Consider the following 138,852-nt stretch of genomic DNA (forward strand, 5'->3'; position numbering starts at 1 on the left):
CTGTTGTGTTTGAATTGGGTAAATTACATGAGTGTTGCTTGTATGCCTTAAGCTTCCGCCGTATGTATGCATGCGTTATTTTATGTGTAGAATTGTGTATGCCGGGTTTCGGGTGTTTGATGGACGAATTCGCCCCAGTGAGCGCGAACTTCGTGCCCTGGGTGCTTGATGGAGGTCATCGCCCCGTTGAGCCGGTATGCCTAGTTTGCATGAATTACATACTATGATGTTAGAAGAAGATTGCATGCACCCTCTGTTAATTGCTAGGGCCCATTTCTTTGATAAGATTAGGGAACCTCGGTTAGGAGCGATATGCCGCTCTAGCCTGACTTAATTTTTCCCTAGAAACTTAGCGGTTTACCACGGTAAGAAAGTACCCCGGAGTGTTCATAGATTGCTAGCGTGTGAACGGTATCTATAGCTTCGTGGGAGGACCAAGGGGTCCCTGATCAGTCCTTACTGCTCTTAGCCATTTCGCATGGGAAATGTGTCCCCACGTCGTACAGCCCATTAGCTGCATGGGAACGGGTTGGTCGCGCCCCCCCTAGAGGGACTAGATGGGCGTAGGGGTACTCAGCACACCCCTAGGCCAGGTACCATGTAGTCCCAGATAGCCATGTAGAGGTAGCACCTCATAGAGAGATACCGACCATATTAGCTTGGCATAAAGAACCTCTAGGCGTTTAATGAGAGAACGAAAAATCAGTGAAACACAAGGGGCAAGCCCCAAGGGACCTAGATTAGAGCCAGTCGTCCTAGAACCGAAATAGGAAACCGTGGCAACCTGTTAAATTAAGATGCGAAAAGAGCCTACAAGTAGGTGGCTTACTGAGTATAATTTTTATACTCATCCTTGCTATGTTTTCCCTTTTTTTTTCAGGAGCGCGAGGCGTCGGTCAAGAGTGGGCGTGATCTGAAGGGAATTGTCACAGAGGAATGGGTTGTCCCGGGGCGTCAGTCCAGTCTTAGTCTTTATTTTTGTATTCGCATTCTTTTTAAATTTATTTTCCAAACGGTCTTGTGTTCTGTGTTTATCGTTCGAAAAACTTTATTGAAATTTGATGATTTTCGCTACTGCATATTTAAATCTCTTGTGCATCTGTGTCGTGTCGTTAGTCATTGTCCGTAGTAAAATATTGGGCTGTGACAACAGTTGACTCGTAGAAAACAGGATAGGACAGGTAACCTATAGACTCAACGATCAGTTCAGTAAAAACTCACTTCTCCTTCAGACGTGTCCTCGTCAATCTAATTGTTGTTTGGTTATCGTTTTTTGGCTAGGATTTCATTTTTCCTAACCAAAACAAAAAGAAACTCGATCGGATACTAGAGACAAGCGTAAGTTAGGAACACATTCGACCTGGGGACGAAAAAAGTTTTTTTTTTTTTAATAAATAAAATGGATTTCTTATAATTATTCTTGAAAATGCTCAGAATATGTAGTAAATAAAACGAATTTAGTAAAATAATGTTGGAAAAAAATGTAAAATATAATTATTTTATTGAAATTATATTTTAAAGCAATTGCAGCCATTTTCCTATTTCCTATATTTTAATTAAATAAAATTATGTTTTTTTAAATTATTAAAAAAAAAAAATCACCTGTAATGTAGGAAACTACGTCGTTTTGTAAAAGCGCAGACCTATATAAATTCCCGTGGTCAAACTTTCTCTTCATTGGCTCTGAACCGAAAATGGAGTTTCTAGACGAGGATGCGAAACCCAGGTTCCTTTTCCAATCTCGCGCCATTCCATCTCCGGCGACTGAGCTCCAAAACGAATCACAATCCAGCAAGATCTTTGTCTCAATCACCGTCGTAATATCTTCCATTTTTCTTATTCTCTCGATTTTATTCGTCCAATTCGAACCATTCAGATCTCTTCTCATCTGGATTTCTCTCTCGCTTCTTCTCGGTCCATTTGCCCCAATTTCCCTCACCGGCGGCGATATTCGAGTCGGTCGTGGTCCGATTGTTGAAATTCCCGACGAAGAACACGAACTAGAAGACGATGCGAAGAAGAAACCTGTTCAAAAGCGCTCAAAACTGCGTAGATCCGAGGAAATCACTGCTGGTGCAATCGAAATCGCTGAAAAAGTCACTGCGAAAATGGAGAACAGAAATGGAGCTCTTCAGAGTCGCAATAATGGAGTAAATTTTGCGATTGAAGAGACGGAATGGGACGAAGGGGAATTAGGGCTTTTAAAGAAGCAATTGGCGAAGCATCCTGTGGGGAAGCCGAGGCGGTGGGAGATAATTTCAGAGGCGTTTGGCGGAAGGCATAAAGTGGAAAGTGTGATTAAGATGGCTAAGGAAATGGGAGAGAAGAAATTAGGCGATGAGGATTCTTATGCACAATTTCTGAAGAACAGGAAGCCGATGGATAAGAGAATTGAAAATGTCGATGAAGAACGGCCCGGTGGCGCCGTCGACGCTCAGGTCGCCGGTTGGAGTTCTGGTGAAGACATTGCATTACTCAATGCTTTGAAGACGTTTCCAAAGGATGTGCCTATGAGATGGGAGAAAATCACAGCTTCTCTTCCGGGGAAGACGAAGGCAGCTTGTATGAAGAGAGTTGGGGAATTGAAGAGAGATTTTCGAAATTCCAAAGCTGCTAATGACATCTGAGAGAACAGAAATGGAGTAATTTGAGATCAAATTCTTCAACTTTTGTGTCAAAGAGGTAATACAAAATCTTGAAATGTCTTATTTTTTTCATCATTTTTCCCCTGTTACACATTTTATTGGTTATATCAAGTTTACAAGTTACCATTTCATTTCTCCACTGGTTAATTGTGATACATCTGCTAGCATTTTGATGCAATGAAATTCCATACTCATTTTTTCCTTAGAATATTGCATCATGAATACTGCTGGTTAAAGGTTCGTGACAAATTGAGGGTAGTTTCTGTGAGATCCCATGTCGGTGGCGGAGGGGAATAAAACATTCCTTGTAAGGGTGTGAAAACTTCTCCTTGATAGACAACCTTGTAAAATTGTGAGGTTGATGGTGATAGGTTGTGGGTCATAGCGGACAATATTTGATAGCTGTTACAAATAGTATTAGAGACAGACACTAGGTGGTGTGTCAACGAGGACGCTGGCCCCCAAGGGGATGGATTGTGAGATCCCACATCGGTTGGAGAGCATTCCTTATAAGGGTGTGGAAACCTGTCCATAGTAGACACATTTCAAAACAAATCGTGAGGCTAACGGCGATAAATAACGGGCCAAAGCGGACATTATTTACTAGCATGGACTTGAACTGCTACTCTCATTTAGCATTTGATATGAGATGATATATTATTTTGTTGATTATGTTTTGCTTTTCTCCCCAACCGATGTGAGATCTCACAATCCACTTCCCTTCAGTGTCTAGCGTCCTCACTGACACTCGTTCCCTTCTCCAATCGACGTGGGACACCCAAATCCACCCCTTTTGGGGCCCAACTTCCCTGCTCGCACGCTACCTCGTGTCCACCCCCTTCGGGGCTCAGCCTCCCTCGCTAGCACATCGCCTGGTGTTTAGCTCTGATATCATCTGTAACAGCTCAAGTCCACTTCTAGCCGATATTGTCTTCTTTGGGCTTTCCCTTTTAGATTTTCCCTCAAGGTTTTTAAAATGCCTCCGGTGGGGAGAGGTTTTCACACCCTTATAAAGAATGCTTCGTTCTCCTCTCTAACCGATGTGGGATCTCACACTATCACTCCACGTTAAAGTTTCTATTTCATGCCATAGTTAAAATTATGGACATTAGTTTAGTTCCTTGTTTAAATCTGGTTGCAACCATTAGGTTAACAATGATGATCTTGGGATTTGATTGTGTTTGGATGATGGCTGGTGAAGAATAGAGATGACATTTTGGAGTATAGATTACAGAACGTGTCTGGTTATTTATGCCATTAGGTTTACTTACAGAACGTGTCTGGTTATTTATGCCATTAGGTTTAGCTTGTGATCGTTTAGAAAACATTTCACGACTCTAGAAAAGGGTAAATGAATGTAAACTAGATTTGATTGAACCGAATTATTCCGTTCATTGATTTTAGCTCATTGATTTTAGCAGCAACGACATTCCAGCTCGATGTCATTGAGGTTTCTTTAAGCCTTTTTACAAAAGATTGATCATCAATCCTCAGGCCCTTGTTTAGGGATTGTAGTTGATTACTACTACTAGTCTTCATATAGGGCTGTCGACAACCTTTGTCTTTGCAGGTTTTTCAGATTTATCAAATGTTCGATAAATTTAGTCTCTCAACTTTTGAGCGTGTCTAAATGAAACCATGACTTGTGTAGCATCAGGTTTCAAAGCTTACCGCTTCGATTTCCAGAGCGTGCCCCCTCTTGGCCATTAACCTTACAAGGAATGAAAATATTAGAGCATGCCTCCTCTAGTTCGGTTTTGACCCAACTCAAATCGAACCGGATCCTTTATTATCGGTTCAAGCTGGTCTACAGAGGATTCAACTTGATCCAACTTGTTTCATAGTTTTTTTTTTCTGTCTTTTATCTATATTTTACAAATAAATGTTATCAAAATCTAATTCGAGTTCTTTTAAAACTAAAATAATTAGTTTTAAACAACAACTTGTTTGTTTTTAAAATTGGATGAAAAAGTCTTGTGAGAAAATTAATACAATTTACTACCATTCAAATAGTTATGAAACAATAAAAGTAGACTAAAATTAATATTTAAAAAATAAGATCGATTATGTTCATTTTCATTTATGTCTGTCTAAGCCATTTTGGCATTAACATGTTTTATTTTCACTCACATGCTTAACATGAAAATTTCAAAGAGATTATTCAATATAGAATTGCTCAAAGCAAAATTGCCGTCCATTCATCCTATCCTCTAGAGATTCTTGGTCCATTTATATACTTCTCGTTGACTCACGTCACAGGTTCATTCATCCTATCTTCTAGAGATTCTTGGTCCATTCATATACTTCTCGTTTACTCAGGTGTCACAGGTCTATTCATCCTATCCTTTAGAAAATTTATCACAGCTCCATTCATCCTATCCTCTAGAGATTCTCGGTCCATTCATATGCTTCTTGTTTACCTAGGTGTCACAAGTCTATTCATCCTATCCTCTAGGAAATTATAAAACAACTATCGAGCATAAGCTCTCATGGCTTTGCTTTAGACTTTCCCAAATCTATCCTCTAAGAAATTATAAAACAACTATCGAGCATAAGCTCTCATAGCTTTACTTTAGGCTTTCACATAAGTAATGCTCTGATGGAGATACTATTCTTCCATTATAAATTCATGAGCATTTCCAAAATTAGCCAAAGTGGGATCACTTCCAATAATTCTCAACAAAATCTACCGTCAAAATTTAGAAAAATATTTATCTTAAATAAATTGATGAAAGATATATAAACCAAATAAAGTTTAGGAGGCGGTTGGAATGTTTTTGGATAAAAGACAGCGCCATCGAAAATCAGACGTAACGCAACGTTTCGGCGTCACCTCCAAAGCCTTTATCCGTTTCTACACTATTCCAGTTCCAAAACCCTAACCCACTTTTCACTCTCATCTCCGGCGAATTCTTCCGATGGGTCTTCTCTCATGGTGGAAAGGTGGTTCTGCGCCATCGGAGTCCAATTCGAAGCCGCAGCCTCCTCCGAAGAACGTCTCTCAGCCGCCCGAAGTCCCTGGCCTTAACGGTGCCGTCGAAGTCCCCCGACCGGCCGCCACTGTGACCGTCTTCGAGTTCGGCTCCGTTTCCGCTTCATCCGATAGTGTCACCCTAACCGGTTACTGCCCTGTCTCCGACGACCTCGAGCCCTGCCGCTGGGAGATTCTGCCTGCAAGCGGCTCCGACGCGCCTCTTTTTCGCGTCGTCTTCTGAGGTGCTTGAGATGTAAGTAAAATTAAAATCTATAAACGATTATTCTAGTAGAACGAAGCCTGCTAATTTCCATTTTTTGTTTGGGAGATTTGATTTTTTTCTTTCGCATATCGTGATTTATCTTCGTAAATTGCTGAATCTTGTTCTTCGTTGATTTGTTTTCCATTTGCTTCTTCTCACAATCTGTGCAATCCGTAATCATATATTTGATCATACAAAAAGAAAATGACTGCATTTGCATTTGCATTTCCATTTCCATTTCCATTTCCATTTTTGTTCCAAGTCGAAATTGTTTAGTTCATCTTTTGAATCATAGATTTGGGGCTTAGGAGTCGATTTCTTCACTTCTGAATCTATGCAGGTTAGGGTTTAGAAATCATCTTAATTAAATCACTTATATCCATCCAAAATCACTCCAAAAACATGTTTAAAATTGCTATCAAACATGTTTGTTTTTGTGTTCGAGAAAATTTGTTTCAAAATCAATACCATTTTGTGCTTTGATTTGTTTTGGCCAAGTTGTGAATGTACTTGAAACTACAGGTTTATGGAAGCCACAAGAATATGCCTCAATGATTATTGGTTTTGTTGGCCAGAAGCTTCTTGGAATCATTCAAGAGAGTTGCAGTAATTTGCGGCGTTTCACATAANAAAAAAAAAAAAAAAAAAAAAAAAAAAAAGTATGCAAGTTATTTAGAATTGATGAAATTTCAATCTTAGCTTGCTAATTTCATAATTGTCTGCTTTTGTGATGAATTTTTTTGTTCCTTTACTCATTCTGTGAGAAGAATCTTCCATTTTTCTTTCATGATATCATGTTAGTGAAGTTCATTGTTGTTGTTGATCATCTGAGGTTTAGAATTCAAGAACAGTCGATATGATTCTAGACATCCCTGTTTTATTTCAATCTAGAAAGGATACAAAAGGGGGAGGAAGAGGAATTCTCATGCAAAGCCTCGAAAGCACATGTTTGGGAGTAATTTTGAACGATTAAAGTATGTTTAGGAGTCATTTTGAATGATTAAAGAATGTTCGGGAATGATTTTAAACGTGACAAAAGTGAGAAAGGATACAAAAGGGGGAATGAAGAGAGTTGGTTTTCAGATGGAATACTAGACTCGGATCTATGGATCTCGTCTTCTTTAAACATAGTTATGTTAACTATATCGATTTGTTATGAGAGTTGGTTTTTCCTTATCCACATGCTTTATCAGTAAATAACAATATACTCTAGAATCTTTAGTCTCTCGTGCCCGTGAGGAGACACTAAACCTAGCTTCCTCCCAAACCTCCTCAATGAACCGTTGTCTTACAACATATAAAATTATTATTAGATAGATACCAGACTCGGATCCATGGATCTCGTCTTCTTTAAACATAGTTATGTTAACCATATCGATTTGTTATGAGAGTTGGTTTTTCCTTATCCACATGCTTTATCAGTAAATAACAATATACTCTAGAATCTTTAGTCTCTCGTGCCCGTGAGGAGACACTAAACCTAGCTTCCTCCCAAACCTCCTCAATGAACCGTCTGTCTTACAACATATAAAATTATTATTATATAGATACCAGACTCGGATCCATGGATCTCATGAGAGTTGGTTTTTCCTTATCCACATGTTTTATCAGTAAACAACAATATACTCTAGAATCTTTAGTCTCTCGTGCCCGTGAGGAGACATTAAACCTAGCTTCCTCCCAAACCTCCTCAATGAACTGTTTGTCCTACAACATATAAAATCATTATCAAATGAGACGGTTCACANTTTTTTGTAATTGGCACATGCTTTGTTAAACCCCCCATAAGAACCATATTCTGACTTTTATCTGGAGAATATCCAACAACCGATTCCATTGAGTGAATAATGGACCCAGATCCTAAAAACAACAAAGCTTTTGAATAAGCATGCGTAATCAAATGAAATAAAGCAGCTCGATAAGACCCTATACCCAAAGCTAACATCATATAACCCAATTGAGACATTGTAGAATAGGCTAAACTTCTCTTAATATCTTTTTGAGCANGAAACGAAATTGATTCGATTTTTAGATTCAACCCTCGACTTGATTGGGCTTTTGGGCTCAACCCTTTGAATTTGGGCTTTACTAGATATGGGCCAAATTATTATTTAATCAACTTCTTTTGGGCTCATTTGAACCTAGACCTATGAGTTTGATAATGTGTTATTATACCTATAAAAGCTATTAGATTCCTGATGTAAGGTATTNTAGCTCCAAATAGTACTGTTATTATACCTATAAAAGCTATTAGATTCATGATGTAAGGTATTACTATAAAAAGCGGAAGAAGCCGAGCGACAAGAAAAATTCCCGCTGCTACCATCGTAGCAGCATGTATAAGAGCCGAAATCGGGGTAGGACCCTCCATAGCATCAGGTAACCATACATGAAGAGGAAATTGAGCAGATTTAGCAACTGCACCTGCAAATAATAGGACGGCGCACAAAGTAACAAATAATAAATTAACCTCATTATTATAAATCAAGTTATTGAATATTTTAAATAAATCCCGAAATTCAAAACTCCCTGTTGTCCAATAAAGACCTAAAATCCCTAATAATAAACCAAAATCCCCCACGCGATTAGTTACAAATGCCTTTTGACAAGCATTTGCCGCAGTAGGTCGAGTGAACCAAAAACCTATTAATAGATAAGAACACATTCCAACCAATTCCCAAAAAATATAAATTTGGATCAAATTCGAACTAGTAACTAATCCCAACATTGACGTATTGAACAAACTCATATACGCAAAAAATCTCAAATATCCTTGATCGTGAGACATATAATTGTAGGTAGGACCCTCCATAGCATCAGGTAACCATACATTAAGAGGAAATTGAGCAGATTTAGCAACGACACCATCGGGGTAGGACCCTCCATAGCATCAAGTAACCATACATGAAGAGAAAATTGAGTAGATTTAGCAACGACACCCGTAAATAATAGGACAGTGCACAAAGTAACAAATAATAAATTAACCTCATTATTATAAATATAATTTTTTCGTTAATTTATAAATAATAACATGCTAATTTGTGGTTGGTCAAATTTTTTTAAAAAATAAGTTTGATTTAAAAAAAAAAAAAAAGTTTAAAAGGATTAGAAAAAAGGTTGAAATTTGAATGTTTGAGCATTTTGGCACGTGTAGAAGAGTATGAGAAGAAAAATGACAAATAATTTCATAACCGGACACTGTGGACAAAGATATGCTTACCTGCCTGTGATCTTTTCTCGGCCCCATTTCTTCCTCCTCGTGGCAGACAACTTTACGGACCGCCACTCTGGACCAATAAAAACAAGCCTTCATGTACCTCACGGTCATCATATCCCAATAATGCCCCCTTTTGTTTTTTCTTTCCAGAAATTGGATCACTGGATAATTTTTCATTCTAAAAAAGTTTTTTTTAATATTAATTTTAGTACTATTATTAATTGAAAATGGAAAATTGTTGCCTTTTATTTTTATTTTTATTTTTTTTTCCAAATTTAATCAAAGCTATTTTTCCTAATAAATACCATATTTATTAGGAAACCGAGAAATGATAAAATATAGTTATTCTACTCAAAGCAGCATACTCGAGACTAATCGGTTTATACTCAAGTCTTATAAATTCAAATAATTTTACTAATAATCATTTTCAAATACATACGAGTACATACTCGATATACACTCTTTTTGTCACAACCGCCAAAATTTGAAAAAAAAAATACCATCGATTCCCGTACCACCTTCGACCAAATTATTTACGATTTCATTCTCTAATCCCAACATAATTTTAGAAATTAGATCGAAAATATAATAATTTAGCTTATAAATTAAATAACGAACCCTCAAAATCATTAGAGAAGGCATAGAAATTAAACAAGTAACAACATTTACTAAAAGCCAATTCCCCACCCATCAAACTATACAACTTTTCATTAATTTCAATGAGTGGATTTGCTTTAATGATGAGTACATTTTGGAGCGTTCTTAACTAATGAGACAATCTTTAACTTAATTTTAATCACTAATTTTTAAAATCTTGTCGGAAATTGACACATATTTATAATATTTTAACTCGTTCGATTCTCAAATCATAAAATGTAATGGGTGTCTGTCTATCTCAAATAATTTTTTTTACTCATATTGAAATTTGAATCGAGCGTTTTTTATTATTTATTATTTTTTTTTTTTTTTATTTATTAATATTTCTAATTGCCCAAATTCAACTTAACCCTTATAATTGAAGGGGCAATTTAAGTTTTTTTTTTTTCAGGAAAATAAATAAATAAATTATTAAATACGAAAATGGTAAGATTTATAATATTCCTTCTTGTCTTGCAACCTTCCAATTTTTTTAAATATTATATTATATTGGAATGTTTATGAGAGCTTTAAAGGCCCACGTGGTGCCACGTGGAAAGACATTTGCACTTTTTGTTTCCCACTGTGGGACCCACATCAACTTTTTTTTTTTTTTTTTTTTTTTTTTNTTTTTTTTTAATTTTCTAATTATTGTATTTTAGCACTAAAAAATTATTTTAAATTTTTTTATTATTAATATTTATTTTCCCCCTTATTTTAGAGTATTAATAGTGATTTAATATAGTATTAAAGCAACCGGGTCTTACTAATCATAGTTCGATTGTGTTACATATGATTAGTAAGATACTGCAATGACTAATAGAGGATGTTCCCTATTACACGATGGGTTAATGAAGCCTCGAGTCGACTAGTTGGTCGCCAGACATGCCTCGACATCTCTTCCATTGACACTCCAAACCGTCTACACATGTTCCAAAGACGTGTCAAATGAGATCAATATACATAGAGAGACGTCTTTATCTTGAAAAGTATGCGATTTTTCTGTGTTCGGCTCGATACCACTTTGCCTAGGTACTAACATAAACAATGGATCAAGTTGAATCTTCTACTCGTTTGTATCGTCAACTCCTAAAAAATTTTTAACTTGTGTATGTGTGTGTATTTATGTATATAACGTTACGATGCTCGGTTTGTCACCATTTGAGCTCGGTATTAATTAAAACATCATACTATCTTCTAAATATATAGTAAATAAATTGAAAAAAATTGACCATGCACAAAGGAGGCTATTGTAGTTCACCATACATATACATATATATATATATATATATATATATATATATATTTAATAAAAATATTTTTAAATTAAAAAAAATTATAAAAATACCTTTACCATTAATTTTGACACGGTTAGTACTTTATTTTAAAAATATCCTCAAATTTTTAACCGTGTTTAAAAAATACCATTAAACTTTAAAAAATTTCATTAATATCCTTAACTTCGTTAAAAAAATTTAAAAATACATTTACCGTTAGTATTTTTAATTTTTTAAAAAAATTAAAGAATTTGTTGAAATGGTGACAATGACTATTTTGACGATGAAAAAAAAAACTTATATTTATCAATTTTCTTGATTATAAATATTATTTTGTCGTTTCAAGACAACTCTTGTACTGAACAGAGTACTATTTCTTTAGATGGATAAGATAAGTCCTTGATTGATGTAAAGTCAAACATTTTTAGATTCTTTTTCGTTATTCATTTATTATTGCTAAATATAAAGTCATTTTATGAAGAAAAATTGTATAAGGACCTAGCCCGATCACCAAACTCAAGGAGTATGCGAGCCCGTCTAGTGGGTCCACGCTCACACTGTTGGTCGTGTATACAGAGATACTACACATCCAATTTGTCCGGACTAGATCCCCTAAGAGAATACAGATTTAAATTATAGGTCTTATTTATATTGCATGTGTTTGCATTCTCGGACTCCAATAGTTCAGATTTAAATGAAAGGATGGTATTTGAACTTCAATCAAGATAATTTTGAATTTAAATCGGGTTTGTATTATTTGGTTGATACATTAAATCGAGCTGATATTTAAAGTTGATGTGTTAATAACGGATACGATGTTCAAACTAACCATTTAAAATTTATACCGGATGAACTATTAATTTCAATTTTAATAGGAAATTCTTGAACATTTATGTCAATACATTATCAAGATAAATAAAATATAAGAGAGATTATATGAATTTGTGATTTTTTTTAAAAAAAATATGGAAAGGTTTCACTGTGGGAAAGTAAAATAAATTAGATAATTTAACTAGAAATTATTTTATATATAAATAAAAAATATAAATATTGTTAATTGAATAGAGTGGTTTATTATTAAATGAATATATTGATTTATTTTAATTCTATAAAATATATATATATTACAAATTCAAGTTCAATCTCCTCCCCAACCAATGTGGGACATCACAATTCACTCTCTTTCGGGCCCAGCGTCCTCACGGACACTCTTTCATTCCTCCAATCGATGTGGGACTGCCCCAAAATCTACTCCCTTTAGGACTTAGCGTCCTTACTGGCACACCGCCTCGTGTCTACCCTCCTTCGGGGAATAGCGAGAAGGCTGACACATCGTCCGGTGTCTGGCTCTGATATCATTTGTAACGATCCAGATCCACCTCTAACAGATATTGTCTTCTTTGAGCTTTCCCTTTCGGGTTTCTCTTTAAGGCTTTAAAACACGTCTGCTAGAGGAAGGTTTCCACACCCTTATAAATGGTGATTTGTTCTCCTCCCCAAATTGTCGTGATACGTGGAAATCACTACAAGGGAAGTAAGATTTGGATTACCTTGTTGATCGAATATCTCAAGGCAAGAACATTGTTTGAGATTCGAATAACTCTACAAGCAAGATTGATCATGTCTAGCTTGAATGATTCTTGTTGATCAAATATCTCAACGCAAGAACACTTGTTTGAGATTCGAATCACTCCACAAGCAAGATTGATCATGTCGAACTTGAATGATTCTACATGCAACCTAAACTACATAGAATTGCAAAGAAACTTAGTCATTAGCTAAAGAAAGCACAAATGCTCCTTCTACTATATTTTATAAGCCTCAAAATCAAACTATTAAACGCATTTCAAGAGGTGTAACATTCATACTTAATGATCATAATTAACCATTATATAATTGTAACCGAAAGTAAATAAAAAGTTTTAAAATACATTAATGAAATACAATAACTCTAAATAACTTTAAATTGTAATTCACCCAAAATTTATAACATGAAACTTCATTCTTGTTCAATGTGGCATGAATTATCTTTTGATAATTTTAACAATATTTTCTTCACATCTTTATTGAAGTATATTGTATGATTGATCTCTTAGTTCATATCATGTTGGGTTACCAACTCGGCCCTTTCAAAATTGTAAGTTCGTCTAATTCCCAAAAATTAGTATCAAATGAGACCATAATAATCTATTTTAAAAACGTCTTTTCATTAACAAAAGTTAAAGCCATTGATAATACGAAAAATTGGTCTAATGTAGATTTCCCGAACTTTTTTTCCTCTTGGAAAAAAAAGGAAGACAAACATAAATAAATCAAATGAAAAGAAAGGTGAAGAAATTAATGGAAGAGAAAAAAAACGAATTTAAAGAAGGAAACTAATTACTTTTTATTATTATTATGACTAAATCCAATTCAAGATGAAAGAATATAATTTAGAAGATACAAATACACGTGTAAAGTTTCTATTGGTTCGTTTTTCAGACAAAGATATGATGGATAGAATTTTTAAACCAAAGAATATTTCCATTTTCCTTTTTTTATAAAAAAATATAAAATTATTTAAAATTTAAATATTTTATAGATTATATTATTTCAAAATATATTTAATACCACCAACTTTCACCGCCTCTTGTTTATTATTATTATTTAAAAAAAATGGTTTAAAAATCTTATTTATTTATTAGAAATTAAAATCTCATAAAATTTAATATAAAACATTTCATCGATTAATAAATGTCAAATATTCTTAATTTTCAGAGCAATTTTAAAACTAGAGTGAGATGAACTAGGTTGGATTAGATTATGAACTTTCTTTTCGAATTGGTCAGGTTGTCTGATGTGGAATCACTACAACGTGAGTAAGATTCGGATGACCTTGTTGATTGAATATCTCAAGGCAAGAACACTTGTTAGAGATTCGAACCACTCCACAAGCAAGATCGATCATGTCTAGCTTGAATGATTCTTGTTAATCAAATATCTCAAGGCAAGAACACTTGTTTGAAATTCGAATCCCTCCCACAAACAAGATTGATCATGTCGAGCTTGAATGATTCTACATGCAACCTAAACTACATAAAATTGCAAACAAACTTAGTCATTGGCCCGAGTAAGCACAAAGACTCATTTTACTCTATTTCCAAGTTACTTACAAATACAGCATGCATGGCTTTATATAGCATCAAAATCAAACTATTAATTGACCATTATGTAAATGTAACCGAAAGAAAATAAAAAGTCTTAAAATATATTAATTAAATACAATAACTCTACATTATTCTGTAATCCACCTCAAAAGAATGAAATTCATTATTTTGAACGCATGAATGGAAATATCTTTTGATAATTTCAATCGCATTTTCTTCACATCTTCATTAAAATATATTGTATGATTGATGTTTCTTGGTTCATATCATCGTCACTATTTTTTTTTTTTTTAAATACTCGAACTCGTAGAGATTCCGTTCCAATCAACTATTTCTTTGCATGTGATAGGTTAGTCTTTATTTCTTTTTTTCCCCGAACTCTAATTGTCAAATCTATCGACGTAGTTATTTTATTGTTTTCTCTTGGCTATTATTTTGTCACGCAACGTATAATATTAACAAATTTATTGAATGATGAGATGTTACCCTAAATTAAAATTTTAGGGTTATATTAAATATAAAATTCAAATTTATACTCATTATAGTAATTATTTTTTATAAATTTGAGTTTATCATAGATTTATTAGACACAAAACTTGTTAGATCCTACAGAGATGTGAACAAACTATTTCTTATAAGAATGTGAAAATCTCTATCTAACAGACACGTTTTAAAACCGTGCGGCTAACAACGATACGTAACGAGAAAAAGGGCACAATATTAGAGTCAGACACCCGGTGGTGTGCTGGCGAGGACGTTGGACCCTCAAGAGGGGTGAATTGTGATCCCACGTTGATTGGAGAGGGAATGAAACATTTTTTTTTTATAAGGATATGGAAACCTCTCCTTAGTAGACGAGACGAATGCAACACTCCTTCAGTGATATGTTGTCTTAAAACCATGCATCGAGTTTTCAAATAAATACATGATAACTACGGGGCGGGGAAGTCTTCCCCATTCCCATCCCGTCACCTATTCCATCCCGCCAAATTCTCCATTTTTTTTGTGGGGATCGAGTTCCCTACGTAATTTTAAAACGCAAAGATATATATAATTCTCTATCACATCCGATCTATAAATTTTAATTTTAATTTTAATATTACAACATAGTTTTTAATCATAAAAAAATTATAACATAGTCTTTAGTTTAAATATTACGATTAGAATCTCAAAATTAACTAATTTATTACAAGGACGAGAAATATAATCACGTTCCCACTTCCTCCCTCGTCCCCATCTAAAATACTGAGTAAGTAATCAGATTAGAAATGTATACATTCTGAGCCAAATATTGTAAAATCAAGTAACATAAAACGATTCAAAACCGGTCAATTTCATGCACACAGATAAGCATTTGCCATCAGTAAAATTACAGCACAACAGTGGTACAATCTTCATGTACATAATAGATAATTGTCACAATGTCATATCATGAAGAGATGGGTACGGTTCTCACAGTTCAATGTAATTGACCTAAACGTCGTATCACACAGTTCAACGTAATTCCCTCATTATAAATTTTTCATGCACACAGATAGGTAAATGTCATATCATATACCTTATTGTAATTCTCATTCACATAAATACATTATCGCTATAATTTTCATGCACACCTAAATAGATGAGCATAACAGACGACGAGTTTGTGCAACGGAGTCGACCTCTAGATTCGAACATAAAACAGAGCCATACCCATGAGACAATGAGGTCTAAGACAAAAGTTGATGATGCACGTTTAAAATTCTCCCCCTTAAGTTGCGCTCGACAAGTGAGTTTGGCTCGACTTTTGTAGTCGGAGTTTTTCTTAAATCTTTTTTATTATTTTATTTTTTTAAAAAAAAGTTATTTCATTAAAAATCGAAACTTTAAAAATGTCGGGGCAAAACTAAATAAAAAATGCTGAAATTTTTTGTCCCATCAATAATTTAAAAATGGTCTAATAATAAGATTGAAAAAAACAGGGAAATAGGGAAAAAAAACTTTAAATCAAAGGGAAAAAATGATTCATATATCATCCAAAAATTTTGTGAATAATTTAATGATTTTTTTATTTCACCTTTTTTTTTTCTCTATTTGTTTTCCCATAATTTTTTTATTTTTTATTATTGATTATGAATATGCTTTAGGGGACAAAATCATATCTCGTTAGCTAACATTTTGATTAATCATCATTTAATGTGAATTATAATTATTGAAATTTGACAAAAATAGTTAGGGGTGTACGTTGGCTGTGTTGGAAAAATCTTTTGGACCAATCCGAAATTTTAGTTTGGATTGAGTTAGTGACCCGAGTTGTAATAGCCCAAATAAAATAAAGACTATGATCATGATGATAATCATGTCTCGCATGATATTCAGGGGTTTGTTAACTTCTGGACGTTCAGTTACGGACAACTAGCTCGACTATGATGGGTCTAGAGGGTGTGAACCGCTTGGGGACACATGCTTGCACGTGTAGGTCGTGTGTAGGAAAATACTACATAGTCAATTTGTTTGGATTGGAGGCCACATCTATGCTGGTTTAACGATAGGTCCATAATCATGAATTGTATGTGTTTGCATTCCCTGTCCCAATAGTGGGGTAAGTTATTGAGTATTCAAGTCATGTACTAGTTCTATTTTTCAAGTAAATGCAAGACACACATGTATGGGTAGACAACGTCATCACAAGTAAAGATCATGACATATGACATAAAATAGTTGTATTTAAATTCTTAGACTATAGGTTAGTATAGAGCGTTTTCAATCTTAATATTTACTTTATTTTATTTAATATTTTGCTATGTTGAAGATCTTTTGAAACATGTAAGTCTATGACATTGTTTTACGAAAATGTTCTAAATGTTTATTCCCGCATGAGAAAGTATATTACAATGATGGTAGCAACTTTAAGTTAGCAGAAATCTATGGTTGTTACATGAGTAACTCGAATAGAGTTCACAACCCAATCCAATTCAGGTTGAGTTGGGTTAGATTTTTTTTTTTAAAATTTAAATATTAAACATTTATAAGTCAGAACACATCACTCATATTGATTACAAATATTAAATATTCTTAAGATTAAGTATAAGGTAGGGTTGAGTTAGGTTGACACAACAACATAAAATGACTCGTAACCTGAACCAAATTTTTTATTATTGTAAAATTCATCGCAAACCAATCTGAAAAAAAAAAAATTTAACCCAAACCAACCCTTATGATTTAAGTTGGGTAGTTCAAGTTGTTCCGGTTATCGGGTCATATGAACACCTCTAAAAATAAGTGTTAGTAGTCAAAGATCCTATATCTCGAAGATGCAAAGTCGAGGTAAATAATTTTTAGTGCAAATATAATTTTAATTTTAATTTCTTTTTATAAGGGAATGAGATTTAAAGTTATTTCCAATCATAGGCTTTTTGAAGCTAGCATCTAGGTCCTACGAGCCAACCAAGATCGTCCTAAGGTGCTAGCTAGCCCCTATAAGCTCATCATTGCTCGTAGTCTAGCCATTTTGGACCTCACTCTTTACCATAACTTGACTCTTTGGTGCTCATCGTCTATTACGTTCTAGCTTCTTGGAGCTCATCGTTACTCATAATCTAGCCACTTGGACCTCAATTTATTTATGGATTCTTACGATGCACTTCTATGCTAGTGGAGTGACATACAATTAATTAAGTTTAAATTACTAAACATATAATCTCTTATAAGTTCCATACTAGCTCATCGAAATGTTCAAATTAATATTTAATATTTTACTCCAGTCTTTCTTTTTTAAATTTTTTGGATTTAAAATAATTATGGAGTGGAATTAAATTAGTAAAAAAATTAATTTTTAAATAAATGGATTGGTTGAAATTGAAAGTTTTAAAATTAAAATGGATTTATTTGTTTATAAAAAATTTTAAAAAAATATAAATATTTTTCCAATTAATTTAAAAAAACCATTTAATGTGAATTGCTCACCGACCTTGGGCTTAGAGATATTAAGAGTACATGTGAATATACACTGTCCAGTCCGAATCACCAACAAAAAACCGTTGAATTATGTAGTTTGTATAGATATAGGTAGGATAAACAAACATAACCATTTTCATTAATTAATTATATATATATATATAAGTGGACCGTTCCTAAATTAGTTAAAATACTGTCAACCTGAACATAGCTCAACAAATAAGATACTGTAAATAAAACATTGTCAATTTTAACATCGTTTATTGCTTAAAACACTTAAAACATTGTCAAGGTACTGTATATACACGTGTATGGTAGTTTATGTTGTCAATTTTAGCATTGTTCATGTGAGATCTCACATAGGTTTGGATGGAGAACGAAACATTCTTTATAGGATATGAAAACTTCTCCCTAGCAGACACGTTTTAAAAACCTTGAGGGAAAGTCCAAAGAGAACAATATCCTGAATGTGCGTGTACAGTTTGTTGTCAATTAACATCGTTCATTGGTCAAAACATTGTGAACTAGAACACAATTAAAAAAATAAAAAACAAGACATTTTTTTTAAATGGTTAAAATAATTCTTTTATATTCAAATTATTCTTAGACGTATTTTTAATAATTTAAAATTAATTTAACATTCACTTCACTTAATTAATGTTCTAGACAAATAAGAATTATATTTTAAATTAATAGTCCTTTTAAACTTAATTGGAATATATTAATTAATTAGACTTTATTGTATAATCTTTAAATAATCTAAATAACTAAATTAATTATAATTTATTAAATACATAATTAAAAATTTAATAATATATTACATACAATAGATTAAATAATATATCAGAATTTATTAGAAAATTTTAAAATATAAATTCCATTTTCATAACCGTTTTCTTTTTTAAAATTATATAATTTTTCTCTCTAATTTATTTACTACCATATTCACTCTCCATAAATAAACAATTGAATTTTATTTTTTTAATCAAATTCTAAAATATTTTATATTTTCTTTTTACTTTAAAATGATTATTTAAATTTGGTAACTAAATTTATAATTTTATCAATATTTAAATAAATCAAGTGAAGTATAGAAATTAAAATTAAAAAAAAAAAAACTTTCAATTATTATTATTATTATTATTATTTATTTATTTTTTATTTTTTTTGAAGAAAACATCACATGTGTGTATTTGACTGCCAATGTACAAAAAAGTTGAAGATGAAGCTTTATTTTTTAAGAAAGAGGAGTCCTTCCTATAAATAGATGATGTTGAGCGGGCAAAACAATTTCAACTACGTAGAATGTTCGCTGCGCATTGCTAATTCCTGCATTTTCCACTGTAAGATTTCATCTTCCATTTCCTCTCTTCAAATTCTTGTAATCTTTGAACTGAACAAGGATTCAACAGTTTTCTTCATTGCCATGGATGCAGAGGTGTGGTCCGCAATCTCAAGGATCCGTACTGTCTTATGTGTTTAGTCTCTATCTACGATCTCTATCTCCGTTTATTGTTGCTTGTTTTATGTAGATGCTAAAGGTACGGTTCCTTCGGAGGAAGAGACGAAAGCATGATTGAGGTAATCTCCACTGTGTCTTCTTCGTCAGAATAGTTATTTTGGCCTTTCAAATCGCCAGTGTTCGAGCGTTTGTTTTGAAATGTGATTGTGATTATGATTGCGATGAGTTTGATTTTTGTCGCTTTTGTTTCGGTTGGAATGATTTTGATATGATTTATCTCTTTCTCTATGCTTTGGTTGTTTCCGGAGGCGTTCCGATTGGGAAAATAAGTTTTTCGGAGGATTTAGTCTTCGAAACACTTCATTAACCGAAGTTCAGGATGCTTATGATTACTGTAGGATCCATTTTAATCAGAGGAGTACTGTGTGTTCCATGTATTATCGTTTTCTCGAGTAATCTCTTGAGCTGTCGTATTAAATTTGCAGCGAGACATCTGTATACATTTATTTCTTTTTCCTCGAACGTTTCGCTCTTGCACATTTGTGAAATTTTGATTTGCTGTTTGTTGTTGTTTTTTTTAAAATAAATATGTGGAAATTTTCATATCAATTGAGGATGAGTTGAAAATGTTTGCGTTTTTGCCAATGATCAGTGATCTAAGAAACATGCCAAGCGAGCTATGGTTTGCACTGTCGATGATTTACAAGAATGGAAAGACTTTCCTAAGGGTCTTAGGGTTCTTCTCCTTGACCGCGACAGTAGCTCCGCTTCCGAGATAAGATCACAACTAGAGGAAATGGAGTATGTTGGTGAGATAGTTCAAACGCCTCATTTTGGTCTTTTTGTTAGAAATCCTCTTTCTTCTACAGCAGTGTTTTTTTCTATCTTCTTCAACATTCAAATATATTTGCTTTACTCGCGTCCTAAAGAAGGCATTTTAAGCTACTTGATTAATTGAGGAGATCTGCATTCTCTTTTCTATAATCCATCTTTGGAGGATAATTACATATATGTATTTCCATAGAATTTATCCCCCTTTAATTTTTCCTTTTTTTATGATTGTAGGCCTGAACTTTTATACATGTTTCAAGGTCCCTAAACTTTTGAAATCTTGATTTTGGTCCTTAAAACTTTTTTAAACCACTCATATATATATATATATATATATAAAATGTGTGAGATTACATCAGTTCTTCAATACATTAGATAACATATTTATGGTAGGTACTACTTGTGGAATATAATTAAAGTTGAGGACTAAAATTGAGATTCTATAGAGAGAAAAAAAGTCCAAAATGGCAGTAAAAGTTAAAGGGCCAAAATTTGGAGACCAAAATTGAACATTAATGAACATATTGAAAATGCACTTATTTCTACTTTCTACGACTTTAGAGTGTCATCATTTCTTCCACAAAATGTGTATTTCCAAATATTAATTTGTTGTGATCTGTATTCTCACTGTTGTGATCCCATTTTCATGTTCTCTATTCCTTTAAGAAGTTACCCTTTTAGTTTCTTCTATACTTCTATGTTGATAAGTTTCACTTGTCATATTGCAGTTTATTCCTGCACTGATGAGAAGGAAGCTTTGTCAGCAATTTTGAATACACCGGGAAACTTCCATGTTGCAATTCTGGAGGTATGACTAATGACTTCCGGAATGGAATTATACATTTAGGCCATAAGTTGAGTCCTCTGGTATGCTTACTTGATAAATTTAGTTCTCGTGATGATTGGACCATTTTCAATAGCAATATTATTGGTTTTGTTTGTCCTTTTAAACTCTTGGATCCATCTCTGGTTGCAGGTGTGTGCAAGAAATTATGATGAGAGTTTTAAGTTGCTTGGAACTTCCATGGACTTGCCAATCATAAGTAAGTTAACAACTCNTGAGGGACTTGTTCTTATTCAAACTTCTGTTCAGACTTGATTGACCATTCATTATTCTCATTGCTATTTTTTGTGGACATCTTTACAGTTCACACTGGCCTGCATGAAGATGGGGCGGCCAGAGCTAGCAAGGAAAGCCATTGCAGTGGCTGAGAAGAAGCTTTCAGCTGATCGTTGGCCCGAGTACTACGACATGCGCAGTGCAAGCTTAATAGGGAAGCAATCACGACTCTTCCAAACATGGACGATTGCCGGTTTCTTGACATCAAAGTTGCTTTTGGAGAACCCAGAGAAGGCGTCTCTATTGTTCTGGGAGGAGGATTATGAGATTCTTCAAGGCTGCGTTTGTGTACTCGGCAAAGCCAATGGAAACAAGTGCTCTCGCCATCGTCATCGCCAGCATCGAAAACCGAATAATCTCAACCATTAGCCTAACAACAACTGTCTCTAACAGATGAAGTTCTTCGGAGGTGCATTTTTCTCCCCTCCGGTGATTCTGTGTGTATAAAAAAAAATGCAATTTGAGGCTCAGTTTTTGAAGAGTCTGTATTGTTGTATTCATTGGGAGTTAAACGTATGATTCTGAATAACCTTCGGAGTTGAATACTTTTAGGATAAATTTGAGGTTACTATTTATTGATTGGTATTTGGTCAACCATTTAAAAAATTGTCTTCAATATTTTTATAGTTAATATATGTCTTGACTAGTTGAGTAATCTGTACAAATGTTAATACTATTTTTATTTAAATAAAAGATTTTAAAATGTACCTCCAAGTTTAAGAATAGATATATATATATTTTAAATTATGGTTTCTTCCATTTTGAATTATTTAGAATTTAATTAAAAAAAAAAAAAAAAAAAAAAAGAATAAAAAGAAAAAAGGTATATTGACCAACGATATTTTGAGAAGGCATTTTCCAATACTCCAAAGCCTGATGAACACTCCGAAGCATCCTTGATGCAACTTCAATTAGAGAATAAAGACAGGAATGAAGTTCCGGAAGAGATGGAAATGCTTTCTTGGATTCAGGATATTGTATGGGAACCACCAGAAGGAAGTGAGAAGTCTCAACTGAACCTGGGAGAATCTTTGCAAGGTAGCTGGGAAAGCGGACATCAAATGAACTGTTCAATGGAAACTGATAGCAGGGAAAAAGATGTGTACTCTAAATTCGTCGAAACAGCTACACATGATTTGGTTTGTGAAGGTCCCTTTCAGGAGGGTCAACCTCGATTATCTGGCAAGGTAATGGTCAAAGAATACAAGAACTTTCTAGTTGGTTTAGGCTGAGAGTAACGTTTATCATCCATTGCAGAATAAATCTGATGTCAAAAGTAGTGCTTCAGCTGCTGAGCATTCAATCCAAGGCTCTGATGTGAACCATTCTGCTGGATCCAAAGCGAAGAAATCAAAGGTATATTGTCGGACTCAAAAAAACACAAAATTTTGTGCATCTAGATTATAAAATACATTCAAAACTTGGGTTTTCAAATGAAGCGTGTAATTTCATCGTGTCAAGGATGAGATTTTTGTGTGAAAGTGTAACAACTCAAGCCCAACGCTAGCAGAAATTGTCCTTTTTGAACCTTCCCTTTTGGGCTTCCCCTCAAGATTTTTAAAATACGTCTGATAGAGAAAGGTTTCCACACCCTTATAAAGAATGCTTCGTTGTCCTCTCCAATCGATGTGGGATCTCACAATCCACCCTCTTTCGGGGCTTAGCGTCCTCGCTGGCACTCGTTCCTCTCTCCAATCGATGCAAGGGATCTCACAATCCACCTTCTTCGGTTAAATAGTTGTACTAGGAGATCAATTGCTCGGAGTATAAACTTGGCCAGTCCCACACGAACGTAAAAAGAAATAAGCTTTGAACTGTGACTTCTTATTTATGAGATTCTGAATCATACTGTTGTTGGCTAATATTGTCCGTTAGGTGGACTGGAGCCCAGAGCTACATAAAAAATTTGTTCAGGCAGTGGAACAGTTAGGCATAGATCATGCAATTCCTTCCAAAATACTTGAGCTCATGAAAGTTGAAGGTTTGACAAGGCACAATGTTGCAAGTCATCTCCAGGTGCCCACTTGACTTTGCCTATGTATAAAATAAGTTACAATTATCCTCTCTTATTTATTTATTTATTTTAGCCTTTACGTTGTTTATGTAGAAGTACAGAACGCAAAAGAAACATATAATGCACAGAGAAGAAAATCCATGGTGGTCACATCCAAGATGTACAATACAAACCAATCACTTGAAACCTATCATGGCTTACCCTTCTTATCATCCTAACTGTGGAATATCACTGTCTCCTGTTTTTCCAACATGGAGACAGACCAATAGCCATCCAGGTAACGCCCGTCCGCCCGGGTTTTGCCATTGGCCACGACCAGGAATTCAACCCTGGAATTCGTATGCAGGAGCAGGGGTAACGTTTACTGTTCTTAGAGTTCACTGTATAATAATGAGACTGTCACCACAAAAAGACCCAAATTTGAAACCTCGTACTTCACTGATTGGTTTAGGTACAAGCTGATGCATGGGGTTGCCCTGTGACGCTGCCTTCTCATGCTCCATATTTTGCACTTCCTCGGGTAAGAGTTGATTTGATTTGATTTGATTTTTCTTTTACCGTGAGTTAAAACTGAGAATTTAACCTCCTTATTTGGAGTGAGTAATTGTGGGCGTTTTCTTTTGGCCATTTTGCAGCATGTATTATCAGCTTCACACAATATGCATACGGTAAATAAGAGCTACGGCATGCCTCAGAGTTCATTTGATCTTCAACCGGTAATTTAAACCTCCTTTTCTTTTCCATTATCAGGGGGCATTTGGTTTATGGGTTTCGATGTGGAGGGAATTTAAGCCTATGTTTGGATAGAGGTATTTAATGTTTTGCCACGGTTAGGAACCACGGTCCTTCTCTCATTTTGTCCCCTTTTAGTATAAGCTTTCATGACTTTACTTTTGGTTTCTCAAAAAACCTCACACCAATGGAGGCAGTGTTCTATACTTGTAAACTCACGAACTTTCTCTTAATTAGCCAATATGAAACTTGTAACGGCCCAAACCCACCGTCAGCTCTTTGGGCTTTACCTTCGAGGACTTTCTTTCAAAGTTTTAAAACGCGTCTAGTAGAAAGAGGTGTGGACTCTTATAAGGCATACTTTCTTCTCCTCCCCAACTAATGTGAGATCTTACAATCCACCTCTTTGGGGGCCAGCGTTCTTGCTGGCACACCACCCGGTGTCTGGCTTTGATACCATTTGTAATGGCCCAAGTCCACTGCTATCTGATATTGTCCTCTTTAGGTTTTCCGTGTAATGCTTTCCCTCAAGGTTTTAAAACGCGTTTACTAGAGAGAGGTTTCCACATCCTCATTAGAAAATGTTTCGTCGAAGTAGGTCTCGTAGAACTACTCTCAATAATCTCAACACAAACATCCAAATTGCCTAACCCACAAATGCATGAGTTTTCCAAAAGCCCCACTTTATTTTTCCCAACGGTTTCCCCATTTTTGTTGTTTTCTTTCTGTTCTTTCTATTTGTTTTGTTGTTTTTTTTTTTTTAAATATGATTCTCTGTTTTCTTTTATTACTATTTCTTCAACTATTTATGTTTCGTATTATTTTCCTTTTCTGTTATAATTTTTTTTTTGTTTCTTTTTTTTTAAAAAAAAATTATTTGTGTTATGCTTTTATATAATTCGTTTTTATCTATCAATCTTTTTAAAAAGGTTTATAGATGGGTTGGGAGAAGAAAGAGATGAGAAATGATAATAANCAGCAGGGGTAACGTTTACTGTTCTTAGAGTTCACTGTATAATAATGAGACTGTCACCACAAAAAGACCCAAATTTGAAACCTCGTACTTCACTGATTGGTTTAGGTACAAGCTGATGCATGGGGTTGCCCTGTGACGCTGCCNAATTAATTCTTCCATTTAATTATTATACTAATTATTTATAAATGGAAGTTGGTATAATTTTATTAAATTCTTTTATTTTAAGATAATTATCAATAAGATTGGTGGTCGAATAAACTCAAAATTTTAAATTTTAGATCCTAAATTGAACAAAAATTTAATTGGTTAATTTTATTAAAAATTTTTTTTTATAATTATTTTAAAGGTTTTTTTATATATATATATATACAAAAAATAATAATAATAATTATAGAGAGAATTTAAAAAACTAATTTTAGTTTATTATTGAATTGGGTAGGATGAGGAGGTGGTTGACAAGGTTGTAAAAGAGGCAATGAGGAAGCCATGCTCACCGCTTCCATTAGGGCTTAAGCCTGCCACAGAGAGAGTTCTCACAGAGCTTTCTATGCAAGGGATCTCCGTCGTCCCTCCTCAAATCAACGGCTCCAGACCTCCCTGATCCCATTTCTATATAATATTTGTATCCTAATTGATTTTAGCCAAGTTTGTTAAATTACATTACTTATTTTGTAAGGAAAAACATCATTTTAAACAGAATTCTTTAACCTCCTAATAATAACAAAATAATAATAATGAAAAAAAAAATCCCGGTTAAATGTTCAAACAATACCATATAATTTAAAGTTGCGTCTCCATTACGATGAGTACGGATGTGTGCGTTACAAGTATGACTGTGACATTTATGTTTGTTATTATCTTGCAAAGGTTGCTATTCCTTTTGAGTGTTCAGCACAACCCGTTAGCAAGTGCTAGCAGTAGGCCCAGAGGGATGCGGGTGCGAGCCCGCCTTGTGAGCCTATGTTCGCATGTGTAGTTTGTGTGTAGAGAAGTATTACACATCTAACCTTGCTCGAACTAGAAAGTCGCCTAAAGAAATGAAACATGTTTTAAATGATAAGTTCCCCATGTTGTATGTGTTTACATTTCCTGACCTTAGTAGTGTCACTTGTTGAGTATTTCTTAAAATACTCAAGTTATGTGCTACTCTTACATTTTAAGTAAAAGCAAGACATCCTTGTACGGGTGACGGTGACGATATGTTGAGAATATGACAGTATGTTATTTTCCTGGTGTAGTTCTTATTTTTATTTTAAATGTTTATGTTGTCTTAAAGGTTTTACCTCAAATATGTAAGTCTATGACATCGTTTATCAAATTATTTTAGATAAATATTTCCACGTTTAACAATCATGTCATCATGCATAACGACTTCATTTTAGAATAAAAATAGGGTGGTTACAATTTGAATACTTCAACATGGCCTCGGATAGTTTAAATATATATATTAAAAAAGCAGTAGGGATAATAATGAAGATGAAAGATGGAAGACATATTTCTCGTCTCTACCTCCTTTTAGGAATGTTCATATAATCCGATGACCTAAATAATTAAGACTACCAATACACACCACACGAGTTGAGTTGAGTTTGATAAGTAGGTTAAAACTTGTCTACTGAGGTCAATTTGATGGACCCCGAAATAGGGTTTATAACTCAACTCTACTTTTCAGAATGTTGTGAATATTTAACTAATGTTAGTGATGTAATTTTCGCGGTCGCCGGGATTTTTGCGACTTCACCGACAACTTCGGCAAAAAAAAAAATTTCTTTTCTTTCTGAAATACCGCTCCGATCCGATGTTAGTGATGCAGGAGACTTTAAAAATGTTTTATATTTAGGTTTGTATTTAATCCAATAATTTTAAAATTTTAAAATTTGTGTTAAATTAATTTGACTCAATTATCTTTTAAAGTTATGATTCTATCAAACAAAATAATAATAATAATCTTATACTGAATATATGACTTAAAATTTTCAAATATGTTAAAAGAGTTATTAAAATAAAATTTAAAAAGCCTATTAATATTTTTTAAATATAATTATTTATTACATACATGAACATATAACAGTTTTTTTTCCTCTCCTCTCGGTAATATAAATATTATTTCCATTATAGTTTAATTATTTATTTATTTTTTAAGCTTTAAATAAATTTTGAATTTAATTATAAGAAGGAAAACCATGGCTACCTTAAATTCCCTGTAATGTTTAATAAAATGATAGAACTTTTAATTTGGTATTTAATTAATTTAAGCTTAAAATTTATGTTATTTTATTAATTTTGTGTTTGATAAATATATAAATTTAAAAAAATTAAATTTAAAAATTTTAATTTATAATAGGGCATGAGGTTTATGTTTGTCAAGATGTTACAAAGGTCGCTATTACTTCCCGATGTCTGACACAACTCATTAGCGAGTGCTAGCCTGACAATTGGGTTCTGGGGGTGTGCAAGCTAGTCTAGTGAGCCCACATTCGTACTGTGAGTCGTGTGTAGAGAAGTACTACACGTGCAATCTTGATTGGACTAGAAAGCTGCCTAAGGAAATGAAATGTGGGTCGTGTGTAGAGAAGTACTACGCATTAGCCACTCAAGCACATCAATATTTATTAAAAGAAAAAAAAACTATTTTTAATTTCATATATTATGTAAAAGTCAAATGGTCCATTTGACTTATTCTTACGTGGAGATTAAAGGAGATCGAGAATAAATCCGGTCCACAAATGTCTTTTGTCGGGAGACTATAAATACTCACAATATGTTATGTAAAATTCAGATTCGTGGATGAATGTAATTCAGATCTCACGTTTCCCTTAGAAATCCGAGCATCATATTTGCCATTTCTAAGTTTCAAGCAATTCTCGTGATAGAATTGCACCCGAGCCATTCAATCAAGCTTGGATCAAGTTAGATTATGGAGTGACTCAATTTAGATCAAGGTTCCAAATCTTGCTTCTAGATATTCGAACGTAAGAGGTAATCTAATTCTAGCCTTATCTCTTGGTTGATCCAAATTTCGTATAAGGAGGTGTTAATTACTTTGATTCAGGGTTCTTGCTAAAACAAAAGCTTGGATCGTTAGGCTGAGGATTAGGGTTGCCTTATCACCTGTGTTGGGTCAAACACATTTCATATTTAGTAGTCTTAGGTTAGAATAGGGCATTATGTTATTTTCCTTATGTCGTTTCTTATTTTCATTATAAATGTTTGTGTTGTCTTAAAAGTTTTACCTCAAACGTTCACGATCACGGGATTTACGATGCTTCCGTCGGTCTCAAAGGGCACCTCGTCTTTATCTGTAAATGTAGTAGCACGAGGCTTGAGTATTTTAAAAATACTCAGTAAGCTACCCCTTATCGAAGTTATGCAACAAGAACATGCGAATGCAATGACAGGACCTATCATATCAGCCTATTTTCCTACGACACTATCATAAGGGGCAGCTTGGATGTGTACTATATACTCTACACACAGCCCATACGTGCGAGTATGGACTCATTAGTCAGTTGGCACACTGCTGGGCTCCTTTCCTTGTCTGACGAGCATGTCTGGTAGCTCTTTATGCCGGACACCCGTTAGAATGAGTAACATGACAAAATTATGTAAAACATAATGATAGTTCTCCTACCTAGTGGTGTATGTGTCTGTACCCTCATGATGGAATAGGGGTATCCCCCAATGCACGAGCACACATAATGCATGAGGTCACAATATTTTTCATTTTCAACGTTAATAAATATAATTCCACTATCGTTTTTCATTCCTATCATATTATTTCTCATCTTTCCGTTCTCATATCATGCATAATTTTAATGGGGTTATATTTCATGTCATTTATCGTGACATCATGTTATTCATAACATGTTGTATACATACATTTTATGAGACATAACATAAATTTCCATACTTTTAACGTAACATTTCATAACGTGCGATTCATACAATAATTACCTCAACGGTCACATAAAACAATCTAAACATAACATATCACATCACATCATAACGCACATCAATTCATTCCAAAACAGCATACGTTCACATTGCATACATTTATGTATTAAATCGTAACAGTCTAAACATACAATTTACGACACGTGCGAAACCACGGGCACGTGCCAACATACAATATTCCACAAACATAAACATAATCCAACTTAAAATTGTGAAATACGACTTTCAAATGACATAATTTACCTTAAACAAGGTCGAAGTCAAGTCTGGGAGGGTCGAAACAGTGTCGAACATGTCAGAAATGGGTCTTTCGAGCCGAAATACGCGTCAGAGCGGGGGAGGTTTTTGCTTCAGACGTTGACACTTGATGCCACCAAGAGAGGCCACGTGTGCAGAGTGAAGCCAAGTCGAGGTGCAGGTCATAAGGCGAGTCGGGGTTCAATCACAGATTATTCTTTAAAAATTAATCAAATTTAAATAGCTATGTTTGTTTGGTTAGAGTTCTATATAAAAAAAAACATATATTATTTCAATAATACCCTTTTATCTTCCTATAATTATAATAAATTTATTATAATTTGAATCAATATCTATTATTTTTGTATCTTTAATAATTAAAAATCTATTTTATATGAATTTAATAAGTTTGTATTAATTTTATATTTTATTTTATAAAACATGTAAATTTATATTGTATGGTTGATAATATTTGTTTGAGTGGTTTATACAAATTATATGAATTTGTGATTTTCTTTTTTTAAAAAAATGAATGATTTCACTATGGAATAGTAAAAGAAATTTAATTAATTAGATAATTTAAATAGAAATTATTTTATATGTAAATGAAAAATATAAATATTGTTAAATAATCCGATCAATCTTATCGTTCAACCTAAATTATAAAAAATGGGTTCGATATAATTTTTTTTCTTTTTAAAAAACCAAACTCCAGTCCGATTGATAGGTGACATTTTTTTTTTTCTTTTTTGTTAGATCAATCAGACCAATCAAAAAATAGAGTTATAATCTAATTCAACCCTACCTTACTTTAGTTACGCTGTGACTGGAAAATTTAGTTGTTAGGGTAACGTGTAACATGGATAAATACATTTTTTTTTTATTATTATAAATAATGTGACAGTCCAACACAATCAAACCTAACCAAACTTGAAATTTTCCGTTCTTTTCAAAGATTTTTTCTTTTTCCATTCAAGCTGTATATATCACTAAAAAGTTATTATCAAATGAACGTCTTAATAATCTATTTTAAAAAAGTCGATTTCAGTCGTAATTTTGTTAAGCATGATGACAAAACTTAAAAGTCTAAATTTTGCACAAAATAATATCGAAATTTGGTTTAACTTAGCTTTCCAATCTTAAATAGGAACACACTTCAAATCAAAGAAAAAGAAAGGTGAAGAAATTAATGGAAGAGAAAAATAAAAATATAGAAAAGTCAATATTTCCACTTTCCCCTTTTGGATATATTATTATTATTATTATTATTTTGTCTCTATTTGTTTTTCCAATATATATATATATATATATAGTATTGTCAAATAAGTGTTTTCCATTAAATAATTACTTTGAAATTTTAAATAATTTATTATTCTTATTATTATTTGAAAAAATAGATGTTTATTAAATTTTATATTTTATTACATTTTTAAAAAATCTCATAAAATTTAAATAGTAAAAAAATTAATAATAGGTTAATAAATATCAATTTTTAGTAATTTATCTATTAATTTAAATGATAAAACAATCTAAATTCATTAATTTCAATCAATTATTTATTTACACTATTGATTTTTAATTGGTGTAATTAGAAAATAAAAATAAAAAATCAATGTCAAACAATGACGTAAATAATTGATGCATAAAAAGAATCAACATATCCGGATAAGCAATAATTTATATATTCTATTTTAGTCATAATAATTCATTACTTATTACTATTTTTTAAATTATTTTTTCCCAACATTAATCATTTTCGAGTTGTCTTAAAATTAAATAAAATGAAAGGTCGGGAATAAATTTTGAAAATAACAACTTATCCAAATAGATACACGATAACCACAAGATTGAGACGGAAAAGTCTTCCCATCCCTATCATCTATTTCATTTCCTCCTCCCAATAAAATTTGATATCTAATATTGTAATATATATATATATATTTACATTAAGCAGAGCGAGGACGGAATAGAGAATATAATCTCATCCCCGACCCCATTATCTAATACAAAAAAACGTTTTCCACCTCTCCTCAAACGAGAAATACCCTATCCATTTATGATGGATTTCCGCATGTAAAATTGACATCTCTACCCTTATTGAAAAGGTTAGATGTTTAAAATACTTAGTAATTAATTAGGTTAAGTGCATACCCTCGCACTGATATATTGCAAAATCAAGTGACATAAAACTGTTTAAAATTGGACTTCCTTGCAGATAAGTAGTTGTCATCAGTAAAATCACAACACGGTGGTACAATCCCCATATATATAATAGATATAATTTCCACAATATCATATCAGGTAATTGACCTCAATGTCGTATCACACAGTTCAACGTGATTCTCTCGTTATTTTATTTTATTTTCTTCAAAAAAAAATTATTTGATTAAAAATCAAAACTTTATAATGTGGGGACCAAACAAAAACAAAAATAAAAATGTTGAGAACTTTTGTAGCATATATAATAAGATCCATTTATTTCTTTATTTCACTTTTGTGTTTACTTTTTCTTTTTTTGTCTCTATTTCTTTTTTCAAAATTTTATTATTATGTTTTTTTTTTTTTTTTTTTTTTTTTTTTTTTTTTTTTTTTTTTTTTTTTNTTTTTTTTTTTTTTTTTTTTTTTTTTTTTTTTTTTTTTTTTTTTTTTTTTTTTTTTTTTTTTTTTTTTTTTGGATTTTGAATAAGCTTTTAGTGGATAGTATTAGTGCACATGTCTCGTCAGCTAACTTAAATCGGGTCGTCCGATTTAATCATGATTTAATGTGAATTATAATTATTGAAATTACGCGGATTGAGTTGGAAAAATCTTTTGGACCAATATGAAATTTTAGTTCGGATTGAGTTAATTACTCGAGTAACTTGAATAAAGTTCACAACTCAACCCAACCCGGGTTGGGTTGTGAGTTGAGTTGGATGGTGAAGTTGTTTTTTTGTTTTTAATTATTTAAATAAATTATGCGTATTCACAACACATATTACACTAAATTTCATAGAGTTTATAAATATAAAACATTTATGAGTCACAACACATCACTAACATCGATTAGTTTATTGAAACATATAACCCGTAAATCTATAAGATCCCATGAACTTGAAATTGATGTCATGGGTTAGGTTGACTTAGATACAAAAGACAAAATGAAACTTTTATTAAAGATAAATTGGTGACACTCGCCTAAGCTAATTAGGTAAGTGACCTTAGTATAAGATAGACTAGAAATTATATGAGTTACAATTTATAATGTATGAGTTGTATTGTATGATGTCTTATACTAATATATGACGATGTATGAGTTATGATGATGCATGAGTTACGATGATGCTTAATGGTGTGCGTAAGATATATATTTCGATGAATGATGTACTTGATATGCTTGATGCACTTTATGGACGTTTGTCTTAATATGTTAATGTTTTCCATATTAAGCATGCTATATAATGATGAGTGTCATATTACATCATGTCGATAGACCGACATAGGACATAACCCTAAGAGTATTAAAATGATATTCATATAAATATCCAACGAGCATGTATTACTTAATATAACAAAGAGATGAGACTAGAAGATTGTGTCAGAAGAGATGATAAGATGGAAATTAGAGGGACCTCATGCATGTTGTATGTTTATAAGCATAGGGATACTTACCCAGAGACGATGAGTACGGACGCACACAGTATGATGATGAGAGTGTTCATGGGGAGCATAACACCAAGGGGTTTCGCTGACTTCCTGATGTCGCTACAGATTAGCTTGACCAAAAAGGGTCCAGGGGTGTGTGATGCCCTTGGGGATTCACACTCACATGTGTGGGTCGTGTGTAGAGAAGTATTACACATCCATACTAGTCTAAGACTGGAGGCCACCCGTAGAGAATAGAGATAGGTCCCAAGAGCATGATTGCATGTATTTGTATTTGCATGGCCCCCTATAGTGGGGCCACTTACTAAGTATTCTTCGAAATACTCATGCCATGTGCCACATCATTTTTCAAGTAAAGGCAAGGCGCACATGTACAGATGACGGTGACAACACGAGCTGTAACATGTGCATAGGGTAGATTCATATTTAAATTCGTAGTCTTAGGTTAGAGTAGGTTGTTTTGCATTTCATCGTTTTAAATTATTTTGTATTTGTTTTTATTTTCTCTAAATTTTAGTATTTCGTATTTAAACATGTAAAACCATGACGGTGTTTTCGAGAGATAGAAAATGTTTTGAATGTTTTCGACATTTATACTATAAATGATTTTTCTTTTAAAAGTAATATTTTCGTATAGATGATGAGCATGAGACATTAATAACGACTTTGAGTAGGTAGAAATTTATATTACCGTAACACTAATGATAAATTTAGTTGAAAGAAAATTTGAAATGTTCAAATTAATATTTATTTATTATATTTGAGGGTTTGAATTAATATTTCAAACAAAATGTATTTATTATATTTAATACATTAAATATTATAATATAAATATAATTAAAATTTTAATAAAATTCAAAGGGGTTAAATATATCTTGAATTACTTTATTTAAATAGGATTTAAATAAATAAATAAATATATATATATATATATATCCAGATCAAAACGTCTAATATTCATATCTTCTCAATTTCACATAACATCCTATTCATTTTATGTAACGACCCTAAATTTCTACTCATTTAGAGTTGCTACTAACGTCTCATGCTTTTTTAAAATGCGGAATATAACTCTTAAAAGAGAACATCATGTACAGTATAAATGTCGAAAACATTTAAAACATCTTTTAACTCTATAAACACAATCATGATCTTACGTGTTTAATACGAAATAAAAAATAAATACATTGGACTTATATGAAAATGAGATTTAGAAATTTAGAAATTTAATTTTACTCCAAAATGTTAGTAATACATGGTCTTATATGGAATTAAATTAGTAAAAAATTTAATTTTTAAATAAATGGATTTATTTCTTTATCAACTATTCTAAAATCAAAATCAAAATTGAATGGGTAATTTAATGAAATTAAAAGTTTTAAAATGATTAATTAGTTTATGACTTTTTTTTTTAAAAAATAAAAATAAATATTTTCCCCATAAATGCATGGCATTGAATGCATTCCCTTTAAAGTTGAACCATTTATCGTGAATGACACCTCCGACCGTGGCCTTATATATTAAGAGTACATGTGAATCCACACTGTTCAGTCCAAATCACCGACAAACACCCATTCAATTATGTAATTTGTAGAGATAATAGGTAGGATGCACAACCCCAACCCGTTTCATTAATTAAATTATATATACGTTCAACACACTGTCAATTTGAACATAGCTCAATAAGTAAGATATTGCATATACACATATTCTACCGGTTTTGTTGTCAATTTTAGCATTGTTTATTGGTCGAAATACTAACAACATCACCATAGCTCAAGAAACAAAGTTATGTATATATACGTGTACTGTAGATTTTTTTGTCAATTTTAGAGTCGTTCATTGGTCAAAACCCTAACAACCTGAATAAAGTTCAATAAACAGGACTGTGTATATACACATGTACGGTAGATTTTTTTTTTTTTTTTTTTTTTTTNTGGTCAAAAAAATGATAATCCGACCTGATAACCCGAATATAGTTCAATAAACAAGATTATATATAAAAACGTGAATATAGTTCCATAAACAAGATTATATATAAAAACGTAAACGGTAGATTTTTTTATCAATTTTAACGACGTTCATTAGTCAAAGCACGGTAAACATGAATATAACTTCCTAAATAAGGTAAATGTGAATTCAATAAACAAGGTATGTTTTTTACTTTGGAAATTTAGATCTCAATATTTTAATATTTTAAGGTGATTTTAAAATGGTTAAAATAATCTTTTATATTTAAATTACTCTAATCATTTAAAATTAATTTAACATTTAAAAAAAATGGAGAAGAAATACACATTAAATTAATAATCCCTTTAAATTTAATTTGAATATTTTAATAAATTTAATCGGAATGTAATTGGACTTTACTAATATAATGTAAATTAATGGTAATTTATTAGATACATATTAAAATTTTAATAATATATTACATCTATTTTTAATTTGTCAGATTAAATAATATATTAGAATTTATTATAAAATTTTAAAATATAAACTCCATTTTCATAACCGGTTTTTTTTCCTTGAAAATTATATATTTTTCTCTATAATTTATTTATTACCATATTAAGAGAGTATATTCCAGTAGAATGTCATAGTTTTATAAGGGAGGAATATTATCTTTATTGATAAGAGACTTTGTGAAAAGTCCAAAATAAATAACCGAGAACTTAATTTCAAAGTGAATAATATCATATAAGTGTCGAGTTAAGCATAAAAAAATCAAATTTTTATTTAAAATTTTAATTTTATTTATTTATTAGAGTCCTTCCTTTAAATAGATGATTATTGAGCAATTTCGACTACGTTGAATGTTCGCTGCGCATTGCTAATTCCTGCATTTTCCACTGTAAGCTTTCATCTTCCATTTCCTCTCTTCAAATTCTTGTAATCTATGAACTGAACAAGGGGATTCACCAGTTTTCTTCATTGCATGGATGCAGAAGTGTGGTTCGCAATCTCAAGGATCCGTACTGTCTTATGCGTTTAGTCTCTTTCTACGATCTCTATCTCCGTTTATTGTTGCTTGTTTTATGTAGATGCTGAAGGTACGGTTCCTTCAGAGGAAGAGACGAAAGCATGATTAAGGTAATCTCCTCTGTGTCTTCTTCATCAGAAAAGTACTTTTGGCCTTTCAAATCGCCAGTGTTCGAGCGTTTGTTTTGAAATGTGTTGTTTGATTGTGATTATGATTGCGATGAGTTTGATCGCTTTTGTTTCGGTTGGAATGATTTTGATATGATTTCTCTCTCTTTCTCTATGTTTTGGTTGTTTCCGGAGGCGTTCCGATTGGGAAAATAAGTTTTTCGGAGGATTTAGTCTTCGAAATCCTTCATTAATCGAAGTTCAGGATGCTTATGATTACTGTATGTTCCATTTTAATCGGAGGAGTACTGTGTGTTCCATGTATTATCGTTTTCTCGAGTAATTTCTTCAGCTGTCGTATTAAATTTGCAGCGAGACATCTGTATACATTTATTTCTTTTTCCTCGAACGTTTCGCTCTTGCACATTTGTGATTTGATTTGCTGTTCGTTGTTTTTTCTTTATAAATAAATATGTTGAAATTTTCATATCAAATGAGGATGAGTTGAAGATGTTTGAGTTTTTGCCAATGATCAGTGATCTAAGAAACATGCCAAGCGAGCTATGGTTTGCACTGTCGATGATTTACAAGAATGGAAAGACTTTCCCAAGGGTCTTAGGGTTCTTCTCCTTGACCACGACAGTAGCTCCGCTTCCGAGATAAGATCAAAACTTGAGGAAATGGAGTATGTTGGTGAGATAGTTCAAAAGCCTCATTTTGGTCTTTTTGTTAGAAATCCTCTTTCCGTTACAGCACTGTTTATTTCTATCTTCTTCAACATTCAAATATATTTGCTTTACTCGCGTCCTAAAGAGAGCATTTTAAGCTACTTGATTAATTGAGGAGATCTGCATTCTCTTTTTCTATAATCCATCTTTGGAGGATAATTACATGTATATATTTACATAGAATTCATCCCCCTTTTCATTTTTTGGCTTGGATATGATTGTAGGCCTGAACTTTTATCCATGTTTCAAGGTCCCTAAACTTATGAAATTTTATCTTTGGTCCTTAAACTTTCATTAAATCACTCATTTAGTATCTATTGGAAAAAATGATAATATATATGTATAAATAATGAGAGAGATGACATCAGTTCTTCAATACATTAGATATACATATTTATGGTAGGTACTATTTGTGGAATGTAATTAAGTTTGAGGACTAAAATTGAGATTCTATAAACAAAAAAAAGGTCCAAAATAAAATGGCAGTAAAAAGTTAAGAGGCCAAAATTTGGAGACCAAAATTGAACATAAATAAACATATTGGAAATGCACTTATTTCTACTTTCTACGACGACTTTAGAGTGTCATCATTTCTTCCACAAAATGTGTATTTCCAAATATTAATGTGTTGAAGATCTGTATTCTCACTATTGTATGTTCTCTATTCCTTTAAGAAGTTGCCCTTTTAGTTTCTTTTATACCTCTATGTTGACAAGTTTCACTTGTCATTTTGCAGTTTATTCCTGCACCGATGAGAAGGAAGCTTTGTCAGCAATTTTGAACACACCGGGAAACTTCCATGTTGCAATTCTGGAGGTATGAGTAATGACTTTCGGAATGGAATTATACATTTAGGCCATAAGTTGAGTCCTCTGGTATGCTTACTTGATAAATCTAGTTCTTGTGATGATTGGACCATTTTGAGAGTAGCAATATTATTGGTTTTGTTCGTCTTTTTAAACTCTTGGATCCATCTCTGGTTGCAGGTGTGTGCAAGAAATTATGATGAGAGTTTTAAGTTGCTTGGAGCTTCCATGGACTTGCCAATCATAAGTAAGTTAACAACTCAACAGAAACTGATATAGGTAGATACTTTCGATCAAGAGGTCAGAAGTCTGTATCCTCTCTCTTACATGTTGAACTATTAGAAAAAGAACACAGATCTAGAACGGGTTTTCTTTTCAGAATAAAAAAAGATGGGTTTGACAGCTTCTTTCAACAAATTTTACGGTTCCTGACCTGACAATGAGATTATGTTGTTCTGTGGCACAGTGACTTCGGATGTTCATTGCCTAAGTACCATGGTGAAGTGCATTGCAGTAAGGGTTCTAGTCTAATCTCTTGCTAAATGGTCTCTTTGTCTTTGGTAATTCTAGCAGCACTTTTAAGGGTTCCTTAGGGACCCGTTTACTCTGTTTAGATTAACAACAGCAGAAAGTCTTCCACTGGTAGCCATTTGCGTTTTGCAATAACTGTTTTCAGTTTCCAGTTTTCTTGTTGGTCTGAGAAACCACTTTCTAAACAAAGCTAGTATCTATAATTTTCATTTGATTTCCATCAGAAATTGATACTCAGATCGTAACTATAGTTTTGCATTATTATCTATGCATCTAGATTTACAGTTTACGTTCAGCTTGGTGCAGTTGAGTTCCTGTTGAAACCACTCTCGGAGGACAAACTCAGGAATATCTGGCAGCATGTCCTTCATAAGGTATTTTTCAGTTCTGGAAAAAAAAAAAAAAAAAAAAAAAAAAAAAAAAAAAAAANAAAAAAAAAAAAAGAATAAAAAGAAAAAAGGTATATTGACCAACGATATTTTGAGAAGGCATTTTCCAATACTCCAAAGCCTGATGAACACTCCGAAGCATCCTTGATGCAACTTCAATTAGAGAATAAAGACAGGAATGAAGTTCCGGAAGAGATGGAAATGCTTTCTTGGATTCAGGATATTGTATGGGAACCACCAGAAGGAAGTGAGAAGTCTCAACTGAACCTGGGAGAATCTTTGCAAGGTAGCTGGGAAAGCGGACATCAAATGAACTGTTCAATGGAAACTGATAGCAGGGAAAAAGATGTGTACTCTAAATTCGTCGAAACAGCTACACATGATTTGGTTTGTGAAGGTCCCTTTCAGGAGGGTCAACCTCGATTATCTGGCAAGGTAATGGTCAAAGAATACAAGAACTTTCTAGTTGGTTTAGGCTGAGAGTAACGTTTATCATCCATTGCAGAATAAATCTGATGTCAAAAGTAGTGCTTCAGCTGCTGAGCATTCAATCCAAGGCTCTGATGTGAACCATTCTGCTGGATCCAAAGCGAAGAAATCAAAGGTATATTGTCGGACTCAAAAAAACACAAAATTTTGTGCATCTAGATTATAAAATACATTCAAAACTTGGGTTTTCAAATGAAGCGTGTAATTTCATCGTGTCAAGGATGAGATTTTTGTGTGAAAGTGTAACAACTCAAGCCCAACGCTAGCAGAAATTGTCCTTTTTGAACCTTCCCTTTTGGGCTTCCCCTCAAGATTTTTAAAATACGTCTGATAGAGAAAGGTTTCCACACCCTTATAAAGAATGCTTCGTTGTCCTCTCCAATCGATGTGGGATCTCACAATCCACCCTCTTTCGGGGCTTAGCGTCCTCGCTGGCACTCGTTCCTCTCTCCAATCGATGCAAGGGATCTCACAATCCACCTTCTTCGGTTAAATAGTTGTACTAGGAGATCAATTGCTCGGAGTATAAACTTGGCCAGTCCCACACGAACGTAAAAAGAAATAAGCTTTGAACTGTGACTTCTTATTTATGAGATTCTGAATCATACTGTTGTTGGCTAATATTGTCCGTTAGGTGGACTGGAGCCCAGAGCTACATAAAAAATTTGTTCAGGCAGTGGAACAGTTAGGCATAGATCATGCAATTCCTTCCAAAATACTTGAGCTCATGAAAGTTGAAGGTTTGACAAGGCACAATGTTGCAAGTCATCTCCAGGTGCCCACTTGACTTTGCCTATGTATAAAATAAGTTACAATTATCCTCTCTTATTTATTTATTTATTTTAGCCTTTACGTTGTTTATGTAGAAGTACAGAACGCAAAAGAAACATATAATGCACAGAGAAGAAAATCCATGGTGGTCACATCCAAGATGTACAATACAAACCAATCACTTGAAACCTATCATGGCTTACCCTTCTTATCATCCTAACTGTGGAATATCACTGTCTCCTGTTTTTCCAACATGGAGACAGACCAATAGCCATCCAGGTAACGCCCGTCCGCCCGGGTTTTGCCATTGGCCACGACCAGGAATTCAACCCTGGAATTCGTATGCAGGGGTAACGTTTACTCTTCTTAGAGTTCACTGTATAATAGTGAGACTGTCACCATAAAAAGACCCAAATTTGAAACCTCGTACTTCACTGATTGATTTAGGTACAAGCTGATGCATGGGGTTGCCCTGTGACGCTGCCTTCTCATGCTCCATATTTTGCACATCCTCAGGTAAGAGTTGATTTGATTTGATTTGATTTTTCTTTTACCGTGAGTTAAAACTGAGAATTTAACCTCCTTATTTGGAGTGGAGTAAGTAATTGTGGGCGTTTTCTTTTGGCCATTTTGCAGCATGTATCATCAGCTTCACACAATATGCATACGGTAAATAAGAGCTACGGCATGCCTCAGAGTTCATTTGATCTTCAACCGGTAATATAAACCTCTCCTTTTCTTTTACTTTAGAGGGCGTTTGGAAATGGGTTCCGATAAGGGTTTTATGGCTTTACTTTTGGTTTCCCCAAAAAGTCTCATACCAATGGAGATAGTGTTCTATACTTATAAACTCATGATCTTTCTCCTAATTACCCAATGTGGAACTTGTAACGGCTCAAGCCCACCGCTAGCTCTTTGGGCTTTCCCTTCAAGGTTTTAAAACGCATCTAGTAGGGAGAGGTGTAGACCCTGATAAGGAATACATCATTCTCATCTCCAAACGATGTGAGATCTCATAATCCACCTCCCTTAGGGGCCCGACGTCCTCACTAGTACACTGTTTGTTGTCTAGTTCTAATACCATTTGTAACAGCCCAAGCCCACCACTATCTCTTTGGTAGCGCACCATCCGTTGTCTGGCTCTGATATCATTTGTAACAGTCCAAGCTCACCTTTAGCAGATATTGTCCCCACTTTGGGTTTCCCCTCAAAGTTTTAAAAACACATTTACTAGCTGATTTTTTTTTTTTTTTTTTTTTTTAAACTTCGATTATTTATGTTTCGTATTATTTCCCTTGTGTTATAATTTTTTTTTTGTTTCCTTTTCTTTAATTATTTGTGTTTTGGTCTTATATAATTTATTTAATTTTATCTATGAATCACTTTCAAATGGTTTATAAATGGGTTGGGAGAAGAAAGAGAGGAGAAATGATAATAAATTGAAATAAATTTATTTTATGTTAATAATTCTTCAAATAGATTATTATACTGATTATTTATGTGTAGAAGTTTATATAGTTTTATTAAATTTATTTATTGTAAGATAATTATTAAGATTGTTGGTTGAATAAACTCAATAACTTAAAATTTATGGCATATTATTCCTCATTTACTTTTTAATAAACAAAATTTAATTGGTTAAATTTATTTTAAAAATTTTACTTAATAAAACTAACCACCATTATCTTTATCTTTTGCCATTTAATGTTGAAACAAATAAAAATATTATTTATTTACTTCTAATTCTAATAGTATTTACGAGCAACACAATACAATTATTTTCAGACTATTATGATTTCTTGATACAAAAATTTAATACTATTGATTTTATATCATATTTGTATTATCAGTATAGTTTTATATATACACTTTTTTGTGCAAAATATGTAACGTATTTGTATTTAATGGAACTATGAGAAAAAAAAAACATATATTATTTGTTTTCGAGTTTTATTCTTCTTAATTTCTTTGTTTTAAATTTTTAGCCAAATTTCTAATAAACAAATTAAAGGACTTCCATTCCAACCCTTTATTATAGAATGTCTTTGTAAGTGCCAACAATTATTTTAAAGGTTTTTATATATATATATACAAAAAATAATAATTATTATTATAGAGAGAATTTAATAAACTAATTTTAGTTTATTATTGAATTGGGTAGGATGAGGAGGTGGTTGACAAGGTTGTAAAAGAGGCAATGAGGAAGCCATTCTCACCTCTTCCATTAGGGCTTAAGCCTGCCACAGAGAGAGTTCTCACAGAGCTTTCTATGCAAGGGATCTCCATCGTCCCTCCTCAAATCAACGGCTCCAGACCTCCCTGATACCATTTCTATATAATATCTTTGTCGTAATTGATTTTTGCCAAGTTTGTTAAATTACCCTACTTATTTTGGTAGGGAATAATATAATTTACTATTATCTATATCTTCATTTACGTAGTTATTCGTGTATGATTTATGGCATTTATGTTCGTCATCATGTTATAAAAGTTGCTACTCCTTTTGGGTGTCCGGTGACACAATCGCGCTTTCGAAGGCAGCGGACTAGCGATTGTGCGGCACTCACTTTCCAGCGACAAGTGAGCTTAAACCAATTTGTTCTTGCGTGGCCTACGGCCAAGCGACGTACGATCGAGCATCTAGCCTCGGTTTGACGTACGATCGAGCATCTAGCCTCGGTTTTAAAAGAAGGTTTTAGAAAATGAGGAGAGAGAGAGATTTTAGAAAGAGAGATTTTGGAAAGAGACGTTATATAAGCAAGCAAGAGAAAGATAACAACGGCTTAGCATATATAACCTTGGGTAGGGAGAAGTTGACAACTGCATATATAACCTTGGGTAGGGAGAAGTTGACAACAACTACTATAGTACATTCTGAGCAGGGAGAAGTTGACAACTACTATTGACAACTACTATAGTACATTCTGAGCCATTTTAAGTCTGACATTCTGAGCCATTTTAAGTCTGACATTCTGAGCCATTTTAAGTCTGGCAGGCCTAGACATGATATTTTTGAGGCGTCATACGCCCTAGAATTACAAAATTAGACATGATATTTTTGAGGCGTCCCTAGAATTACAAAAGGAAAATTACAAAAGGAAAAACACTAGAATGAAAAGACATGACAAGGGTTGGCTTGTCATGGGCATGCGGCCATGGGCAACATGCCCTGGACGAGCATGACCGTGACATCCGGCACAGTAGGTTAGCGAGTGCTAGCCCGACAAGTAGGCCTGGGGAGGTGCGAGTTTGTTTAGTGGGTCCATGTTCGCATGCATGGTTTGTGTGCGAGTTCGCAATCTTGCCCAGACTGGAAAGCTACATAAAAAAATCCACATTCGCACGTGTGGGCTATGTTTAGAGAAGTTTTAGACATTCAACCTCTCCGAAACTAGAAAGTTGTCTAAGGAAATGAAATAATATTTTAAATGATAAGTTTTTCATGCTGCATGTGTTTGCATTTCCCGACTCCAATAGTGGAGTCACTTGCCGAACATTTCTTAAATTACTCAAATTATGTGTTATTCTTACATTTGAAGTAAAGGCAAGACATCCCTACTCAAATGACGACGATGACGTGTTGAAAACCATAGAACCTGTGTTAGGGTAGACACATTTCATCTTTCATAGTCTTCGCATTATGTTACTTTTCTTATGTTGTTTCTTATTTTTATTTTAAATGTTTGTGTTGTCTTAAATTTTTTGTCTTAAACGTTTAAATCTGACATCTTTTATAAACTTATTTTAGATAAATGTTTACACGTTTAACATTCATGTCATCATGCATACGATAATAACTTTATTTTAAAATAAATATTGAGTCGTTACAATTGGAATATTTCAATATAGCCTCAAATAATTTAAATATATATATTTGTAGATACAAGTTACAATGATTTAAATTTTTTTTTGTTTAATGTTTAACAAAAATGTCCAAAATTTTTAAAATTTTTAAATTTCACTTATTTATTCCTTAATCTATCCAACATTTTCCAATATTTTCACAGAAATTAAATATATTTTAAATTTTATGATTCAATTTAATAAAAAAAGAATTATATGTATCACTGTCAAAAATTTATGTTAGAAATTATTAAAATTAAATTAAAAATTGAAATATTAAAAAGCCTATTAAATATACATACATAAACATATAACATTGTTTTCCCCTAATATAAATACTTTATTTATTTATTAAGTTGTGAACTTAATTATAAAAAATGGTTTTTAAAAAATGAAAATCATGACTCCCTTAAATTCCCTGTTTAATAAACAATTTAATTAAGCGATTTACGTTAATTCTTAAATTAATAATTATTATTTTTATATTACATAATTATCTCTTCTTCTTTTATTTAATCATAATTATTAAATCCTTAATTTTCTTGTTTGTTGGCACTGACATTTGTAGGTTCTGTTTGGAAGAGAATCTAAAAAATCAAGATTATTTATGGAAAATTATATTTTTATTTTAAAAATAGAAAAAAAAAGAGTCACTAATAACAATTTTTTATTTTAATTAAAAGGTTAAATTACTTTAAATTTTATTTAAAATATATTAAGTTTGTGTTTGATAAAGATATGAATTAAAAAAAATGTTAAAAAAATTAATTTTCATTCAAATTTATTTATTTTTAACGTGTGATTAAAATATTTACACCTATTATAAAAATTAAAAATTTGTAATCCTTATCCGAACATTATTAAATTAAAAGAAAAGTCAAAATAATCATTTTCTAAAAATAAATTTGGAATTTCAAACTAAAAAAAGTAGGGTCTGTTTTGTAAATAAATATTAATGAGGGGGCAAATGACAATTATTCTTGTTTGAAGTGCCGTCATCCGAAATTGACAATATTGTCCCCGAAATATCCGGCCATCCAAGCGTAAAGGTAGGGACAGAAATGTCTTCCAATTAAAAGAGCCACTAGGGTGCAATCTCAATTGCCAACTGGCCTTTGGAGAACCGGACCGTCTTTCTCTAATTCCATTCTCTCTCTCTCTCTCTCTCTCTCTCTCTCTTCTGATTTCGAGGTCCGAGAAAGCGAGCAATCTGATAATCATCGTCTCTGAATTTGTAAGTTCTCCGATTTCTTCCTTGATCGTGTTAAGTTTTCATTAGATTACGTTCGCTATTGCGGAGTTTTGTATGATTTCATTCTAAAGCCGAGAATATGGATATCGAGACGAATTGTGATTGTTTTGGTAATAATTCCGCTTTGATGGACGACGTAGGAAGGGAAGTATTCCGTTTGGTTGCTGAGATTCTACGATGCAACTTGAAGGTTATGAGGATTTTATTAGTTCAGGTGTTTTGGAAATTGGAAGCCGTCGTAGCTAAATTCTAGATTGGGATCCGTGTTTATTTGGTATTCTGAATGGAAAATTCTTGCGTAGAATTCTTAAACGCCTTGATATTAATCGCATTTAATGCACGAATGTTCTAGCGAAGTTGTAATTTGTCTTACTTCCTTGAAGTTTGGGATATTTTAGCGGTAGAAATAACTAGCTGTATGTATGATGAACTTGTTTGTTTTTTTAATGGATAGTAGTTAGCGCTCTAATGCATGTATGGTGCACATTTCAAATGTTGTTTTTAGGGATCGAAAGCGTATAGAGGATGGCCTGCAGAGGGTGCTTTGAGTGCCTGTTGAAGCTTCTGAACTTCTTCTTATCCCTTCTGGGTCTTGCCATGGTGGGGTATGGGATTTACTTGTTGGTTGAGTACTTGCAATCTCCTAGTGATATCCCAAGACCTCCGTTGAGTGGTGATCACGATCTGGTCCAGCTTGGTCGACCAATGCTAATGGCCGTGTCTCTGTCTTCTAACATCTTTGATCATCTTCCAAAAGCCTGGTATGACTTTTCCTTTTAAATATAATATGTATGTTTCTTACTGCATGTAATGACTGACTTTAGGCAGAAACAAATCTTCTGAAAAATAAAGGATATTGAGCTTCATAGGTAACTCATTGATTTGGTGGTCATATTTCCTACCCCTAGGTCAGAAGTTCGATCCCCATCGTGCCCTTCCCCCCAATTCCTGTTGTAAGAATTAGATAACCTCTCAATTTTTTAGAAAAAAAGAAAAGAAAAGAAAAAGAAGGAATGAGAGGTACATGATTAACGTCATGATGTGATGAAGTTTATAAAGCTGCTGAATTATGGATTCACTCGTTGAAGATGAAAAATTTATGAATTTCCCAAACATTCTACAATAGTGCTTTATCACTCAGTGTTTTAGAAATCTCATTTACTTTTAAGGTTCTGTTTGTTTGTTTGGAAACAGTTCAGTTTGCTGTCACAATGGATAGTTTCTATTTTTTTCAAGAACATCCCAGATGCTCACAAATATTTTAAAAAATAAAAATAAACATACAAAAGGTTGTCTATTTTATCTTTTAACAGCAGAAACGCTTGAAGTGCATCAGTGAATCACAATCGATATTGAATCTATATTGCTAAATGGAAATGTTATCACTTTTCAACTTTTATTCTTATTGCATAATTTCATGGAAACACGAGCCAGTTTATTGAGAGTCTCATCAAGTATAGGAATTGGTGTACATATTGATTTGCTGTACATTGCATAAGTTACGGCCGAGAATATAAGATATTTCGTACTGAAATAATGATATGCCATTTCGAAAGTACTGGATGTGACATCCTTGTCTCTTCTTCTTCATTATTTTTTAAAAAATTTTAATCTGAAAGGATTCTACTCCGGAATCTTCACATGTAAGCAAATTCATGTCATCGGTTAGTACATTTTAGCAGCTTACAATAGTATGGATATTTGTGGCATCTGCTTTATCTGTTTCTTCTATTTTAATTCTTTTGCAGGTTCATATACTTGTTCATTGCTGTGGGAGTCATTATCTTTGTTGTTTCTTGTTTTGGGTGCATTGGAGCTGCAACACGTAATGGATGCTGTTTAAGTTGTGTATCCTATTTGCCTGCATGGCTTCATTGTTGTTTGATTTATGAATTAGTAATGAAACAATTAGGCCACCAGGGAACAACTTGTTGGCTTCGGGATAACTACACTGTTCATAGAGATAAGATGGTGATCTTAAATATAATACAACATAGTCATGATAACATGTACGGTTTAATCTTAAAAAATTGACAGTGATCTCCCTTTTGAGTTTTATGTTACTGTATCCTTAATTAATGATCACAGTATTCGGTTTTGGTGCTTCTACTGATTTTGGTGCAAGTAGGATGTGCAGCCTTCATATTCTTTGACAAACATTGGAGAGATGTGAGTGGTTCACCTCACAAACTAAAATTGAAATTTCAGTTCATTTTCTTATTATTATTACTGTTATTCCATAGGAAATTCCTGGGGACAAAACAGGAAACTTTGATAAGATCTATGAACTCCTCGAAGACAAGTGGGAAATCATCAGATGGGTTGCACTAGGAGCTGTAATTTTTGAGGTACGTGAACCCCTTTTTTGAAGCTTTTGAATCTTAGACTGGCATGGCGGAGGCCTAATGCTGCTCTAACCTCTGAATGTCTTGCTTAGCAGAAATGTTACATGCACTGTAATTACTAAACTACTGGGATCTTCGTTATTTCTAATTCATGTGAATATATTACTTAATTTCGCATAAATATTGAATATTATTGTAATTGTTTTATTATAGAACAAAACAATCATATAATGATTAATAGAATATATCGCTAGAAATCTATTATTTAATTATCAAATGGATTTGTATCAATAATTGATGTGTTAATCCCAATTTGGTCCATTTTTGTTTTTGAATTCAAATGACATTTGAAATTCTTTTTCTTTTCTGATTTTTGGTTAATCTTATTTTAGTCTTTTTAGTTATCCACTCTACTGATTGAATTGTATCTTTTTAGTTATCTACTCTTTACTGATTGAATTGTATACCATTCTTTACTATGTTTGTATGCATTAAACATTGCACTTCTCAAGAAACAGATTGACCTGTTTCTTGCTGCTGAAACTCTGTCATCAAGAATATGTACTTCTACGCCCCTCATCAAATTTTAGAGTTTTTTTTTTTTTTTTTTTTTTTTTTTTTTTTTTTTTTTTTTTTTTTTTTTTNGAATTCTGGTTTAGTGCATTTTTTTCCGCATGAGTTTAACATATACGGGTTGGTAGGTTTTTTAATTCCAATTTGTGATTTGCAATATAAATTCATTTTACTTTCTCATCAATAATTAAAAATTTGGTTTTGTTGATCTCAGAAGACTTATATGTAATACTTCAATGTTGCCCTAACATGATTTGCTTTACTTTTGTTTTTCCCTTTATTGATTTAACAACTTTGTGCTTTTGCCTAAGCCACTTATCTATAAACTCCCTTTTACCAATTTGGCCATGGATTTATTTGCTTTACACTGATTGTAACTTCTTTTTTTCTCTCATTGAAATCGTGATTTCCACCTTGTAATATTGTGTTTCATTGTATTTGCAGGCTCTCCTTTTCTTGTTGGCTCTTGTGGTTCGTGCAGCAAACAGTCCTGCAGACTATGACAGTGATGATGAGTACATTGCTCCAAGGCAACAAATCCGACAACCTTTGATCAATAGGCCTGTTGCTCCTGCAACTGGTGTACCTGTTGCTGGGGCACTTGATCAACGACCAAGCCGAAATGATGCTTGGAGTACACGAATGAGGGAAAAGGTATAACCCCTTCTAGGTTGAATTTTGCCGCTGAAAATAATTAGAATGTAGAGAGACATGACAAAAACAAAAGGTCCTCCTTTCCTTTTATTCTTTCATTTACTAGAATTAAACGATGCTGATATAAACCCAAGAGCTAAAACATTGAAAGATAAAATATAGAGGAACTACAATAACTAAGTAATTCGAGGTGTTTGGACACGGTTTAACCCACAACACAATTGCATACCTTATGCTCCTCCCACTTTCTATTATGTTCAACCCCTACTAACAAGCTCCTTATCTACTTACTAATATGCCTTCAATACCCTAATAATATTTCTAACCAGTCAAATAGCGTTCCTAGTGGATACTAGGACTTCAGATGACACTTTATTATGTTCTGTATTTATGTTGGGAGATTCCATTTTTAAATTGTATAAATAGCTCATATGATTGAGTATTCATTGTTAAATAGTCCTTAGGTTCCTCTCAGATACTCATGCGGATCAATCCTTGACATTTTTATTTCAAGTTCCCAACAAAATTTGGATGTCATTATTGGTTGACACTGAGCTGAAGACAACAGAGCTCAACTAATCTGATCGATAATTCTCAATCTCAACAATTGAATTTTGATCGTTTGGAATCTATTTCAGTAGTTAGCGTTGGACCCTTTTTTGTTCAGACTTGGTTTTTTTGTATGCTCTTATCTATTCTTTCATGTCTCTCCATAAAAGTGCGGTTTCTTAAAATCTTGATTTCCAGACGTTATGCATCCTATTTGAACATTTGTAAAGCTTCCTGCCTGGGATAGTATTTTCCGTCTCTGCATGTTTGTTTCTTCCCTGCTACTAAAATCAGATCGCGGACTTGAGGACCCAAATTCTTATTTTTACTTCTATAAATTATTATGATTGAATGGTGTCTGATCAACTGCCCACCGTTATCGTATATATGTTTGGAACTCTTAATTGGAGATTTGTGTGGTAGCGTTTCCCCCTGACCATGAACTACTTCATGTATGATCTGATGAGCAGTTTCTTTTCACAATGTGCTTCTGATGTAATGTTTATAACCTCTTTTGCATAAATTGAATTCTGACGTTGGTTCTTTTTCTGTTTGAAACAGTATGGGCTGGATACTTCCGAGTTCACATACAACCCATCTGAGTCTCACAGGTTTCAGCAAGTTGCCCAACAGCCAGCAGAAGAAAAGAGCCGCTGCACCATCATGTGATCAGTATGTCTTGTATTATTTGTTTCTTACTCTACTTTAGCGTTTTAGCGGGTCGAATGCTTGTTCCACTTGTGTATAACCAAGAGGTTGTTCTGGAGGCTGTACTTGTATAACCTAAACTTTTCAGAAAAAGAAATTTGTAACTATTTGTTGTGTGAAACCGTTCCTCTACATTTGGATTTCCTTTTTGTTCTAGACGGATGGGTCAGCACAGGACCAAGGAAAATGATTGTAAGCTCCATCTCGCTTGGGAAAAGACTACTTGCTGGAAGTTGCTTTTAATTGTGAGTTCAATCCAAGTAAATATGCAATGTTATTCTGTGTCATGCTCGGTCTCCGCCCTCCTCAAGTCCTCTCGACTTCACGAGACGTCCTTATATTCATTCAATATCTGCTAGCATTTTCATAATCTTTTAGCCCTGGTTTTGGAGCTTTGTTTCTGGTTTATTCTGTGTACAAAGAATGAAGACTTCACGTGAGATCCCACGTCGGTTGGAGAGGGGAACAAAACATTCCTTATAAGGGTGTGGAAACCTCTCCCTAGCAGACGCGTTTTAAAAATCATGAGGCTGATGACAATACGTAACCGGGCAAAGTGGACAATATCTGCTAGCAATGGGCTTGGGCTGGTGCACTTCCAACCAATTTTTTCTTGAGCTATTTACAAGACAGCCGTTCGAAGGCCTTTCACCTAGGGTTTTGGGATATGAGTTTGATTGATTGATATTACGAATTTGCTTATCTCATACTATTAGTTTTGACTTCTGAAACTTACGTTTGTTTGATATATATATATATATATATATATATATATATATATATATTTAAACCATTGGCTTTGACTACTGTTTTGTTGAGAAATTCAGCATTAGTCAATGCAGTTGCTTGAAAACAATTCCCCCTTTTTCTTTCTTGTTTACAAAAAAAACATTGGATCAATGGCTTGATCAAGATCAGCTTACATTCTTCTTATGGTAAGATGGGATTGCTTGAAAAGAATGATGTACAAAAGCCTCCAAAAGAGGTTGAGTTGGGTAGAGTTGGTGCATCAACTTTGATCAAAATCTTCAAATGGGAATATCTTGAGGTAAAAAGTGGATTCCATTTGCTATAAAGAAAACTGGTACGGATTGTTCCTTTGCCTTTCATTCTCTGTCTATACATTCAATATGGATATTCTTAAGATATTGTTGTTTGTAATATTTGGTGTGTTTTTGTTTGGAATTGAAAGCTTAGGCGATGATGGACTTTTGGTTTTTGACTACTACAAAGAAACATGCCCCTTTGTTGAAGATATTATCCGACGACAAGTCGAGATTGCCGTGCTCAAAGATCCTCGAATGGCTGCTTCACTCCTTCGCTTGCATTTCCATGATTGTTTTGTTATGGTACGTCTATTTCTCACTTGCCTTTTGAAAATCTGTAGTCCCTCGACGTGACATTATAATCTAAAATCTTCATTGATATAATAGGGATGTGATGCATCAATTCTTCTAGACAGTAATGACGAGATGGTGAGTGAAAAACAAGCGGCTCCAAATTTAAACTCCCTTCGTGGTTTCGATGTTATCGATGAGATAAAATACTTATTGGAAGATGCTTGTCCTTACACTGTATCTTGTGCTGATATCTTAACCATTGCTGCTCGTGATGCTGTTGAGCTCGTACTAATCTCTCTTTCCAATTAATTTTATATTTTATTTTCTTTCGATATGCCATTTTTTCCCGTGACGTTAATATCTTTTTAGTGTTAACTTAATAGGATGCGTTAGAGTATGGAACTAAGTTGAATTATTGTATTGTTGTTTGAGAAGAGAGGAGGACCTGGATGGCAAGTGCTGTTGGGGAGGAAGGACTCTCTGAAAGCGAGCTTTGATGGAGCCAACAAATACATTCCTTCACCCAATTCCTCTCTTGAGACCCTAATTGCCAATTTTCATGAACAGGGCCTTGATGTTTATGACTTAGTTGCCCTATCAGGTCAGTTACTTATATTGCTTCATGGTCGTTATTATTGACGTTTAAATACTACATTGGTGCGTGTGTTTTCGATTTTTGTTCATTTTGGTCATTGTAGTTTTAAAGGGTTCAATTTGATTCACGTCTCTTTGAATTTGGTTCAATTTGATTTCTCTACTGTTACGATGTTCATTTTGGTTCTTGTACTTTTTAAACGTGATTATTTTAATATTTATTTGAAGGTTTTTTTTAATATGAACTTTTGAAAAAAAAAAATTAAGGGACCAAACAGGTCATTTTTAAAAATATGGGGACAAAATGGACATTTTGAAAATATATGGACTAAAATGAACCAAAACTTAAAGGACGAGAACCAAAATATAATTTTTTTTGTGCTTTTCAACTAAAATAGTGTTGTAAAACTCGATTTAAACTTTTTTTTTTCTTTTCAAAACAAAAATATCATAACATAAAACTTGTCTCGTCATAGTCATAAATAACTCGTGATAGAAATATTTAGCTAAATTACAAAAATACCTTTAAATTTTATGTTTTATTTCAAACATTTTTAAAGGTTATACATTAAGTAATTGAAATATTTGGCTAAATTACAAAAATACCCTTAACCTTTATGTTTTGTTTCAAACGTTTTAAAAAGTTATACCTTTACTTTTCTTAAACATTTCAAAACTATCTGGCGAGAAATTTTTAGAATGTCAAATCAAAACTAAATCTGAGAAAGTTTAAACGTATGACAATTTTAATTTTCGAGTTTTACCACCACATCCTTCTAGAAACCAATTCCTGACCAACATTTAAACCGAGTTTTACTAGTCTTGAAAACTTTAATATTACGACTTTCGAAACTTTGGAAATAAAACGTAAAAATCGTGTTTATTTACCCTAAAGTGTCTTTTCCGATACACTAATACCTACAATGGTGATTATGGAAAGGAAGCCACACCATAGGGAAAGCAAGATGCTTGAGCTTCAGACAAAGAGCATACCAAACGAGCGCAGAAGAAGAATACGACAGATACGAGAGATACAACAGTTACCGAAGAGTCCTAAGGTCCATATGCCCTGAAACAGGGCAAGACCAGAGGGTAGCGCCCTTAGATTTTAGGACACCGGCAAGGTTTGACAACCACTATTTCCTCAACATTCTTGAAGGGAAAGCCCTTTTGGGGTCCGACAATGTGCTCATAACCCAAGACCATGAAGGTGAGATCACAAGACAAGTTTGGAGCTATGCCTCTGACCAAACCCTTTTCTTTGCTTCCTTTGTTAAGTCCATTGTCAAGATGGGGAACATCAACGTCCTCACTGCCAATCTCGGTGAAGTCCGAACCAATTGTAGGTTTACCAATCACTAGCTTTTTCTTTATATTTTTTTTTTTGGATCGAGTGCTCGTTTAATATAGAATTTTATAGTAAGAGATCTCGTGTTCCGAACCCTGTTATGTTTTTTTAGATTGACAATGATTTAACATGTATCAAAGCTTAAACTTTTAGGTTACAGTGTATCAATACTTTAACAAATATTTCAATTTGATCCGTTCATTTTCAATGTACGTACGTTATGATATTTCTTTCGAAATTTATAATAGGTTTACCAATCACTAGCTTTTTCTTTACATTTTTCTCAGATCGAGTGCTCGGTTAATATGGAATTTTATAGCAAGAGATCTCGTGCTCCATACCCTGTTATGTTTTTTTAGATCGAACAGTGATTAAACATGATATCGAAGCTTAAACTTTTAGGTTACAATGTATCAATACTTTAACAATACGTCAATAATGATATGTTCATTTTCAAGGTACGTACGTTGTGATATTTCTTTCGAAATTTATAATAGGTTTACCAATCACTAGCTTTTTCTTTACATTTTTCTCAGATCGAGTGCTCGTTTAATATGGAATTTTATAGCAAGAGGTCTCGTGCTTCAAACCCTGTTATGTTTTTTTAGATCGAACAGTGATTTAACATGATATCGAAACTTAAACTTTTAGGTTACAGTGTACAAACACTTTAATAATACGTCAATAATGATATGTTCATTTTCAATGTACGTACGTTGTGATATATCTTTCGAAATTTATAGTAGGTTTACCAATCACTAGCTTTTTCTTATATTTTTCTCCGATCGAGTGATCATTTAAAATGGAATCATAGTCAGAGATCTCGTGTTTCGAACCCTGTTATGTTTTTTAGATCGAGTAGTGATTTAACATGATATCAAACCTTAAACTTTTAGGTTAGTATATCAATACTTTAACAATACTTTCGTAATTGATCAACTTACACTTTTGAATCGAATGTTGATTCAAATATGGTATAATAACCAGAGATCTCGCGTTCTGAACCTAATATGTTTTTTTAGATCGAGTAGTGATTTAACATGATATCTTAAACTTTTAGGTACAGTAAATTACAAACCTGTTCATCTTTAATGTATGTTTTGGTCTTTCTTTCGAAGTTTATGGTAGGCAATATGTGTACCATGATAATCGCAAATTACACCGAGTACTAATAGAAAATGTTCAGTACGCATACCTTCAATTTATTTTTTATTTATATTCATGGGGCCGAGACAGACAATCATCTCTCATCTCGTCATCCTTCCTATTTCAATTTTCATCGTTATAAGATCTTTTTTTTAAGTATATTTTTTAAAAATATACGTCCGTTATAAATAATTTTTAATGGATAATTTTTATTTTCAATACAAAAAGTTCCTAATAAATTTAATAATGAGGCTCGGAGAGGTGGGAAGTTGGGCAGGGTCGGGTGCGAGAATGAGTACGAGGAATGTATTTGTTGTCTCTAATCACATTTAGCCAACGGGAAAAAATCTCACTCTATAGTATTATCCGGGAAACTCAGGGGGTATAATAGACATTTGACATTTCTAATTGTGACACGTGGCTAAAGTATTTGGAAAATAATAATAAGAATAATAATAATAATAATATGTGTTTTTCAATTATAAAATTTAAAAAATGGCTGAACAAAATTGGGCTTGGGCCCATGCGGTGAGTTTTTCACGGGCCGAGCGATCCAAGAAATAGTGAGTCTGCTTCTGAGGAAAGAAGCTTCAGGCGAGAGAGACGACCAACAATGGCGACCGCTTCCGCATCAGGTCGAAGCAACAGAGACGGTACGGCCAAAGCCATGGTGGCCGACCACATTTCTCAGTCAGTGCGATCCACTTCCAATCTCCTTCATCTGATGCAGCAATCTTCTTCGGCTCAGGCATGTTCTCTCTCTCTCTCTCTCTCTCTCTCTCTCTCTCTCTCTCTCTCTCTCTCTCTCTCTCTCTCGTTTGTGTTTTCTGAAGCTTTACGAGTTCATTCGAACGGCACTCTTAGGAGTAGGATCGGTAGAGCTGATGCCTGAATTTGTTTGATATATGTTTGTTTAGATTTCAGTTTCGTTCTACCTTGCGAGTTCTTAAGGAATATTGATTACGATCTTGAATCATCGTAATAGATGATTGAACTGCCAAACCTTAATTGTTCGTTTTAATAGATGATTGAACTGCCAAACCTTAATTGTTCGTTTTGTATCTTTTCCACTTTCTGGCTTCAGTTAATTGGGAAATCACGTTATGTTTCGAAGAAATTTTGTAATATAGTACAGAAACTTGACGGTGCAAGTGTTGTTTGCATCGAGGTCATAATTTCAGAAATCCCTACCATGTACATTGAATTGGAATTTACCACCGATTTTTCTCTTCACATTTTGTCTACGTGAGATGAATTCAACTGTCGGAAGCTTTAATCATATTGCTGACATGCAATTTTGTTTTTAGTTTCTTACGTTTTGCGTTGTTTTCAGTTGAGTTTGTCATATAGTTCATCTTGCCTGCAGGCTCAGTTAGCAAAATTGCCAAAGAACCTTTTGGCGAAAGCATCAACTATAAAAAATACTGAGAAAGTACGTTGAATCAATTAATGAACTGAACATGTTTTTATTTCGTTCATTTAATTTTAATTGAACTTCTTAGCAAAAACTTCTAGTAGAACTTTCACTTCTCTTCTTGTGATGCAGATCTTAGAGCAGATGCCCCAAGTGGTTTCATCATTAGATGCATATGTTGAGAAGGGACTAGAAAGGTTATTGTTTTCCTAGAACATGCATTGGTGGAATTAATTCTATTTGCATATTCAAATATACAAGATCATGCGTTATTTCTTTGTTGAAGAAACCCATAATTTCCTATAAATTTCATAACAATTATTGAAGTACATGATTAAGTTCTTTGTTTTCCAGTGATATATTATAATCAACATCTTTAATATTAAAATTGATAAATTTATCAGGGATGAAGAATGCTCTCATTCTATTCTGTTTTAAGATTTTTCTGATGTACCACAAACTCCTAGAATGCTGAGAATCTGTTATGCAAACTAAACAACTTCGTAGCAACTTTTTTCTTGATATTTCCTCTCCAAACAAATTTTTCTTGATAATGAAGTTGGTGATGTGACCCGAAGAAATCAATATCGATGGATGACATCCTAATATATCCATTAGGCACCTAGTTCACTATATCGTATGATTACTACATTGTTCTTGCTATTTGGTGTATCTAGTAAAAACTGCTTCTACTCTTACTCGACCCCCACTCGACCCCCACAAGAATAAATGTTCTATGTCGAAGTTTAAGATAAACCTCTTCTTTCTAAATATATAGTTTTACGTCTATGATCAATTTGGTTTCTGTCTTGGTTTACTAGACTCCAAATGTTTGCAGCATTCCTCATTTGCAGACTGTTGTGCAATTACTTACAAACATGGAAAGCACCCAACTAAAATCTCTCTCCCAAATCCAACACCCTAAAGAGGTTCGATTCCTCTGACCCTTTTCCCCTTGGGATGAGGGGTTGTCTTGTTCTATAGAAGTTTGTTCACTAAATTTCTAATGTTTATCCTTTTCTCTTCCAGGAAATCGAGTCTGTTCATCAACTGAAAGATGTGGACTAACAGTTCTGCCCTTCTAGAACGTGTCACCTACAGTGTAAATATAGGATCATAAGGGTAAGTGCCCTATCCTTGTTCCTTGTTGTCCTGTATGATACTGCATGTCTGTGCCTCAATTTAATTTGTTTAACGCCATTCTCGTCATGTTGCAAAAATAGAGTAAATGAAATTAATGAATGGCACATATCCTTATAAGAATTAGATCCTTGTAAGAGTTTGTTTGTTTGTTTGTTTGTTTTTTCTATCTTATCTACTTGTAGGATTTCGTTTTCTCATCTTGGATGCTTTTGTAAGAATTTATTGCCTTTGTGGCAAAACCTTATATGATCAGAACCATAATGATAACAAATTTGAATTAGTTACTGCGTGTATATTGATGCTCACTGAATGTGAACTGTAACCCATTCTTTCTCACACTTGTTTTGTAAGAATTCGTATGAATCGATTGATTCAATTCCGCGTCTTGTTTGTTAAATTGATGTTGTCATTCATTTACAATGTCTTGATATATCGTAAAGATTCGATATGGGGTTTTGTAATTTTGAAGCGTGTGTGATTATATCTTGGTTTTGGGGACTCGGGTTTCTAATTACATGATGTCTTGCTCTGTTTCAAATGAGAATCTGTTTAAGAATTTGCAAATGCAAATTGATAAAATCAGGTGGGCGAATTTTCCATCTCCAAAGAAAACCAACCTGATCCCCTATCAAAAAACTGTCAAATTCCGTTTATGGGGCTTCGACTCTCACATAAAGTTCTTGTTTTGCCAAGTTGGCGAAGGTTTTTTATTATTGAATCGATATTCAAAGTCGTGGGCTGTGAGGAATGATGAGAATTTGCAGAACAAGCTGTCTGAATTTGGTGGAGAGACCAAATGCTTCAAAATATGATGATTGGGTTTTGGGATGGGGAGTTGGATTGTGTAGAGATCCAACTGCGTCATCCTAGTAAATACATAGTGCTACTATAAACAACTTCCAGATGCTCGACCATACGAACGTACTCTCTAAGCGGGACACTTAACGCGTTACTGACCATTTTCAGGCATTGCTTTCCTCTCATTCTCAATGTAGAATCAATGAAACTTGTGAAACCCAACTATTCAATCGTGAGCGATTTTAAGAGTTCATTGTTTGCTTAGACCGTGGTTGGACCCACGAAACTTTGTTCCAGTAATGCTCTTAAATTACTCCAATGGGCAAACCCTTTACCGTTGAGAAATATCATTTGTAGTTATTACCAAGTTTTTAGTAGGGCATTTACACCCCTTTCACGTCCTCTAGATATGATTCTAAAACAAACATATTATTATTCATAAGTCTACTTTTCGCGACTATAAATTATATCATGAGCTATATCATAATAAACATAGAACTCCGTTAATAATAATACAATCAATGGTGACAAATTCATTCGATAATGGTCAAGCAACAACAATATATTTAATTAGTGACATTTACCCTAATCTTTTTCTTATCTTACGCATGACATACCTGATGGTGATAGGGTATCACCGGTGAGACCATGGAGCATGTCAAGGCTACCTTGTAGGCTAGTCTACTGAAATAGGGTGTTTTGTACCGTTTCTTACATTTGATCTCATTGGAGGCGTTTTCTTACGTTCATGTCATGTCTCGATATGATTTCATGGTGACAAGTAAGCCACTCTATTATCGATTTGGTTGGAAAAGGAAGGACTCCAGATTAATTCGATTAGGACTAAATCATTATACTCTTGAACGAGAAGAAACATAAAGCGAACGTTCATGAGTTTTATGAGCTTCCGGACCAAATAATTAATCATTGCATTCCAAATAATCTATTTCTCGACAACGAGGAAAAGAAAAGAGAAACGAGAAAGACAATGTGACAACGGAGAAGAAGATGAATGAACCAAATAGCTCAATTTTGTCACTTCTCACAAAAACGTCTCCCAATTCAGCTTGTTTTCAGTTTTCAACTCTCCCAACAAACCCCATAACGTATCCCTTCAATTTGAAATCCTTCTTAATTTAAGCTCATTTTTGTTGCCTCCCTCAATTTTATTATTATAATAATAATTATATTATTATTATGATTATTATTTTTAAATTATAGCCTAAATGAGAAGATATTTATGTGAGTTTTTTTAGACTAAAATACAAAATTAGATATTTTTACTTAATTTGGATCGAGGTAGTGAATTTTTGAGGGAGGGGTAGAAAAAATTTGGGTCAAACATACCGAGTATTCATGTCCTCGATCCCATTTCGCCCAGCTAAATTCCCGTCCGATCTCAATATAAATAAATAAAATTTTAAGCGCTAAAAGTATGAAATATTGAAATTATTTAAATATATTTTTTTTATAAGATATTATCAAATTTATTATTCTTTTTATATTTTTTTAAAGTAGAAATTAGGTTGGAAAATAGAAATTATTTATAAAAAAATTAATTTAAATAAAACTAAAATTTCAGTAATATGAAATATTTTAGTGCATATGAATGGTTGACATTTGTCGAATTTACATGAGTTGACTAAGAAATTACAATTTTATGAGTTCAATAATTAATATACTTTATTAAGGTTGGTCATTAATTTGACACGATTGATTAACATATAATTGACTAATTAATCCTCTATGATTAATGTAGAGTACTCTTAATATTCCCTTTTTCCACGTGGAAATGAAGAAAAAAATAGTATGTTTTAATCGAATTAAGATGAACACGAACAATCAACTTATTTAAGTTGATTGGAGCTTTACGAGTCGGCTTTAGTTTTCATTCCCACGGCTTTAGTTTTCTTTGACTCGACTTCTCTCCAGTCTCCCTCAATTTTCCTTTTTTGATTAACATTGTGTTTCAATCACGGGTTTCTACTTCATGCATATTGATGGTTTTTTGACGTGAATTTGGTTTAAGTCGTAGTTCAATGGTCGGTTTAAGTAGGGGTGTTCGTGGGCTGGCTTAGATAGCGTTGGAACACTTTTTTTTAGATCTAACCGAGTTGTTTATGTTGTAAATTTTTTCAATTTCAAATTATTGTTATTAAATAATGAATCAACTTAACCCAAAAAATTGGTTGGTTTAGTTTAATCGAGTGAATTTATTTAATTTTTTATTTTTAATAAAAATAAAATGTTATTTATTTTAAATATTTAATTAAATTCTAAAAATAATTATGAAATTAAATAAAAATAAAATAAATATATGTATATATCATTGTAATGTATGAAAAAACGTAATTAAATATAAATTATGATTGATTTGGTTAACCCAACTTAACCCATATCGGTTAGGTTAGGTTGATCGAGTTTTTCGAGTCATCAAATTTTTTCTAGCTACTTTATTTATTTATTTTATTTCACCTAAGTTTCAAAATAAAATGATTGAATTGACCTCGAGTTGTTTTATGGTTTTAATGAGATCTCAAATTTTGTTTTTAATATCACGAAGTTTGAGTCGGTTTATTATGTTCTAAATAATCCCTCTCGTTTCACTTGATATTCCGCTTGATTCCAAAAGCTAATGTCGTGCACATTTTTAGTAGCGGTGGTTTAATATCCAATTTATCGGTCAAATTCTTACCCAATTTGAGCATAGTTAAACTGGCATAAAATTAGTACTCTTGACTCCTCCACATATTAAAAATAGACGCTCTTTTAATTAAATTACAATCTCTTAAAACTTTTAAAACTATTTTAATAGGCTTATTTTTTGACGTAATCATACATATCTTTAAATAAAATTAATGAACTACTCGAAATAAATTTAAAAATTTAGGATTTTATTAGACATAAAATCTAAATTTATATCTAGTAAATCAATTAATTTTTAAATTTTTTAAATATGTCAAGAATTTATTCTATAAAAAAAAAAATCGACCCATTCAACAAATTTGAAAATTCGGGGGCTAAAAATTTAATTTTAACAGTATATAATACAACAGACTGTCGAACCATCAATTTTTAAAATAATAATTGATGTCTTATCTATTGAATTATATTCAAGTCGATAATAACTGAAACAAATCCTCTAATGATAATAATCACATTAAATCCATCATCATATTTATTACCGATAATACTCTTAATATAAATATTAATTTAAAATTTACTTGAGATCAAATTCGATAAACGTTAATTTAATTATTATATATTTAATTTAAAGATTAGAGGTTTGAATTTGTACGCTATTTAAAATTTAATTTAATTTATATGGAGTAAAATAAATATGTAAATAGTAAAAATAAATAAATAAATAATAAAACTAATATTTTCTCGACTTTAGGTAAGTTGGCGTACGTGTCATTTTAAAATGAGGGACTTGAAATTCTGTTGTAAATTTGGTTAAATGCGTAGCCAAACAGCCCCTAAAAAGCGCTAAACGACGGCGTATTGGGTGCTTCACGTGACGTCTTTTTCTTTCCGGAAAAAAAATGCCCAAAATTAAAAAAAGTTCAATTTTTTTAAAGACAAATAAATAAATAAAAATAAATTTTCGCAGTACCGCCATTGATGTATATATAAGAAGCTCACAGAGCTGTTCTTCGTCGTCTTTGAATCTTGAATTCTGCCTTGCGCGGCATAACCCTATCGATGGATTCTATGGCTGCGCTGACTCTACCGTCTTATTCTTTTTCGTCGTTGTCGTCTTTGTTCTCCGTTGCTTCTTTCGACCATGGAGCTTTTGTTTCGAATGATTCTCGCATTCGAATGTGTTCCACTGGCGGAGTTGTATGATTCCTCCTTCTTTGAATACGTGTTTTCTTTGTTTTGGAGATGAGTTTAATTGTTTTTGTTGTTCTGATGGCTCCGACTTTGTGTGTTTGATGATGCAATGACGATGATTCGTTATGTTTCGCTGTTTCTTGTTCTTTTTGAAATTTCGGATTCCGTTGCTGTTCTGTTTGGTTTATTTTGCTCATGAGAGGATTTGATATACTTGAGAGATTTTTGTGTTGAAGATAAATGGAAAAAAAAAAAAAAAAAAAAAAAAAAAAACGAGATAGAACAGTTTTTTGAAGTGTTGAATGTACTGTTGCTACAATTTTAGCGTCACGTGAAGCTTTGGGGGTGTTTCCACTTCCCTCGTTGTTTCTAATAATTGTGCTGCTATATTATGTACTTTTCTGACCACACATATAATTTGTTTCTGGTAAAAGGTGTCTCTATCAATGTTCTGTTGCGTTAATTCTTGTGTTTTTTATTTTCTTTTGAAACTAAAATTGAATTCTTCCAGAGATGTGATCTATCCGAGTCTTTGAAGCATGTGAACGGGAAGCCTACAATTCCAATTGTTACTGAACGGACGCTGCCCAAGTTCATGGAGTCAGCTCGCATGGAGAAAATAGTTAATAGGAGTAGTACGCGCTTGAAATTGTTTTCTGGGTCTGCAAATCGTTTACTCTCACAGGTTAAGCTCTTCTGTTGTACTCATGAAACGCTTTTTAGTTTTTACGCTACACTGGAATGAAATTTTTGTTTGTATTTGAACTTTTCAAATGAATGTTTAGAAATCACTATCGAGGTGGCATGATCTGTGTTGGGTTTTTTCTTGATAGTTTATTCTGATTATTTTTTTCCTGCCTTTGTGTGGAGGGGGTTTGAAGGGTTTAAATAATGATTTCTTGGTCAACGGCAGGTCACCCTGCTCATCTTGTTTGCTGATCAAATGATTTTTTTTTCCTAACTTCATTGTAATATTTTGATTTTCATTCTATATTTCAAATATTTTTTTACCTTTACTCTTTATTAGTTTGGATATGCATGGTTTTTACACTTATGTTGCTCATTTAGATCTATCAATGCATGTTCATAATGGCGAAAAATATTATGAGTTCAGTTTATGCGCCAACCATTTTTTTCTTTTCTGGATGATTTGGTTGAACTTGTGGGAAAGTGGATTAATAAATATATTCTTTGTGTTCATCCTTATGGAGGATCGATGGTGACTGAACTTGTCATGTTCAATTAAAGTGACTGACAAGGCTGAATGGTTTTGGACATCAATCTGGCTCAGCATGCAAATATAAATCTTTCTTTCTCTCTTGAGACTTATCTTTGTTTGCTAAATTTGAGTTATTTAGTTCTCAGGAAATTGCCTGTTACATGGGGCTGGAGCTTGGAAAGATTAACATTAAGCGTTTTGCGGATGGCGAAATATATGTTCAATTGCAAGAGAGTGTTAGAGGATGTGATGTATTCCTAGTACAGCCTACCTGTCCCCCAGCCAATGAGAATCTTATGGAGCTTTTAATTATGATAGATGCTTGTAGGAGAGCCTCAGCCAAAAATATTACGGCTGTGATTCCGTATTTTGGATATGCTAGAGCTGATAGAAAGGTAATATTTGCAGCTGCATATTTTCACAACTCATGTTTGTGTACGCTTGAAATTGCTGATTCTTAAAAGCACGATGAATCCGAGTTTGATGTATTTTGTTGAAGTTTGAGCTGAAGAGATATTATGAGCATATAAGTATTTACATTGAGTTGATTTGATGAAGTGTTCTTGGATGAAAGTGGTTCTATTATTTGCTGTTAACAGTCTGTTTAAAATCTTCCATCAGACTCAAGGGCGTGAATCCATTGCTGCGAAGCTTGTTGCCAACATCATTACTGAAGCGGGTGCGAACCGTGTTCTTGCTTGTGATCTTCATTCTGGACAATCTATGGGTTACTTTGATATTTCTGTGGATCATGTAAATTGCCATGTAGGTTCAATTTTTTTGTCTTCTTTTAGCCAGCATTTGGAAATATTGGATTTTTACTGAATTTTGCATTGTTTGTGATTGACTTTATAGCCCGTGATTCTTGACTATCTTGCTAGCAAGAGGATTTGTTCTGGTGATTTGGTTGTGGTTTCTCCTGATGTTGGAGGAGTCGCCAGAGCACGCGCTTTTGCTAAAAAGCTGTCCGATGCACCTTTAGCTATAGTCGATAAGAGGCGTCATGGACACAATGTTGCCGAGGTATTTTCCATTATACTCTATATGGCTGTAATCTCTTTTTGGTGTAAGATTTTCGTTCTTGAACTCACTGAAATCCATTCTCTAATTTGGGAGAAACGTTTAATCGAAACCAGGACTTCCCCTATGTTTTCAGCAGTCAACTCCTCAACCAAAGAAATTAGAGGGTAAATAATCTGATTAGTGATGCATTTGAGGATAAACATTGTCTAGGCCATATTGGAGTTCATTAACAAATCAATTTATTGACATGCTCATTAATAAATTATATCAGCCTTGTCCAATAGGTAAGAAGTTGTCGAATGTAAATTCCTCACATTGAGTCTGCCAAAAACGGGATCACTGAGCTGCGAGTACTGTATAGCATCACACCGATATGAAATGTTCGATGCCATGGCGTTTTCCCTCTCTTATAGGAAAAGCTATTCTGNACTTATGTTGCTCATTTAGATCTATCAATGCATGTTCATAATGGCGAAAAATATTATGAGTTCAGTTTATGCGCCAACCATTTTTTTCTTTTCTGGATGATTTGGTTGAACTTGTGGGAAAGTGGATTAATAAATATATTCTTTGTGTTCATCCTTATGGAGGATCGATGGTGACTGAACTTGTCATGTTCAATTAAAGTGACTGACAAGGCTGAATGGTTTTGGACATCAATCTGGCTCAGCATGCAAATATAAATCTTTCTTTCTCTCTTGAGACTTATCTTTGTTTGCTAAATTTGAGTTATTTAGTTCTCAGGAAATTGCCTGTTACATGGGGCTGGAGCTTGGAAAGATTAACATTAAGCGTTTTGCGGATGGCGAAATATATGTTCAATTGCAAGAGAGTGTTAGAGGATGTGATGTATTCCTAGTACAGCCTACCTGTCCCCCAGCCAATGAGAATCTTATGGAGCTTTTAATTATGATAGATGCTTGTAGGAGAGCCTCAGCCAAAAATATTACGGCTGTGATTCCGTATTTTGGATATGCTAGAGCTGATAGAAAGGTAATATTTGCAGCTGCATATTTTCACAACTCATGTTTGTGTACGCTTGAAATTGCTGATTCTTAAAAGCACGATGAATCCGAGTTTGATGTATTTTGTTGAAGTTTGAGCTGAAGAGATATTATGAGCATATAAGTATTTACATTGAGTTGATTTGATGAAGTGTTCTTGGATGAAAGTGGTTCTATTATTTGCTGTTAACAGTCTGTTTAAAATCTTCCATCAGACTCAAGGGCGTGAATCCATTGCTGCGAAGCTTGTTGCCAACATCATTACTGAAGCGGGTGCGAACCGTGTTCTTGCTTGTGATCTTCATTCTGGACAATCTATGGGTTACTTTGATATTTCTGTGGATCATGTAAATTGCCATGTAGGTTCAATTTTTTTGTCTTCTTTTAGCCAGCATTTGGAAATATTGGATTTTTACTGAATTTTGCATTGTTTGTGATTGACTTTATAGCCCGTGATTCTTGACTATCTTGCTAGCAAGAGGATTTGTTCTGGTGATTTGGTTGTGGTTTCTCCTGATGTTGGAGGAGTCGCCAGAGCACGCGCTTTTGCTAAAAAGCTGTCCGATGCACCTTTAGCTATAGTCGATAAGAGGCGTCATGGACACAATGTTGCCGAGGTATTTTCCATTATACTCTATATGGCTGTAATCTCTTTTTGGTGTAAGATTTTCGTTCTTGAACTCACTGAAATCCATTCTCTAATTTGGGAGAAACGTTTAATCGAAACCAGGACTTCCCCTATGTTTTCAGCAGTCAACTCCTCAACCAAAGAAATTAGAGGGTAAATAATCTGATTAGTGATGCATTTGAGGATAAACATTGTCTAGGCCATATTGGAGTTCATTAACAAATCAATTTATTGACATGCTCATTAATAAATTATATCAGCCTTGTCCAATAGGTAAGAAGTTGTCGAATGTAAATTCCTCACATTGAGTCTGCCAAAAACGGGATCACTGAGCTGCGAGTACTGTATAGCATCACACCGATATGAAATGTTCGATGCCATGGCGTTTTCCCTCTCTTATAGGAAAAGCTATTCTGGACTAGAGCATTGGATTAAATTGCTGAAGGCTTAAAAACTCGATGTAATGTGTTTGCAGGTAATGAACCTGATTGGTGATGTANGTCTGTTTAAAATCTTCCATCAGACTCAAGGGCGTGAATCCATTGCTGCGAAGCTTGTTGCCAACATCATTACTGAAGCGGGTGCGAACCGTGTTCTTGCTTGTGATCTTCATTCTGGACAATCTATGGGTTACTTTGATATTTCTGTGGATCATGTAAATTGCCATGTAGGTTCAATTTTTTTGTCTTCTTTTAGCCAGCATTTGGAAATATTGGATTTTTACTGAATTTTGCATTGTTTGTGATTGACTTTATAGCCCGTGATTCTTGACTATCTTGCTAGCAAGAGGATTTGTTCTGGTGATTTGGTTGTGGTTTCTCCTGATGTTGGAGGAGTCGCCAGAGCACGCGCTTTTGCTAAAAAGCTGTCCGATGCACCTTTAGCTATAGTCGATAAGAGGCGTCATGGACACAATGTTGCCGAGGTATTTTCCATTATACTCTATATGGCTGTAATCTCTTTTTGGTGTAAGATTTTCGTTCTTGAACTCACTGAAATCCATTCTCTAATTTGGGAGAAACGTTTAATCGAAACCAGGACTTCCCCTATGTTTTCAGCAGTCAACTCCTCAACCAAAGAAATTAGAGGGTAAATAATCTGATTAGTGATGCATTTGAGGATAAACATTGTCTAGGCCATATTGGAGTTCATTAACAAATCAATTTATTGACATGCTCATTAATAAATTATATCAGCCTTGTCCAATAGGTAAGAAGTTGTCGAATGTAAATTCCTCACATTGAGTCTGCCAAAAACGGGATCACTGAGCTGCGAGTACTGTATAGCATCACACCGATATGAAATGTTCGATGCCATGGCGTTTTCCCTCTCTTATAGGAAAAGCTATTCTGGACTAGAGCATTGGATTAAATTGCTGAAGGCTTAAAAACTCGATGTAATGTGTTTGCAGGTAATGAACCTGATTGGTGATGTAAAAGGGAAGGTTGCAGTTATGGTTGATGACATGATTGACACAGCTGGTGAGTTTAGAATCTGAATTGATATCAACTTTGCTGAATGGTTCTTTTGAACACATATCTTATAAGCTATTGTGGGTTTGTAGGAACTATTACAAAAGGGGCTGAACTGTTACATCAAGAGGGAGCTAGAGAAGTTTATGCTTGTTGCAGTCATGCTGTTTTCAGGTTTATTCCTTCTTCCTTTGGATTCAAAACATTCTCTACTATAACGCGTTGAATTCAAATTGGTGCACTGTCAAGAATTTAGATTAAGAACTCAACTTACTTCTCCGTGTTCTATATCGTCTTCCCTTCATTCTTATAGGGACGAGGCAAAACTAAAACTTCTCATAACAGCCCAAGCCCAAGCCCACCGCTAGCAGATATTGTCTTCTTTGAGTTTTTCCTCAAGATTTTTAAAACTTTCCCTTTTGGGCTGCCCCTCAAAGTTTCTAAAACGTGTCTGTTAGAGAGAGGTTTCCACACCTTTATAAAGAATGTTTCGTTCTCCTCCCCAACCAACGTGGGATCTCACAATCCCACCCCCCTTCAGGGCCCAGCGTCCTCACTGGCACTCGTTCCTCTTCTCCAATAGATGTTGGACGGGAATCCACTCCTTTCGGGGCCCAGCGTCCTTGTTGGCACACCGCCTCGTGTCCACTCCCTTTGGGGCTCAGTCTCCTCGCTAGCACATCACCAGGTGTCTAGGTTTGATACCATTTGTAACAGCTCAAGCTCACCACTAGTAGATGTTGTCCTCTTTGGCCTTTCCCTCAAGGTTTCTAAAACGCGTATGCTAGGGAGAGGTTTCCACACCCTTATAACAATGCTTCGTTTTCCTCCTTAACCGACGTGGGATCTCGTTTTCCTCCCTATGTCCATTAATATCAATAAAGAACCTGTTGCCCGTTGCTTCTAATCTTAATGGCATCACCACTTAAATTCAAATCTCTTCATTGTTATGTTATTATTAACTGCCCTCAAAAGTTTCCAATATTCAGTATCAAATATCATCTAACAAAGTTCTCCATCTACAGCCCCCCTGCCATTGAGAGGCTCTCCAGTGGCATCTTCCAAGAAGTGATCGTTACAAACACAATTCCAGCTCCCAAAACTCACTTCCCTCAGTTGACAGTCCTCTCGATCGCAAACTTGATGGGCGAAACCATTTGGCGTGTTCACGACGATTGTTCGGTGAGTAGCATTTTTCTATGAATACCCTATGGAATTACAGAACTTCAGTTGCCGCTTCTCCCTTATTTATGGAGGTTCTTTGGCCACCTTATTTCATAATTGGCATACAGTTCCCTTATTTATAAGTTTGGGCTAAGCCCCCAACTGAATGATCATGTTTAGCAGAAAAAGAGAGAAAAAAAAAAAAAACAAGAAAATAGGCTCTGCCAATCTTATGGCAGATTACATATATAATAGATTAGGGTGTGTAGCTAACATAAAGGTTCCTGTTATTCAGTTTCCTTGGAATGTATAAATATCTGTTTCTCATTTTCAATCTCTTAAATAAGAAGCCTATACAATTTTGAGTCACTAAGTTCTATCTAGCTGCCCGACATACCGAGCGGTGATTGATATATATATTATTTTCTTTGGAGTTCGGGGTTTTAGTTGTCAATGTGAGCATCTTACTCAATGGTAATTGATATATACTATTTTCTTTGAAGTTTGGAAGCTCGTATTTTCGTATTTTCTCGTGGTTTCTATTACGGAGTGTTTCTGTTTATCTGTTTTAGTTCGAACTTAGCATCCTTTTATTCGTGTGAAGAGTTTTTTAATTAAATCATTTGGGAATTATTGGCTGTTTTGATTACTTTTTTACCTTCTTGGCTCGTAGGTGTCAAAACATAATAGGGGTGGGGAAAATTAGTCGCTTCCAACCAATTAGGAAGTAATATTATTCATTACACGAAGGGATATGAGAGCATTCGAAATTTATACGAGGATTTGCAGGTAGTTCGAGATAATAGAATATACTGATGTTCTGAATTCTCGAAGGACATATAATAATGGATCAGTTATCTATTGAATCTAGTAGAATTAGGTTATATCGGATTTAAACGCTATAGATTTAATAGAATTATGTATCAGTTGTCAAATTTATACGAGGATTTGCTTGTTTGTCATATAACATGGTTTTCAATCTCTCAACTTTGCTTTCAAACTCTTTCAAAATTTCTCTGCCCTTGTTTTCTAAAATCTTATGCCCAAATCGGGTCAGTGGTTTGAGCATACTTTGCCTAAATCGGGCCAGAGGTTTTGAGCATACGTTGCCTAAATCGGGCAAGAGGTTTGAGCATATGTTGCCCAAATCGGGCTAGTGATTTGAGCATAGGTTGCCCAAATCAGACCAGAGGTTTGAGCATAGGTTGTCCAAATCGGGTGAGCATAGGTTGTCCAAATTGGGGCAATGGTTTGAGCATAGGCCAATGGTTTGAGCATATGTCGCCTAAATCAAGCCAGCAGTTTGAACATATGTTGCTTGACTGTAGGCGACACAATTCCAAAATCGCCTATTCCAAATTGACTTAACTAGCTCAGTGTTGAAGGTGAGTATTGCATAATTGTCAAATTGGCTGTGAAGCAAGATAGTTTGCATCTTAAGTAAGGATATCACGTTTACTTGTATTTATACCATGAGATTGGGTTCACAAAATCCATTTATTTTGATATTAAAGTAAAATGAAACCACAAATAGAGCCAAAACGTGTGGATTCATCGAAGAAAACCGGATTCCATGCGAACAACAGTGGACGCTAAGCCCTCAATTTTCTCCTACTTTATCCTCCGTCTAGAGCACCGGAGGCGTAATTCCCATTCCGTCGCAATATTCCTTCACTGCGCCGCTAATCTCCGACGAAGACTCTCCACCAGACGAAAAAACCACGGCGGCGCATTTTTCCGGCAGTCCATGTAATATCACCCTGCAGCAGTTGTAACTCACCTCGATCTCATTGCTCTTTATCGCCATGTCGATCTCCCCCTGGCATCCTTCCACCGCGTTTAACGCGTCCAAACAGGCCGCCGTGGACCAATCGGCTGAATCAATCGCCTTCGGAAACTTTCTAAGAGCGAAGGCCGATTGAATCAACGATGAAATCGCTAGGGCTAAGAGGAAGAACCCGAAAAACCGAACCGATTTCGACATCTTCAGGTTCGTTCGAGCTTCTTCTCTTATTTTCACCCTTGGATGATTCTCGATTGGACTTTAAGGTCTTCGATTTGCTGTTTATATATGTCTAGTGAGAGAGAAAGAGAGAGATGGAAATCTGGAATTCATTTCGATTTCTGTTTCATTTGTGCACTTCAACGCAGTTTTAATTGAATTCAACAAGCAGATTACGAATCGATTCATTTCGTGCCGATGAATTTGCTTCCTACAAGTTTTAAATGTCTTTCAACTCATTCGGTTCGATTTCAGTTTCGTTTTGGCTGCATTTATTGCGTTTGGAGTTTCACACAAATCACATCCAACACTCTTTCACGATCTCACGCTTAGTTCTTCGGTTGATTGATGATTGATATTGCTTGCCTCTATCCTGACGAAATCTTCCGTATTCTTTAATTTAGTTTTTTCTGTGATGCATTCTTCAATTTAGTTCTCTAACTATTGAATTTATCTATAAACAAATCCTTGGAGTTTTCCATTTCGATGTCTTGTGTTCTTCGTGTTTATCTAAATTGAGTCTATAAGTTGTGCGATCCTAATATGATCGTGTCGACAAAGTGATGAGAGTTTTGTAAATCAAGAAGAACAGGGGACTGATACTTACATTATTACCTAGTTCTGTGATTCAATGGAAGTCTTGGCTGTTTAGAGACAGAATTTGAGATGTGGAACGACTCCTCCATACTTGCTAGACTCAGTTTAGAGTTTAGAGTACCCCAATTTACGGGTAGAAAGTGCGATCATCAGATAAACCGTAGAGAGTAAGTAGGGTAGTACCCCAATTTACGGGTAGAAAGCGCGATCAACGAATAAACCATAGAGAGTAAGTAGGGTAGTACCCCAATTTACGGGAAGAAAGCGCGATCATCGGATAACCCGTAGAGAGTAAGTAGGGTAGTACCCCAATTTACGGGAAGAAAGCGCGATCATCGGATAAACCGTAGAGAGTAAGTAGGGTAGTACCCCAATTTACGGGCAAAAAGCGCGATCATCGAATAAACCGTAGAGAGTAAGTAGGATAGTACCCCAATTTACGGGCAGAAAGCGCGATCATCGGATAAACCGTAGAGAGTAAGTAGGGTAGTACCCCAATTTACGAGCAGAAAGCGCGATCATCGGATAAACCGTAGAGAGTAAGTAGGGTAGTACCCCAATTTACGGGCAGAAAGCGCGATCATCGGATAAACCGTAGAGAGTAACTAGGGTAGTACCCCAATTTACGGGTAGAAAGCGCGAGCATCGGATAAACCGTAGAGAGTAAATAGGTTATATGTACTTGAAGAATCTAATAGGACTAGAAATGATTCAAGTCATGAAATTAGTCAACTCCATGACCCTGAATGAGCACGTAACTTAAGAAACATTGCATAGGAGTAGTTTCAATGAACGACGGCTTGTTGAATATTTTTATACCTATTCTTTGTTATACAAATGGATCATAAGTCGTAGTTCGTTGATGGGAGCGTTTGTACCCTTCGGGCTGCAAGGAGAACCCCTAGATTGAGTCATACCTTTTAAATGATATTTTAATGTTACTTTCTCGAGACTCGAGCCATTTTGTTAACCTTAACTCTTTTAATATAATTTTTTTTTGTTACTAATGTTTGCTATGACTAAAAAATTATCACTCCCTATTAGCCTCGGTTTATGATAGTTCAGGATTCAAAACGTCAAAAAGTTGGGGTTTTTTTTTTAATAAAATTTTGATGGTATTTTTTATTCAACACGAAATATAATTATTTTATTCTCAGATATCTTATTCCGAAATTTATTATTTCAAGGCTCTTAAATTAAACCTTCAATCAAACGATCTCCAACATTGATAGATTGGTTTAATTTGTATATTTTTGAGAAAGACTACCGTTATATTAAACGGTTTTAGGTAATTTTAATCTTTTAGAAAACTAATTATAATTATTTTAGAATTACGTTTTTTTTTTTAATAATCATGTATTAGAAAAAAAAAAAAAACAGAGGGCAAATACGGTAAAAACTACACTTTATCGGATTAGAATATATATATATATATATATATATATTCTAATCTTTCCGTACTAAAAAAATATATATATTTATATTCTCCGGAAAATTTGATCCAAAGATGGAAAAAAAAATGTCAAAGTTAATTAGAAGAGTAATAGTGATTGTTATATAATAAGTCCAAATTACTTTTGAAGATTTGTATATTTTAAAAACTATTTACTATTTCTTGAAGCTCGATCTCTTTTCTCGATGAACCATATAGCCATAGAATCGAAGAAATTACTGCATGACATGAATAACCTTAAATCTCGAGAATGAGAATGTAGGGTTGTTGTTATCTAATTTCTACAAAAAAAAAAAAAAAAAAAAAAAAAAAAAAAAAAAAAAAAAAAAAAAAAAAAAAAAAAANCTAAATTCATTGAATTATTAATGTTTTTTTTTTTTAATTTTAGTTTCAGCTGTCACTGTCAACTGTCAGATTTCTGACAGGATCAGAAATGGCAGGTTATTTTTAACCAGTCACACAGTAAAGTCATCAGAACATAGTTTTGTATATCCACGTACCGTTATTAGATTTGGCCCATAGAATTATCATTTATTTATTTCCTCTCAAATTAATTTCCACGTCAGCTTACATTTAAATTTATGGATGAAAGACTTACATGACTTGAGTTTCCACGTCAGTTTTTTTATTTTATTTTATTTTCTTTTAAATGAGTTTCCACGTCAGCTCACGTTTTAATTTATTGAAAAAAGAGTTATATATGACACATATCACACCTTCCATGTATTTTCAAATAAAGACATTTGAACCTAATTTCATATAACTAGACACGTTCAAACTGTTAGCGTTTTTTTTTCTTCTTCTCTGAGACGAGTTTCATTATTTTTCCGTCAATATTTTGACATGTTCAAATTTATGGATCAAATAATCATATTGTTGGATGATGGATGTCCCACATCGACTAATTTAGAGAATGATCATGATTATACTAAATTCATTGGTGTGAGGCATTTGGGGAAGCCCAAAGCAATGCCACGAGAGCTTATGCTCAAAGTGAACAATATCATACCATTGTGGAGTGTCGTATTTGTCTAACATAATAAGTAAAGACATTAAAACTAAATTTTATTTATTTTTAATAATTATTAAGAGGAAGGTAAAACGTTTACATGCCTTAAATGGATTAGGAATTAGAGCTTTGAAAATTGGGCTATAATTTAAAAAATAATTTAAAGAAATAAAAGACAAAAAATTTAAAAACCTCATTAAAATAACTTCTATAAAATTAGGAAATTGTTATAAATTTAGAAAAATAAAATTACAATTTAACCCTCTATCATTAAATATTTGTTTCTCTTAATAAAATTAATAAAATATAAAAAAAAACAAAAATAAAGTAATTTTTCCAATTAATAAGTTATTTATTTAAGTTTAAAGATGAATTTGATAAAATAAAAAATTTAATTAAATATTAAATAAATAAATGCCAAATGTCTGGTAGAAATTTTGGATGTGAGAGAGAGAGAGAGAATACACATTTCTGGCCGTTGGATGAGTTCTATTGACACGTGGCAACAGTGAAGCCAGATCAGAAAAATATCCCATGGAATCTTCGATTTTAATTTCGAAAGAATCTTCGGAAATGTACGATATGCCAGTCACTAATAAAAAAAGATATTTTTTTATTTGGCGGCACACTCGCTCCTTGGCGCGTACATTCCACGCCGAATATGGACCATTGGTTTTTTCATTTCTAGAAAAATAAATAAATAAATAAATAATTGCAAACTCCCCCTCGTCGCCTTGTGTTGGTTAATTATTTTCATTTAATTTTATTTAAAATTAACTTAACATTATCAAAAATAAAATTATTTTTTCAAATTTTTTTTATAGGAACTTATTCGTTATTATCTATTTGATTATCATATTTTTTTCCTCTAATTTATATACATTATATTTAAATAATTTTAAGCGAAAACTATCCATAAATAATTTTAACTATATGGTTTAAATTATTATTATAATAATTAATTGAATGTTTTAATCGATACTCTAAAATTTTTAAGTTAAAAATATGTTTTATGATTCTTTTAATTAATTGAATTATACACGTACATTAGTATTAATATAATATTTATTAACGTAGCTACATGTACTATTACAAAAATGAGTAAATAATTCATTAAAATTACTCTCTCGAATATTTCATAATTTGTATGGTTTTTAATTTTTAATTTTGAAAATTATTTTTTTTTCTCACAAATTTTTAACAATAATCTTAATTTTTAGTCATTCCCAAAAATGAAAAAAAAAATATAATTATATTAAAAAGGGTTTAATATATAATAATATTATAAATTTAATTAAATTATATGTATAATATAATATATATTGAAAATAAAATTAGATAATTTTTTATAAATAGAATAGGTTTATAAATTAATTAATAATACGACTAGTTTATAAATATATTTTGAATTATTATTTAAAATAAGATAAAAAAAAAAAAAAAAAAAAAAAAANAAGGGAAGAGTATAAAATATGAAAGAATTGAGGGAAAAGAGATACAGAGAAAGACCCCTAACTGTCCTCAAAACCTCTGGCCTTCTTGTCTTTGTATAACAAGACTCCACCGCCCACCGCCCACCGCCCACCGCCCACCGCCGCCGTACTCGCTGGCCGGCGGAAGTGAGACCACCACCGTTTCGCTTCTTCCACTGCATTTGTAGCTGGAGATTATCCTTCTCTTCAGGATTCTCGAACTTCTCCGGGCAAATACTCTCTCTCTCTCTGCCATTCGTTCTGTTAGAGGTTTCTTTCAATGGCTACGTTTTATCTCTCTACGGGAGTGCCGCTACTGAAATCTGATTCTACCAGAGTTGCTGACCGCCTTGCATCGTGTAGAAACGTTTCTGATGCGTTTGGTATTGAAGCGAAGAGTGGAAGGATGTATGTGCAATCGAAACAAATCGCTTTGATTAGATGCTCGAGAATAGCCGAGAAGCAGGATGTTGCGTCGTATAAAGGCTCTCTGGACACTGTGAGTTTAATTTCTTTATGTTCTGTTCTGTTTGTTTTTTCTGATGCTTATTTGAGGCTTGTTTTTGGCTGATGTTGATACTTTTCTCTGTTTTGTTCTGGAGATTTACTGGCTCTTGTACATGCATCGAGTTTTATGGATATTATGAGATTGATGTGTTTTCCTCAGTTTCATTTCGTGAAATATTTTTGGACTGCGCTGGAAAAATAAATGAATCTTAGATTCTGGAGTCTGATGCTGTTTATTCTCATATTTCTTTTTTCCAGTAAAACTTAAATGTGATGTTGTGTTCTTTCTTATTGTGATGTTTGATGCATCACGGTTCTAAGAGTGAGATTTTTATTTGGTTCAGGATCAGGACATTTCGAACTCTACCTTTGATCATCAATCTAATGGATTCCCTCTTAGTAGGATGAAGTTAACCACGAAATCTAGAAGGAAAACTAAGATAGTCTGCACCATTGGTCCTTCCACAAGTTCACGTGAAATGATATGGAAATTGGCAGAGATGGGTATGAATGTGGCACGTTTAAACATGTCCCACGGTGATCATTCTACCCACCAGAAAACCATTGATTTGGTCAAGGAATATAACGCACAATTTAAAGACAAAGTTATAGCCATTATGCTTGACACAAAGGTATGTTTTCTAACTTCTATATGTTTATTGAACGCTGGATTATAACTAGTACAGACGGGACCGATGTTAAAACTTCATATTGGTTTTAAACTCTTAACCATACGATATTTGAATTAAATGGTTGTGCAAGTTTCTTGAACTTGCTATTCATACGTGCGCTCTCATTTATTAGTGAGATTTCTTTGTTGAAGTTTAATCTCAAACTTGATCTTTTATAGAAATGATGATCACCATTGTTGAATCCATTTGCGCACTGGTACAAAAGATTTAGTTGTATCTCAATCTTCAGTTTATGTCTCTCTATTCTACCTTTTGAATTAATGATCTATGCTCTTGGTATTGTAATTACTGCATCATACTAATATTTGTTTCATTCAGGGCCCTGAGGTTCGAAGTGGAGATGTACCTAAACCAATCTTGCTCAAAGATGGACAAGAATTTAACTTCACAATCAAAAGAGGAGTCAGCACAGAAGACACTGTTAGTGTTAACTATGACGACTTTATAAATGATGTAGAAGTTGGCGATAGTGTGCTTGTTGATGGTGAGTATATTTCTCCTGTTTGTTTCACATTGGTGCTGACAATGTATGATACAACCTTTCTCAATCAGTGACTTGTTTTATGTTATTGTTAGCTCATGTAGCGTAGATTAATTCTTGAATAAGATTCTTGGAGACAATTTTTATTAATACTGAGCCTCAATACAGCCAATGGTCTAATTTATATAGGCTATTAGGCAGCTTATTAAACACAACAGTAAATGAATACTAAACTTACAGTAACGCAACTTACGAACAGTGGCAAAACTCTTAAAACAGAGTTTAATCTTCCTAAATTAACTTTTAAAAGACAACAGGGCCGAAGGTATTAAAGATCTCGACATCTTTTATTCATGCAGTTTTCTGCTTATCAAATGCATAAACCAATTTAGACCTTTACTTTTGAATAGACGAATAAAATCTTCATTCTCTGTACAATTTAATGTGCCATTCAATTGCATTGAAAGTTGATATATGAGGCTCCAAGATTAGATGAGGGCATGCACTTGTGCATCCTCAAACGGATATGCTTAAATATCTTGAAGTTTTGATCAAATGTTATATATGGTTGACTAGTTGAAATAAAGTCTAGTTATTTATGGTTTTTAGCTGATGAGTTATAAAATTACAGTTGCCTATTCTAGTGTCTCAAAACTAAATTTCTTTTTCATACTCTAGGTGGAATGATCTCATTGACTGTTAAGTCGAAGACAAATGATTTGGTTAATTGTGTAGTCATTGATGGCGGCGAACTCAAATCAAGGCGCCATTTGAATGTTCGTGGAAAAAGTGCGACATTGCCTTCTATAACAGGTATGTTCAGTATTTAACATCAATGTTGCATTTATAGAATTTAGGTTAAATTGCAATTCTAGTCTTTTTACTTAGACACCTTTAATGCCTGTATTCCTTTATTTTCATTTTAGTCTTCATACTTTTATAAACATATCAGCTTTAGTCCCTAACATTATTATCTTGTTAAAGAGTTACATAGATTGGCATGTTACAGTGTAGTTGTAGTGATAACTTGGTATGTTGTATGGTTGTGTATGCACAAAAAGTGGACGTGGCAACATCTCAGTATTCACGTGATGCTATATCAGCATTTTGTTAATATTTAAATGGATATTGACTCGAGGGACTGAATTGGTACGTCCATAGAACATGTACCAAAATGCAACAAATAAAAGGATAGATACCAAAATGTTAAAAGTGGTAAAGTACGAGGACCATATGTATAATATAGCCTAGAATTTAGTATCATCTATACACATTTATATGTATTGTCAACTTTTAATCTTTGAAATCTTTCGTGGTGCAGACAAGGACTGGGATGATATAAAGTTTGGGGTGGATAATCAGGTTGATTTTTATGCTGTTTCTTTTGTAAAGGATGCTAGAGTGGTCCATGAGCTGAAAGACTATCTGAAAAGTACATATTTGTATATATTAATGTTCATTGCCTATTCCCATTTGAGGACATCTATGCTTCATCTCATGCTCATAAGAAATAAATGTATATTTTTTGCAGGCTGTAATGCAGATATTCATGTGATTGTAAAAATTGAAAGTGCAGACTCAATACCTAATCTTCATTCAATACTTTCAGCATCAGATGGGGTTAGCTTTCTACTTCCTTGGTTCAATAATTCTAATAAAATATTTCAATATACATCACCATTAGAACACCAATGAGATTTCGTGTGGGTTATAATTGATTGGTGGCTATCACCATATTGTTTACAAACACCATCTCATAGTAAATGAACCAAAGTTCATTTTAATTTTTTGTTTATCATGAACATTTTCGACTATGTGACTGTGAAATTGATAAAATTGTTTAAATGACCAAAAATATTTTATCAAATGTTAATACGCTATTAAAAGGAAAGAAATGGATGATGGTCAACCTGTGGCACACCACCAACAATGTTTTTAAAGGCTATAAGTGGCGTCAAAGCTTTCTCTTAGTAGATTAAGTCGAGACATTACCTTGAGCAATATGAGAAACAAGGCTTAATTTAAATAGAAATCATATAATTTAAAGGCTTGTCTAGGAACTATTTTCCTAAGCGTGCTTTCATGAATGGTTTCCTTTTTAGATTAATCAAAGTTACTATTCCCTATGGTTTTGATGAAATTTTCTGTTTCTTATTTTTTTTTTAAAAAAAAAAAAAAAAAAAGGAAAGAACAAAGAAAAAATAACACTGAAGATATTAAAAAGAAAAGGACTCACGACGCACTCCCACAATGAAAATGAGCGGAGCTTTCTTTTTGGAAAGGATCAGGTCTACTGAAAACGATGAAACATGGATTGACATTTTTATTAACTTAGACTACTTAAGAGTGTTATATGTGACTATGTTTACATACACTATAGAATTGTAATTGTATTACTCTTGCCAACTATTTTCAAGTGATATAGATTTGAACTTATGCATGATGATTTCTGGCTACAAGTTAGGCTTTCTATTACATTCTCAAGGAACATTTATCTATTCATATATGTTAATATGTTCTTGGCTTGCTTTTGTTTCGCATGTTACTGTTCACGCTCATCGTCGGGTTCTGAGTTGAAACTAATTAGTTTATTTGACTTTTTAGGCAATGGTAGCTCGTGGAGACCTTGGGGCTGAACTTCCAATCGAGGAAGTTCCTTTATTGCAGGTAAAACTCTATGGTTACTAGTACTCTATCAACCATCACCCTTCCATTTTGCAACATTAGTTCCAGTTCCAGATTAACCTTTTTGGTTACATGATTTGTGTCTCGACATAGAAAAGACTAGAATTGGCATTGATCATAAATCAATTATAATTTTACAGAATTTTGAAAAGAATACACCAGTTAGAAGCCAAAGCTAGCTTCCAAACATCCTTGAGATCTTTTGCATTATAGCTTCTAAGTCTAATTTCTCTCTGCCCCATCTCACAAAAACACCTGTCATGTGTAAATAACTGAAATGGAAATAGTTAACTGTGTTTCACGAAACTTGAATGCATGTCACCAGCGATGCTGGAGAGATTTCGAAGCCACTGGGTCGCTAATACAATGTATGAATTTTTATGTAGATAGTACTGGTAGGCTCGGACACATTTGGTTGGTTTTTTTCAAAAGGAGAAACCAACAGAATATAATAGGTTTATTTATAACTGCCAAACCAAACTAATGGCAGTTTCGGTCAGTTGTGTGGTTTTTTCAATTTTTTGGTTTTCACTTCCACCCCCAAACCTAGCAGCTTAATCCAAACATGACAGATAAATTGGGGGGGGGGGGGGGGGGGGNGCCTTTAATTAGAAGTAGAAGGGCTCCGTTTACCCCACAAGAATTGGGCACAAAACGCGGAGGTAGAAAGTAGAAAGTGAGCCTTTTTTTGTGTATACGCAATTTGAGTTCCAATTAGTTCATGGACTGCCTCCTCAACCCTGGCGAGTATGAGAGCTTGGAAAGAGAGAATGACGAATGAGAAATACAGCTGATTACGACCCATTTATTGACGAATTTTTCTTTGAAAGAGAGATAAAAAGAAAATTCTTATGACAACTAACGAATTGATGGAACGAGCAAAAAATGAACCCAAGAGTGTTTTGAACTATTTTTAAAATATAGGAGTAAATTTCGTAAATTTTGGAAATACTTGTTTGTAGCTTATGTATCCTTCCTTTATATTTATTTAAACTTTTTGAGGAGAGAAATTGCATCGTCTTGTAGTCCGATGGAAATTGCAATTTTTGAGTAAGTTTATGTAATTTCTAGAGGGTTGGAATTGGACAATAGTCTTAAAAGTTTTTCATGGAAACCAAGAGGATTTCGTAGGAAAGGATAATTGTTTTGTGCACCAACGAAGGAAGGATGAGGCTCTTATAATGCACCTCATTGGAGAATTTAGCGAAATAGTCATATCTTCATCGATGAAGTGCATCCTTTTGATATTTTCTTAGATCATGTTATTTTCAGTACGATATCTTGGTGTAAATTGCCTATTTCTTCTTACAGCTTTGACTCTCTTTTGTCCAATTGGAGATGTCTTTTTTAACTCACTTGGATTGGGATTTATTTTCCTTCTGGTGTAATTTCATTCATCAATGAAGTTGTTTATAAAAAAATGTGTCAACAAAACCTTGAATTCACTGCTTGATTCCAAAGTTTAAGATTGTTGGTTTTCATGAAGTGCAATGACTTCTACTTTTTAAATGTTAATACACGAAGATAGGAATTCATCTATTTCCAAATTGTTTAAGTTTCTTTGAAAAGGTATTAGTTCGGAATTAAATAAATTGGTGCTAGAGATATGACACTGAGCATTTGATACTCCAAGGAAATAAAGAATCGTCATTTAATTTTTTCAGTAAGAAACGAAGCTTCCATTTGTTACCGAAACTAAAAGTAATGTAGGCAAGGACTGTAAAGTTAATAGGATAACAGGACTAACATTCTATCATATTACATCATATAATGGTACTTCACATTGCTTGTCTGTCAGGAAACTATTATCAAAAGGTGTCAGAGCATGCAGAAACCAGTTATTGTAGCAACAAACATGCTGGAAAGCATGATTGATCATCCCACACCAACTAGAGCTGAGGTTTCTGATATTTCTATTGCAGTACGAGAAGGTGCTGATGCAATCATGCTTTCAGGAGAAACTGCTCATGGAAAGTATGTATCTTAGTCCATTATCTGGGCGGGGTTTTTTTTTTGGCAGTATTTTTGTACATGATTTGAATGAACTCAAAACTAACTTTATTCTGTTGGGACCTATTGGTGGGGAACAAGGTGCTTTGATCTTTCAACAACGTATAAGGATGTTTTTGTTTCTTTTCTTGTTGTAAATGCGTTTTGCAAATATTGAAATATGCCATATCCCGTTTGCATTATTATGCTTATGTTCGTTTTTCTTATTTGATTGGAGTTGATGAAAAATTTCTGTCATTCTTGATGTCGCATCATCATACCAGCTTTTTATGTCTACTAGTTTTGCAATTGAGCTTCAAGTTATTGACTTATTGCTAAACATTGAAGAAGTTGAGGCTGTTTTCTGTTTGTTGATGCCATAAAAATTACCTCCTCTTTTTCCCTTATTGTCTTCATTTTTATATTAAATTGATCTTTTGATTCATAATGGCAAAAATATTAGGTATCCATTGAAGGCTGTGAACGTGATGCACACCGTGGCTTTGAGGATGGAATCTACTCTTCCAGTTAATTCTACTACTCCAAATCCATTGAGTGTCCACAAGGTTTGTATTATTATCAGTAAAATATAAGTTGTCTTATATATGTTTTTTTGCCCTCTCTTTTTTTTCCGTATTTATGTTTTCTTAGTCAGCATATGTTCCTTCTATGATGTTGTTGGGACATGGGATGAAGGCAATTGTTCTGCCTAAATGGGTTTAAAATCTTCTCATAACACCTAATTTGAATCTAGATCATAATAACTTATCTATTTTTTCACAAAATCTGATGTGTTCGTCATATTCTGACAGAGACATATGGGAGACATGCTTGCTTTCCATACCACCACTATGGCCAACACCCTTAAGACTCCTATCATCGTTTTCACAAGAACTGGCTCCATGGCTATCCTCTTGAGTCATTACAGGCCCTGCTCTACTATCTTTGCCTTCACTGACGAGTAAGTTCGGAAGTAGTGTTATATATTGCAATTTCCTTGAATGTCATGTTTGATCATGATATTTACTTCACTTCAATTTATGCAGTTTATTGATTCAGGTCAACTTTATATATGTGACGACAAGTATGAATTGTTTGTGTTGAAAATGTAGAGTTTGCTATTGATTTATATGTGAACTTTTTCTTGTAATTATGATTTGTGGCATATTTTTGCCAATTGGGAGGCCTTTCTGTACTCCTTTGGCTTTGTGGGATACCTCGTTCCCCATCTTTTGTGCATGCTTCTTGGATCAATATATCTTCAGTTTGTTATATATATATATATATATATATATAAAGAATAAATATTAGTTGTAGTTGAATAGTAGCTTTCTGGATCCAGGATAGATATCGTCTATGCATCTGTAACTCCAGATAGGGATAAAACAATGCAAGGTGCATGACTTACCGCCCGGTCTAAATCTTAGATTGCCCTTGAAAATGGCTAGTTATTTAACATGCCATTTATGTGAAGTTCCAGATCTATCTTTCTCTTAATGGGTTATAGTTCACACTTGGATTTGCTGATTGGAGGGCGAAGCATTTGTGTATTTTCTGTCTCCATTTAACTGTATTTTTAATTTTTTTGACGACTTGAAGAATATCTAGGTTCATTTGATTTTTATCCAATCATTTCTTTAAACGGGAAACTAAATTATGGCCTGATCCAGCGATAGGATCAAACAAAGGCTGGTGCTTTATCATGGGGTCATGCCCATTTACATGCAGTTTTCAAGTGATGCAGAAGAGACGTTCTCCAGAGCACTCGAGTTATTGGTGGTTAGTTTTCTTATTGTGTTACTTTTCTGTCTTTATTTCCTTGTGTTTTCGTTTATAGATCCTCAAGGATATAGTTTTAAATTTCCCACGTTTGCAGGATAAGGGTCACGTGGTAGATGGAGACCACGTTACGCTTGTACAAAGTGGAGCTCAACCAATTTGGCGGAAAGAATCTATTCACCACATTCAAGTACGTAGGATCCTAGGTTGATTTTTCTGGTAAAAAGAGGCTTTTTTGTTTTGTTCTTTCTTTTTGGAGATTATTATGCTTATAAGTGATACTTTTGCAACATCGACTTGATTGATCTATTTATTAGACATTTCTTGTGATTGATAATATCTGGTGATTAGAGCACCGTCTGTTTATATATTTCCCATGCCATGTTTATTAATCAAAGGCCACACTAGTCCATGGGCATTGAATTGTTACTAGGTAGACATGCGACAAGATACAAAAACCCGCTCCCGTCGTACCAATTTCAAAAGACAGGTTAGTGAGTAATTCATTTCCATGCACAACTTGGTAGATAGAACAAAGATGGCTCAGTGATTGTGCATACTAGCTTTCCCATATAGAAAATGAAAAACAAAAGGGGAAAAGAAAAAGGAAGTCAAAGGCCTTTAATGAATAAAGCGAAGAAATTTACAAGGTGGGAACATGAAGGTCTTGCACAAGAAATCTGCCTGATCATTACACGCCACCCTTGCTCTTACAGTAACATGGCTTGAAATTATTTGGTTAGATGTCGTAAAACGAGGAAAGAATTGGGTACAAAGAGTTGAGCCAAGAATAGCTTTCCGACTCTTCAGGCCCCATTCCTTTTATTCTTACACAAACTGATAAAATATGCATCCAAGAAGCTTGCTTTTGTGTATATTTCTGTAAATCAGACCTTGATGAGCTCCTGATCTTCATTTTCTTCACACTTGCCCTCCAATTTGATAGATTTGTACCATTTAGCACAGAGAATGTACACCCCAAAATCAATTACTGTCAATCCAGCTAAGAGGAAGTAAAATCTATCTAGATGACCTCTGTTCAGGTTTCCTGGAATCCATCCTGGCATGTGATCCTCTGTTGATATTTTCATAACCATAGTGACCAGAAGACTACTGACATAATTCCCCAAAGAGATTGATGTCATACAAAGTGCACTACCAAAGCTTTTTAATCCGTCTGGGGTTTGTGCATTGAAGAACTCCAATTGTCCCACGTACATGAAGACCTCGGAAGCTCCTATTAATGCATACTGTGGAACCTGCCAAAAGATGCTTAAGGAGCTTGAGCCTTCACAATGTGCGCAGTCGCCTTTGGCATACTTTAGCCTATAACACTCTACAATTCCTGCTGAAACCATTGCCATCACTGCTATGATGAGACCAATTCCCATTCTCTGAAGCTCTGTAATCCCTTTAGAATCTGATTTTTTGAGTTTTCCTGCAAGTGGGTCTAGGACTCGTCGGTAAAGGAAGATGAAAAATGCCACACTAAGAATGTCGAAGCTCGACATGCTTGCAGGTGGGATATGGAAGTTTGAAACAACAGTGTTCATGGCTGCGCCTTGCTCGACAAAGAGGGAAGCCATTTGAGTGAAGACCACGGAGTAGATTATGGTGCAGAGCCAGATAGGAAGTAGTCTTAAAATGCACTTGACCTCTTCCACTTGTGTGATGGGACACAGGCGCCATGGATTGTCAATGCCTCGTTCTTGGTTATCCAGATCTCTTGATGAGATATAGGCTGCCCTATCCAGAAACCTACAATATATAGAAGAACAAGCTTGACTGAGATGCAGACTATGATCTTTTTGTTGTGTTTTTAAATAAAAAAAATTCTATGAGCGTGAATGAAGTTCGCGAGAGAGACACAGACTTGTTTAAAGAAATGGAACTGAAATGTAAATGTCCTTACTTGAATCCATGGGTGTGAAGTATCTTTCTACCACGGTTCACTGAACAGTCCTTGGCATCAACATTGTAGAGTTCATCTTCACTTGGTGTCATCTTGACCGTTGATTTCTTAGCTGCAGCAACAATGACTTGGCAGAATCTTGAAAGAGGGTTACCACTTGGTTTGAAGTGCCTGTACCTTGGAGTTCCACAAAGAAACAAAACCAAGGCTGCAAAAGCTGAGCCAGTTGACACCCAGAAGCCCAGAGCCCACAGTCCTCCATCTTCAAAGTACCCTAAAATGGTGTTTGAGAAGAGAGAGCCTAAGTTAAGCGCCAAGTAAAAGTAGCTAAAGAAGGCCACTTTTGAGTGCCCCTCTGTGGAGTCCTCTTCATCAAATTGGTCTGCTCCAAATGTGGCAATATTTGGTTGATATCCCCCGTTTCCCAGAGCAATAAGGTAAATGGAGAGGTAAAACAATGCATTCCCCAATTTTGAATTTGACTCGCATGGAGTGTCCTCATTCCCACAGCCTTTTGGTTTGATAAGGAAGAGCTGTGATGTTATGGAAAGTGAAGCCAGGCCCTGCAATAAAGAAAGGTGAGGAAACAGTTAAAGAGAGAGGTTTCTGTTAGTAGCAGGTAAATCTATAAGGGTTTTAGCGTACTGTACTTACAATGACAAAGATGATCTGAAAAACGGCGCAAGTTTTGTACCTTCCCCAGTATGAATCACTGAGGAAAGCCCCTACAAGAGAGAAGATATAGACTGTCCCGGTCCATTTGCTCACACTGTTGGCTGCATCGGCATTGTTTTGCTGCATAACCCTTGTCAGGAACAGCACCAGGTTCACACCAACTCCAAAGAACGCAAGAGTAGCAAGTCCTTGATTCACTGTATTATTGTGAGAAGCAGCAAGTCAGGGTTGAACCAAATATGATGTTAGTTAGGTTCGTTCTTCATTTTATGGTGAATTCATGATAAATTTCTCGGTATAAGTCTGATTTCCCTAATGGTTGGCTTTTCCCATCACATTGTTGTCTACTATAGAGCTGAAAGTGCTTTGAGAAGTGAAAAGGCCAGTTATTTTCTTAGTTATCTATGAGGACTAGGATTCAAAATTTTTAAGGTGAGTGGTAGTATTATGTGAATCTCAAGTGGACTCTCTCTACAAATCATAGATAGTCATGGCCTGGTGTGTGCATGATAGGAAGGGAAGCTTGTTACACTCCTCTCTCCCTCCAATAAGACCAATAAAAATGGTATATGCGGACAGTAAAAGAGCAAGTCCATCGTGAATTTCACTATTAGATGGCTTTTAGACCCTTGCTTTACTTGAAGGAAAAGGTCTTTCCTCTTTGGTAAGTTCCACCAAAAGGAGTCGTGTCTGTTCCCATTACATTAACATCCAGCTTGCGAGACATTTTCCTTGGTTGATAATGGAGGAATGTTAAGCAACATGCAATAAATTTGCTTCCTTTCCATTACTTGTAGAAGAATATTTGTGATGTCAGAGTTTCTTATGAGCTTTAAATTCAAACAAAGTTATGGATGGATGCTATTCTAGTACTCTACCTTCAGTTTTCTGCTATAACCTCTAATGGCTTCTCTGAAAAAAATTCTCTACAACTTAGTATTATGATATACTTTCAAGTCCTTTTCTGTAGATTTTTAAAAAGCGATTGGTAAAGAGGCAGAAAAAAAGAAAGGGGAAGTAGAAGAAAAATTAAATGTAGAGATGTGGAGCTGAGGGCCATCAACTTATTAGCCTACTTAAATTATTGTGTGATTCTTCTAGGTAATTGAAACAACGCGTGGAATATCCACGTCATGCCATGTCCAAATAGTTAATTACGTGTCTGACACGTCTCTGCTTGATGTATGCATTAATCATGGTCTCTCTTTCTCTCTCTCTCTCTTTGGCAGACTGGGAGGAAAAAAATAAAAAATTTAGAGGTGTGGAGTTCTGGGTCATCAACTGAGACTAATTAAATTTCACGTGTAATTCTTCTTGGTAATTGAAACGACACGTGGAAAATCCACGTCATGCCATGTCAAAATAGTTGATTACGTGTCTGACACTTCTATGGTTGATGCATGCATTTACCCCATCTCTCTCAGTAAATACCCCATCTCTCCCTCTGTAAAAGTGAATGGTGACGATTGATAGGTAAGAAATACATCTCCGTATGAGATTTTTTTTTGGAAAGTCCAGATCAAACCCATGAAAGTTTATCCTCAAAATAGACTATATCATATTATTGTAGAGATTTGTAGAGATTTGTGACTCCTATCAGTAATATACCGTCTTTTTTCTCAGCTATTAAGGTTATTCTTCCGGAACTCGCTCATTTGTCGTCCATCTCCCATGGAGTCAATGAGGCAAGAAAAGCACAGTTCTTAAGAAAACTCTCTCTCTTGTCGTCCAGCTCCCATGGAGTCAATGGGGCAAGAAAGCACAGTCCTTAAGAAATCTCCCTCTCTTGTCGTCCAGCTCCCATGGAGTGAATGCGACAATAAATCATAGTTCTTGATAAATCTCTCTCATCATTTTTGGTTTCTTGCCCCCTCTCTTCTCTCTCTAAGCTAATGTCAATTTGGGCTGGCTTGAATTAGGTGGAGGAGAGAGTAGCATGCAAGGAGGCTCCAACACTTGGCTCGTTGTGTGGTGACAAATGTAAGGCAATAAACCCATCCTTATTATATCTCTCATTTTCTGTTCTTTTCTGTATTTATTAAATCAGTGAGAAGCTGTTTCACATCTCTAGTATGAACCTCCACTTATCTTTTCCAAATCCAAACAAAACATTAACAACTATTTCTCTTTCCCTCTTAACACCCCACCAAAACTTCTCGATTTTTCTGAAACCACTTCCTACATATCACTATAAGCTCTGCACTTTCTGCTTTCTTCCTCTTCTTCTCTCTCTCACCCATAAGCTAATGAAGAAAACAAGTAGGAGATAGACTCTTGGTTTAAGTGCTCAATGTTGAAAATTTACTAATAGAAGCTTATAGAGAAATAAGTTGATTTATGGGTCATTTTGGGTGTGTAAGAGAGAGAGAGAGAGAGAGAGAGAGATGGTAATATGGTCTTACAGAGTATGATGATCCCAGCAACCCATCCACCAGATTTTGATTTGATTGCAGGTTGGCCATGCCAATCAACGGTCCCATCAAGAGTACAAACATCCCTCTCTTTTGTCTCACCATCCTTCAAATTCTGTACACCCATAAAACAAAATTCACTGTGAAATGTGCTTCTTCTTCTTCATATTCAAAACTCTAAACACAGAGAGAGAGAGAGAGAGAGAGAGACAGAGCAAAGAAAAGAAAAGTTGGTTTCATTTGATACTGACCTCACTGCAAATCATCCCCAAGCAAGCCATTGATGAATGATGTTTGATGGAAGTAAGTATAGGAAGAGAGCAAAGCAGAGGGGGAAGTTTGTGAAGTAATCTAATGCTGACGAGAAAAGACACAAAGTCTTGAGACTCTAAACAAAATAGGAAGTGTGTATAAATAGACAAGGGAAGAATGGGTTGAACGGTAGAGATTTAGAGAGAGACAATTGTGGGGTCATCCAAATGTCCAAAAACACTTTATTTTTTTCCTCTTCTTTTTCACAGTATTGATCACTCCCTTTGAGATGCAGTGAACTTTGATTAATCTATTCTTTTGGCCTCCTAAGGATTCCAAACAACAAACATTATAGGGATTTTGTTTTTAAATGTTTTATGCTTGATAGAAAGAGATCTGACATAGATTCTTTTGATCAGTATTGTTTTTAATTAATGTTACCCTTTGTACCATTCACTATGCATCACTTAGTGCCCATATATTTTTTGACATTGACAGCATAGAAACTAAGTGATTATTGTTTGATTGGGCTGTAGGCATTAGTTGTAATGTTTTTTAACTTCTTTCTGTAAATATCTCGTAGTTGTGACTAATTACTTGGATTAGATGATCATGTCTCAAAATGTAGTTAGGTTAGATAATCATAGCTCTCTCATAAGCTTGAAGCTTGTAAATTGGCTGGAGAGAGAACACATGGTATTCAGACTTGAAGCTTGTAAATTGGCTGGAGAGAGAACACATGGTATTCAGACATTGTGTAGGATGAAACTTGAGATTGCTGTGTTGGGATTTACTAGTTTCTTCAAAGGATATCCTTTGCAATCAAAGATTGGATACACCCTTTAATAAGATATAGGGAATGTGAAACTTTATTATATTCCTATACAAGATCCATCTTGAGCTTCTCCATAGTAGATATTGTTCGTTTTGGTACATTACGTATCGATTTTAGTTTTACGATTTTTAAAACACTTGTACTAGGGAGAGGTTTCCACCCCCTTGTAAGAAATGTTTCGTTTCCCTCTCCAACCGATGTGTGATCTCACAATCTACCCCTTTTGGGGACTCAACGAGCACTTAGCCTGGTGTCTCTCTCTGATACTATTTGTAACCGTCCAAGTCCATTGCTAGCAGATATTGTCTGCTTTGACTCGTTACGTATCACCGTTAGCCTTATGATTTTTAGATTTCCACACCCTTCTAAGAAACGTTTAGTTTCCCTCTCCAACTGATGTATGATCTCACAATCAACCCTTCTTGAGGGCCACCAACGAGCACACCACCTGATATCTGGCTCTAATACCATAGCCCAAGCCCACCGCTAGAAAATATTGTCTGCTTTGGCTCGTTACGTATCGCGTCAGCCTCGCGACTTTTAAAACACGTCTACTAGGGAGATATTTCCACACTTTATAAGGAATGTTTCGTTCTCCTATCCAACCGATGTATCTCACAAATATGAATGATTTGATGAAAATGTGATACTAACTGTTGGAAGAATAAATTCAAATTAAGTGTCCAAATTTATCATTCGAGGTTATTAAAACAAATGGATTGATATGGTAGTGCGATTCACAAAATTTTGGAAGAATAATTAGTTCCATTATTATTAAAAGAGTATTACACACGAGTTACATGTGAATATTATTGTATCTATTTGCGTTAACCGGTCAAAGTATACCTTCGAATTTAAGGTCCGAGATTTTAATCTTCCCCCGGTATGTATATAGTTTGACTAATATATATTAAGTAATTGATGGGATCCTTTTACAGTGTTATTAAAGGTTATAAACCGAGTATATTTTGTTTCATGTTGGTGTGTACAATGTTTGATTGTTGTTTTGGATATGCATCATTTTGATGTGAAGGGAGTTATGAGCCAATTTAGAAGTTGCTTTCACGTTAAGCCCCATGTTTTTGGCAATAATTTATGCCAAATTTTATCCCAAAAAGGAAATAAAAACTTAAAAGTTTGCATTTACTCATTTGAGCTGATTACGTCAAATTTCTGTCTCTCATGCTTATATAGATGCAGCTAGAACATATTTTCTATTGTACATCGATTAATTTGTGCCCTCAAATTTCTTTCGTATGAACACGTTTGTGCCGTCTTCATCTAGTATTACATAAATTGAAAACATATATGTATATCAATTCTCGATAAAGATCTCAAACCTTTAATATAGGAATGAATATATGTCGATTATATTTCAAACCGTGCAAGATAGCGTTGGTCAGTTGTTGCTTGTCTCACGACTTTCTAACTTCATGGAAACCCAACAATAAGTTGAAGCGAAAACGATATGTTCTTAGTTTAGTTGTTAGGTGAATAACTTGTTTCCTAATGATATTAGGTAAGATGGCGATACGGTATTAGTTTTTGTTGAGTGAGATCGTTGAAATAGAAAAGAGAAGAGTTAAATGGAAAGACCCAGGTGAGATTAAACGAGTAATAACTTTAGTAAACCTGTAAATGAATTGTACATCGATTTCATTTTCCGAATTACTTGGGTCTATAACTATTTAGTTAACTATTTAGTGTATAACGATCCATGTTTTTTTTTTTGCTAGCTAAATGATGCTTTAAAAAGGTATCATTCATTGCCTTTTTCTTATTAAAATGGATAGATCTCCAATTTTGGCTAAATGTCTACTACAAAGAAAATGACACACTTTGATCGATCGATGTTGGATTAAGCTCATCCCGTTAATAATCAATGACTACATCAATGGTGCACGTATTGGTGTTGCTATATTCGAAAAATGTTATTTAATCATTTGCAAATAAAATCGAATCGTAGAACAAAAGGAAAAAAAAAAAGTTGATATCTATTACAAAGCTAAGATACCATAAGAGCTATGTCTATAATAACATAAACTTTAACAAGTTTGTTGAGATATAAAATTTGGAGAATATATAATAATAATAATATTATTTCTAGACGACTCTCGATAATGGTATGATATTGATATTGTCTATACTTTGAGTATAAACTCTCATGGTTTTGCTCTGGGCTTCTTCAAAATGCCTCAGACTAATGGAAAGAGTATTCCTGAATTATAAACGCATGATCATTCCCTAAATTAGCCGATGTGGGATTTTCATCATCCAACACCTCCCCTCGAACAAAGTACGTCTCCCCTTAATCAAGGCTCGACTTCTTTGGAGTCTTAGTCATTATTGATTGCCTTCGAGTAGGCTCGACTCCTTTTCTTGATTAGTAGTATATTTTATTTTATTCTTAATATTTAATTAGTTTATATTTTTCTTATTGGTAGGTATTAGTTGGTAGCTTGTATACTATTTAAACGTTACGAACATCAACGAAGAATACACACCTTCAATCCCAATTCTATTTCTCATTCTTAACAAAGTTACTTAAGGATCGTTCGTAACGACTTCTTAACCGTCTAAAAAATAGGTAATAAAAAACTAAACGAATACTTTATATTATTTTCATATTCATAATATTTTCTTATCCAACTTTTTCTTTTATACTTTAATAGAAACCACAAGAGTGAGATCCAGCCAGCCACACTCACAATCAAACCTAAAAGTTGAAAAAGAAGCAAAATAATAATAATAATAATAAAGAACTGAAATAATTACATATAAATAAAAAAAAAAAGACCATAAAATTAGGTCAATCCATACATTTATGACTATCCAGAAAGGAAAAACAAAGTCCAAAAAGAATGGTTAGTGCATATTTGGAAGCCTATCTATGCTTCAAAGGGTGTTTTTGTGAGCTGAAGTAGAATCATTGGTGCAAGGTGGCTCATAAATCAATTCAATATATTCTATACGGATTTGACCTAAAATTTTAAAGGTACGTAGGGATCGAAGATTTTACTCAACCAATAGTGAAATCGTACAAATATTGCTCCTTTACAAAGAAGATAGTGGCTGTGTGCAACTATATGATGAGTATTACATAGAACAATTCTTATTATCGAGACTATTCTAGTGACCCCTTCTCACACTGGTGTGCACGCGTGCATGTGTATACCCATACCCATATCTTCACATGCGTACTGAAACAGTCAAGACTCATCGTTAGTAGATATTATCATACATACACATGACCGTCAAGTTTAAGCTTACAATTAGAGGTTAATTCAGACATAACCCAGTGAATAAACGTTAATGTTTTGCATTAAAGTATTAAACTTGAATGGTTTTAATCCAAAATTGGCTATAAAAGAAAATGGAAGATTGTTATTCCACAAGGGAATACAACTGTTAAGCATGATACCAACATGTAACTAAAAAGTGTGGAAAGGCAAAGATCATTGTGTTTATCAATGTTGATATTTAATAAAAGCTCTCCCACTTCAATGCCCTTTCATGTCTCCTTTAGTCATTCATCCACACCATTCCTTTGTATCAAAACAAAAAAGTTCCAATTTTTTCAACGATGCCATCGAATCATTGATATTTCAGATAATAATTAATATTTTATCTACAGAACTATACTCGTATCGTCAGGTACAAATTTCAGTGGCCTTTCGGGTCTTGTTTAGACATTCAAGCCCTTCAATTAGATAAAAACAAAAAACCCAATCTTTTTTCAAGGATTAGAGGGTGGAGATCGAACCTAATATTTTATATAGTAATTGATATGTTTATCCGTATAACTATACTCGGATTGAGTATCGACTTCATTGACCTTTCACGTCTTGTTTAGACATCAAAGCCATTCATGAATGATCAGAACAAAAAAAAATCCCAATATTTTCAATGATTAGTGGGTGGAGATCGAACCTGATATTTCATATGGTAATTGATACTTTATCCATATAACTATACCCGAATTGGGTACCGACTTCATAGGTCTTTCATATCTTGTTTAGACATCCAAGCCATTCATTTAAATCACGACAAAAAATATCAATCTTTTTTTCAAATGGTTAGTGGAGATCAAATTATCGATATCTGAAATAATTACATGGATAAACTTCATCGAACTTCATTACTTATTTAGACATCCAAGCTATTCATTCAGGTCGAGATAAAAAAAAAAAAAAAAAAAAATCAAATTTCTTTAAACGATAAAAGGTGGAGCTCGAACTATCAATATTTCAGATGGTAACAATTTATTCGTGCTCGAGTCCAGTACAAGAGAATAATTGAAAATGCTTTATCGATGTCAAATATATTTCTATAAATTGCAACAAAAAGCACTTTCATTCCCCAAAAATGTTTAAATTCTTGTATGCATGTTTTATTTCACATTATTTCACAAACTTTAAATTTCCACATAGTTTCTTTTCTACAAGCTTCTCTCTTTACGTATACATTATTATTTATTTTTAATACTAAAAGTAGTTTTGATAATCCACACATAAACGCTTGGATTGGAAACATGTGTCCTAAATGATATCAAAGTAATGTTTTTAAGACATAATCAAGCTTTTCTATACTTAATATTTATCTTTTAAGAAAATTAAAGCACTAATTAAGTACTTAGTATAATTAATAAACAAAGAATGTTGTCCAAATCACATGAAGAACAAGCCAATCCCAAAGGCACTATAAAACGTGCACTTTTGTTTATGTGATTTCCAATCCAAAATTATATCTTTGCCTTATCAACCCAACAAATTAAGTTGGATTAATACAAACCCATTTTTCTAATAGCTTAAAAAAGTGGTGGGTTTGATTTAAATACAAATACGATTCTAATTTCAAGTCAGATAGGTTAGAGATAGGTTAGAGATAAGCTTTAGAGAAGTAGAAATTAGATCGCAAAAATAGCCTATAACTAGGATCAAATTATTGTTACGTAAGTTCAAGGATTAAAATGAAATTAACACGAAAGTTTAGGGATGAAAATAGACATAATTCGAAAGTTTAAGGACTAAAATAAAATAAATTTAAAAGTCTAAGAACCAATATAGAACTAGGACCTACACACGCTAAGAGGGACTTCTTAGAGAAACAAAATTTTAAAATAGAACTTTTCATATATTTTCGTCGTTCAATTTTGATGTTGTTAGGGTTTAGAGTTCAGGGTTTCTACCAAGTTTCAAATATTGTCTTTAGGATTTCTATCGGGTTTCAAAATTTGTTTTTAGGGTTTAGAGTTTCTATCGGGTTTCAAAACTTGTCTTTAGGGTTTAGGGTTTGGGGTTTAGGGTTTCTATCAAGTTTCAAAATTTGTCTTTAAGGTTTAGGGTTTCTATCCGGTTTCAAAAATTGTCTTTAAGATTTGGAGTTTAGGGTTTCTGTCAGATTTCAAAATTTATCTGTAGGGTTTGGGGTTTAGGGTTTCTATTAGATTTCAAAAGTCGTTTTTAGGGTTTCTATCCAGTTTCAAAAGTTGTTTTTAGGGTTTGGGGTTTAGGGTTTCTATCAAGTTTCAAAATTTGTTTTTAGGATTTGAGGTTTAGAGTTTTTATCGAATTTCAAAACTTGTCAAACGATTTTGTGATCGATCTTTCAATTTAGGTTCTTAATATAAACACGAATTATATAATATACATACATATATATATATATATATATATATATATATATATATNTGTGGTGAGCATTAGGTGTTGTTTATTGTAAAGAGTCTATTTTGTTTGCATCTTTGAGTCAGATCCAACTAAGAATTTGATGAGATTCAAAAATGTCTCTTTCGATACCAAATTTCATCACCAAATGAACAAAAAAGTGATGACGTAGTGATCATCATCCACTTCATATATATTCAGACAATCACCACTTTTTATTTTATTTTTATTTTATTATTTTATGATTTTAAGCACAGCCATTCATTCAAGCTCATTGGTTGACTCAAATCATAAGCTTTCTTTTCTTAAAAAACAAAAACAAAAACAAAAATGTTTGTAGTGAATGTTGTGTTTATCTGTCTCTCAATCTTAAGTTTCCTTCTTACTTTTACTGTAAAGTCAACAAAACATTGTACCCACCAAACAAACACATGGACAACATTAGCTACACATACACATCTTCACATTCCCCTTTTCTTCTTTCTTACCTTTACCAAAATGGGTCCGAGTAAATTGAAGGCTAAATTGTGAGATCTCACATCGATTGTAGAGAGAAACGAGTGTCAGCAAGGATGCTAGGACATGGAGGGGGATGGATTGTGAGATCGCACATCGGTTAGAGAGAAAAACGAAACATTCTTTGTATGTGTGTGGAAACCTCTCCTTAATAGATGCGTTTTAAAAACCTTGAAGGCGAGTCTGGAAGGACAAACCTAAAGAAAACAATATCTGCTAGTGATGAGCTAGAGTCGTTATATAAACACCAACATAAATACTTCTCCACATCATTATTATTTCTCATGTGAGTTTTCTTAGTGACTAAAATCTATTTCGATAATTAAAAAAAACACACCACAACAGAAGCCCAAGATCTTAAGAAACTCTTATTAATCAACTGTTTGACACGTTTTGTTAAAATATGAATGATTAAGTTACAAAACCGTCCTCGATTGAAAAGAGAAACAAGTGTCAGTAAGGACATTGGGCCTCAAAAAGAGGTAAATTATGAGATCCCACATTGATTCGGGATAATGGTGTGAAAATCTCTCCTATCAGATGCATTTTAAAAAATCTTAAAAAAAATACCGAAAAGAAAAATCTAAAGAGAACAATATCTATTACCGATGGACTTGAGTTGTTACCTTCTGAGTCTGAGTCGGAGGATTTAGGATATAATTATGTTTATAGAATTTAGGACAAAACTGCATTATTAGATGATGAATCAAAGCAATTACATGAATCATGATTACATGCTTCCCAATTGTTTTTTAAGGATACATTTTTTAAAATTGTCTTTTTAAAATTGCTGTTTTTTTATAGTTATATATATATATATATATATATATATATATATATATAATACCGCAGTAATGGTAGACATTGACCTGACAAGTCACTAAGGTACTGATATAAAGTCTTACGATCAATTTATTAGGTCATCCCACAAACGATATTAACTTTTTTTTTTTCTTTTTAATTTTATTTTATATTTGAAGATAAAATGAAGCCCTAATTTCTATGTCTGACTTTCTTCCAGAAGGCAGCATTTTATGGTCGGCATCACCATGGTGTAACCATCTTTTAATTTCCCCATTGTTCATAAAGTAAAAAAAAAACCCTAATGATATGACTTTCTAAATCTTAGGCCGAGTCGAGACTTGTAACTATATGCATTTTTACGTCATTCAAAGTGGGAAATGAAAACATGTACGTTACAAATTCATGCATTTTGATATAAATCATACAAGCAAATTACGAAAGGAAGAACCATTTCATGTGTTATAAGTTAATTCGAGTGAGGAAGAACTATTTGGTGTTTTGAAAGTACATTTGCGCACGTTGAAGTAGAGCATAGAGTTACCATAAATAACACTAGTTTGATCCTTTCTTTGAAGACTTTGTTTATTATTTTAATTTCACGCTTTCTTTTAGTGGGCGTTTGAATGATAGTGGAGAAGTTACCAAACTTGCTCGTCATGGTTACAATTTTTGTGACAACGGGACAATGACTGTGTGACACTTATTCTAACCCAGCGAACAAATCAACTGTGTGAAATTTAGACTTTTCAGACAAGATCAACGTATGCTCAAGCCTCGGGTCATGTTTGAGAGAAAGGTTTTAGAAAACATGAGAAGAAAATATGTTGAAAACCTGAGTTGTTGCATATTAGATTGGTATTGAGCGTGTCAAGATCATGGCGTTGCATGGTTGAAAAAGTACGACCGTGACAACTAGCACATGCTCACGCTAATAGAACTACTGAGAGAAATGATCCAGCCCTCTATTCTTTTCATGACAGCATTCCTACGAGACATGCATACGTATATTGAACATATCTTTCATGGTTATCATACATGATTTATCAATGTCTTGTAGGTATAGAGTGAACATGCTAAAAAGGTACGCGGCTCCATGCATGGTACAACATTAAAATCACAATGCAATTTTATAACATAACATAATCATATCATAGTATAATATCATACCAATAACTCGTCACCTCATACAATCATAAAATATGACATGTGGAGGGGCCACATGGCACGCATCATTCATGCAACATGCAATTCATCCAACTAAGTGTTCAATAGTAGAATCACTTACTTGATTGACTTAAACCGAAGTCACCACGCTTCCTTAATGCTAGCTTAAGACTGCTCCTTGAAATCTAATTCTACCTAAGGAGTCCCATAATCATAATTTGGAATTCTACTGTAAAAAAAAATGACTCGCCTAATTGCATAAGATAATCTAAACTTAATTCCAAATAACTTAAATTGGTAAATAGTAGTTATATTGACCTCAAACGTCTCCAAAAATGTAAAAAATAGCTCACTTAAAAGTTTAAGCATCATCTTTGTCGTTTCTAAGAATTCAAACCATTTTTGCAGTAGATTGCAGATGAGCCATTCAATCAAGCTTTAATCAAGTTTGATTATAATAGATTGAATCATTGTGCCGAGGATTAAAGTTGACATATTAAAATTGGACACCGTTATAGTTAAATCTAAGCGAAAGTTAGCTAATGGAAACAAATAATCGTTTGATTAAGCTCATAAATTGTTTAAGGTATAAATAAAAAGTATCATGATATTTTAAATTACAAGCTATTTGTGATAAATGAATGTTCATGTATCATTAGTCATGATTATAATGTTATTGTATGTTTCATGTAAGACACGTGTTATTATGAAATAGAGAAGTAATAAACATGTATGATCATGTATGGATATGGTTGATAGTTCTCTATACATGTTGGGTGATTTGAATAGTGGGATCTCATATATGTTGTATGATCATTCAATCATGAATTAATTTCTCCATGAATGCCCGGTACGAACACATACATTTACAATATTTTATTTCCATGCTCCTTTCCTATACTGGTTTCACATACGTGTGTGCACGCAAGCCCGTAGTCAAGTTTGTAGAATATAATAACAGTGCTCATCTAGTAGATCCATGTGCATGTGCAAGTGTCGTGCGTAGAAAAATAAGGTGCATCAAATTATACCCGAGACTAAAAGTAAATCTCAAAACTGATGGTAAATTTAGGTCTCATCAGTCATTTTGTATAAATAAAATATGAGGTTAGTCGAAAACAATTCAATTTAATATTAACTCATCCAACAATTGGGTGAAGGCGGAGAAAATCCCATAAATCTTTTGTTCAAAGATTTGGAAACCAAACAAAAACCATTTCCCATTAGAGGAAAGATTTAAGTTTACCCCCTAACCCTTCATAATATTTCATTTTATTATATGATACGTTCATTCTTAATATATTAAAGATGATTATTGTAACCTAACAACATACTATATAGTATCAAAGTATAGAATATTAAATTAAAAGTATTTGTAATGCTTGTTTGATCAAACAAATTTTTGGGTCACCAACACAACAATAATTAAATTACTAATAAAACAATGTCATAATTTGATAGTGGAAATAATATATATATATGTATGCTTTGTTTACTTTTAATTATTGGTAGGCTCCAAATACAATCCATCACTATTAAGTTTAAGCAATAATTGTTATGGTAAGTTAAATGAGTATCATATTTGGTGTTCGTGAGGTGGGTTAGATCGAGTTAGGACATTTTTTAAACCCAATCTAATTGTTCGAGTTGTAAATTTTTTTTTAACCTAAACAACCTCCGTTAAATACTTACTCAACCCAATTATAAATTTTTTGGATTGGATTGGATTGATTCAGGTAAAATTTTACTTTGTAAAGCATTTATTATTTAGTTATTTAACGAGTTCGTTCGGTTTCATCTGACCTGGTTTTAGAAAAAAATCATGAACCAACCTAATCTATAAAAAAATTTCATTTATTCGAACCAAACTAAACCCAAATAAGTTCATAACCCACCCAAATTGTACGGGTTGAATTGGGTTGATCGAATTTTTTGAACACCTCTATCTTGACATCGAGAGCTCAAATTTAAATCGATAGTTATAATTACTTTTATAAGAATACAAATTTCTCTTCAAGACAAATGAGGCCTTTCTTAAACTTATTTCACATTGCTTAGCCCATTCTAAAATTATTTCACTAGCCCATCAGTCCATACCATNTTTAAGGATATAATAGAAATTTCAGCTCACGTCTCACGATGGTGGATCTGAAATTTTTGTTCATGGAACTTTATTTATGATCTCGTAAAAATAAATAGAGAACTTTCTCCACCATTGTGGTACGACGGTTTTGGTTCTAAAACCACACGTTCTTATTTATAATATTTGCGAAGTCAAATAAATTATAAGACAAATAGAAATAATAATAATAATAAAGATATTTTCCTATAATAAAATGCTAAATATAATATCTATGGGTGTATATTCAACCCGACAACCTGACAACTCGGACCAACCCAACTCGAACTATAAGAATTAGGTTGGATTGGATTAGCATTTCGATAGGATTAAGTTCATTTTTCTGAACCCAAAGTGAATCGATTCGATTTCGGATTCGTGAGCCAAAACCTTCGAATTGACTCGAATCAAATAAAAATATATAAAATATATTAAGAATCTTTCCATATTAATTAGTTTGGTAGGGTGGTACTCCAAGTAAATACATATTTTTTTTATTATTTTATTTCATTTTAGTTAAATATGAATAAACTAATATATATAACTATTAATATATTTTATTCTATTTTTAAATAGCTATTCACACCCTTTTTTTATACTATTTATAAATAATAAATATATTATTTATGATTAAATAAACTAATAAGCCATTGTCATTTAATTCAGAATGTGGTTTAAGATAAGTTTATTAATTATAATTTATAAGCATTTATGGTATTGAATGTTATATATATATATATATATAATTGTAAAGCATATTCTTTTTATTTCACGCCTTCTAAAAATTCAAATATTTTGACTGTTCCCTAAAAATAGACGGAGGATAGGATCATTCTAGTTTTTTGAGTGTTTACAGGAGAGTGAAAGAGCGAGACCGAGAGGGAGAGGAGTTCCATGTTCTAGTGTTATTGTAGCTCTTGAATCAACATATAGTCTACAAAAATAGATCTATAAAAAAATAGTTTAAATATATTTAAAAATTTTATTATTGAACTAAAATAAATAATTCTAAATTCTAATATATTCATTATCTATTTGTTGGAACATCGTGATAATAATGATTTATATATATTATTATTTTTTTAATAAGTGTGAGCTCTAGGTCATTTCAATTAAAATCTATAGTTTTTTTTTTTTTTTTTATTTTTTTGTATTTTTTTGTTTTATACAATGTCTTTAAATTAATAATTTTTTATTGATTATATTTGATTTCTTCATCCATCTTTATATTTTTTCTTCTTAAGAATTCAATATATTAGCTGTCTTTAGTCTTTAGTTTTATCGAGAATCTTGAACTATGTTAGTATGTTACATTCTCGCTAGGTATTTATTCATTGAATTTTTTTTTTTGAATAATTATAGATTGATTTGTGTTTGTTTGTGAACTTTTAATATATTTTATCTAAGATTGTATTCGAAAATAGAGGGTTGGGTTGAGTTGGGTTGTGAAAATTTTCGGGTTGGGTTGGGTTACGGTATCCAACCAACCAGAACTTTTGGATTTGGTCAAAAAAATCTATTAACCCACCCCCAACTCGGACCATGTACACCGCTAATGATATCTATGGTGAACGATAATGGAAGTCTAAATATAATATAAGACATTTGAGTCAAATAGGATAGATGCGGTGGTTTTAGCTCTAAAACCACAAGTTCTCTATTTATAATATTTACTAAATCAAATAAACTATAAAATAAATGTGAAGAATAATAAATGGATAAAAGATATTTTTCCTATAATAAAAAGGTCAAATATTATACCATGTTAAATTGTAATAGAAGACTAAATATCATATAAGATATTTGCGTCAAATATGATATATATTAAACCATAATTTAGGACTAAATATCTTTAGCACTTCCCCATAAACTGAACTTTAGTTCAAATACGACACTTACGTGTTAAAGATATGTAGTCCTAAATTATGTTTACCATATATATCATATTTGACTCTTTATTATAGACAAGTGTTGGTATGATTAAGTAAATTTTGCGTTCAATTATAGTTTAACATAGATACCATATTTGACTCTTTATTATAAACAAATATCTCGAGGATATTTACCCTTTTAACATAAATATCATATTTGACCATTTATTATAGACAAATATATTGTATAATATTTAGCATTCTATTACGGTTAGGTATCATATTTGACCTTGACAAATATGTTATATCCATTTTGTTATTTTTATTTCCTTTATAATTTATATGATTCGGTAAACGATTATAAAGAGAGAACTTTCACTACCATTTATGTGTGGTAGTTTTAGCAAATATTCTCATATAAAATATCATATCATAACATCACGACGAACATAAATGTCGTAAGGTACATGTCCATACATATCATAACGGGGAAGTATCCCAATGCACGTGAGCATACATTATGCATGAGGTCCCCATAGTTTAAAATCATGGCATGTATTTGTGATGCAATACATACCTTCGTTCATTTAATACATAGCATAATCATTTCATAAGACAGTGGAGAATATGCTACCATATTTTCATAACATGTCACATTCATAAACGACGTAATGTGTTTTTCCCATGATTTTTGGTATTTTATTCTAATGCCAAAATTGACCGAACAATCAATGATTGGAGTAGCATGTCAATATTTTGGTATTAAATTTTCTAATCCAAAAACCTAAAATCCTAAGACATTTGGATCGTCGATATTTAGTTTCAAATCGTAAATCAACATCATAACAAAACATGTTCAATTCTTGAAATTTTATTTTCTAGTCTAAAATATATGTCCATTCCGTTCAGATCTACAAATTGTATAGAATTTACACAGATGACAAAAAGGAAGGTTAAAGAACAAAACTTACGTTCTTTCCCAACGATATATTCTCAGTTATGTTGAAAACCGACTACTCATAGACGAATTAGAACCTCACGGCCACTCGATCTATTGAAAATCTAGAAAATTGCTCAACTGAGAGGGATGAGTAAGAGATCAAAGGAAGAGATTTTTGGATAGTTTCTTTTTTAGATCGTTACACTAAAAATGTTTGATTGTAAACGGTGTAAAATTTTACCGCCTTTAATATTATTTTATTTATTTTTGTTTGTTTTTAGTCATAGTATCTCAAAAATTGAATCGTGACAGATTTTGAGATGGTTGATAAGGACGCCATGTTTTTATCTAGTGGACGGCCGCCATCTTCGATCAAATTTTTTATAGCTTAGCCTCTTACCATTTAAGATTTTCTTATTTTTATGAGGTTGAGTTGAATTATTTAGTTATTAGTTAGAAGGTATTAATCAATAGTTCATAATAGTGGGCGAACAAAGGAAAAAAAAAATGATATTAATAGTGGGAGGACACTTTCAAGGTTTCATAGAAAATGTACACTTAGTTGACCAATATAATTATTATTATCGATTATCTTTGCTCAACAAGTGGGATTAAACCTAGGAGAGGAATCCCGAGTTTAAAATTTTCAAAGACTTACGATGATTAAGACAGGTTGAAAGTGATTTTAAGATTAAGACATGTTTGAAAGTGATTTTAAGCATATATAATAACCCAAGCCCACTGTTAGTAGATATTATCCGCTTCGGCCCGTTACGTATCGCCTTCAGCCTCGATTTTTAAAACCGTTTGCTAAGAAGAGATTTTTAAAACGCGTTTGCTAAGGTTCCCTTCTCCAACCGATGTATGATCTCACTATTATAAAAAGATTATTAACTATGGGATATGCTTTGCTTGGACAATTGGAAGGAAAAAAAATTGAAAACAATAATTATGTCATATAATCCTTTCCTCTAAAGTTGGGGAATAATAATTGTGGGCATTCTTGCATAGGAACGGAAGAGTCGGGATGTATAAAAGTCATCTCTATGGAAAACCAACAATCATTGTAACAGATCCAGAGATATGTTGACGCATATACTTAGATGATGAAATCTTCAAACCAAATTATCCAAAGTCGGTGAAGATATTAGAAGTAAATGGTTTTTTCACAAGGGCTGATCACAAATCTGCATATAGAATCATGGCAGCTCCCATGAATGGCTATGAGGTATTGTCTCATTATGTGGACTTCATTGATCAAGTAATGGCAAAAGGCTTGGAGGAATGGNGAGGCCAAGGTTAGTTCATTCTTTCAAAAATCACTTTTAGTTCCTTTTGTAATTGTTTTGAGTTATGTTTTACAGGAAGAGCAAGAGTCGATTCTAAAGCAAAGACCATCCACTCAANGTGCCTGGACTCGTTTATCATCGGGCACTTAAGGTACTATTATTAGTGTGATAAGAGTTCATAGGTTCGTGCATTTATTTGATTCATAACCCTTCTGGTTCATTTTCTCATTTATTTGATTATCTTTCGTTTATTTGGTTCATAATCTTTTTGGTTCATTTTCTCATTTATTTGATAATCTCTTGTTTATTTGGTTCATAACCCTTTTGGTTCGTCTTCCAGTGTGACATTAATGTTTCTAATGCCTATATAAATAGTTGTCTAGAATGGTGACCTTTCGGAATAATTTTTTCAAGAGACTTTGTAGTGTGAGTATGAGATATATACTTAGTAAATACTTTGATTATTGAGATTGGTTGTTACCTGTGTATTTAGGAAAATTTCTTCTCTCCAAACTACGTAAATCTTTGTGTTTCTTCATTTAATTTTTGTTTGTAGGTGTGTGAATGCGATCGATCTTATTTCCACTTCCTTCCAACTGTTAGTTCATCTTGAATACTTATTCTTTTTCCCGGTGCATTATTAATTTAATTATGCTAATGGATGTGATTGGAAGATATTAAACATTATTTTGTACGCAACCAATTGGCAGGCAAGAAAAAAGATTGAAAATGTTCTAGAATGTGTGATAGAGGAGAAAAGAAGAGCCCTAGAAAAGAAGGAAACAAGAGAAGTGCATAGCCAAATGGACAAATTGATTATGGCAAGGGATGAGAATGGGATGAAATTATACGATAACAATGCCATTATAGACTTGCTTCTTGGATTGCTACATGGTGGCCATCATACCCCAGCTTATGCTGCTATGTGGGCTCTCGTACACATCTCTGAGAACCCTCATATCTTCTACGAGGCCAAGGTTAGTTCATTCTTTCAAAAATCACTTTTAGTTCCTTTTGTAATTGTTTTGAGTTATGTTTTACAGGAAGAGCAAGAGTCGATTCTAAAGCAAAGACCATCCACTCAAAAGGGATTAACTTTTCAAGAAATCAAGCAGATGAAATATCTTATGAAGGTATGTCATTTTTTTTTTATAAATTTCCTTAGAAATCAAGCGAGTAAAAACAAAACATGCTAAAAGAACTTGAGTTAGTTTTGAAGGACATTTTTAATTTCGTAAATCGTTCAAGACAACTAAGGTATCGTGACTAGGTTGCACAAAAATGCAAAAGGGTTTACCTCCTACTAAAAAATTCTTCTACCAGGTACAAAGTAGGTTAATGAACACAGTTTAACAAGAACTTAGAGTCAGCCATCTCATTCCATGTAATGCTCCATACTCAAAATTTGGAATTCTAATTCGATACCTGTGTGCCTTGACGTTTTCCTGCATCTCCTGCAACATGGTCATATTACTTTTCACTTCTAAGAGTGAAAGCTATCCCAACAGACCAACACAGGTCCTTTCGTCATGTTTTATTCTCACTCATGAATTTAAAAAAAAATCACGAGGGTCCACTTCTAAGAGTGAAAGCTATCCCAACAGACCACAGGTACTTTCGTCATGTTTTATTCTCACTCATATGAATTTAAAAAAAAATCACGAGGGTCCACCCAACATATAATTACTTCAATAATTCATGCTTAAATTTGAAGTTTCTATGATGAAGTCACCCAAAATGAAAGAGCACTTTGTTAGTATGAGTATTTACTTTAAATTCTTTTAAATTTTTCTTAGTCATTCTATCCTTAGCATCACTCTCATGCAAATGTTGTATTGGTTCATTTATGCATCCTTATCTTATTTGAGTGNCGATAACAATGCCATTATAGACTTGCTTCTTGGATTGCTACATGGTGGCCATCATACCCCAGCTTATGCTGCTATGTGGGCTCTCGTACACATCTCTGAGAACCCTCATATCTTCTACGAGGCCAAGGTTAGTTCATTCTTTCAAAAATCACTTTTAGTTCCTTTTGTAATTGTTTTGAGTTATGTTTTACAGGAAGAGCAAGAGTCGATTCTAAAGCAAAGACCATCCACTCAAAAGGGATTAACTTTTCAAGAAATCAAGCAGATGAAATATCTTATGAAGGTATGTCATTTTTTTTTTATAAATTTCCTTAGAAATCAAGCGAGTAAAAACAAAACATGCTAAAAGAACTTGAGTTAGTTTTGAAGGACATTTTTAATTTCGTAAATCGTTCAAGACAACTAAGGTATCGTGACTAGGTTGCACAAAAATGCAAAAGGGTTTACCTCCTACTAAAAAATTCTTCTACCAGGTACAAAGTAGGTTAATGAACACAGTTTAACAAGAACTTAGAGTCAGCCATCTCATTCCATGTAATGCTCCATACTCAAAATTTGGAATTCTAATTCGATACCTGTGTGCCTTGACGTTTTCCTGCATCTCCTGCAACATGGTCATATTACTTTTCACTTCTAAGAGTGAAAGCTATCCCAACAGACCAACACAGGTCCTTTCGTCATGTTTTATTCTCACTCATGAATTTAAAAAAAAATCACGAGGGTCCACTTCTAAGAGTGAAAGCTATCCCAACAGACCACAGGTACTTTCGTCATGTTTTATTCTCACTCATATGAATTTAAAAAAAAATCACGAGGGTCCACCCAACATATAATTACTTCAATAATTCATGCTTAAATTTGAAGTTTCTATGATGAAGTCACCCAAAATGAAAGAGCACTTTGTTAGTATGAGTATTTACTTTAAATTCTTTTAAATTTTTCTTAGTCATTCTATCCTTAGCATCACTCTCATGCAAATGTTGTATTGGTTCATTTATGCATCCTTATCTTATTTGAGTGTCACATTCCATCCAAGTTTCGGTGATTTATTTTTTATTGTTTCAGTTTATTAACGAACTGTTGAGAAGAAATACCATTGCCGTCGCAAGTTTCCGCAAAGCAAAAACAGATATAAACATCAATGGTGAATTGTTGTATTATATTGTCAAATATATAACCACATGACCTTTATAATTCCTTTGTTGATCTTTTCGTATTTGTTTAGACTACACCATACCAAAGGGATGGAACGTACTAATTTGGACAAGAGCTATTCATATGGACCCTCACTTATATTCAAATCCACAAGAGTTTGATCCTTCGAGATGGGAGGTATGATTCATGATCCCAATCAATTCATTAACATGTTTATCATAAAGATATTAATATGTGTGGTGTTCATAAGCAGAATCATTCACCAAAGCCAGGAACATTCATCCCTTTTGGAATCGGAACTAGGTTTTGTCCTGGAAGTGAACTTACCAAGCTTGAGATTACAATTTTACTTCATCATTTTATCCTCAATTACAAGTAAATTCCCATCCAAATCTATTTTTTTTACTGTTTAATCAAGATAAAAATGCATAAGTGATGGAATTGTTTTGTTTGTGTTGTTGTAGAATGGAACGTGTCAATCCAAAATGCTACATCAGTCACTTGCCTGCTCCCAAGCTCGTAGACAATTGCCTTTGCACAATTACCAAGCTCCCATAGTCAGAGATGGTTCTAGTGTTTGGAAATAACAAAAAGTGATTCCCAATGAATTTATGTTGTCTCCTTATTATAATTCCCTCTCTTGGAAGAGTTGCATACCATTTATTCCAATAATTCTCACATAAATGGTAAGAATTTGTATTAGGATATGTAGTAAAACATTAATGTCACAACTCTTATTCGGGTAAGACGTGACTGATAGACTATACAATGCAACATGGGTGTATGGGCAAACAATAGAAAAACCTCCATAAAATTTCGCGCGATTTTAAACCATTGAACAACGTTTTCAAAATCAATTTAATAACATATACGGGTACAAATGTTCAGTTTGTTCATGAAAGAGAGAACGAGATTGAGATACGAAAGAAGTATACGATATGACATACTACAAAAATGTGTGGACAAGACAAATGCCCCTGGTCGACACCCCTCTGTGGCTACTAAGCTCCAAAACACCCATTCACTTCAACCAGCAGCATCATGCACCTGAAAAAGAGAAGGTAGAAAGAGTTGAGAATATAAATTGTACCTAATAAGCGACCTACTTATTGGCTCTCATCGCATTCTTGACCTAGCAGGTACTCACAGACTGTACTCGAATTAGATCAATAAACACACCAACTAGTCTTGAAAGTATACATCTTCTCTAGTTTAAATTACACAATTACTACACCATTATTTCACCATCTAGGTTGTAACACTCCGAGCCCCGACGAGAAACTTAAAACCAAATTTTTTCCCTTAAAGTCGAACTTTCGGGATCTTATTGAGGGTCTTAGAGACCGAATTTTGAGATAAGGTAGAAGAGAAAAATGCTTATAAATACTTCACTAACTCAAAGAAAAATAATGAAAAATTAGAAAAATGGTCAAGTCAACTCGAGAGGGGCAATTTGGTCGAAAATAGTGGAAGAAGGTTCCAAAGAGAGAAGGAGAAGTAACCGCCACAAGGAGTCAGACTCCGGTCGAGATTTCTTCACAAATCCTTCACAGAACCTATAGGAAGCATTCTGGACTTTTGAATCGTCCAAAATCGTCAAGGAACAAAGAAAATTGGTAAGTAGGTTCTTGAACTTTTGCTTTCGAATTTTCTTCAGATTTGTGAGAAATAGGAGGTGTTAGATTCTAAAATTTGAGTATGTTAATCTAGAGAGGATTTCACTCATAATCCATGAAGGAAGCCTTGATCGATTCTGATTGAAAATAGGAGTTCCGATTTCCAGGAGGTAGGTATTGATGTTTCTTGTCAACTTTAGACTAGCTTAATTATCTCTATAGTTAGAAATAAATTACAAAAAAAAGAAAAACTACTTGTAGATGAATATAAACTCTATAAATCTGGTAAAGGAATCGTGTTCATCCAAGTTATGTAGAAAGAAATTTGAAAATGCAAAGAAAATAGAAAATAATCGATTTTCCGAAAAATCAGTAAGCTGAGATGTAACACCCGAGCAACAACAATGAGAAACCTAAAACTTAACTTTTTCGCTTCAGTTGAAGTTACAAGATTTTGTCGAGGATCTTAGAGACCGAATTTTGAGATGAGATAGAAAGAAAAATGCTTATAAATATCTTAGGAACTCAAGAAAATTATAAAAAGAAAAAAGGGTGGAAAAATTAGAAAAATGGTCAAAGTCAACTCTAGAGGGGTAATTTGGTCATTCTACCATCTTCTTCGTTAAGGACGTGAAGGGGAGGTTAGTAAAAGATAAATAAAATAAAAGAAAACAAAAAAGAAAGAAAAGAAAGGAAGGAGAGGAAAAGAAAAGAAAAGCAAAATAGATAGGGAAAGAAGGTTGTAGAGAGAAGGAGAAGTAACCGACACTTCCGATCCGGCCATGAGGAGTCTGATTCCAGCCGAGATTTCTTCACAAATCCACCACATAGAATTCTGGATCCTTGCATCGTCCAAAACCGTCAAGGACGGAAGAAATTCCGTAGGTAAGTTTTTGACCTTTTGCTTTTGGATTTTCCTTAGATCTGTGAGAAATATGAGGATTTAGACTCTGAAATTTGAGTACTTAATCTAGAGAGGATATCACTCATAATCCGTGAAAGAAGTCTTGATCGATTCAGATCAGAAATATGAGTTTCGGAACTCGCCAAAGAATGTAGGTATTAATGTTTCTCGATAACTTTAGACTAAGTTAATTATCACTGTGATTAATCACAAGAAAAATACCTACTTGTTGATGGATGTAAACTCTACAAATCTTGTCGTGTTAATGCTAGTGATGTAGAAAGATATACGAAAATACAAAGAAAATAGAAAATTATCGGTTTTTTGGAAAATCTCAGGATCGAGGGACACGTGTCAGGCGTGTTATGCGCGGAGGAAAATAATGGAAATTCATGCGTTGGGTAGGATTTGAAGGTCGGCGCCCGCTACCAGACCCGTGAACTCCCGTCTCCGCGTTCGCCACGCGTCAGCGTGGGAAAAATCATAGGAATCAGCGCGCGTCCAGATTCGAACGCACGCCCTAGCTCTCAGTGGACTAGTCAACCCTCCCCATGTGGCGACACCTCAGTGCATCTGTATGCGCGCGTCTGTGTGCGTGGGAGATCCCTCCGGCGCGTGGGGCGCGTGAATTAGTACGTGAGTCCCCTTTTTATCCCAATTTGACTTCCGTTTGACTATTTTTCATCCTCGGTTTTGGTACTGACCTAAGTTTAACTTTATTTAGGACCTATCAGCAAACTTTCAAGAGATTTGGAGCTCCCAATTATCTGAAAAGTAAGCTTTGAAGGGCACGCTTCATTCCGGTAAGTAACCACATGAAATTAGAAAGTAATACTTGTAGGGTGTGCTTGGTTTTGCATGCATGCTAGAGCAAATTACCCCTAGGTGGCTGGATCTAATGATCCTCTGTACTTATGAAATTAAATATATATATCTGTTGGACTTGCTGTCCTAATTTGATTTCATACTCGATGTTTGTATGCTTACTGGACTATCTTACTACTGCTTTTATCTATTCATACTATGTTGGGAATGAGAGAACTTGTGTATCTGCGCTCCGAGTGTTGATGGATGTTATCGCCCCATTGAACTTGTATGACTGTATGCATTGTTAATCATACATAAACTCCAGTTGAATGATTGTGTGAACTTATGATATGAATGATAAGCTGTAGTGTTATGTTATGCCTAGGGTGGACTCTTGTAGGGAATTGAGTTGAGTTTAGATAGGGGACCCTCCTGATGTTACGGTCAGTGGAGTCATGAGGGACGCTTAGAGGGAGAGACCCTTTAACCCTGGACTATTATGGACTTAGAAGTCTTGAATGAGTGAATCTAGAAGCCAAGGCCCCTAACTCAATATTTTAATTACCCTTGAGACCTAGAGAACCTCTTAGTCGATAGTAGCTGGTATAGCGTTCGAGTATTCTCCACTTCCCTTCCTACTCCCGTGTGGTAATGTTGAGCTAGGCGAGACGCTTGTTAGGGAGGTGTTACTCAGTGGTAGATCGACTACTCTGCATGGGGATTCGTCTTATGGTAAGATGTTGATCACGCGGGTGGGTCAAGGTTGCCTGCATGGTAAGTCCGTCCTATGGAAGGACGTTGACCATGCAGGAGACTGAATCTAACTAGGTTGGACCAGGGGGTACATGTATTTAGGAGGGAGCACCTTACACTCAAACGCTAAATACTGCTTCAAAGGTTAAGTTCTTCTACCCCGAACTGTGTACTGAGAGTATTGAGACTCTAGGATCTAGAGCATAGTTGGTGGTTCTCTCCTAAGACTTGGATGCGATTAAGAGCCTACAAGTACGTTGCTTACTGAGTATATTTTTATACTCACCTCGTTTTCCCTTTTTTTTTCTTTTCTAGGTACCGGTCAAGGTGGGGAGGTGTTTGAGAGCTGCACTATCACAGAGGGGTGTCGTTCCGGAGGTCAGTCTGTTTTCACATTTGGAGTCTTGTATTTTCTTTCATAATTTTATTTCTCGTTTGTAATATTTGACTTTACTTTTGTATATAATTTTGGTGTCGTTGACTCCTTTTTCTTGCTTAAATTTTATCGGATTTCAATCTTCCATTTTATCTTCTTTTTAATTTTATTTGTTTTCGCTTTCGTCTTTATTAGTCTCGATTCGATTTTCGAAGCCTCGAAAATTGAGTCATGACACGAGAGGAAAAAGACGAACGACGGAGGGACGCGTGTCAAGCAGGGAGAGGGCCGCACATTGCCGGAATGACGGGACAGTGTCAGTTGTATAATGGCCGAGGAAAATCACGAAAAATATTGCGTTAGGTAGGATTTGAAGACAGGCGCCTGCTACTAGACCCGTGAACTCGCATGCGTCCTGAACTCATCGACCAACCCGACTCTGCGTTCACCACGAGTCAGCGACCGTGCACATCTAGATTCGAACGCATGCCCTGGCTCTCAGTGGACTAGTCAGCCCGCACCACGTGGCTATACCTCAGCGTGCGTCTTCCCTCCCTCATGCGCGTGTTTGTGTGCATGGGTTATTCATCCAGTCGTGGGCACGTGCATCGATGCGTGAGCCTCCTTTTTAGCTCGATTTGACTCTTGTTCGAATGTTCGTTCTGATTTGGATATGGACTTGAATTTAACTTGATTCAAGATCTACCAGCGAGCTTTCAAGAGATTTAGGGCTCCCAACTAATGGTAAAGCATGCTTTGAAGGGCACGCTTCAGTCCGATAAGTAACCACCTGAATTTTAGGCTATTAATACTTGTAGGGACCACTGGGACAAGCTAGCATGCGAACATGATTGATCTTAGATGGTTAGAATATGTAAATAGAACCGAGAATGAATAATTTTGGTGATTATGACATGTAAATAATGAGATTACGAAATTGCCCTTACAACAAGAGAATTGAGAAACATGCTTAGTAGAAATCTAGGGTCAGTTATAGGGTATTTCTTAAACTACTTAAGTCACGTGCTACTTCTATTTTAGGTAAAGACAAGACATCCTTGTATGGCTGACGACGACATCACAAGTCGAGACCATGACACATGCATAGGATAGTTGTACTAATTCTCTTAGACTTAGGTTAGAATATGATATTTTTAATTTTAAAGATTTTTTTCTAATACGTAAGTCCATGGTAGTGTTTTAAGATGACATTTATATTTTATGATAAAGTTAAAACGCTTATTTCCGCACAAAATGATTACGTTATGATGAGGGTAGCAACTCTAGGTAATTAGAAATCTAGAGGCGTTACAACTCTCATAACCAATCCATCATTACCTGACATTTTGAGTTGATCTAAAAGACTTTTTTAATTGAACCCAACTTAATCGATCTACCCACGTGTTTCTAATGATTCACATTATAAATCTTTTCATTATTAAATAATACTTTTTCAAAAGTGAGAACCTATTTATGAGCCATACGTCTTTCTAACATGATAACTAAATCCAATTTCTTATCACAACCTTTTTGACCATTGAATTGGGCTGGAGATAAAGATTGAGAGAGATCAACTGGTTTAAGGAAGAATTTGGATAGGGTTGAGAGAATGTTTAGTTTAGTTAGTTTATTAAAATGTTTGAGATAAAGGACAATTTATATTATCTTAAAACTTCCGAAGTATCTTTATTAGGAAATTCAAAGGTGTACTTTAACTTTTGGTTAGAAAGTTCAAGTTTAATTTGGATGCATACATTCATAATTGTCAAGTTCTTCTAACAGTTAATTACTAAGTTAAAAATTAATTGATTCAATTTTGTGTTGGGTTTCGTCTGGTCTGCTACCATTTGAGATTTGAAGTTGTAACACCCGAATAAAGGAGGGTTACATGAATGAATTGAGACCACATTCGAAAAAGAGCACTCTGAGTATAGAATTACTAAGAAAGACTTAAAAAAGTGAAACAAGATGTACCTTCCTATTCGGTGGCTTAAACATAGGAACACCATAATTCTGTGTGCTTTACTCGGAGTAATTCTGTGTTGGGCGACCTCGATACAGGAGGATGCCGAGACCATCAGGTGCCGAATTTAAACTTCGAATCCTAATCCGAATTCTAGGTATTGGACGTTTACAAATGGTATTAGAGTGGTACCTCTCCCAGTAAGATGTGGTTTGAGGACAAACGAAAATGAAAATTAGTGGACATGTACACCGAGTAAAGGACGGGTACATGAATGAACCAAGACCACATCCAAATGCTAATTATCTTGTATATAAGATGATTAAGAAAGACTTAAATATCAATATTAAAAAGCAAGGAGAAGGTAACATAACCATATCGTAGGGGATAAGCATGGGGCATTATAGAAGCCTTGAAATCAGAGAATTAGGGAGCGACATGGTTAAGTCAGAGCGTTAATTTCTGTAAATTTTGGAGTCTTTGTAATTATTTTAATTTGTATCCTGAATCTTATTCTCCGTTTTTAAATAACTTTGAATAGCACGAGCTTGTTATTCATTCTGTTTTAAATTACTCCAAATATTTATGTTTTAGTGTTTTTTTTTTTTTGGATAAATTTTAATAAATGTTAAAAGGAGTCAAATTAAGGTATAATCTCCTACCCACTCCCACAAAAAGTGATGTTATTAATAATTTAAGCAATGTTCATACTATAATGAATGAGTTGATGGCATAAGTTGGCACTATAAAAGACTCGCTAGTGTGGCTTTGGAGATATATTCATAGCACAAACCTATAGACAATGGAAACGATTAATGTTTGTGTCATTATTGGATTTGTTTTAGGGGTTTATATGTTTGTGAGGAAACTCAATGAAATATGGTATTTGGTTAAGTTGGGAAGAAAGGCTTACAAATCTCTTCCTCCTGGTGATATGGGATGGCCTCTTCTTGGCTCCTCCTTCTCCTTTTACAAAGCATTTACGGTCGGAGGTGATCCCGACTCTTTCATTAATCACCTTCTTTCCAGGTATGTTTCTTCATCTCTCTTTATCAGATCATGTGTGCTGTTATTATGTGCATATCATGAAAGACTTCTCAAAACTAGTTTAAATAGAAGTATTTAAAAGCTAACCCGTTTTGAAAACGCCTTAAATTTATGTTTGGAATGCTAGAAAAAATTAAGATCTTATTGTCAAATAACCTAAAATCTAAAAATAAAAGTAAAAAGCTCGACCATGACTAACTATTTAATGATCGCTACAACAAGCACTATTGGCCACCGAAAACGTCTTTATCCTTACCCAAAAAAATTCAGGTTTAGAAAAGATTGGTGGGTCGAAAGCTTTAAATATTTAGGTATATGATATATGATTATGACTATTTATGGGACCTAAAATTTGATATTGGGCTCCACTTATTATTTGGATAGAAAAGTATATGTGTCTTATCTTCATGCTCTCGAGGCATGACGTAGCCGAAATGATCAAAAGAAAATAAATTATTTCTTACGTGGTATGTCAATTATCTAAAAAGTGTTTATAAATAATAATTTAATGAGACTTTATTTATTTATTTATTTATTTATTTATTACAAACACCTCACATTAAGAATTTTTAATATGTTGGAACAAATGGAGGATTATTGTAATAGTCCAAATCGATCGTCAGTAGATATTGTCTGTATTTATCTGTTAGGTAGGGAGAGGTGTCCACACATAGTAGATGTTCTCTTTGTTTGCCTGTTATTTAGGAAGAGGTTCCTACCGCTAGTAGATATTGTTTGTGTTTGCTCGTTATGTAAGAAGAGGTGTCCACTGCGAGTAGATATTGTATGTGTTTACCCGTTATGTAGGAGAGATTTCCACACCCTTAATACTTTGTTGCCCTCTCCAACTGATATGAGATCTCACAATTCACCCTCCTTGGGGACCTAGCATCCTTCCCTCTCCAACCGATGTAGGATCTCACAATCCCTCCCTTGGTGACTAAACATCCTTCCTCTCTTTAACCTTTAGAAAGAATGTTTCGTTCACCTATCCTACCAATATGGGATCTCACAATCCACCCTCCTTAGGGACCTAGTGTCCTTCCCCTCTTCAATCGATGTACGATCTTACAACCTCTCCCTTAGGGACCCAGCGTCCTCCGCCTCTTCAACCGATGTGGGATCTCACATTCTCTCCCTTGGGGGTCTAGTGTCATTGCTGGCACACTGCCGGATATCTAGCTCTAATACCATTTGTAATAGTCCAAACCCACTGTTAATAAATATTATCCGCTTCGGCCCGTTATGTATCGCCTTTAGCTTCACAGTTTTTAAAACGTGTCTGCTAGGGAGAGGTTTCTACACAGTTATGAAGAATGTTTCGTTCAATTCTCCAACTCATGTGGGATCTCCCAATTATAAATTATTATTGACCACGTGATAGGTTAGCTTCGAAAATTAGAAGGAAAAACTTGGAAAACAATAATTTATGTTATCGTCCTTTCCTCTAAAGTTGGGAAATTAAAATTGTGGGCATTCTTGCACAGGAATGGAAGAGTCGGGATGTATAAAAGTCACCTCTATGGAAGCCCAACCATCATCGTAACAGATCCAGAAATATGTCGACGTATATACTTAGATGATGAAATCTTCCGGCCAAATTATCCAAAATCGGTGAAGATATTAGAAGTAAATGGCCTTTTCTCAAGGATGGATCACAAATGTGCATATAGAATCATGGCAGCTCCCATAAATGGCTATAATGTATTATCTCATTATGTGGACTTCATTGATCAAATAATGGCAAAAGGCTTGGAGGAATGGAGCACCAAGAAAGAGCCCATTGAGTTGTTTGGTGAGATTGGAAGTCTCTTTTTTAGAGTAATTTCACGTATTTTCTTGGGGACTGACATTGGACCATCTCGCATGGCTGAGCTTGAGACATTGTATAAAGATTTGGGTCCTGCAATCTTGTCCATTCTTCCTTATGATTTGCCTGGACTCACTTTTCATCGCGCACTGAAGGTACCATTATTTGTGTTGTAAGTTGTCATAAAAAATAAGTTTATACATGTATTGACAATATTTGGTTCGTAATTCTCATTTATTTGGATCGTCTCTCATTTATTTAGTTTATAACTCTCATTTATTTGGTTCATAACCGTTTTAGTTAGTAACTTTCATTTGTATGAATGACCTCTCATTTATTTGGTTTATAACCGTCTTGGTTCACATCTTTCAATTATTTGGTTCATAACTCGGGTTAGTTGATCTTTCATTTTGTATAACATTAATGCTTCTATGCCTATATAAATGATTGTCTAGGAATATTGAGATATATTGAGTTTCAGTGTCATTTTGTATTTGTTGAGTGACATTTAGGAGAAACTTTATTGAGAAACTTTGTGGGTGAGATATACATTTTGTAAACACTTTGATTATTAAGATTGGTTGCTACTCGTAGATCTAGGGGAATTTCTTTTCTCTGAACCACGTAAATCTTTGTCTTTTCGTTTAATTTCTGTTTGTGAGTGTGTGAGTGTGATCGATCTTACTTCTACTTCCATCTTCGGTCCAACTATTACTTCATCTTGAACACTTTTTTTTTTTTGCATTATTTATACTTATGCTAATGGATGGGCTTGGAGGATATTAAATGTTATTTTGTATACAACAATTGGCAGGCAAGAAAAAAGATAGAAAATATTCTACAATGTGTGATAGAGGAGAAACGAAGAGCCCTAGAAAAGCAAGAAAGAGAGGTGGAGAGCCAGATGGACAAATTGATTATGGCAAGGGATGAGAATGGGATGAAATTATATGACAACAATGCCATTATAGACTTGCTTCTTGGATTGCTACATGGTGGCCATCATACCCCAGCTTATGCTGCTATGTGGGCTCTCGTACACATCTCTGAGAACCCTCATATCTTCTACCAGGCCAAGGTTAGCTCATTCTTTCAAAAACTACTTTTAGTTCCTTTTGTAATCGTTTTGAGTTATGTTTTACAGGAAGAGCAAGAGTCGATTCTAAAGCAAAGACCATCCACTCAAAAGGGATTAACTTTTCAAAAAATCAAGCAAATGAAATATCTTATGAAGGTAAGTTTTTTTTCCCTTTAATTTTCTTAGAAAGCAAGTGAGTGGAAAAAAAAAATGCTATAAGAACTTGAGTTAGTGTTGAAGAATATTTTTGGCTCTCGCAAGTTGTTTGAGACAAGAGTTGTGACTATATTGTAGGAAAATGTTGAGTCTGTGTGTCGAATCTGAATTCTAAATCTAAGGCGGAAGAGTGTTAGCTCCTACTAAAAAATTCTTCCACCAAGCAAAAAGATTAGGTTAATGAATACAGTTTAACGAGAACATAAAGTTAGTCATCTCATTCCATGTAATGCCCCATACTCAAAATTTAGAATCCTATATCGATACCTGTGTGCCTCGACATTCTCCTACATCCCTTGCAACATGGTCACATTACTTATTTCTCGCTTCTAAGAGTAAAAACTATCCCAACAGACCAACACAGGTTCTTTCGTCATGTTTTGCTCTCACTCACATGCATCTAATGAAAATTCACCAAAGATCACCCAACATATAATTACTCCAAGTAAAACACGCTTAACTTTGAAGTTCATATGATTGAGCCACCCAAAATGAAAGTGCATCTTGTTAGTATAGGTATTTACTTTCAATTCTTTTCAGTTTTTCTTAGTCATTCTATCCTCAAAATCACTCTCATTCAAATGTGATATCAGTTCATTCATGTATCCTTCTTCCATCTATATTAGAAATAAAATAGAGAATATAAAGTTAATTTGATTTATTTATTGTTTCAGTTTATTAATGAGCTATTGAGAAGAAATACTATCGCCGTTGCAAGTTTCCGAGAAGCAAAAACAGATATAAACATCAATGGTGAGTTATTCTATTATATTGTCTAATATATAATCACATGACATTCATAATTTCTTTGTTGATCTTTTCATATTTGTTTTAGACTACACCATACCAAAAGGATGGACCGTACTGATTTGGACAAGAGCTATTCATATGGACCCTCAATTATATTCAAATCCAGAAGAGTTTGATCCTTCAAGATGGGAGGTATGATTTATGATTCCAATCAATTCATTAACATGTTTATCATAAAGATATTAATGTTGGTGGTGTTCATAAGCAGAATCATTCACCAAAGCCAGGAACATTCATCCCTTTTGGAATCGGAACTAGATTTTGTCCTGGAAGTGAGCTTACCAAGCTTGAGCTTACAATTTTACTTCATCACTTTATCCTGAATTACAAGTAAATACCCATCCAAATCTATTTTTTTACTGTTTAATCAAGATAAAAATGCATAAGTGATGGAATTGTTTTGTTTGTGTTGTTGTAGAATGGAACGTGTCAATCCAAAATGCTGCATCACTCACTTGCCTGCCCCCAAGCTCGTAGACAACTGCCTTTGCACAATTACCAAGCTCCCATGATCAGAGATGGTTGTAGTTTGGAAACAACAAAAAGTGATGTCTCCTTACGATAATGCACTCTGTCTAGGGATAAAGTTTAATGAATAATTTTATACATCTATCTCATTTCACAATTATACAATTATACTATGTATACGTATACCTAGTAAGCAACCTAAAATTAAAGATCAGACACATTGATGAAAAAATGAGTATTCCAATTTAGAGAAGAGGAATACTTATAAATTAATTCATGATCGTTCGACAAATTAGTTATTGTTAGTGAAAGAGAGAGTGATTGAATAGTTGATGAGAAGATTGTATTACGAAGAGAAAGAATGCTCTCTATATATACAGATAATACAAGAAGATATTTAGAAAATCTACCTAAAAAATCAGCATAAAATCTGGTAACAAACTAGTAAACAAATAAAAAACTAAATCAAATCAAAATTAAATCAAATTAAAACTAAATCTAACTCCTAACAATTTAATCAGATACAACAATCTAAACAAATACGTGATCTTTAACACTACTCCTTGTTTAGATGCTGTGAACTCCAACTTTTTCCTAAACATCAATCTTACTCCAATTATCTTTCCGTTTAGAGGTCGATCAACCAACTCTCTGATTTTGTTTTTCTCCATCACCGAAGGCTCCTCCTCTGACAGGTGCATCATCAACCAAAGCATCTTGTTGTTCATCTTCAGACTCTTTTAGTCGTTCATCTTCAGACTCTTCTAACATGCTACCAAAGATTAAATTGTTTGGTGCATTAGAAATTTGATTCACCTTCCATTAGTTATTCCCAATTCTATTGTTCATTTCCAGCAAAATGAACATCTTGGCTCACAATAACACGACTTGTGTGTGGTTGAAAAACTCTATAAGCTTTGGATATAGTGCTATACCCAATAAAGATGCCAGCTTCTGGCTTTTTGTCAAGCTTATCACGCTTGACCTGTGGAAGGTAAGTGAAGCAAAGACACCCAAATACTCTAAGGAACTTTAAAAAAGGTTTGTAACCATACCAAACTTCAAATGGTGTCAGGTCCTTCACAGATTTTGTTGAAATTCGATTTTGCAAGCACACAGCAGTGTTTGCTGCTTTTCCCCAAAAACATTTTGGAAGATCCTTCTCATGAAGCATGCATCTCGTCATCTTCATTATGAATCTATTCCTCCTTTCACTAACATCATTCTGTTGAGGAGTGTATGGTGCTGTCAATTGATGTTCAATTCCAGCCTCTTCACAAAACCTGTTAAAAGTTTCTAAAGTGTACTCCTTACCATTATCTGATCTTATAGTCTGAATCAAGCATGCACTTTCATTCTCAACTCTGCCTTTGATTCCCGAAATACACCCGCAACTTCTGACTTTTGCTTCAGCAAGAAGATCCACATTCTTGTTAGATCATCAATAAAACCAGTCTAATAAAGATTACCATGTAATTATGGTGTTCGCTGAGGACCACAAAGATCAGTATAAACCAGTTGCAGCTTTTTCGAGCCTCTCCATGCCTGTTTAGGAAAGGGTTGCCTATGTTGCTTCCCAAAATTACAAGTACGGCAAGGAGACATGTCCTCATCAATGTCAGTGAGTTCTTCTACCAGCTTCTTTGATTGCATCTGAAGCAAACCTCAATGATGAAAGTGTTTAAGTCTTTTGTGTCAAATCTCAGTGACACTAACTCTGGATATAAAGGTCGTCGGATTTAGAGCAAAGCTTTTTCCTTCCATTTTGACATTGAACAAGTCTTTGCCACTAGCATCTTTGATCAAGCACGGCTTATTCTCAAACAACACTTTATAGCCTTTATCAAGTAATTGACTAACGCTTAACCGATTTTGATCAATTTTAGGTACAAATAAAACATCTGGAATAAATTTTGTACCTTCATAGCTTCTTATAGCTACTGTGCCTTTTCCCTTGACTTCCAAGTGTTCACCATTGTCAATCCTCACTCTCTTGACTTCAGTGTCTCTTAATTTCTCAAAAAAAAANTGTCAATCAACCACCTCTCGCTTGATTCTTTGCCTGAGGAAGAAGTGACCATAAACAATTGATTTTCTTCTTATTCTTGATCAACTACCTGTGCATCTACTTCTTTCCCCTGATCTTTGGCTTTGCAGATCACAGCTTCATGTCCAAGTTGATTGCATTTGGAGCAGAAGGCATCAGGTCTTCTCCAACACTTGTATGGTGGATGAACTTTCTTCTCACAATGGCGGCAAGGTGGATAGGATTTTTTGAAACCTCCTCATTTTTTCTTCTGATAATTGGCAAATAAATCTCCATACGTCAATTGATTTTTGAAATTTTTGTTGATTTTATACCTACTGCTGTCTTGATGCTTAACAAGTAAGGCACTTTCAATCACCCCTTCTTGCCTCATAGACCTTCTTTGCTCTTGTGCTTGTAAAACATTCAAGAGTTCTGTAAGAGAAATCTTTGACAGGTCTTTGGTGTTCTCCAAAGTAGTAATGGTGGCTTCAAACTTCTATCTTTGACAGGTCTTTGGTGTTCTCCAGAGTAGTAATGGTGGCTTCAAACTTCTCTGGAACAGTGACTAGCAGCTTTTCAACGATCCTGGAATCATTTAATACAGAACCAAGCAATCTCACCTTGTTGGCGATGCTGAGAAGTCTGCCAGAGTACTCTTTCACCGACTCTGACTCCTTTATCTTCTTCAACTCGAAATCCCTAATCAAATTCAGGACTTTCATTCCACGAATCCTCCCATCTCCTTTATATTCAGCCTTGAGATAATCCCAGATTTCCTTTGCTGTTTTGAGGGACATTATTCGCATGAAGATCATTTGAGATACAACGGCTAATAGGGAAGCTTTCGTCTTTGATTTCCTTGTCTTCCTTACCTTATGTAATTTGATTTGTGCTATAGTAGGATTTGCTGGAAGCGGAGGGACCTCGTAATCCTCTTTTATTGCTTCCCAAAGATCCAGGGCCTCCAGATAAGTCTCCATATGAACTGCCCACATTTGATAATTGTCTCCATCGAAAACCGGTGGTGCAACAGCTAAAAAACTGGATTCTCCTCCCATTTTCATCTCACAGATCCCTTAAGAACATAGCTCTGATACCAATTGTTAGTGAAGGAGAGAGTGATTGAATAGTTGATGAGAAGATTGTATTACGAATAGCAAGGATGCTCTCTATATATACAGAGAATACAAAAAGATATTTAGAAAATCTACCTAAAAAATCTACGGAAAATCCGGTAACAAACCAGTAAACAAATCAAAAACTAAATCAAATCAAAACTAAATCAAATCAAAATTAAATCAAATTAAAACTAAATCTAACTCCTAACGATTTAATCACATACAGCAATCTAAACAAATACGTGATCTTTTAACGGTTATAAAATAAAAAGGATTGACTATTAGTGAAGGAAGACAATTCATGGATGTGAAAGGATGCAACTCTCGTGGAAGAGTTGCATACCATTTATTCGAACGAGATCCCCACATAAATGATAAGAATTTATATCAAGATAAGTAACAAAAATAGACTATGCAATGCAACATGAGTGTATGAAAAAACAATAGAAAAACTATCATAAAATCTCGTGTCATTTTAAACCATTCAACTTTTGCAAATTATCCTAAGTTTTTATTTAATTTAGTTATTACCTCTCATCAATTAATAACAGTGGATTAAGTAGGAATATTATTAATTTGGTTATAAATTTTGTAACCATTTTAATATTAATCCTTATTTAATTCTATAAGTTTGACAATTCAAACAATTGTTCCTAGGTTTGTCTAGGAGGTTGATGATATCAAAATTTGTATCGAAATTTGATTGAGTTTTGTGTGTCACATTGTATTCTTGAGTGACATTTTGGTAGGAGTCTTTGTAGTGTAAGAGTGAGGTATTCACTTGTAACACTTTGATTATTAGTGATTGGTTGCTACCCGTGGATGTAGGGGAATTTATTCTCTCCGAACCACGTAAATATCTTGGTATCTCTTTGTGTAATTCCGTTCATAGTGGTTGTGAGTACATTCGTTCCGCTTTTGTTACAACAATCGGTATCATAGTTTTGTAGTTGTAGCACTTGGCGCACAACATCAACCACGGTTCCAAAATCAATGTAATAACATTTACATATACAAATGCTCAATTTATTCATAAAAGAGAGAACAAAATCGGGATACAAAAATTGTATACGATATGACAGACTACAAAAATATATGGGCAAGACAAACGCTCCGAGTCGACACCCCTTTGTAGCTACCGAGTTCTCGAGCACCCCTTCACCTCGACCAACAACATCATACACTTGAAAACCGAAAATGTAGAAAGAGTTGAGTATATGAATATACCTAGTAAGCAACCTACTTCTTGGCTTCCATCGCATCCTTAACCTAGCAGGTAACCACAAACTTTAGCTCCATATAAAGGATCTTGTTATTCACATACTTGAGTAGCTAGCTTAGCCTACGCAGTGGTATTCGGTACTTAAGGCTAATCTAATGCCAAAGGTTACTACAGAATCCCTTTCTTGGCTTATTGCAAGATATGATATCAGAAAAGGGTTAACTAGTTGTCCAGCCAAGCTACTAGCTTCATCAATCACTGTTTGGATAAAATTGTTAACTACCCTATGCTCTTTGTTCTTGCTCCGTTAATCTCAAGTTAAATCAGGTTAGAAATTTCAATCTAAATTTTTGTTTAAGGCTACATTCACATTCTAGTCTAGTCGTCGAATTATCTTTCACACAATATTCGAAATTTTGGGCCAAACTAACCTGACAAAGATCATTTTATACAAGTGTTTACAATGAGAATAATTAAGTCGACAATAAGCATTTTCATTTAAGTAAAAAAAAAATTACATATTTTTTTCGTAATAAAATTAAAGGGAAAGAAATCATAGACACAAAACCTTCTCGGTTGCCCTCATTGTCGCTCAAATGGGAGAATGGGAGAAGAGAAGAAAGGAAAGAGAAGAGAAGAAAGAAAAATTAAAAGAAAAATTAGAGAAGATGGACTCGTGAGAAAGGGTAGAAGAATGGGACCTATTATGAAACATACAATGCATTACAGATGTATGATCATTACGCTTCAACCGAATTATTTTATTCCACCGGTTAGAAATTTACCATCTATTTATTGAAAAATTTTACCTCTTTTTTGGAAAGTGGTATATTAAAAAGGTATAAAATGTCCTTTTTCTTGTAGTTTGTGTGAAAGTCGTTTTGTTTTGTTTTGGTGCATTAATGATTAACCTTGTGATAATGGATGTGATGGGAAGATATGACATGGCCGGCGGCTAACATTATTGGCAGACAAAAAAAAAAGATAGAAAATATTCTACCACGTGTGATAGAGGTAAAAAAAAAAAAAAAAAAAAAAAAAAAAAAAAAAAAAAAAAAAAAAAAAAAAAAAAANAAATTATATGATAACAATCTCATTATAAACTTGTTACTTGGACTGTTACATGCTGGCTATCATGTTCCGGCTTATGCTGCTATGTGGGCTCTTATACACATCTCTGACAAACCTCATATCTTCCGCAAGGCTAAGGTTAGCTCATTCTTTCAAAAGAAAAAACCACTTTAATTCGTTTTGTGATACGTTTGAGTTTCATTTTACCGAAATAGTAAGAGCCGACTATAAAATAAAGATCATCTACTCAAAAGAAATTAACTTTTCAAGAAATCAAGCAAATGAAATATCTTTAGAAGATTTGTCTTTTTTTCTTTTTTTCTTTTTTAATTTAGTTTAGAAAGTAAGTGGGTGAAAATAAAACAGGCTAAAAGATTTGGGTTGAGTCATTCAAGATAAGTAAGATGTTCGAGCTAAGTTGGATTCTAAATCTAAGGTTTAGGAGAGTTATCTCCTACTAAAAAAATCTTCACTCTTAAGAAGTATACAAGTAAGTAATATGACCATGTCTCAGGGGATGCAAACTGATATGCAAACTGACGTCGGGGCCATCATGTATCCTGAACCCTATTCCTCTTTTGTAAATAATTTTGAACAATACTATAGCTTGTAATTGATTTCATTTTTTGTTTTAAATTGCACAATATATTTCCATTTCCTTATATGAATTTTATTTTATTTTATTTTATTTATTTATTAATCATTATTGTTTATATTTCTTTCGCATAGTTCTTTAGGTNTGAAAAGGTGAAAGGTATAGCTCTTACCCACTCCCACTTAGTAATGTCATTAATAATTTAAGCAATATTCTTACCATAATGAATGAGTTGATGGCATAAGTTGACACTATAAAAGACTCGCTAGTGTGGCTTTGGAGATATATTCATAGCACAAAGCTATAGACAATGGAAACGATTAATGTTTGTGTTATTATTGGATTTGTTTTAGGGGTTTATATGTTTGTGAGGAAACTCAATGAAATATGGTATTTGGTTAAGTTGGGAAGAAAGGCTTACAAATCTCTTCCTCCTGGTGATATGGGATGGCCTCTTCTTGGCTCCTCCTTCTCCTTTTACAAAGCATTTACGGTCGGAGGTGATCCCGACTCTTTTATTTATCACCTTCTTACCAGGTATATCTCTTCATCTCTCTTTATCGAATTATGTATATCGTTATCACGTGCATATCATGAAAGACTTCTCAAAATTAATTTAAATAGATTTCTCAAGAAACAAGCACCATAGGCCACCAAAAACGTCTTTATCCTTACCTAGAAAAACAATTAAGTTTTGGAAAAGGTTGCTTGGTCGGAAAATTCAAATATATACCTATATGATATATGATTGTGACTATCATGAACTAAAATTTGACATTTGAACTTGGACTCTCCTTATTATTGGGATAAATAAAAAGTATATGTGCCTTACCTTCATGCTCTCGAGGCATGGCAGCCAAAATGATCAAAAGAAAATAAATTGTTTCTCAAGTGGTATGTCAATTATATCTATGTGTATAAATAATAATTTAATGAGACTTTTTTTTTTCCAACAAATTACTACTTGTTTCTTACCATCACCTAATTAAGAATTTTTAATAGGTTTGATGAAATCGATGATTACTATAATAGTTTAAGTCTACCGCTAGTAGATATTGTTTTTATTTCTCCATTCTGTAAGGAGAGGTGCTCACGGACTAATTGTCCGTGTTTGGGTGTTATGTAGGAAGAGAGATGCTGATCATTAATAGATATTGCCTGTGTTTAACTATTATGTAGGGAGACGTTTCCATCATACCCTTAATGTTCTTTTCTCTCTCCCACCAATATGAGATCTCACCATCCACTTTTCGAGGAATCCACCTTGTGGACCCCATGTATTCCTTTTATGTAGGGAGAGGTTTCCACACTGTTAATTTTTAGTTCCCCTAACGGATATGAGATTTCACAGTCCACTCTTCTTGTAGAATCAATTGTCCTTGGGGACCCAGCGTCCAATGTTTTGGTCCACTCTTCTTGTAGAATCAATTGTCCTTGGGGACCCAGCGTCCAATGTTTTGTTCCCCTCTCCAACTGATATAGGATCTCACAATCCACCCTCCTTAGAGACCTAGCGTCCTTCCCCTCTCCAACCGATGTGGGATCTCACATTCCCTCCCTTGGGGACTCAGAGTCCTTCCCCCCTACAATGTTTATAAATAATGTTTCATTCCCCTCTCTTACGAATATGAAATGTCACAATTCACCCTCCTTGGAGACCTAGCGTCCTGTCACAATTCACCCTTCTTGGAGACCTAGCGTCCTTCCCCTCTCCAACCGATGTGGGATCTTACAATCCCTCCCTTGAGGACTCAGCGTCCTTCCCCTTTTAAACCCGACGTGGGATCTCACATTCCCTCTCTTGGGGGTCTAGCGTTCTCGCTGGCACACCGCCCGATATTTAGCTCTAATATCATTTGTAATAACTCAAGCACACCATTAGTAAATATTATCTGTTTCAGCCTGTTACATATCGCCTTCAGCCTCACGGTTTTTAAAACGTGTCGGCTAGGAAGAGGTTTCCAAACCCTTATAAGAAATGCTTTGTTCCCTTCTCCAACTGATGTGAGACCTCACAACTATAAAAGATTATTGACCATGTGATATGTTTAGCGTGGAAAATTGGAGGGGAAAAACTTGAAAACAATAATTTGTCATATAATCCTTTCCTCTAAAGTTTGGGAAATTATAATTGTGGGCATTCTTGCATAGGAATGGAAGAGTCGGGATGTATAAAAGTCACCTCTATGGAAAGCCAACAATCATCGTAACAGATCCAGAGATATGTCGACGCATCTACTTAGATGATGAAATCTTTCAGCCAAATTATCCAAAGTCGGTAAAGATATTAGAAGTAAATGGCCTTTTCTCAAGGATGGATCACAAATCTGCATATAGAATCATGGCAGCTCCCATGAATGGCTATGAGGTATTGTCTCATTATGTGGACTTCATTGACCAAATAATGGCAGAAGGCTTGGAGAAATGGAGCACCAAGAAAGAGCCCATTGAGCTGTTGGGTGAGATTGGAAGCCTCTTTTTTAAAGTAATTTCACGTATTTTTTTGGGGACTGACATTGGTGCCTCTCGCATGGCTGAGCTTGAGACATTATATAAAGATTTGGGTCCTGCAATCTTGTCAATTCTTCCCTATGACTTGCCTGGATTCACTTTTCATCACGCACTCAAGGTACTATCACACTTAAGGTACCATTATTTGTGTTCTAATTTGTGATGACAAATAGGTTCATGCATTGACATTTATTTAGTTCATAGTTATTGTTTATTTAGATCACTCTCACTTGTTTACTTCATAACTTTCATTTATTTGATTTATTTCTTCTTTATTTGGTTTATTTCTCCTTTATTTGGTTCAAAACTCTCAATTAATTTATTTGGTTTATCTTTCCTATATTTAGTTTTTTTTTTTTTTTTTTTTTATTTTAATTTTATTTCAATTTATGTAATTTAAATTATTAACATGAACTTNCTTATATAAAAGGTTGTCTAGGATGGTTGAGATATATAAAGTTTGATTGAGTTTGAGAGTCATTTTGTATTGTTGAGTGACATTTGAGATGGTTGAGATATATAAAGTTTGATTGAGTTTGAGTGTTATTTTGTATCGTTGAGTGACATTTGGGAGGAACTTTGTTGAGAGACTTTGTAGTGGAAGAGGGTGAGATATACATTTTATAAATATTTTGATTATTGAGATTGATAGCTACCCATAAATGTAGAAGAATTTCTTCGTTTCGAATTGCGTAAATCTTTAAATCTCTTCGTTTAATTTCTATTTGTTCGTGGGTGAGTGCAATCGATCTTCCTTCCACTCCTATTTACACTTTCATCTTCCGTCAAATAATTAGTTCATCTTGATTTTTTTTTCTTTTTTTATCCTTTTTGGTGCATTATTGATTTACAATGGATGTGATTGGAAGATACTAAATGTTATTTTGTACACAACGTATTGGCAGGCAAGAAAAAAGATAGAAAATATTCTACAACGTGTGATAGAGGAGAAACGAAGAGCCCTAGAAAAGCAAGAAAGAGAAGTGGAGAGCCAAATGGACAAATTGATTATGGCAAGGGATGAGAATGGGATGAAATTATATGATAACAATGCCATTATAGACTTGCTTCTTGGATTGCTGCATGCTGGCCATCATACCCCATCCTATGTTGCTATGTGGGCTCTTGTGCACATCTCTCAGAAACCTCATATCTTCCTTAAGGCGAAGGTTTGCTCATTCTTTCCAAAAACCACTTTTAATTCCTTTTATAATCGTTTTGACTTGCATTTTATAGGAAGAGCAAGAGTCGATTCTACAACAAAGACTATCTACTCAAAAGGGATTAACTTTTCAAGAAATCAAGCAAATGAAATATCTTATAAAGGTATGTCTTTTTTTTTTTTTTTTTTTTTAACCTGCATTTTAAAATCTTCTTAGAAAGTGAGCGAGTCGCTTAAGACAAGTAAGGTGTTGTGATTAGGTTGCAGGAAAGTGTGAGGTCGTGTGTCGAATCTGAATTCTAAATCTAGGTTCTAGGAGAGTTCCTCTCCTCAAAAATCTTCTCCCAAGTAAAAAGATTAGGTTAATGAACACAATTTAACAACTTAAAGCTAGCCATCTCATTCCATGTAGTGTCCCATACCCAAGATTCGGAATCCTATTTCGATACGTGTGTGCCTCGACATTCCGTTGCATTCTTGTAACATGGTCACGTTAATTACTTCTCGCTTCTAAGAGTAAAAGTTATCCCAAACAATCAACACAAGTCCTTTCGTCGTGTTTTATTCTCACTCACATGCATCTTAAGAAAATTTTCAAGAGATCACCCAACATATAATTACTCAAGTAAAACACACTTAACTTTGGAGTTCCCATGGTCACCCGAAATGAAAGTGCATCTTGTTAGTATAGATATTTACTTTCAATTCTTTTAAGTTTTTCTGAGTCATTCTATTCTCGAGATCACTCTCATTTAAATGTGGTATCGTTTTATTCATGTATCTCTCCTTTATTCAGTGTCATGAGTTTGATTTATTTATTGTTTCAGTTAACTAACGAGGTATTGAGAAGAAACACCATCGCCGTTGCAAGTTTCCGCAAAGCAAAAAAAAGATGTAAACATCAATGGTCAGTTATTCTATCGTTCTATGATATATAATCACGTGACATTTATAATTTCTTTATTGATCTTTTTGTATTTGTTTTAGACTACACCATACCAAAGGGATGGAACGTACTAATTTGGACAAGAGCTATTCATATGGATCCTCACTTATATTCAAATCCACGAGAGTTTGATCCTTCAAGATGGGAGGTATAATTTATGATACCTACCAATTCATTAACATGTTTATCATAAAGATATTAACGTGGGCGGTGTTTATAAGCAGAATTATTCACCAAAGCCAGGAACATTCATCCCTTTTGGAATCGGAACTAGGTTTTGTCCTGGAAGTGAGCTTACCAAGCTTGAGATTACAATTTTACTTCATCACTTTATCCTGAATTACAAGTAAATACCCATCCAAATCTATCTTTTTACTGTTTAATCAAAATAAAAATGCATAAGTGATGGAGTTGTTTTGTTTGTGTTATTGTAGAATGGAACGTGTCAATCCAAAATGCTGCATCACTCACTTGCCTGCCCCCAAGCTCGTAGACAATTGCCTTTGCACAATTACCAAGCTCCCATGATCAGAGATGGTTCTAGTGTTTGGAAATAACAAAGAGTGATTCCCAATGAATTTATGTTGTCTCCTTATGATAATTCACTCTATAAAGTGCTAGAGTTTAATGAATAATTTTATACAACATCTCATTGCACATGATCTAACACATTGTAGATCATGGAGTAAACCAAACTTCCACAAATTTTGATCCTAAAAAAGTGTTGATGAAAAAATGAGTGTTCCAATTTAGAGAAGAAAAATATTTATAAACTAATAAATGACCCTTCCACAATTATGTCATTTATATATATTGTAACCTTTATATGTCTTATTTTGTATTTAAATTTCATATATCTAAGCTTCTAGGGTCTACTAGTTTACTCAAGGTCTAGCCTTGTCGAGACTCTTGTAGTTTCTATCTCTTTGGAACTCATTTTTCTTTTTAAGAATATTCCAAAGTTCTAGGATAATTTGGTTAGCTCTTTTCTAGTCCATGCATTTGTAGTCTACCTACATACAATAAATACTCCATGAACACCCTCATAATAGTTTCAACAAATAAATTCAAAATAATATATATTGGGACCCCCAATAAGTTCATAATATAATCATCATCAAGGAGGGAGGGACCCTCGTGCCTACCACCTATCATATATTCGCATGGTCCCTTGCCCTTATCCAAACTAGTTCACAATCAAGAAACAAATTCACCCTCATGCTTTGACGTCGCAATTTGGGTTAGGGTAAGACCTCGTTAGCATTGTAGCACCGACCAATTGATCAAAAAGGAGAAAGGCCACCTGAGAGTGAGGGAGTTGAGAGTCGAGAGAACATGACGAGAATGAAAAAAATCATAGATTATTTTTTCTTTAAAAGAACTTGAAATATATCTATATATAAAACATACCCAACCTATAACCTAAACTCATTAGGAATTCATAATCTATTCGAATCGAAAGGTTTTTCGATTATTGTTCATTACCTTGTCTTTCCCATCATTATTCTTTTAGAAACTCCAATTTTCTCCAATTACTTCATGCCTATAAAAATCTAAACGATAGCATACTATGTATGCTATTGAGTTCGAACGTGTACACTAATGGATCATATATAATCTTGAAAGTATAGATCTCCTCTATTTTCACCCACCTAATTGTCTTTATTTCTAAATTTATTACACAATTATTTATTTCAATTATTATTGCATAATCTAATGGTAGAGTTGCAAGAGCCCCCACTCTAAAAGGAACTGAACTTATCTCAACGAGAAACGTAAGCAAGAGAGCGTTGGACGAATGATCGGGCCACATTAAAGGCAGTGGTTGGGAACTAAAGCCTAAATTAAGAAAAGATAGCTCATCATCGAGTACGTCCTCCTATGAAGATAAACTTTTAAGTGCATGGTAACAATTGACTATCAACATGATCAATGTCCAATCACATGATGGATCCACCGCGTAGAATAATAGATCAAATCACTGACACACACGTCCTTAGTTAGTCTCACACCTAGTTCGACGGTATTGTACCAAAGTGGAAAGGAAAGTGTAAGTCCTCGTACACTGGACCGACTAATAGGAATTGAATTGACACCAAATTAACACACAACCACCATGATAAAATAGGAAAGTGAGAATTTTGAGTGAATCTGTCCTTGTGTGATGGAGAATCCAACCACCACGATAAAGTAGTGTGTTTGCTAGAGATTGAGCGTGAGAGAAAAATGCAAGAGGCAAGCATGCTAAAAGAACTTGGGTTGACATTTTTTGCTTTCGCATGTCGTTTAAGATAAATAAGGTGTTGTGGCTAAGTTGTAGGAAAATGTTGAGACTGTGTACCAAATCTAGATTCTAAATCTACGGGATTGGAGCGTTATCTCCTACTAAAAAAAATCTTTAACTCTTAAAAAACGAAGGAATAAGTAACGTGACCATATCATAGGGGATGTTGGGACCATCATCTATCCCAAACCCTATTCCCATTTTGTAAATAATTTGGAACAATAATATAATTTGTAATTGATTTCATTTTTTTCTTAATTATGATGTTTAATTTTAATTGTGATGCTGTTTTGTATTTTATTTGCTTTGGTTTTGTCTTGTTCGTCGATAAATTTTAATAAACGTTAAAGAAGTCAAATTAAGATATCAGCTTCTACCCACTCCCACGTTTTTAATAATTTACGCAATATTCATACCATAATGAATAAGTTGATGGCATAAGTTGATACTATAAAAGACTCGCTAGTGTGGCTTTGGAGATACATTCATAGCACAAACCTATAGACAATGGAAACGATTAATGTTTGTGTTATTATTGGATTTGTTTTAGGGGTTTATATGTTTGTGAGGAAACTCAATGAAATATGGTATTTGGTTAAGTTGGGAAGAAAGGCTTACAAATCTCTTCCTCCTGGTGATATGGGATGGCCTCTTCTTGGCTCCTCCTTCTCCTTTTACAAAGCATTTACGGTCGGAGGTGATCCCGACTCTTTTATTTATCACCTTCTTACCAGGTATATCTCTTCATCTCTCTTTATCGGATTATGTATATCGTTATCACATGCATATCTTGAAAGACTTTTCAAAACTAATTTGAATAGAGGTATCTGAAAGCTTAAACGTTTTAAAACTCCTTAGATTTATGTTTGAAATTCTAGAAAAAATCTTAAAATGATAAATGATACGCTTTAAACATCATAATCAAAATTTTAGTATTCATCAAAACATTTAAAATATTATTGTCAAATACCCTAACTAAAATCTAAAAATAAAAATAAAAAGGTGAACTATGACCACCAAAAACGTCCTTGTCCTTGTCCTCGTCCTCGTCCTTACCTAAACAAAAATTAAGTTTTGAAAATGGTGGTTGGATCAAAAAATTCAAACATATACAAATATGATTATGACCATCCTTACTCGTGGGACCTAAACGAACTCAACTTATTATGTTGATAAAAAGTATATGTGCATTACTTACCTGATTCATATACATGCACATGAACTCGCTAGGCAAACATTACCTTCATTCTCTCGAGGCATGACACCGCCGAAATGATCAAAGGAAACGAATTTATTTCTTAAGTGGATTGTGAGATTTTTTTTTTTTCTCGACAAATTACTATTTGTTCCTTACAAACACCTAATTGATCATTTTTAATAAGTTTGATGAAATGGAGAATTATTGAAATAGCTCCAGTCCATTGCTAGTAGATATTGTCCGCTTTTGCCTGTTACATTAGCATAGGGATAAGTTTCCCCACTCTTATAAAGAATGATTCCTTCATTCCATCAACTTCACGATATTCAAAACACGTCTACAAATGAGAGATTTTCACACCCTTTTAAGGAATGGTTCTTTTTTCGTTTCCCTCTCCAACCAATGTGAGATCTCACAATCTACCCCCTTGGGGGCCAATGTCCTCATTGACACACCGTTCGGTATCAACCTCATGATTTTTAAAACCTCACAATCCACCCTCCTGGAAGCCAACGTCATCGCTGGCACACCGCCTAGTAAAATCTCACGATTTTTAAAACGCGTCTGCTAGAAAGAAATTTCTACACATTTATAGGGTGTTTGGTTCCCCTCTCCAACCGAAACGAGATCTCATTTATAAAAGATTATTGCATTCTTGCATAGGAATGGAAGAGTCGGGATGTATAAAAGTCACCTCTATGGAAGGCCAACAATCATCGTAACAGATCCAGAGATATGTCGACGCATATATTTAGATGATGAAATCTTCAAACCAAATTATCCAAAGTCGGTGAAGATATTAGAAGTAAATGGCCTTTTCTCAAGGATTGATCACAAATCTGCATATAGAATCATGGTAGCTCCCATGAATGGCTATGAGGTATTGTCTCATTATGTGGACTTCATTGATCAAGTAATGGCAAAAGGCTTGGAGGAATGGAGCAGCATGAAAGAGCCCATTGAGTTGCTGGGTGAGATTGGAAGCCTCTTTTTTAAAGTAATTTCACGTATTTTCTTGGGGACTGACATTGGAGCATCTCGCATGGCTGAGCTTGAGACATTATATAAAGATTTGGGTCCTGCAATCTTGTCCATTCTTCCTTATGACTTGCCTGGACTCACTTTTCATCGCGCACTTAAGGTACCATTATTAGTGTTGTAAGTTGTGGTAAAAAATAAGTTCATGCATCGACATTTATTTGGTTCGTAATTTTTATTTATTTCAATCACCTTTGATTTATTTGGTTCATAATTCTTTTGGTTCACATCTCTCATTTATTTGGTTCATCTCTCATTTATTTGGTTTATCTTCCATTTTATGATTCATGTATGATAATAATGCTTCTATGCCTATATAAAGAGTTGTCTAGGATGATTGAGATATGTATAAAGTTTGTTTGAGTTTAAGTGTCATTTTATATTTGTTGAATGACATTTGAGAAGAACTTTATTGGGAGAATTTGGGTGTGAGATATAGACTTTGTAAATACTTTGATTATTAAGATTGGTTGCTACCCATGGAGGTAGGGGAATTTCTTCTCTCTGAACCACATAAATCTTTGTCTTTTCGTTTAATTTCTATTTGTGGGTATGTGAGTGTGACCGATCTTACTTCTGCTTCCGTCTTGCGTCCAACAATTACATCATATTTAATACGTTTTTTTGGTGCATTATTTATTTACTTATGCTAATGGATGTGATGGGAAGATATTAAATGTTATTTTGTATACAACATATTGGCAGGCAAGAAAAAAGATAGAAAATATTCTAGAATGTGTGATAGAGGAGAAAAGAAGAGCCCTAGAAAAGGAAGAAAGAGAAGTGGAGAGCCAAATGGACAAATTGATTATGGCAAGGGATGAGAAATGGATGAAATTATATGATAACAATGCCATTATAGACTTGCTTCTTGGATTGCTGCATGCTGGCCATCATACCCCAGCTTATGCTGCTATGTGGGCTCTTGTCCACATCTCTGAGAAACTTCATGTCTTTCACAAGGCTAAGGTTAGCTCATTCATTTAAAAACCACTTTTAATTTCTTTTGTAATTGTTTTGAGTTACGCTTACAACAGGAAGAGCAAGAGTCGATTATAAAACAAAGACCATCTACTCAAAAGGGATTAACTTTTCAAGAAATCAAGCAGANTATAAAGTTTGTTTGAGTTTAAGTGTCATTTTATATTTGTTGAATGACATTTGAGAAGAACTTTATTGGGAGAATTTGGGTGTGAGATATAGACTTTGTAAATACTTTGATTATTAAGATTGGTTGCTACCCATGGAGGTAGGGGAATTTCTTCTCTCTGAACCACATAAATCTTTGTCTTTTCGTTTAATTTCTATTTGTGGGTATGTGAGTGTGACCGATCTTACTTCTGCTTCCGTCTTGCGTCCAACAATTACATCATATTTAATACGTTTTTTTGGTGCATTATTTATTTACTTATGCTAATGGATGTGATGGGAAGATATTAAATGTTATTTTGTATACAACATATTGGCAGGCAAGAAAAAAGATAGAAAATATTCTAGAATGTGTGATAGAGGAGAAAAGAAGAGCCCTAGAAAAGGAAGAAAGAGAAGTGGAGAGCCAAATGGACAAATTGATTATGGCAAGGGATGAGAAATGGATGAAATTATATGATAACAATGCCATTATAGACTTGCTTCTTGGATTGCTGCATGCTGGCCATCATACCCCAGCTTATGCTGCTATGTGGGCTCTTGTCCACATCTCTGAGAAACTTCATGTCTTTCACAAGGCTAAGGTTAGCTCATTCATTTAAAAACCACTTTTAATTTCTTTTGTAATTGTTTTGAGTTACGCTTACAACAGGAAGAGCAAGAGTCGATTATAAAACAAAGACCATCTACTCAAAAGGGATTAACTTTTCAAGAAATCAAGCAGATGAAATATCTTATGAAGGTATGTCTTTTTTCTATAAAAAAAGAATCGTAGAAAGTAAATAAGTGAAAACCAAACAAGCTATAAGAACCTGGATCAGTTTTAAAGGACATTTTTCGCTCACACAAGTCATTCGAGACATGTAAAGTGCTCTAACTAAGTTGTAGGAAAATGTCGAGGTTGTGTATCGAAGCTGGATTCTAAATCTAGGGCTTAGAAGCGTTACCTCCTACTAAAAAAAAATCTTCTACGAAATAGAAAAATTAGGTTAATGAACACATTTTAACAAGAACGTAGCTAGTCATCACATTTCAAGTAACACCTCATGTCCAAGATTCATAATCTTTTTTTTTATACCTGTGTGCCTTGACATTCCCCTGCAACATGGTCACATTACTTACTTCTTGGTTCTAAGAGTGAAAACTATCACAATAGATCAACACGAATTTTGTCGTCGTGTTTTATTCTCACTCCCATGCATTTTAGGAAAATTCTCAAGAGATAACCAAACATATAATTACTCAAAGTTTCTATGATTGAGTCACCCAAAAAGAAAGTAAACATATAATTACTCAAAGGTATTAACTTTCTATTTTTTTTAAGTTTTTCATAGTCATTTTATCCTTAAGATCACTCTCATTCAAATATAGTATCAGTTCATTCATGCATCCCTCCTTTATTCGGGTATCGCATTTCATCGACATTAAAGATAAAATAGAGAATATAAAGTTTGAGTTTGATTAATTTATCGTTTCAGTTTATTAACGAGCTATTGAGAAGAAACACCATCGCCGTTGCAAGTTTCCGCAAAGCAAAAAAAGATGTAAACATCAATGGTAAGTTATTCTATTAAGGTTTGATATATAATTACATGACATTTATAATTTGTTTGTTGATGTTTTCGTATTTGTTTTAGACTACACCATACCAAAGGGATGGAACGTACTAATTTGGACAAGAGCTATTCATATGGACCCTCAATTATATTCAAATCCACAAGAGTTTGATCCTTCGAGATGGGAGGTATGATTTATGATCCCAATCAATTCATCAATTCAAATGGTTGGATGAAAGTCCCATATCGATTAATTTAGGAAATTATTAAAGAATACTATTTCTATTGGTACGAGGCCTTTTGGGAAGCTCAAAGCAAAGTTATGAGAGCTTGTACTCAAAGTGGACAATATCACGTCATTATGAAGAGTCGTGTTCATCTAACATGGTATCAGAGTCATGTCTTAAACTTAGCCATGTCAATAGAATCCTCAAATGTCGAACAAAGGAATCCAAAAGAAAAGGAGTCGAGCCTCAAAGGGAGGTGAACTTTGTTGGAAAGAAGGTGTAATTTAGAGAATGGTCATGAATTTATAAAATAATATTATACTCAAAATAGACAATATTATACTATTGTGGAGAGTCATGTTCGTTTAACAAAGATGTTTATTATTAAGATACTAACGTGGGTGGTGTTTATAAGCAGAATTATTCACCAAAGCCAGGAACATTCCTCCCTTTTGGAATCGGAACTAGGTTTTGTCCTGGAAGTGAGCTTACCAAGCTTGAGATTACAATTTTACTTCATCATTTTATCCTGAATTACAAGTAAATACCCATCCAAATCTATTTTTTTACTGTTTAATCAAGATAAAAATGCATAAGTGATTGAATTGTTTTGTTTGTGTTGTTGTAGAATGGAACGTGTCAATCCAAAATGCTGCATCACTCACTTGCCTGCCCCCAAGCTCGTAGACAACTGCCTTTGCACAATTACCAAGCTCCCATAGTGAATACTACTGCTTGAGTTATGAACTCGAGGAATTAGCGTTCTCCTTAAGATCGAGTTTAATGAGTAATTGTCTTGTATGATCCATTCGATTACCTTCATATGGATGTAACGTCTTGTTTAATAAGATTGTGGAGTAAATTGAACTTCAATAAATTTTAACTTGAAAAAAATGGTCATGAAAAAAGTGAGTGTTCTAATATCACAGTCCGATTTTTTGAGTAGTCCAAAAATCGAACCATAATGAAAAGACGAAAGCGAAAACAAAATATATGGTAAAATTTCGCATGAATTTAAAGATATACAACACCATTGTCAAATCTTAAATGAAAATCCAAAACAATGCAAAACCAGTGTTGCTCAAGTTATTTACAAACCGAAAACAAGATACAAAATGTGCCAGAGATAAAATATACATGTAATTAACATAGGTACGTAGTTCTAGCGATTTCAAGACCATTTTCAATGTAAAATTCGTAATTCTCGTTCTAAAATCAATATTTATCGTAATTATTTATTTATTCTAAAAATCATACTTCCTACGAGCTTCTAAATCTCTACATAAATAAAAAATGGTTCTAGATTCTCAAATTAACAATAAAATATATCAAACATTTTAAAAAAAATTAATTTGAGCTAAAAGATGAAGTTACTACAAATTTCATAAACAATTTCTAGAAATCTCAATCATCTCTAAATTCCAACTTAACTATAGATTTCTCCTATAAATCATTTAGTAAAAATAAGCCACACATTAGATAATTTCGACAACATCGTCTATTCATGTTATTACTCTAAGTAACATGCATGCATTGGTTTTCATACGTTCATCATCATTAACATTAATTAGGGTTATGTCCTACAAAAATATTAGTTATAATGTGTCATGGAATTTAATACATGTACATCATCTTAATATGAAAATATTTCATATTAAGATATTTCATCATCATACGTCTTATATCATCATGCACATTATCACATCAATGCATCATCATATAACATCATCACATCATCTTATAACATAATCATGTCATCATATTCATAAAGCATAAATGCGTACAAGGGCCACTGAACACGTGTCGTGATACATAAGACAAGTCTTCTGATCGAGTCAATAGTAAGGTTACTTGGTTGGCATTAGCCAAAGTTCTATCCAACTTCAAATTTGCTTAGTTGTGTCCTTTGAATTCATTCTCACTTATATTAAAGACTTCACCTATTTTAAATATTCACTTAAAAGTCAATTCCATGTTTTTATTCACTTAGTTCCCTCATTAAAAGTCAATTCCATGTTTTTATTGATTGTAATTTGCTTACTTTTTTTTTATCCTCTCTTTTTTAATAGCATTTTCTTTAAATTGCTCTAAAGAAAAGCAATTATATAGTATATTTCTTGTAGGATCCTCATTGTCAAATCCATGTTTTTATTGTTTTTAAACTGTGGGTTCGTATTTAAACTTTAATTAAAAAATATGAAGTGATTTCCTTCGGTTGAATAAAGGACGAGTCGTGTTCATTTAATATAGTATCAGAGTCATGCCCTAGACTTAGTCATGTCAATAGAATCCTCAAATGTTGAACAAAGAACTCCAAAAGAAAAAAATGAGTCGAGGCTCCTCGAAGACATAGTAAAAAATGACTAAGACTCCAAAAGAAAAGGAGTCGAACCTCAATTAAGAGGAGGCTTACTTTGTTTGAGGCGAGGTGTTGGATGAAAGACCCAGATCGGTGACACAATCGCGCTTTCGAAGGCAGCGGACTAGCGATTGTGCGGCACTCACTTTCCAGCGACAAGTGAGCTTAAGCCAATTTGTTCTTGCGTCGCCTACGGCCAAACGACGTACGATCGAGCCTCTAGCCTCAGTTTTAAAAGAAGGTTTTAGAAAACAAGGAGAGAGAGAGAGATTTTAGAAAGAGAGATTTTGGAAAGAGATGTTATATAAGCAAGCAAGAGAAAGATAACAACGGCTTAGCATATATAACCTTGGGTAGGGAGAAGTTGACAACTAGTCATATCCCCCTATAGTACATTCTGAGCCATTTTAAGTCTGGCAGGCCTAGACATGATATTTTTGAGGCGTCATACGCCCTAGAATTAAAAAGGAAAAA

General features: G+C 34.0%; 12 protein-coding genes and 1 pseudogene across 31 annotated transcripts; 12 read left to right on the forward strand and 1 right to left on the reverse strand.

The window, feature by feature from the left end:
* Positions 1-1,685: 1,685 nt before the first annotated feature.
* LOC111811566 (dnaJ homolog subfamily C member 2) lies at positions 1,686-3,881 on the forward strand. 2 transcript variants are annotated; one of them, XR_002817567.1, is made up of 2 exons: positions 1,686-2,682; positions 3,794-3,881. XR_002817567.1 is itself a non-coding variant. In XM_023698475.1 (1 exon), the coding sequence occupies exon 1, from the start codon at positions 1,695-1,697 to the stop codon at positions 2,625-2,627; it is 933 nt and encodes a 310-aa protein (XP_023554243.1). In that variant the 5' UTR covers positions 1,686-1,694; the 3' UTR covers positions 2,628-2,784. The 2 variants fall into 2 exon arrangements, 1 of the variants encoding a protein (XP_023554243.1); XM_023698475.1 differs by lacking the exon at positions 3,794-3,881 and having other exon boundaries at positions 1,686-2,784.
* A 1,529-nt stretch (positions 3,882-5,410) lies between these two features.
* On the forward strand, positions 5,411-6,510 carry LOC111811567. The gene is made up of 2 exons (XM_023698476.1): positions 5,411-5,872; positions 6,404-6,510. Exon 1 carries the CDS (start codon positions 5,564-5,566, stop codon positions 5,858-5,860), a length of 297 nt encoding a protein of 98 aa, XP_023554244.1. The 5' UTR covers positions 5,411-5,563; the 3' UTR covers positions 5,861-5,872; positions 6,404-6,510.
* Positions 6,511-19,357: 12,847 nt separating this feature from the next.
* Positions 19,358-42,309, forward strand: LOC111811886 (two-component response regulator-like APRR2). 7 transcript variants are annotated; one of them, XM_023698934.1, is made up of 14 exons: positions 19,358-19,436; positions 19,530-19,674; positions 20,208-20,364; positions 21,115-21,194; positions 21,363-21,429; positions 38,152-38,198; positions 38,513-38,590; positions 38,705-39,040; positions 39,111-39,209; positions 39,729-39,869; positions 39,961-40,215; positions 40,313-40,381; positions 40,502-40,582; positions 42,027-42,309. In XM_023698934.1, the coding sequence occupies exons 3-14, from the start codon at positions 20,235-20,237 to the stop codon at positions 42,186-42,188; spliced, it is 1,545 nt and encodes a 514-aa protein (XP_023554702.1). In that variant the 5' UTR covers positions 19,358-19,436; positions 19,530-19,674; positions 20,208-20,234; the 3' UTR covers positions 42,189-42,309. The 7 variants fall into 7 exon arrangements, with proteins under 7 accessions (XP_023554702.1, XP_023554703.1, XP_023554704.1 ...); XM_023698935.1 differs by having other exon boundaries at positions 19,399-19,436; positions 19,626-19,674; XM_023698936.1 differs by lacking the exon at positions 19,358-19,436 and having other exon boundaries at positions 19,516-19,531; positions 19,626-19,674.
* Positions 42,310-44,832: 2,523 nt separating this feature from the next.
* On the forward strand, positions 44,833-49,921 carry LOC111811339 (tobamovirus multiplication protein 2A-like). The gene is made up of 7 exons (XM_023698129.1): positions 44,833-44,942; positions 45,466-45,721; positions 46,709-46,808; positions 47,049-47,129; positions 47,204-47,308; positions 48,323-48,532; positions 49,643-49,921. The coding sequence occupies exons 2-7, from the start codon at positions 45,486-45,488 to the stop codon at positions 49,748-49,750; spliced, it is 840 nt and encodes a 279-aa protein (XP_023553897.1). The 5' UTR covers positions 44,833-44,942; positions 45,466-45,485; the 3' UTR covers positions 49,751-49,921.
* A 643-nt stretch (positions 49,922-50,564) lies between these two features.
* LOC111811341 (peroxidase 20) lies at positions 50,565-53,283 on the forward strand. Of its 4 annotated transcripts, none has more exons than XM_023698136.1 (5): positions 50,565-50,873; positions 50,982-51,138; positions 51,223-51,414; positions 51,565-51,730; positions 52,664-53,283. In XM_023698136.1, the coding sequence occupies exons 2-5, from the start codon at positions 51,091-51,093 to the stop codon at positions 53,083-53,085; spliced, it is 828 nt and encodes a 275-aa protein (XP_023553904.1). In that variant the 5' UTR covers positions 50,565-50,873; positions 50,982-51,090; the 3' UTR covers positions 53,086-53,283. The 4 variants fall into 4 exon arrangements, with proteins under 4 accessions (XP_023553904.1, XP_023553905.1, XP_023553902.1 ...); XM_023698137.1 differs by having other exon boundaries at positions 50,987-51,138; XM_023698134.1 differs by having other exon boundaries at positions 50,565-51,138.
* Positions 53,284-54,754: 1,471 nt separating this feature from the next.
* LOC111811342 (tobamovirus multiplication protein 2B) lies at positions 54,755-57,054 on the forward strand. 6 transcript variants are annotated; one of them, XM_023698143.1, is made up of 5 exons: positions 54,757-54,965; positions 55,551-55,649; positions 55,764-55,828; positions 56,486-56,560; positions 56,661-56,703. In XM_023698143.1, the coding sequence occupies exons 1-4, from the start codon at positions 54,831-54,833 to the stop codon at positions 56,526-56,528; spliced, it is 342 nt and encodes a 113-aa protein (XP_023553911.1). In that variant the 5' UTR covers positions 54,757-54,830; the 3' UTR covers positions 56,529-56,560; positions 56,661-56,703. The 6 variants fall into 6 exon arrangements, with proteins under 6 accessions (XP_023553908.1, XP_023553911.1, XP_023553912.1 ...); XM_023698138.1 differs by having other exon boundaries at positions 54,774-54,965; positions 56,470-56,560; positions 56,661-57,054; XM_023698139.1 differs by having other exon boundaries at positions 54,775-54,965; positions 55,584-55,649; positions 56,470-56,560; positions 56,661-57,054.
* Positions 57,055-61,189: 4,135 nt separating this feature from the next.
* LOC111811340 (ribose-phosphate pyrophosphokinase 1) lies at positions 61,190-68,288 on the forward strand. Of its 3 annotated transcripts, XM_023698130.1 has the most exons (8): positions 61,190-61,415; positions 61,921-62,094; positions 62,775-63,023; positions 63,250-63,393; positions 63,484-63,651; positions 66,695-66,764; positions 66,848-66,929; positions 67,781-68,288. In XM_023698130.1, exons 1-8 carry the CDS (start codon positions 61,278-61,280, stop codon positions 67,956-67,958), a joined length of 1,203 nt encoding a protein of 400 aa, XP_023553898.1. In that variant the 5' UTR covers positions 61,190-61,277; the 3' UTR covers positions 67,959-68,288. The 3 variants fall into 3 exon arrangements, with proteins under 3 accessions (XP_023553898.1, XP_023553899.1, XP_023553901.1); XM_023698131.1 differs by lacking the exon at positions 61,190-61,415 and having other exon boundaries at positions 62,007-62,094; positions 62,768-63,023; XM_023698133.1 differs by lacking the exons at positions 61,190-61,415; positions 61,921-62,094; positions 62,775-63,023; positions 63,250-63,393; positions 63,484-63,651 and adding exons at positions 64,361-64,644; positions 64,871-65,014; positions 65,105-65,272.
* Positions 68,289-74,531: 6,243 nt separating this feature from the next.
* LOC111811460 (pyruvate kinase isozyme G, chloroplastic-like) lies at positions 74,532-87,293 on the forward strand. 3 transcript variants are annotated; one of them, XM_023698318.1, is made up of 13 exons: positions 74,532-74,951; positions 75,304-75,591; positions 75,970-76,135; positions 76,811-76,945; positions 77,454-77,564; positions 77,664-77,752; positions 78,737-78,799; positions 80,616-80,791; positions 81,270-81,372; positions 81,619-81,767; positions 82,477-82,585; positions 82,683-82,775; positions 87,092-87,293. In XM_023698318.1, the coding sequence occupies exons 1-13, from the start codon at positions 74,733-74,735 to the stop codon at positions 87,212-87,214; spliced, it is 1,824 nt and encodes a 607-aa protein (XP_023554086.1). In that variant the 5' UTR covers positions 74,532-74,732; the 3' UTR covers positions 87,215-87,293. The 3 variants fall into 3 exon arrangements, with proteins under 3 accessions (XP_023554086.1, XP_023554087.1, XP_023554088.1); XM_023698319.1 differs by lacking the exon at positions 87,092-87,293 and adding an exon at positions 86,796-87,052; XM_023698320.1 differs by lacking the exon at positions 87,092-87,293 and having other exon boundaries at positions 74,533-74,951; positions 82,683-82,955.
* Positions 83,180-88,686, reverse strand: LOC111811461 (protein NRT1/ PTR FAMILY 7.3-like). Its single transcript, XM_023698321.1, has 5 exons — positions 87,835-88,686; positions 87,575-87,698; positions 85,152-85,369; positions 84,498-85,060; positions 83,180-84,343 (listed from the first exon to the last, which is right to left on the reverse strand). Exons 1-5 carry the CDS (start codon positions 87,862-87,864, stop codon positions 83,473-83,475), a joined length of 1,806 nt encoding a protein of 601 aa, XP_023554089.1. The 5' UTR covers positions 87,865-88,686; the 3' UTR covers positions 83,180-83,472.
* A 14,265-nt stretch (positions 88,687-102,951) lies between these two features.
* LOC111776392 (beta-amyrin 11-oxidase-like) lies at positions 102,952-106,623 on the forward strand. Its single transcript, XM_023655830.1, has 9 exons — positions 102,952-103,048; positions 103,115-103,190; positions 103,596-103,671; positions 103,750-104,016; positions 104,083-104,172; positions 105,976-106,054; positions 106,136-106,242; positions 106,319-106,440; positions 106,530-106,623. Exons 1-9 carry the CDS (start codon positions 102,952-102,954, stop codon positions 106,621-106,623), a joined length of 1,008 nt encoding a protein of 335 aa, XP_023511598.1.
* Positions 106,624-113,286: 6,663 nt separating this feature from the next.
* Positions 113,287-117,957, forward strand: LOC111776393 (beta-amyrin 11-oxidase-like). Its single transcript, XM_023655831.1, has 8 exons — positions 113,287-113,513; positions 115,019-115,496; positions 116,156-116,419; positions 116,486-116,575; positions 117,310-117,388; positions 117,471-117,577; positions 117,654-117,775; positions 117,864-117,957. Exons 1-8 carry the CDS (start codon positions 113,287-113,289, stop codon positions 117,955-117,957), a joined length of 1,461 nt encoding a protein of 486 aa, XP_023511599.1.
* Positions 117,958-124,258: 6,301 nt separating this feature from the next.
* LOC111776394 lies at positions 124,259-129,095 on the forward strand (annotated as a pseudogene).
* Positions 129,096-131,358: 2,263 nt separating this feature from the next.
* LOC111776430 (beta-amyrin 11-oxidase-like) lies at positions 131,359-136,849 on the forward strand. Its single transcript, XM_023655866.1, has 8 exons — positions 131,359-131,585; positions 132,713-133,190; positions 133,793-134,056; positions 134,889-134,978; positions 135,715-135,793; positions 135,874-135,899; positions 136,438-136,559; positions 136,648-136,849. The coding sequence occupies exons 1-8, from the start codon at positions 131,359-131,361 to the stop codon at positions 136,739-136,741; spliced, it is 1,380 nt and encodes a 459-aa protein (XP_023511634.1). The 3' UTR covers positions 136,742-136,849.
* The last annotated feature ends 2,003 nt before the right edge of the window (positions 136,850-138,852 follow it).

The sequence above is a fragment of the Cucurbita pepo genome, chromosome LG15, assembly GCF_002806865.2.
Source record: "Cucurbita pepo subsp. pepo cultivar mu-cu-16 chromosome LG15, ASM280686v2, whole genome shotgun sequence".
Classification (NCBI taxonomy): Eukaryota; Viridiplantae; Streptophyta; class Magnoliopsida; order Cucurbitales; family Cucurbitaceae; genus Cucurbita; species Cucurbita pepo.

What these genes read in the sequence shown, in the direction of transcription:
- LOC111811461 (XM_023698321.1), bottom strand. Translation starts at nt 87,864, where the DNA reads ATGGCTTGCTTGGGGATGATTTGCAGTGAG. An exon ending in TGGGGATGATTTGCAGTGAG is followed by an intron (nt 87,699 to 87,834) that starts GTCAGTATCAAA and finishes ATGGGTGTACAG; the next exon opens with AATTTGAAGGATGGTGAGAC. An exon ending in TTCAGATCATCTTTGTCATT is followed by an intron (nt 85,061 to 85,151) that starts GTAAGTACAGTA and finishes TCTTTATTGCAG; the next exon opens with GGCCTGGCTTCACTTTCCAT.
- LOC111811567 (XM_023698476.1), top strand. Translation starts at nt 5,564, where the DNA reads ATGGGTCTTCTCTCATGGTGGAAAGGTGGTTCTGCGCCATCGGAGTCC.
- LOC111811342 (XM_023698138.1), top strand. Translation starts at nt 54,831, where the DNA reads ATGGCGACCGCTTCCGCATCAGGTCGAAGCAACAGAGACGGTACGGCC. An exon ending in CTATAAAAAATACTGAGAAA is followed by an intron (nt 55,650 to 55,763) that starts GTACGTTGAATC and finishes CTTGTGATGCAG; the next exon opens with ATCTTAGAGCAGATGCCCCA. An exon ending in AAATCCAACACCCTAAAGAG is followed by an intron (nt 56,561 to 56,660) that starts GTTCGATTCCTC and finishes TTTCTCTTCCAG; the next exon opens with GAAATCGAGTCTGTTCATCA.
- LOC111811566 (XM_023698475.1), top strand. Translation starts at nt 1,695, where the DNA reads ATGGAGTTTCTAGACGAGGATGCGAAACCCAGGTTCCTTTTCCAATCT.
- LOC111811341 (XM_023698134.1), top strand. Translation starts at nt 50,920, where the DNA reads ATGGATATTCTTAAGATATTGTTGTTTGTAATATTTGGTGTGTTTTTG. An exon ending in CTCGTGATGCTGTTGAGCTC is followed by an intron (nt 51,415 to 51,564) that starts GTACTAATCTCT and finishes TTGTTTGAGAAG; the next exon opens with AGAGGAGGACCTGGATGGCA. An exon ending in TGACTTAGTTGCCCTATCAG is followed by an intron (nt 51,731 to 52,663) that starts GTCAGTTACTTA and finishes GATTATGGAAAG; the next exon opens with GAAGCCACACCATAGGGAAA.
- LOC111811339 (XM_023698129.1), top strand. Translation starts at nt 45,486, where the DNA reads ATGGCCTGCAGAGGGTGCTTTGAGTGCCTGTTGAAGCTTCTGAACTTC. An exon ending in GATCATCTTCCAAAAGCCTG is followed by an intron (nt 45,722 to 46,708) that starts GTATGACTTTTC and finishes ATTCTTTTGCAG; the next exon opens with GTTCATATACTTGTTCATTG. An exon ending in TTGACAAACATTGGAGAGAT is followed by an intron (nt 47,130 to 47,203) that starts GTGAGTGGTTCA and finishes GTTATTCCATAG; the next exon opens with GAAATTCCTGGGGACAAAAC.
- LOC111776430 (XM_023655866.1), top strand. Translation starts at nt 131,359, where the DNA reads ATGGAAACGATTAATGTTTGTGTTATTATTGGATTTGTTTTAGGGGTT. An exon ending in ATTTATCACCTTCTTACCAG is followed by an intron (nt 131,586 to 132,712) that starts GTATATCTCTTC and finishes ATTCTTGCATAG; the next exon opens with GAATGGAAGAGTCGGGATGT. An exon ending in AAAAGATGTAAACATCAATG is followed by an intron (nt 135,794 to 135,873) that starts GTAAGTTATTCT and finishes TATTTGTTTTAG; the next exon opens with ACTACACCATACCAAAGGGA.
- LOC111811340 (XM_023698130.1), top strand. Translation starts at nt 61,278, where the DNA reads ATGGATTCTATGGCTGCGCTGACTCTACCGTCTTATTCTTTTTCGTCG. An exon ending in ATGGACACAATGTTGCCGAG is followed by an intron (nt 63,652 to 66,694) that starts GTATTTTCCATT and finishes ATGTGTTTGCAG; the next exon opens with GTAATGAACCTGATTGGTGA. An exon ending in TGCAGTCATGCTGTTTTCAG is followed by an intron (nt 66,930 to 67,780) that starts GTTTATTCCTTC and finishes CTCCATCTACAG; the next exon opens with CCCCCCTGCCATTGAGAGGC.
- LOC111776393 (XM_023655831.1), top strand. Translation starts at nt 113,287, where the DNA reads ATGGAAACGATTAATGTTTGTGTCATTATTGGATTTGTTTTAGGGGTT. An exon ending in TTGATCCTTCAAGATGGGAG is followed by an intron (nt 117,578 to 117,653) that starts GTATGATTTATG and finishes GTTCATAAGCAG; the next exon opens with AATCATTCACCAAAGCCAGG. An exon ending in CACTTTATCCTGAATTACAA is followed by an intron (nt 117,776 to 117,863) that starts GTAAATACCCAT and finishes GTGTTGTTGTAG; the next exon opens with AATGGAACGTGTCAATCCAA.
- LOC111811886 (XM_023698934.1), top strand. Translation starts at nt 20,235, where the DNA reads ATGGTTTGCACTGTCGATGATTTACAAGAATGGAAAGACTTTCCTAAG. An exon ending in CATGGACTTGCCAATCATAA is followed by an intron (nt 21,430 to 38,151) that starts GTAAGTTAACAA and finishes TCTGTGGCACAG; the next exon opens with TGACTTCGGATGTTCATTGC. An exon ending in AACCTCGATTATCTGGCAAG is followed by an intron (nt 39,041 to 39,110) that starts GTAATGGTCAAA and finishes CATCCATTGCAG; the next exon opens with AATAAATCTGATGTCAAAAG.
- LOC111811460 (XM_023698318.1), top strand. Translation starts at nt 74,733, where the DNA reads ATGGCTACGTTTTATCTCTCTACGGGAGTGCCGCTACTGAAATCTGAT. An exon ending in GCTGAAAGACTATCTGAAAA is followed by an intron (nt 77,565 to 77,663) that starts GTACATATTTGT and finishes TATTTTTTGCAG; the next exon opens with GCTGTAATGCAGATATTCAT. An exon ending in ATCCATTGAGTGTCCACAAG is followed by an intron (nt 81,373 to 81,618) that starts GTTTGTATTATT and finishes ATATTCTGACAG; the next exon opens with AGACATATGGGAGACATGCT.